The following is a 144179-nucleotide window of genomic DNA, read 5'->3' as shown; positions in this document are numbered from 1 at the left end:
TATTGGTGCTTCAGCTTTAACATCAGTCCTTCCAATGAATATTCAGGGTTGGTTTCCTTTAGGATGGACTGATTGGATCTCCTTGCAGTCCAAGGGAGCCTCAAGAGTCTTCTCTGGCACCACAGTTCGAAGGCATCATTTCTTCAGTTCTCAGCCTTCTTTATGATCTAACTCTCACATCTGTACATGATATCCTAAATTAATCTACACTTCTGCTGATATTCAGACTCTGAGACCTGTATCCATTCTCTCTCTCCTATAGAGGGCTGTGGCCTCCCAGCTTCCACCAGCTCCAAGAAGCTAATTAGTACTGCTTTTGAAAAACTCAATGTGGACTAAGAGAGAAAAGAAAAAATGTGTTGGTTGTTGCTCATCTGCGGATGTTTCCCTTGCAAAACCACATCAAAGCAGGGAAGCCCACCGTGGACTTGGCCAGAAACCAAAGCTAGCTGGCCAATCTGAGAAGCGGCAAGTTCAGTCAGGCAGAAAACCATTTTATCTTCTGGGCCCAGATTCCTCACTGAAAACTGATGGAGGTAGAACATCCCCCCAGCAGCAAAGCCCTCTCTAAGCCCCGAGTCGGCTTAGGGAGCCCCCCACTTAGGCTTGCCCCACACAGGCCTGATTGCATTGGAAGATGAGGCTGCAAACAAACCCCACAGAGTATCACTGGGTGCCTACTGGACGTGGGGCACATAGTGAATGTAAACTTGGGAACAGCCTCATCATACTTTAAGTACTAAAAAATGAAAATGTGTTCCATCTTCCTGAGAGGCATTACCAAACCTGTGTTCATTTGGGGAGGAAGAGAGAAATCAAAGGGGTCATCCCATTAGCCGCTGAGGGTGTGTTCTACAGGGCATTGCCAGAGACTCACAGTAAAGATGCCCCCTCCCCATATAGGTCTCGGGGATTTCAGCACTCAGAACACATCAAGCCATCTAAGATCTCCCAAGGAGGAACCTAGATTTGATTTTTTTTTTTAGGGTTCACTTTTTAAAATTAATCTTTATTGAAATATAGTTGCTTTATAATATTACGTTAGTTTCTACCGTGCAGTAAAATGAATCAGCCGTACATATACATATATCCCCACGCTTTTGGATTTTCTTCCCATTTAGGTCCCCACAGAGCATTAAGCAGAGTTCCCTGGCTATACAGTTGGTTCTCATTAGTAAATTTGATTTGAAGGAAGTACAAGATTCACAAGGTACAAGCATGGGGATGGGTGGGGGTCAGGGGCTGCAGTCCTGGGGAGGACATTTCAGCAAGGGGCATCAAGGACAAGCCCTGGGTGCTCCATCTCTCCAAGTGTGATTGTGTTCCTATCTGTCTCCTTGGCTACACCCTGAGCCTCTTGGTGGCTGGACGCATGGCTTTCATCTTTATAGTCCAAGTGTCTAGTCTGGTAGGCTACAGGGGTCACAAAGAGTTGGACATGACTGAGCAGACTAATACTTTCACTTTTCTAGCACTGTACCTGGCACATAATAGGTACCCATATGCTTTGAGTGAATGAATGGATTAGCAACTGAGTAAGTAATGGAGTTCTTTTTTATTTTTTTTAAGAAAGCACAGTTTTTAATTAATTAATTTTTTGCTGTGAAGGGTCTTAATTGTTGTGTGCAGGCTCAATAGTTGCATCGGTCAGGCTCAGTTACCTCATAGCATGCAGGATTTCAGTTCCCTGACCAGGGATCAAACCCATGTCCCCTGCATTTGAAGGCAGATTCTTAACCACTGGACCACCAGGGAAGTCTCTGAGTAAGGGAGATTAATCAAGGATTTCCAAGCTGTGGAGGTGAAATTCAAAATTGTGTGAAAACACAATTTTACCTGTGTTTTAGAACGATCACCTTGACAGCCCTGTGTAAGCCCTGGCTATAGGGTAAGAGTTTGGGGATTTAACTGGGCATTCTAAATCTGAGAAGATATGGCAAGTCACATCAATCTTTCTTCACCACCACCACCCCAATTTTTTTTAAATCCCCTGTTGGCCATGTTCCTTGTCATACAGAGTCCTGGTTCCCCGACCAGAGATCAAACCCACACCCTTACAGTGGAAGCACAGTTTTAACCACTGGACTGCCAGGGAAGTCCCCTCACCTCCCAGTCTGACCTCTGGTCATGTAAATGAAGAACCCAGTTAAGACATACAGGAACTGAAAGGTCTTGAGCTCTTTGGAGATCTGAGGTTTCAACTAAATGTGACAGTCACCTTCGCATTCGCTGTGCCTTATAGGGATCTTGGACTTGATAAATATATGTTGATTCATTCAACAAAAAGACCTGGGGAATAGCATACCTATGGAGGTATGGACATTTTCAGTTCATCGAATCTGTTCTCTCTTCCTACGTTGGAAGAGTTCTCAACCTTATAAATTTTGATGAGAGAAGCCCACCTCACAACAAGGAAGCAGAAACTCATGAAATTGCTTACCCAGCTTTCCTTATAAGCCAGAGCACTGGCATGGGACCCAAGCAAGCCAACTAGGAGCCCCCACCTTCCTTGGCTTTAATGAGGTGCCAACGACACCATCTCATACTCAGCGATGAACTTCCTACAGGGCACATGTCCCCCTGGTGGACAGGACATCACCAAAGATATCAGCGATGATCCAGAGGGCCAATGACAGATCCAATCCTGCCGCCAAAAGGCCATCATAAGTAACAGCCCTGCCTCCACACCTAAGAGAGGCCTCCATAAGTGAGGAGAGGAACAGACCCATCACAGCCATTCAACCCAGGAGCATGGCCTTCGAATGACAAGTGAAGACTTCTTGATTCCATGTTTTAGACTCTAGACAACGTCTCACTGTCAAAAGCTGAAGGACACTTGAAAGTTTTTTCCTACACCAATGGTTTCTGAATGTTCTGAAGAGATAAAACTTTGAGCTTATTTCATATTAGATGGGAGGTTAAAAGCATAATATAGAGGCCAGAAACATAGACCCCAGAATCAAACAAACTACCATTTGGTTCTAAAATCCTGCAGTCCAATAAATAACAAATAAATGTGTAAAAAGAAAAGAAACATAAATAAAATAAAATCCTCCAGTCCAGCAGTGAAAGAAATTATACAAATGAATTTACTTGCAAAATAGAAACAGACTCATAGACTTAGAAAACAAATTTCTGGTTACCAGGGGGGAAGGGATAGTTATGGAGTTTGGGATCAACACAAACACACTGATATATTTAAGATGGATAATCAACAAGGACCTACTATATAGCACAGGGAGCTCTGTTCAGTGTTATGTGGCAGCTTGAATGGGAGGAGGGTTTAGGGGAAAATGGATACATGTCTGTGTATGGCTGAGTCCCTTTAATGTTCACCTGAAACTATCACAACATTGTTAATTGGCTATGGCGAAGGAGTTAGTCACTCAGTCATGTTCCACTCTTTGCAACTCCGTGGACTGTAGCCCACCAGGCTCTTCTGTCCATGGAATTCTCCAGGCAAGAACTCTGGAGTCTGTAGCCATTCCCTTCTCCAGAGAATCTTCCCGACCTAGGGATCGAACCCAGGTCTCCCAAATTGCGGGCAGATTCTTTACCACCTGAGCCACCAAGGAAGCCCCTAGTAGGCTACTCTTCAACATAAAATAAAAAGTCTAAAAAAATTAAAATAATAAATAAAGCAGAAATAAAAGAAAATCCTCCAGCTGTGTGACTTTGGTGAGTTCAGCTAATTGTGGCTATTATTATTACTGTCATCATCATTACTATTACTGTCTGGGGAGACAGTTTGAGGAGTCAGGATTGGAGAGACAGAGGGAGACAGGTTGACTCCAAGAACTCCGCCTGAGCACCTGGCTAAGCAGAGGCAGATGGGTGCAAAAAGGATTAAATTTGCTCAGTGTGGCCCCGGGGGCAGAGGACCAGCCAATGGTGGAAGCTTCAAGATGACATGTTTGGCCTCAACACGAGACTTTCTAATAATAATCTGAAGTTGTGCCAGGGTCATTTAGTGGATAGTAAATCTTCAGGATGGGAGGCGTTAAAGCCAAAGTTGGAGGAATACTTGGTGAGCTGTTGGAGAGAGGATTTAAACGGATATTAGATTTGATCAAAAGTTTTAGCAGGGAAACTTCCCTTTTAAATGAAATGTACTGTGAAACCCCAGTCAATGCTATAATTACCCAAAAGGCATACTAAGCATAGGCTCAGAGCAGCAGTAAAGTAGCAAAAGCGAGAGAGAAAAGTTCCACTCAGATAAACACAGTGAAAATGTTTCCATCAGCAAAACGAGAAACGGGCTACTTCAATGTCAGGGACTAAAAACAAGTTCTATGTCGGCATGGAGGCATAGTAGTTTCTCAGTATTTGGGGCCTTTAAAGTCTTAATCTGGTCCTGAGCTGATTATAACAAACAGATCAAAGCCGAAATGCTTTAAAGACGGCAGGAGTAAGAGCCAGGAGCCTCCTCCCGACAGGCCTCCCACTGAGGCCCCTACAGGGACTCTGAGGACCCCTAGAGAGTCCTGGAGCCCAGCCTGAAAAATCCCGGAGCATCCTTCTAGTCCTGGGATTAGCGGCAGTTCTTCCCATCTGCACACAGTGGCTCAAGTCAAGCCCGTCTTAGAGTTTCATCTACCATATTGTTACCAGAAGAGTTGGTGGGGGACGGTGGGGGTGGGGTCCGGCTGCTCATCACTCAAAAGCCAATAAACAGGCCCGGTTGGTAGAAAAGAAAGTTTGCTTTCTTTCCAATGCCTGCAACTGGGGTAGGGTGGTGGATGTCTAACCAAAGACCAACCCCGACCCCCACCTGTCCCAACAAGCAGGCAGAGAGAGTTTTCATAGACAGAGTGTGTGTGTGTGTGTGTGTGTTGGCGGGGAGCATTTACATGTAGAAACAACACAGTCATCTTCAAATTGGTCATCAGGGGTCTGACTACCATCATCTTGGTTGTTTTAGGTACAGTTAATCTTCAATTCCAGGGTCCATTTGTTCCCATTTCTTGGCAGTCAGGTCTCGGAATTGTGGCAGCTCATGTCCCGGGTACAGTCTGGTTATCATGTAGTTAATTTCTCCACCTGGTGTTTTAGTGTCTATAAGACAGCTCACAGGATGTGGCTCAGAATATTATCTATAGCCCTTGAGGAAGAGCTAAAGGTCCTTGATTGTGCTTAATAACTACATTATTATTATTTAGTCTACTTTGGTGGTTTTCCTTTGTTTCCACATTTCTTACTTCTCTGTTAAACTTATTCTTTGACTAAAGTTTTCCACAGACAAAAAGCAGGCAGAGGTCACGGGAGCTGGGGGGGAGCGTGGAGCAAGGACCATAAGGTCTTGCTCCTTTTTGATATTATTTCATTTTAATTTGCTTAGTCATTTTAACTTTTCAAATTCCACCCCCCATATCTATTATCTTAGTTTACTCACCCAGTGTTTCTTGATGAAGGCTGGAGGATGTCTCTTGTATCTTTATTTTATAGGTAAGGAAACACATCTTGATCACACAACTAATTTTTAAGTGGAGAATTTCTAACGTGCAAAAAGTAAGGGACCTCCTTGGCAATCCAGTGGCTAAGACACTGTGTTTCCACTGCAGGGACATTGTGTTCGATCCCTAGTCAGGGAACTAAGATGCCACATGCCACAAGGCATGACTAAAGACAACAAACAAAAAAGGAAAACCCAAAAAGTGAACAGAAGAGTATAATGAACCCCCAAGTATCCATTGTCCAACTCCAATAAACATCAAACCATTTGGTTCAACCTTATCTATACCTCATCCCTGTCCTCATTCTGGTTTGATCTGAAACAAACTCCAGTCATCATAACATTTCATCCATAAATATTTCTGTGTATTTCATTAAAAGGTTAGGATTCTTCTCTCACTCTTTAAAACATAACCACCATAGCGTTATCATATTTTAAATGTTAAATATAATTCTTTAGTATCAAAAAATATCTATTACATTTTCACATTTCCAATTATTTGATAAATGTCAGAATTATTCCCATTTAAAAAAATCATAATCCAAGTAACAACCTGACTTTACAATTTGTTAAGGTTTTAAATAAGCTTTTAATCTATGCTCTCTCGGGCACTTAGTCCCTCAGTCGTGTCCAACTCTGGACTGTAGCCCACAAGGCTCCTCTGTCCATAGGATTTCCCAGGGAAGATTACTGAAGTGAGTTGCCATTTCCTCCTCCAGGTGATCATCTCAACTCAAGGATCAAACCTGAGTCTCCTGCATTGGCAGGTGGATTCTTTACCACTGAACCATCGAGGAAGCCCCCATGCTGTTTCTAATCTTGCAGTTTATTTGTTGAAGAAATTCAGGCATTTTTCCTATGTGTTCCCCACAGTTTGGATTTTGTTGATTGCATCCTTCTGGTGTGATTTAAAGTATTTTTCTCTCCTCCCTCTTCTGTATTCCCTGTAAACTAGTATTCGGATCCAGAGGCTGGACTGGATGTAGATCACAAAGCTATTTATGGAGAGGCGGAAACTGTTTGGTGTGCTGGAGTCCATGCTGCTGGGTCCATGCATGATCTCCTCTCTGCCACCAGAGTTACTCTGCTCATGAGCCAGTGTGCAAACACCGGGGAGGATGAGAACAAAAGTGGGCTGACAGCTTTGACTGAAGTCCTAATCACTCAGTTGTTTATCTCCTTCTCCTGCAGAGAATGTTCTCTGATGGACATTAATGGGTCAATACAAAGATTGTTACGCTTAGTGACCACCCCCAAAGGTCTATCCACAGGGCTCCTCTCCAAACTTACTTCTCTTTCAGCTTCCAATTTTGCTTTTCCAGGCCCTTGACAAACCATCCAAGCCATTGACCACAGCCCGGGAGTCTATCAGGGCTATCAGGTGGTGTTAGTGGTAAAGAATCCACCTGCCAATGCTAGAGACACAAGGACGTGTATTCAATCCCTGAGTCGAGAAGATCTCCTGGAAAAGGAAATGGCTTCAGTGATTTTTGCCTGGAAAATTTCATGGGCAGAAGAGCTTGGTCGGATACAGTCTGTGGGACCACGAAGAGTCGGACACGACTGAAGAAACAGCACAAACACCAGGAGTCTATGGTGACACTTTCCTCAGGCAACTTCTCTGTCTCACAGAGGGTGATCAAGTGTCCATGGGTAGGTCTTCTTACCATTACTGTTCAAGGCCACCCCTGAGAGAGGCCGTGGTGTACTTGCAGTCCACTTTGGGCTGGTAGCTGTCACTCAGTTGACCCATCTATGATCCACACTGGGCTCTTTCTCTGCTTTGCCTGTCAGCTGGTCATAAGGAGCACTTCCTCCTTACATAAGATCACAGATGTAAACTAAGGAGGTGCTTTAGAGCAGTAGCAGGAGATGGTGTGGATGTCCAGGCCATCCACTTGTCTCCTCTAAAGCCCAATCCCCAATGTAGCACTTTCATTATGGGATAGGTTTCTGCTGCCTCCTTCTCAAGCCTATAACTTGTTGGTTCTCTCAGTATCCAGCTCCTGACTACATGGCCACTTGACTTCCCATGGTCAGAAGCTATATTTTTACAAGAACCCAGGTATACGTCAGGAGTTATTTTTGCAATAAAGGTACATAGTTCTCTGCTATAAATACTCTACCTGTTTCCTGAGCCCTCATATTGTGTTGTTGCTCTTACTGGGATGTACAGAAAATCGACCTGGCATCTTTCTCTACCACAGAAAAGTCTGACGCTGTGTGATCTCCCAGGTTGTACAAACCAGGGAGCAAGGCTACCTGTGCTATAATCTGGAGCTGCTGGAGAATTGCTTTTGCTGTGTGCCCCACTCAAAACTAGGGCTTCCCGCATGGCGCTGTTGGTAAAGAACTCGCCTGCTGATGTAGGAGACATGAGACACAGGTTCCATTCCTGGGCCAGGAAGATCCCCTGGAGGAGGACATGACAACCCATTCCAATATTCCTGCCTGGAGAATCCCACAGAGGAGACTAGCGGGCTACAGTTCATAGGGTCGCGTAGAGTCAGACTTCGCATGCATGTACCGCACCACTCAAAACTATCAGTTTTCTGTATCTCCTGATAAATGGATCTTAGCAGGATTCCCAGGTATAGAATATGTAGCCTCCAAAATCCAAAGAAGTCTGCCACTTGTAACTTCTAAAACCCAGTCTGCCAAGCATTACGTTTCTTTCTCAGTAGTAGGACTTCGAGATGGAACAAGTTATCTTTGCTTGGGAGAGTTAGCCTCACCATGGCTCAAATCACTGGCCCCTTAATAACTGTATCAATAAAGCAGTTCCCTGAATCTTTTCTGTTTTTTCTCCAATATATCTACTAAAAAAATACTGGACGCATTTACATAGGCACCATTGATAATAGCATGTGATAATATGTTTTTCAAAAATGATGAAACTTTTTGAAGGATGACAGGAAACTACCTAATTGTACACATATGACATCTAACACAGCCTCCACTAGTGTTTTGTATTCAACAACCGGCTTTTATAAGTGGTTTTTAAAAATTAATTTATTTTTTATTTATTTATTTTTGACTGTGCTGGGTCTTCATTGCTGTGTGCAAGCTTTCTCTAGCTATGGAGAGCAGGGGATACTCTCTAGTTTTGGAGCGAGGTTTCTCATTGCAATGGCTTCTCTTGTTGTAGAGCATGGGCTCTAGGGCACGTGGGCTTCGGTAGTTTCGGCACCCAGGCTTTGTTGCCCCACTGCGTATGGAATCTTCCCAGACCAGGGATTGAACCCATGTCCCCTGCACTGGCAGGTGAATTCTTAACCACTGGACCACGAAGGAACTCCAGGCTGTGGGGCTGGCAGCTTTGGCTTCCTCGGGAAGGTCTTGTTTTGTCAGCGCTCTGGATTTTGTCTTCGCGTCTCCTAAAACTGCCTGTCCTATTCTGCCAAGCTGCCAGATTGCCCCTGGCTTTGCTCCTCTCTGTCTTGTTTTGTTAGTTCGTTAATTCATGTCTTTTATTAACCTGTATACAATTACTTGTCTTCTGGTTTATTGAAACAATAGGTCAGACAACATTTGCCATAATACTGTCTGACAAAGTGACTGGTCATAAAAACTTCAGCACATTATTCATCTGAAGGACGCTCCCCATGAAGGCAACAGATTCTGCCATTCTCCTCAACCTTATAGTATTTCAGGACAGCCAGCTTAACCTTTTTTCTCTTATGCTTGTTCTTCTTGGGAGTGGCATGAGACTTCTTCCTTCTCTTAGCTCCCCCATGACGTCTCAACACAAGATGAAGAGTGGACTCCTTCTGAATGTTGTAGTTAGACAAAGGACATCTATCTTCCAGTTTCTTTCCAGCAATGATCAGTCTTTGCTGGTCAGGAGGAACTCCTTCCTTATCCTGGATCTTGGCCTTTGCATTTTCTATCATATCCAAGAGCTTGACCTTGAGAGAGATGCTCATCCCTGTCAGGGTCTTCACGAAAACCTGCATTCTGGCGGCAGTTACACCACATATGGTGTACCCTATAGTGGCTTTCCTCCTCTCCAATGAGCTTCAGGACAACCCAGCTTGGGTCTCCTTCCCATGTTTGTCTTCACAGAGGCCACTGGTAAGGTTTCTCCAGGGGGTAACTGTCTTGTACTGTTTGGAATTTTTTATGTGTTTTTTTTTTTTTTTCAATTTTATTGGAGTATAGTTGCTTTAGGCCTTCCCAGGTAGCTCAGATGGTAAAGAATCCGCCTGCAATGCATGAGACCCTGGTTGGATTCCTGGGTTGAGAAGTCCTCCTGGAGAAGGGATAGGCTACCCTCTCCGGTATTCTTGCCTGGAGAATCCCCATGGACAGAGGAGCCTGGAGGGCTACAGTCCATGGGGTCGCAAAGAATCGGACATGACCAAGAGACTAAGCACAGCACAGCACATAGTTGCTTCACAATCTTGTGTTAGTTTCTGCTCACAGCAAAGCAAATCCGCTATAGGTATACATTATCCCCTCTGTGGGGGATTTCCTCCCCATTTAGGCCACAACAAAGCACTGAGTAGGGATCCCTGTGCTCTCCAGTAGGTCCTCATTAGTTAGCTGTTTTATACACAGTATCGTTAGTACCTACACTTCATTCTCAGTCTCCCAACTCATCCCATCCCCCTTTTCCTCCTCGGTGCCTGTACATTTGCTCTCTGCCTTGTACTGCTTTTAGACTTTGGCCTTGTTGAGCTCCAGCAATCCAGTCTGTCACCCTGGCTGTCTGTCTGTCACTATTTCTCTCATACACACACCCTGCAGGACTGAAGGGCACACAGTCTACACCCCAGCTGTTGGGAGCTCTACTTACTACAGACAACTCTGAATGCAAAGCTTAAGCAGAAAGCATCTCAGTGGAAGGGCATCACCTAACCAATTTCCCTCTTCCTGGGGCTAGCCTATAACCAATGACTAGTTGATACAGAGGATAAACACCACCCTCGCCTGCATCTTTCCCTTCCCTTCCTCTGAAAAGGCCACCCTAGAATAACCCTTCTGTTGCTCACCCACTACACCCCTCCCCTAACCAGGATCTCCAGCTCAGAGCCCCTTCCTTTAGGCTGCTCCTCTAGCACCTCTGTTAGAAAGGTTCTTGAACCCACGTCTCCCTACCTGACTTTCACATGTCAAGGCTCCAGTTTTGTTTGGGTTTTCACTGGGAAGAAAAAAAAGGGAGACTTCCAGAAGAGAAGAGAGAAAGAACAAGTAGAAGGGGTGAGGATAATAGACATGCACCTCGTGAAGCCCAATCCAGTTGGCCAAAGGACTTTTTCCACATTGTTGCTGTTCAGCTGCTAAGTCATGTCCGACTCTGCGATCCCATGAACTGCAGCACACCAGGCTTCTCTGGTCTTTTCACACTATCTTAGAGAAGAGGAGAATGTACTCTCGTTACTTTCAGACAGTGAAACTACAGGTGATCTTTGCTATTTTTTTTCTTCTATATTTTCCAAATGTTTAAATTTTATTGATTTATTTTTGGTTGTGTGGGTCTTCATTGCTGCACGCAGGTGTTCTCTACTTGCAGCTCACAGGCTTCTCGTTGCAACGGCTTCTCTTGTTGCGGAGCATGGACTCTAGGGTGCCTGGGCTTCAGCGGTGGCAGCATGCGGGCTCAATAGTTGCGGCACACAGGCTTAGTCGCTCTGCAGCATGTGGAATCTGCCCAGACCAGGGATCGAGCCTGTGTCCCTGGTATTGGCAAGTGGATTCTTAACCACTGGACCACCAGGGAAGTCCAGAATTTTTTTTTTTTTTGCAATGAACAAATAATTATTTAAAAAAATAAACATACAATCAGGCTCTTTAGAAGAAGGAGGGGGCCTGGAGGGCTTCATTTCTCTCCTCCTCCATTCTCTACCTTCCTCTCCCAAGAGGATGTAGTCCAGGATGGCTATGGGCAGAGGAAGTCAGGCCACAAATCTCCGAGGCAGCTCAAAGCCAGGATTTCTGGCCCAGCAGATTTTCTCATTCTTTGCTTCCAGCCCCAAATCCCACGCTTACTCACTTCACAGCACCTACTTTTAACCTGCCAAATGCCACTAAATCTGCAAATTAAACCTCTGATTACAGAATTCTTTTTGATGTAAAAAAAATGTGGGGATTTTTTAAATGTAATTATTCATACACTAAGATTTTAATTGTTCTGCTTTTCTCGCTCTCTCACCTTTTTTTTTTAAAAAGCAGGGTGATTCCCCCATGTGGGCCTGCCCAGGCAGCTCCATGGGCCAAAGAAGGAATTCCTGGGAGGCTGTGAGGGGTCTGAGCAGCAGCTGGTGGCCCAGGGCCACGCCCCCTCCCCCTCCCCCTTCCCCGCCCCTCCCCACAGCCTTCCACCTCTGCAACAGTGCAGCACCAAAGGCCAGAGCTCAGTGTGATCCCCATGTGGGGAGCCTTGGACCCAGGCTCAGCGTCTATGGCACTGGGACTGGGGAAGGTTTTGGAGTGGGAAACCTGGAGCCAGCCTGTTTCAAAGAGATGGGGAAGTGGTCTGGGCTGCCTGCCCACTTTCTTTCGGTCTGCTCCTCTCCCCACCTTGAGCTGCAACCAGACTGGTTTTTAAAACTTGTGATTTTTTTTTTTTTACTTAAAAAAAAAATTTTTTTTAAAGATCTTTTCAAATTTTATTTATTTTTTTTCCATTTATTTTTATTAGTTGGAGGCTAATTACTTTACAATATTGTAGTGGTTTTTGCCATACATTGACACGAATCAGCCTTGGAAAAACCTGTAATTTTAACCACTCCCTGCCAGCAGTTAAGAATCTGCCTTCCAACGCAGGGGACTCAGGTTTGATCCCTGGTTGGGGAATGAGGATCCCACACGCCGTGGGGCAGCTGAGATCACGCACCCGTTAGAGAGAAGCCCCCACTTGTGGCAGCAAAGACCCAGTGCAGCCAAAACAAAAATAATAATAAAATAAAATTTGTGTTAAAATACACATAACATAAAATTTGCCCTTTTAATAATTTTCAAGTGTCCGGTTCAATGGCATTAAGTGCCTCCACAGTCTTGCGTTAACTATCACTACCATCCACCTCCGCAACATTTTCATCATCCCAAACTGAAAGTTCTCTACCCATTAAACATTAATTCCCCATCCCCCCCTCCCCTGAGCCCCTGCAACCACCTGTCTCTTTCTGTCTCTATGAATTTGCTATTCTAAGCACCTCACCTAAGTGGAATCATATGGTGTTTGTCCTTTTGTGTCTGGCTTTTTCACTCAGAGTAATATCTTCAAGAATTTATTCATGTTGTAGCAAACGTCAAATTTTCTTTTCTTTTTAAGCCTGGATAATGTATGGATATACCATTTGTTTACCCGTTCATCTCTTTTATGGGGTCTTTAAAAAAAATTATTATTATTATTGTCTTTTGGCCATGCTGCATGTCATGTGGTATCTTAGCTCCCTGACCAGGGATCAAATCCATGCCCCTTACATTGGCAGCTCTGTGTCTTAACCACTGGACCACCAGGGAAGTCCCTACTTATTCCTCTCTTGATGGACACTTGAGTTGTTTCCATGTCTTGGCTACTGTGAATAATGTTACTATGAATATGGGTGTACAAATATTTATTCAAGTCTCTGCTTTCAGTTCTTTGGTCTTGTTGTTGTTTAGTCACTAAGTCGTGTCTAACTCTTTTGTGACCCCATCGACTGTAGCCCACCAGATTCCTCTATCCGTGGGATTTCCCAGGCAAAAGCATTGGAATGGGTCACCATTTCCTCCTCTAGGGGATTTTCCCCACCCAGGGATTGAACCCACATCTCCTGTGTCTCTTCTGCATTGCAGGCAGATTATTTACTGCTGAGCCACCAGGAAAAACCTATTCTTTGGGTTATGTACCCATAAGTAGAATTCCTGGATCATATGCTCCAGACTGATCTTTTAAGCATACAAATTAAACCATTTCGTCCCAAGCCTCTCTTGGGGACTACTAGGGTCTGCATGATGGGGTCCCCGCTGGGCTCAGAAGCTCATTCCATCCCATTGGCCCCTTACAGACCTGGCCACAACGATACTTATCTCCTTGGGGATTCTCAACCACCCAAGCAAGCCCCAACCCTAAGCTCTTCCTCTAGCTGTGACCTCTCCCTGAAACGTTCTCCTGCTAGGATATCCAGTCCTCATAGCTGGGGTGGCTCAGAGACTATCTGCTGACCACCCCACCAAAACCAGCCCTGCTCCTCTGATCTCCATCACGTCTTCACCATCTCTGTTCACTTTCCTTTCCAACCTTATCATACTCTGGACTTACCTTGCTTATTTATTTATTCCTCTATTGCCTGCCCCCTGCCCTCCCTCAAATGAAAGTTCCAGAGGAGCAGGTACTTTTCTGTTATAGCTGCATGTCAAACCCATGCTTAAGCCCATACCTAGCTTACAACCAGCACTCCTTAAAAATGTATCAGATGGGGATTTCTCTGGTGGCTAAGTGGCTAAGACTCTTTGCTGCCTATGCAGGGGTCCTGGGTTCAATCCCTGGTCAGGGAACTAGATCCCACATTCCGAAACTAAGATCCCGCATGCTGCAACTAAGACCCAGTTCAGCCAAATAAATAAATATATTTTTTCAAGTGTATTGGAAGAATGAATGAATGAATGAATGAGTGCAAGCCCATGACTTTCCAAGTGGGTGAACTTAGCCCATAGATGAAGTAAGTATATCCTACAGGAACATAAAGTTTACTTGAAGATAGGGGGATGCTATATTTTTATGTATTTTAATAGGTATTTTGGGACTTCCCTGGTGGTCCAGTGGCTAACACTCTGAGCTCCCAAGACAAGAAGCCTGGGTTTAACCCATTGTCATTAAGATAGAGCCCACATGTCACAGCTAAAGATCTCACATGTTGTGGTGAAGAATGCAGATGCCACGTGCCGCAGATGAGACCTTTTGTTGTTCAGTCACTCAGTCCCATCCAACTCTTTGCCACCCCAGGGACTGCAGCACACCAGGCTTCTAGTCCTTCACCATCTCCCAGAGCTTGCTCAAACTCATGCCCATTGAGTCAGTGATGCCATCCAACCATCTTGTCCTCTGTCACCCCCTTCTCCTCCTGCCTTCAATCTTTCCAGCATCAGGGTCTTTTCTAATGAGTCAGTTCTTTGCATCAGGTGGCCAAAGTACTGGAGCTTCAGCTTCAGCATCAGTCATTCTAATGAATATGCAGGGTTGATTTCCTTTAGGACTGATTGGTTTGATCTCCTTGCTGTCCAAGACCCGGTGCAGCCAAATAAATAAATAAATATACATATATATAGTAAAAGGTGTCTAACTTTTTGCAACCCCATGGACTGTAGTGTGCCAGGCTCCTCTGTCCATGGAGTTCTCCAGTCAAGAATACTGGAGTGGGTTGTCATGTCCTCCTCCAGGGGATCGTCCCAATTGAGACATCAAGCCCATGTCTCCTGCATTGCAGGCAGATTCTTTACCCACTGAGTCACCTGGGAAGCCCCTTTAAAAGCTATATTAAGGTATATATTAGGACCATAAGTAAGGACAACAAACTGAGTGGCTTAAACAACAGAAACTATGTTTCACGACTCTGAACACTGGGAGTTTGAGATAAGGTGTCCACAAGGTTGGCTCCTTCTGAGGATCACAAGGTCAGGATCTGTCTCATTGGCTTGAAGATGATCATGTTTACACTGTCTTCATGTCATCTTCCTTCTGTACGTGTCTGTGACCTAATCTCCTCTTCTTATAAAGACACCAGTCATAGTGGATTATAGCCCACCCTAATGACCTCATTTTAACTTAATTACCTCTTTAAACACCCTGTCTTCAAATACAGTTACACTCTCAAGTCCTGAGGTTTAGGACTTCAACATAAGAATATCCATCTGGTAAGGGGGGGGGGGCAATTCAGTCCGTAACAGTTGATAAGAATTCCCTTCGCCCAAACCCCAAAATTACAGGCTTCCCAGGTGGCACTAGTGGTAAAGAATCTGCTTGCAATGCAGAAGACTCAGATTCAATCCCTGGGTTGGGAAGATCCTTTGAAGAAGGGAATGGCTACCCACTCCAGTATTCATGCCTGGAGAATTCCATGGACAGAGGAGCCTGGCAGGCTACAGTCTACGGGGTCTCAAAGAGTAGGACATGACTGAGTGACTTTCACTTTCAAACCCCAAATGTATTTGACTCACTCCCTCTAGAAAATTCTTTTTTTTGGCTGTTCTGGCTCCTTGTTACTGCTTGCAGGCTTTCTCTTGTTGTGGCAAGTGGAGGCTTCTGTCTAGTTTTCTTGTGCAGGCTTCTCTAGTTGCACAAGGGCTCAGTAGTTGCAGGGTGCTGCCTTTAGTTGCCCCCATGGCATGTGGGGTCCTAGTTTCCCGACCAAGGATTGAACCTGTGTCCCCTGCATTGGAAGCTCAGAGTCTTAACCACTGGTCTGCCAGGAAAGTCCTCCTCTAGAAGATTTTACTAATTGTCAACACTGCACCAGTGACTTCCCTTGTTCTCAGAACCACCACAGAAAACTACCCAGGCTCCCAACACTTTGTGTGTGTGTGTGTGTGTGTGTGTGTGTTTGTGTGTACAGACAACTACTGGAGAGTGGGGTCGACCTTCTTCTGGATGCCTCCTCATGCCTTGCATGGTACTGAGCACATAGTAGGGACTTTATAAATGTTGTACGTTCACTTGGCTGCTGATACCAAACCAGACACTGAGAACAACTTTTTATTCTGAGGAACTCCATCCTCTCCCTCTGAAGGATCAATGAAAGTAAAAGAGGCAGCCCAATGGAGGGACATGGAGACTGGGAAGGAACACAGAGTATAGGAATTGGGGGTAGGGAGAGAGGACCAAACCCACCATGCACAGCACCAAGAAGGGATGAGATACATCTGAGACCGCCAGCTGGACAGAATATACCCTGTGACGGAAACAGGAGCAGGAAGAGGGACTCCTGACTCCCAGGCCACTCCCACGTCCACCACAAGGACCACTTCTGTCCCCAGGATCGGCTTGGATGCCTAGAACAATCTGGTCCAACTCCTTGAGTCAATTACACACAGATCAACACACCCAAACACAGCAAGTTTTTGTTTATCTAAAAAAAGAGAGGGTGTATTCTGTCACATTGAGAGGAACCACTTAAATTGTAGAAAGAGGAACTTCCTTGGTCTTCCAGTGGTTAAGAATTCACCTTTCAATGCAGGGGCACATGTTCAATCCCTGGCTGGGGAACTAAGATCCCACATGTCACAGGGCAACTAAGCCCAAGTGCCACAATAGAAGAAGGCCCACAGGCCATGATGAAGACCCAGCACAGCCAAAAGATAAAATAAATTAAAAAATTTTTAAACGTCATTGAAAGATTGTGTGTGTGTGTGTGTGTGTGTGTGCGGACACATACTCAGTTGTGTCTGATTCTTTGCGATCCCATAGACTGTAGCCCCCCAGGCTCTTCTGTCCATGGAATATTCCAGGCAAGAATACTGGAATGGGTTGCCATTTCCTACACAGGGGATTTTCCCAACCCAGGGATCAAACCTGAACCTTGCATTTCCAGGATCAAACCCAGGTCTCCCGCATTGCAGGTGCATTCTTTACCATCTGAGCCACTAGGGAAACCCAATAATACTGGAGTGGGTAGCCTATCCCTTGTCCAGGGGATCTTCCTGACCCAGGAATTGAACTGGGATTTCCTGCATTGCAGGTGGATTCTTTACCAGCTGAGCTACCAGCGAAGCCCCTGGGAAGCCCTACCAATTTTCAAAGAATTATGTAGACTAGAATGCAAGATTCCTGATACTAAATGGCAATGGGCAGACTGACCCTTTCTTTTGTGTCTTCTCTCTCTCTCTCTTTTTTTTTTTTGGTGGGATCTTAGTTCCTGGACCAGGGATTGCACCTGGGTCATGTCAGTGAAAGTGCTGAGTCCTAACGACTGATCCATGAGTGAATAAACTGACCGACCCTTTCATGATAATGCTGATGTCCTGGTCCTGGCAGGACCTCAGGTCACTGTCCTGAGCATCCTCCCCACAACCTGTCCTCTCTGAGGTCTGCAAGATTGGATCCACCCCATGGTGGGTCCCCTGGAAGTTGAGTTCTACCATAAATTTCCAATTTCAACATGCTACTTACTCCACTTCTCTTCTTCCTCAAGATGAAAGCACAGCAAGACCCCCACCCTTTGCTTATTTACTATCTTTGCACCATTTTATTAAACATTTACACTCTCCCATCCCCCACACCACTTCCAAAGTATACTTTCTAGAACATAAATCACACCATTTCAGTCCCTTCTTCCAATCACTTAATCACATAACACCCACCCACACACACACATCACCACCTCTAGGGAAAAACCACAAGCTTCTTAGAAGAACATGGAAGTCTTTCCTGATACCATTCTTTTCACAAACACCTTCTTTTTAGGATGCCTTTAGCCACAATGCACATAAAACTCAACTAAAGTGGATTTAAATATAATCAGCCTTGTTATCTCCTCTAACTAGAAATCCAGAGGTAGGAAGCTAAGCTGTTCAGCCCAGAGGTTCATAGCGCCTCTGAGGGCCAAGGACCCTGTCTCCTTTCTATTCTGCCACCCTCATGAGGGCAAAGTGGCTGCAGTGGCTCCAAGTGTCCCCATCTCCCATTCCAACGTCAAGAAGCAGAGCCAGTCCTGGATGAGCTTTCCCTTGCATCTCATGGGCCAAAGTCAGGTGACTAGCCCGTTGTGAAACTGGCATGGGGAATGGAAGACCATGATTGCTTTATATCAGCTTGCATTTCCCCAAGTCCCAGGGCTCTTCTTAACTCTCATTTTTCCTTTGAAGCATTTCCTATCTCACCTCTGGCAGGGCCACTCGATGTCTTCTCATCTAGTCATTCAACAAACATCCACTGAGCATCTAGGCAGTGCCAGGCATGGGGGATACAGTAGTGAACAAAAACAGATACTGTATTACCCTCATTTTGTCTCTATTTCTATTACAGTTGTTGTTGTTCAGTCTCTAAGTTCTGTCTGATTCTTTGGGAACTCATAGACTGCAGCACACCACTCTTCCCTGTCCTTCCATTGTCTCCCGGAGTTTGCTCAAACTCAAGTCTACTGAGTAGGTGATGCCATCCAACCATCTCATCCTCTGTCATCCCCTTCTCCTCCTGCCCTCAATCTATCTCAGCATCAGGGTCTTTTACAGTACTAGACAATATATCTATTATAGTACTGCACATATTATATTTTGTGAAATGAATGATATTAGACACCTCTCTGAGCCTCAGATTCCTCATGTATAAAAGAGGAATGATAACCTCCTACTCACTGTTGTAAGATTAAGCAATAATGTACTGTATAAAACCAGGAATGTGCCTGAATTATAACTGATACTCAAGAAATCATAACTTTACAGGTTTTCCACAAATATAGAGTAATTCTCTTGTGCATGAATTTCTAGAACAGCCTATTTTTAAATGCACAACATAAAATGCATGTGATAAAAAAGGAAACCAATTATACTGAGAGACAGTCACCAAAACACTTTTAAGTACATGTAATATGCTGTACTCAATATGCCAGCAAATTTGGAAAACAGCCACAGGACTGGAAAAGATCAGTTTTCATTCCAATCCCAAAGAAAGATAATGCCAAAGAATGTTCAAACTACCACACAATTGCACTCATCTCACACACTAGCAAAGTAATGGTCAAAATTCTCCAAGCTAGGCTTCAACAGTACATGAACTGTGAACTTCCAGATATTCAAGTTGGATTTACAAAAGGCAGAGGAACCAGAGATCAAATTGCCAACATCCGTTGGATCATCCAAAAAGCAAGAGAACTCCAGAAAAACATCTATTTCTGCTTTATTGACTATGCCAAAGCCTTTGACTGTGTGGATCACAACAAACTGTGGAAAATTCTGAAAGAGATGGCAATACCAGACCACCTTACCTGCCTCCTGAAAAATCCGTATGCAGGTCAAGAAGCAACAGTTAGAACTGGACATGGAACAACAGACTGGTTCCAAATCGAGAAAGGAGTACGTCAAGGCTATATTTTGTCAGCCTGCTTATTTAACTTATATGCAGAGTACATCATGTGAGATGCCAAAAGCTGGAATCAAGATTGCCAGGAGAAATATCAATAACCTCAGATATGCAGATGACACCACCCTTATGGCAGAAAGTGAAGAACTAAAGAGACTATGATGAAAGTGAAAGAGGAGAGTGAAAAAGTTGACTTTAAACTCAACATTCAGAAAACTAGGATCGTGGCATCCAGTCCCATCACTTCATAGCAAATAGATGGGGAAACAATGGAAACAGTGACAGAATTTATTTTCTTGGGCTCCAAAATCACTTCAGATGGTGACTGCTACCATGAAATTAAAAGACATTTGTGCCTTAGAAGAAAAATTATGACCAATCTAGACAGCATATTAAAAAGGAGAGACATTACTTTGCCAACAAAGGTCTGTCTAGTCAAAGCTTTGGTTTTTCCAGTAGTCACGTATGGATGTGAGAGTCAGACCATAAAGAAAACTGAGTGTCAGAGAATTGATGCTTTTGAACTGTGGTGTTGGAGATGACTCTTGAGAGTCCCTTGGACTTCAGGGAGGTCAAACCAGTCCATCCTAAAAGAAATAAATCTTGAATATTCATTGGAAAGACTAGATGCTGAAGCCGCAACTCCAATACTTTGGCCACTTGATGTGAAGAATTGACTCCTTGGAAAAGACCCTGATGCTGGGAAAGATTGAAGGCAGGAGGAGAAGGGGATGACAGAGGATGAGATGGTTGGATGGTATCACCGACTTGATGAACATGAGTTTGAGTAGGCTCTGGAAGTTGGGGATGGACAGGGAGGCCTGGTGTGCTGTGGTGCATGGGGTCGCAAAGAGTCGGACACAACTGAGTGACTGAACTGAACTGAATATAGAAATATATGTTTTTATTAATAATTAAATAATATAGTGTCAGATCTAATATTATTTTAAAGTAGTTATGAGTGTTAATGATACTTCAAGACACCTACAACTGCTTCTACAATGCCATGTGAAAATGTCTGCGATTTTTCTGTTTCAGGTGCTACTAGAGTTAACTGGTTTGTTGTCAAGATTTATATTTCAAGGAAGTGCTAAATTTCAGGTACAGGCTGGGGAATATAAAGATGCAGTTTTTTCCCATTTGGTTTTCAAAGCCTCAGAATTCTATCCATGGACGCTTTGAGAACTGTTATTGTTCAGTTGCTAAGTTGTGTTCAATTCTTTGTGACCCCATGGACTATAGCCCAACAAACTCCTCTGTCCATGAGATTTTCCAGGCAAGAATACTAGATTGGCTTGCCATTTCCTTCTCCAGGAGATCTCCCCAACCCAGGGTTCAACCCATGTCTCCTGCATTGGCAGACAGATTCTTTATCACTGAGCCACCAGGAAAGCCCCCTTTGGGAGTTAGTAGACCTCAGATTAAAAATCTGCCCCTGGAGCTGGAGCAATGATAGCCCGCTTCCCCCAAGCCCTAACCATAGTATCCAATAAGGCCTAAATTCCTGAAAGACTTAATAAGTACATATTTTGTTCTTTCTATAAACTTCAATGTGTGTGTATGTGTGTGAGAAAATGAAAACATATAGACAGGTGCAGACTGGGCCTTCAACGCAAACCCCAGAGTCTAGAAGGGCTCTAAACAAGTTCATTCTGTCTGTGGCAGTTTCTGTGTATGTCTAATTTCTTTCCTGTTCCAAGCTTTGAAAGATGGCTGCTTGAAATGTGCCGGAAATTACCTGAACTGCAATGGTTAATTCCTAAGAGAATTCCTCAGACTCCTTTCCTTGGTTCCAACCCATAACAGGAGGTATTGCTTTGCAAAGTGAGAGAAACCCAGAGCTATCAAGCTTTTATTTAATTAGCTGTGTGACCTTAGCTAAGCCAATTCTCCTCTCTGAGCCTGTTCATTCATCTGTAAAAAGCAAGGGTTGGGGGAGAAGATGTTTGTCAAACAGGGCTCCAGACCTGCATTCTTTTTAAATTTTATTTATTTTTTAATTAAAGTATTGTCAATTTGCCAATATTATATTAGTTTCATGTATACAGGATAGTGGGGGGGGGGCTCCCCACGTGGCTCAGTGGTAAAGAATCTGCCTGCCCACGTAGGAGACACCAGAGACACAAGTTCGATTCCTGAGTTGGGAAGATCCTCCAGAGGAGGAAATGGCATCCAATCCAGTATTCTTGCCTGGAAGATCCTAAGGACAGAGGAGCCTGGCAGGCTACAGTCCATGGGGTCACAAAATGTCAGACGTGACTAAACATGCATGCATACTGCATAGTAATTCAGTATTTTCACAGACTACATGCCATTAAAAGTTATTACAAGATAATATAACTATAACTCCCTGTGCTATACAATTTATCCTTATTGTGTATCTGTTTTATACGTAGTAGTTTGTATCTCTTAGTCCATACCCCTAATTTTTCCCTCTGCCTTCCCACTCCCCTCTGGTAACCACTCACTTGTTCTCTGTGTGTGTGATTCTGTTTCTGTTTTGCATATACATTCATTTGTATCAGTTTTTAGATTCCACATGTAAGTAATATCAAAGAGTAAATATTCTTGCTGTTTAAGAATTCTTGATCAGTAGTATATTTGCATATGTGATTTCATTTGATAATTTTTAAGACATTTTTGCACCATCTGTCCAGCCACCTTAAAAGTAAGTCAACACATAATTTTACTGTCTGTATTTGTACCTGTATTTACAGTTGCAAGCAACAATATCACAATTATCACAAACCAGTAAGGAGAGGCAAACAGATGTAAAGGTTATATGACATCACAACAGACTGTGCTTGAGATGTGTCCCCATGTGTAATATACAAAAAGTGATGGAGGAGGAAGTTATTCCACCTCAAAAGGGAAGTAAATACACTAAACGAGCGACAACAATCATGTCTAAGGAGTGCAGTGCCCCCGTCACAGGACACCAGAAATTTGAGTGCAGTACATTAGAGATCACATACATCAATGGGATTACTTTGAATTTTATTGATTTTGTTTGTAGATTTGTTCTCGTTTAATTGGAATGTTCATTTCTGTTTCTCGTTGTATGGGCATTATCAGCACAACAGGTTCATAGGCAGTTTTACCTTTGTATATGTTTTAGTAGCATGATTACAAAAGAAAAACCACGTAAGACAATATTGGGAATACATGTGATACACACAAACACAAACACATTATATACATATTTAACTTTTAAAAGAGGGAGCTCCCAATATTAAATTTGAGAAGCAATGAGCTAAAAATAAAAATCTCTGGGGCCCATCACCCCTCTGACCTTCAGGGGCTCTAATTTCTAGAGAACAAAGTCAAACCTGCATGCCTGTGGGGTGTGCGGGTGGGACTGGGGCTGGGTGGGGAGATGTCAGTCATCTTTGGAAGGAGAGAGACTTTGGGTGTGTTCTGCTGCCCTCTGCTGGCCATGTGAATAATCGGCTGGGCTCATTCCAGACTTGGAGAAGAATTTGGAGGGCTCTTTAGTCCAGAGATGGCGAAGGACAGGGAAACCTGGCGTGCTGCAGTCCAGGAGGTCGCAAACAGTTGGACGCGACTTAACAACTGGACAACAAATTGGTCCAGAGGTTGAGGGGCACAGGGGAAGGGGGCGAGAATGCAGCTCGAAAGGACCTGCATTTTCAGGAGCGTTGCCCAGAGCTGGGTCTTGACTGTTCTGAACGCTCAAGACCTAAATTGCGTGGGTTGTGCAAGTTAGCGCTGTCCCTGCCTCGGGATGAGGTCTGGCTCAGGGATGGTGGAAGACTGTGATCCCGGCGACTGAGGAGACCGGGGGACACTGGAGAGCTGGCGCTCAGTGGGTCCCCCTAGCGGCCAAATCAAGGAGACTCCAGGGGCTTCATCCTGACAGGACCACCCAGAGCCCTGCCTCAGTTCTTAGCTCTGTACGCTCCACAGAACCTTGGCCTTGGTGACTTAGGTTCTGCTCATTCATTTAGTGGGAAGGAGGTCCCCTCCTCAAGGAGCAAGTATACAGATTCTTTCGCTACAACAGGAGGTCCCTCACCTTCTTGTAATAGAACTCTGTGATGGCTGAGGCTTCCCAAGTGGTGCAGTGGTAAAGATCTGCCTGCCAATGCAGGAGATGCAAGAGATGCAGGTTCGATCCCTGGATTGGGAAGAGCCCCTAGAGTGGGAAATGGCAACCCGCTCCAGTATTCTTGCCTGGGAAATTCCATGGACAGAGGAGCCTGGTAGGCTACAGTCCGTGGGGTTGCAAAGAGTCGGACACGACTGAACAAGCAGGTACTTTGATGGCTAAACCTTTGAGGAGAAGGAGCTAGTCCTGAGTCTAGGAGCATCAAACCCTTGGAGACCCAGCCCAGCCTTCTTCACCCCACCCTACTCTCTCCAGCTTAGTCATCTTTCCTCCTCTGGGCCCTGCAGTGCCCCGGCTGTTCTGTTCTACACTGAGTATGAAGCTCTATTCAGGGAAGGCTAGGAGTGGAGGCCAGGTCCTGGCTTATGGGGTACTTGACAGCAGCCCTTAAGGAATGTTTTAGTAATTGGGGAGCAGGCCCTAAACCAGTCGCTGTGACACAGGTCAGGGCAGGTGGAGGAGGAGGAGGCCACAGGAGGACGCCTGGTCTCCTGCACTGGAGAACCAGTAACCAGACTTCACAGCCTTAGGACAGCCCCTGGGGGCTCCCACAAACTTTACCCTTCTCCATAAGTTGACCCCCGCCCCATCTTTTCCTACCTTTTCTCTCTCTGCAGCAGCCAGCACACTGGCCCTCAGCATTTGCCAAGCAGGCACCTGGGAGATGCCCAGGTTGTGGAATATTATTCTTTTATTAACTGATGGGTAGGGCCTAAAAGGGAATTCTGGGAAGATGCTTTCTTGGGCAAAGGCCGTGAGCAGGACAGAGAAGGGGGCCCTCTCCTCTTTCTAGGAAGCCAGTGGTCCAGCCCTTCCTGTGCTGCTCACCCTTTGTTTATTTGGGGACACAGAAAACTCAGCAAAAGCTCCCTGACTTCATCCATCTGAGTCTTTCCAGTGGGAGCCACTAGGCTGGGCCTCCCGGCCAGCGGCTGACAATCCCACTGAATGATTCTCACCTCCCTCTGGTCCCACGACCACAGCCACTCCACTCAGCAGACACCAGCTCCAGGCGTCCCCAGGAGGAACCCAGCTCCAAGCTGGAGCCTGAGCCGGAGGAGAGCTCCCTGCAAAGGCGCTGGCTCTGTGCAACACCACCACCACCACCCCTTCCAGATGGCCCTTCTCCTAGTGATGTGCTTTCTTCTCTTCTCCTCCACCCTCAGACGTGGCCCTCGCCCCATCGATCCCACAGGCTCTGATTTGAAGTGAACATGGGAGCCATCAGGCCCAGAGCTCCTCTCCTGATCTAGCTCTGAGGTTACGCTCATAGACCTTGCACTCAGCCTCACATCTTTCCTCCAGGACTCACTGACTGGGTGGCCTTAGGCAAATTACTTAACCTGAGTTTCATTCCCTCATCTCTAGAATGGAGCCCATAGTGATACTTTCTTATTCAGTCCTTGTCAGGACTGAAGGGGCCAGTTGTCTGAAACATGCTTTACAAGAGGCTGAGCCCAACATGAAATGAAAAGATGCTTGCTCCTTGGAAGAAACGTTATGACAAACCTAGACAGCATATTAAAAAGCAGAGACATTACTTTGCCAACAAAGGTCCGTATAGTCAAAGCTATGGTTTTTCCAGTGGTGAGAGCTGGATGTGAGATCATGTGAGAAGGGGGCCCTCTCCTCTTTCCAGGAAGCCTGAGCATGAAGGCTGAGCACCGAAGAATTGATGCTTTCAAACTGTGGTGTTGGAGAAGACTCTTGAGGATCCCTTGGACTGCAAGGAGATCAAACCAGTCAATCCTAAAGGAAATCAACCCTGAATAGTCATTGGAAGGACAGATGCTAAAGCAGAAGCTCCAATACTTTGGCCACCTGTTGCGAAGAGCTGACTCATAGGAAAAGACCCTGATGCTGGGAAAGACTGAAGGCAAAAGGAGAAGGGGGTGGCAGAGGATGAGATGGTTAGATAGCATCACTGACTCAACGGATATGAATATGAGCAAACTCCAGTAGATAGAGGAGGACAGAAGAGCCTGGAGGGCTACAATTCATGGGGTCTCAAAGAATTGGACATGACTTGGCGACGGAACAACAACAACAACCCATTATGATTGGAATCATCCCAATTATCTTCATCAATGCAAACCAACAAGACTTGTCAGTGGCCCAGCAGAGCCCCTCCTGACATTCAGTCTCCCACTGACCCTCGCAGAGGCTGTGCTGGGCACGCTGACCAAGCCTGAACAACTCTAACACTGCACCCAGATCTGTGCCAACACCATGGGGCCACCAGGGAAATTTGTTCTCCAGGAAGAGGCAAGAGAAGACAAATTTGGGAAGCGATTAGTAAAAAACACAAGACAGCTTAGAAGTACTAAACTGTTCAGGGCAGACTAAACTATGTTAATAAGAAGAAGCATTTGTATGGCATTTTAACATTTACCTAGCTACTGGAAATGCATGATCTTATGTAATTCTCAAAATAAACCAGCAAGGTAAGTGTTATAATTAGTAGATGAGGAAACTGAGACTCGGGGAGATGAAACAGCCCGTGTGTGGTCACACTGCCAGTTAGTGGATGACACAGAAGGACAACTTCATCCTGCTTATAACTTCTTTGGTAACAGGATCCTTGCTTTTGCCATTGAGGGGGATGCATGTAAGTACGATTATGTATATGTAGGTATGTGTCTGTGTGTGTGTCTGTGTGCCTTTGTATGTGTTCACAAGGGTAGATGTTTCTTCAGACCTCATCTCACTCCTATCCTTTCCTCCAATCAACCCCAGAATATGGCCAGAATATCCTGAAGTTCCTGTTTCATGCTATTTGTGCAGTGTCCAGTGGCATTATTCTGGGTCCCCTTTCATAGATATATGGTGACCTCTCAGTGCTGGACAGGTCTCCAAACCATCCAGAAGGTGAGGGGTTTTGTGACCCCGTGAAGTGACTAAGCATGCATGCACACCTTATTTAGGGCTTCCCAGGATGGGCCAGCAGAGAGGGGAATGGCACCCCACTCCAGTATTCTTGCCTGGACAATCCCATGGACGGAGGAGCCTGGTAGGCTGCAGTCCATCGGGTCGCGAAGAGTCGGACACAACTGAGCGACTTCACTTTCACTTTTCACTTTCATGCATTGGAGAAGGAAATGGCAACTAACTCCAGTGTTCTTGCCTGGAGAATCCCAGGGACGGGGAGCCTGGTTGGCTGCCGTCTAAGGGGTCACACAGAGTCGGACACGACTAAAGCGACTTAGCAGCAGCAGTGGCAGCAGGGTGGGTCAGAGGTAAAGAATCCACCTGCCCTTGCAGGAGACACAGGTTTAACCCCTGGCTCAGGCAGATCCCCTGGAGGAGGGCATGGCAACCCACTCCAGTGTTCTTACTTGGAGAATCTCATAGACAGAGGAGCCTAGCAGGCTACAGCCCATAGGATCACACAGAGTCAGACACGACTGAAGCAACTTGGCATGCACACGTGACTCCCAACACTGCCCTGAGGGCCTCAGAAATGTGGCAGCAGAGAATAAGGAACCACTGTCTCTGGCCACATGCAGCAGGTCCTGGGTGCCGGGGTGGGGGTGGGGTGGGGGGTGCTGCAGGCAGAGACCTGGGAAACAGGTTTGCAGAAGCCCGTAACAGGCCTCCTGGAGCAGTACGGCTGTGCTGCTCCCATGTAAGGGAGGGTGGAAGAGGACCCAGCAGAAGGGCCACGGTCTGGGGCAGGATGGAGAATGGCAGACCAGAGCAGAATGTGACTAGCTCCTTATGACCTGGGGAGATGAAAAATGCACGTTGAACTTGAAGTCACATGGGGCTCAAGTCCCACCCCTCTGCTTCCTCTTGGTGCCATCCTGACAAGTTACTTCAGCTCTAAAACCTAGTTGATAGTAACATGCATTTCACAACTTGCCATCAGGATTAAATTAGTTGATTTGATGAAATATCACCTGGTGTACAATAGGTCCTTTTAGGGCTGCATTATGACTTTGGTGGGCCCCGGGCACTTTTGCTTTGAGTGGGCAAAAGTATTAAAAAATTTTTGTACTGCTGTGTTGGCATAAACACGAATATAATCCAAGCCAGATTATATTCATTTGTTTCCTTTTGTATGCTGTGCTTAGTCGTTCAGTCATGTCCAACTCTTTGTGACCCCTGTGGACTGTAGCCCGCTGGGTTCCTCTGTCTATGGGGATCCTCCAGGCAAGAATACTGGAGTGGGTTGCCATGCCCTCCTCAGCTTTTAAAAGAAATTAAAATATCTTCATGGACCTGTTAAATATCTCATGACCCCGAAGTATCAGGCCTGTCATGCCTGATGGATAAATAGGTTCAGGGGTCTTCATCATGTTTGCTCTTTAAGTGTCTCAGAAGCTGTCAAGTGCTGAGGTGTAAGGGTCATGGTCATTCTTTTAGGAGGCTCCCCCATCCTCCTGTGTGTCCAGCATTCCTGCTCTCTCTGCACTGAGGGTTATGCTTCAATGTCAAGTTTTTTAGTAAGAGGACGCCCTCTGGCCTCTCCCTTCAAGCCCCTGGACACCACGGAGATGCAGGCCTGGAAGTTCTGATATCGGGTGGCAGGCAGAGATCAGCCTGGGCGACCAGAAGCTCCTGTAGACCTCAGGGCGAAGGAAGGCAGCTTTTTAACTTTTAATCTTATATCGGATCATAGCTGAATAACAATGTTGTGACAGTTTCAGCTGGACAGCAGAAGGACTCAGTCGTACATATACATGTATTCATTCTCCCCCGAGCTGCCCTCCCGTCCAGGCTGCCACATGACAGTGAGCAGAGTCTCCTGGGCTATACAGTAGGACCGTGTTGGTTATCCACTTTAAATACAGCAGCGTGCACATGTCCATCCCAAACCCCCCTTAACTATGGGGAGAAGATAGCTGTGGTGGCTAGATGGCCACTGGGTCCTTTCACAGCAGCCCTCAGAGTAGTTCCAACAGTGCCCTCTAGTGGTCAAAATCTCTCCACACCTGCCATCCAAAGGGGCTCCCAGGGTCCAGGATCTGAGGGTTGTATTGGTATTGGAGTCTTTGTGTTTGTCTAACCCCCTCCCTAAATCCACACCAGAGTTGAACCCAATAATATAAGTAAATCCACAACTATCTGTGGTGTGTTCATGTACACACAAAGCCAAGGTCAAGCTCTAGATCACTGCTGTCTCTAGAAATACACTGGGAGCCACAAGGGCAAGCCCCACATAAAACTTTAAATGTCCTTAGAAAACGAAAAGGAAAAAGATGGAATTAACTTGATATTATATTTTATTTAACCTAATACATAAAAACACCATCCTTTCACCAGATCATTGATATAAAATTACTAATGAGATATTTTAGATTTTTTTCATTAGATGTCTTTGAAATCCAACATGTAATTTACACTTGTGGTCCATCTCAATCAGAACACTGAATCTTCTTGAAAAAGAACAGGCACATGTATAACTGAATCACTTTGCTGTACAGCTGAAACTAACACAACATTAATCAACTATATGCCAAAACAAAGTATTTTATGTACTTCATAAATTTCATAGCTGAAAAAGCAGACCCACATTACCTGCATTTTTCCAGTCATACTTAAAAGTTTTCCAATAACTGAATCAAGTAAGAAATTTTGACATTTAAATGTAAATTAATTAAAAAATTTTAAATTCAGTTCAGACTATTCACATTGCGAGGACTCAACAAATGTTTGGTGGTTCCTGAATTGGGCAGTGTAGGCTAGATCATAAAAACAATAGCAGGGAGAAAGCATGCCCTTGTGGAAACAAAGCATATCTCCCTGTGGAAGACAATTATTTATAAACTTAAAGCCCTTGGCCAAGGTTTCCTGAAATTAGAGGGTGGAAACTTACATGGGGGCATTTGTAAGAACTGAAGACACCCCACCCATGTCCACAGGTTTGCTGTGCTCTAGGGTGGGGGCTGTGAGTTTGCATTTTGGGGAAACCCAAGGACCACACTTTGAGAGTCATTACACAGTATCTGGTAGATGTGCAATCACAAGGGAGCTATGTCCCTGTTCCTGCTGGTTCCAGAATGCACCAGGCACGGTGCTCAACCAGGACTACCAAAGACAGGCCCACAGGCAATCCACTGGAGAGGGGGGAGAAGAGATAAATATAAGTGCTGTTATTATTGCTTCATGTCTATTTTAGCACACAGTGTGTGTAGTTTATATATATATGTGTGTGTGTCTTTTTTTTTTTTTTGCCACACCATATGGCATGTGGAACTTCCCCAACCAGGGATTGAACCTGTGCCTCTGCATTAGAAGCATGGAGTCTTAACCACTGAACCACCAGGGAAATTATACATAGTTTAGTACACATATGTTGGGCTTCCCTAGTGGCTCAGATAGTAGGAATCCGCCTGCCAATGCAGGAGACACAGGTTCAACCCCTGGGCTGGGAAGATCCCTTGGAGAAGGAAATGGCAACCCAGTCCAGTATTCTTGCCTAGAGAATCCCACGGACAGAGGAGCCTGAAAGGCTACAGTCCATGGGGTTGCAAAGAGTGGGACACACCTTATCTACTAAACAACAACAACAAAGCCTCTGACAAGGCAGGTCAAGGCCTCTGGATCTGGTGTGGGGACCAGATAAACTAAGACTCAAGCCAGACCTGTACTAACGGAGTCAGCGGTCCACACCTGCATAGGTTTTAGGGCCTGGGGTCCAAAATCTTGGAGCCAAAGTTGACTCTGAGCCCCAGACTTTCCTTTTTTAAATTTTTATTTATTTATTTATGTATTTACTTATTCATATTGCTTTGCTCGGGCTTTCTCTGGTTGCTACAAGCAGAGGCTACTCTTCCGTGCAGTGCACAGGCTTCTCATTGTGGTGGTCGCTCCCGTTGTGGAGCACAGGCTCCAGGCACGCAGGCTCAGTGGTTGTGGCACAGGGGTTTTGTTGCTCCCTGGCACGTGGGATCTTCCTGGACCAGGGATCAAACTGGTGTCCCCTGCACTGGCAGGCATATTCTCATCCACTGAAACTTTCAGAGGCAGCAGCTATGCTCCTGCACTGTCAGGCGGTGAGTGCATCCCCAGCCACGTCTACAAGAGCCCTCCCCACCTCCCAGGGGATCAGATGCAACACCAGGCGGTGACAGCTCAGAGCATCCCGGGAACAGAGCACAGACCCCCGACCCCTAGAGCAGCCCCCTGAGAACCTCCTGCTCAGACTCTTAATGGGGAGAAGGTGCACCACGCAGCTCACAGGGGACACCTCCCGGGGTCCGAGGCCTAAAGGAAGCCATCTCCAGCTGGGCTATGCCGGGAGATTCTGGAAGCGCCCCTGCCACTGCTGGCTCAGGTCCTCTATCGTGTCCCGGAGCATCCGAGTCCAGTCGTCGCCCTTCCGCATTGGGGTGCACCGTGTCTCCTTGTGCTCCAGGGCGAGGATCTCTGCCGGGGTGTCCAGGGTCAGCCTGGCAGCCCGCACGGCCTCCGGGAACTTGGCTGCAGAGGCCGGAGCCAGACAACAGCGGGGAGGGCTGGGGGGACAGGGGGAGGTGAAAACAGGGGGTGGAAGACAATAGATAGCGGGGCAGGTACCGGAAGAAGGTGAGGAGGGAGAAGAACAGGGGAAGGTTAGAGGTAGGATGGAGAGAGAGAGAGGAAAAGAAACCTGTGTGGTCCCTTGAATTCATCTCTGCAATGACTCTGCTAGCCAACTGCTCCTCCTTTTTGGAGTTCCAGCTCCCTCTTCTGGGACCACAGTCTTAGGACACACCTTCACTCAGCACCCACTATGCTCACAAAACCCATCTGTGGGACTTCCCTGGTGGATCAGTGGCTGAGACTCTGTAATTCTACTGCAGAGGGCCTGGGTTCGATCCCTAGTCAGGGAACGAAGATCTCACATGCCATGTGGGGCACCCCCCCTCCCATAAAAAAGCAAGTTGATTCCTGTCCCCCCTGCTTGGGGAAGAGGATGGGCCCAGAGAGGTCCGAAGGGGTGCCCCCTCCCCGAAACTCAGGCGCCAGTACCTGGGCTGCTGCCTGTCCACCTGCTGGTAATGGCAGCTCACGGCCACGGCCGAGTGAGGACACAGTAAGTACTCGTTCTCCTGCCAGCAGCGGCCCATCGTCTGGGTGATGGCCTCGTCCGACACCGACTGAGATGTTACTGCCTCCGCAAGCTGAGGGGAGTGGGGAAAAGGTGACGAAAAACCCACCACCCAATACAACCATCTGGATACACATCAGAAACTCAGATTGCATGGCTCAGATTCAGCTCAGAGAAAAAGCTAGTTTCCCATGTTTCCCAGCTGTAAACAGATTCACTCAAGTTAGAGGAAGGACACGTTTGAGTTTCAGATCAATACATTGAGTTAGAATTCCGCTCTGAATCAGCAAAATAGCACATATGCTTGTTCAACCACCAAAGGAAACACAGGCTAAGGGCACTCAAGGATTCCTAGTGCTTTGCTGTTAGTGCGCCCCCTCCCTGTAGGTGTGGGAATAGCTTCCCATCAGTTTCCACCCAGATCTCCAGCTTTTCTTTAGGAAAATTGCCCACTACCCTCAGAAAGAGGAAGACTCCCTTTGCAGTGCTCCCTCCGTGTAGATGGTTTATTTGATCATTCTCTGAAAATGCACTGCATGTGCCAAAAACCATGAATATAATCAACGTCAATCAATAAAGACCATGTTGCTGCTGTTTATTTGCTCAGTCCTGTCCGACTCTTTGTGACCCCATGGACTGTAGCCCGCCAGGCTCCTCAAGTCCATGGGATTTCCCAGGCAAAAATACTGGAGTAGGTTGCCATTCCCTTCTCCAGGGGATCTACCCAACCCAGGGATTGAACCCATGTCTCCTGCATTGGCAGGTGGACTCTTTACCACTGCACCACCTGGGAAGCCCAATAGAAACCACAGGTTATTATAAATTGTTTAGACATCTTCCTGACCCATTATGGTTCACAGCAGACAATGAGTGTTTTATTTATATTTGTATCTCTAGCACCAAGCACTGTTCCTGGCTCATGGTCGATAAGTAACATGAATGAATGAATGAACAAATGAATGAATGTTGTTTCAGCAGATGGAGTAACTTCTACATGTACAGCCAGAGAGAGAATGAAGAACTAGGGGATATGGTGTCTGTCTTCACATAGCATCTCATTTGCATGAGGAGAAAGAATATCAAAACAAACCATTAAATAAGCTTAACGTTAGTTGTATTATGGTCTTCATAGTCGTGTTCCCACCAAATTTATATATTAAAGCCCTAATCCCAATATGATGGTATTTGTAGGTGAGGCTTTGGGGAAGTAATTAGGTCATGAGGGTGGAGCCTTCATGAATGGAATTAGTATCTTTATTAGTGTCTCATATTCCCCCATATAAGGATACAAGAAGGAGGCCTACTACCACCCAGAAGGGGACCCTCACCAGTATCCAACCATGCTGGCACCTTGACCTCAGTCCTCCAGTCCCTGGAACTGTGAGAAATACATTTGTATTGTTTATAAGTCACCAGTCTGTGGTACTTTGTTATAGCAGTCCAAACTGATTAAAACAGGTTGCATCAAAGAAGCATAGGGAGACTTCCCTGGTAGTCCAATGGTTAAGACTCCTGGATTCCAATGCAGCGTGGGGGCAGGGTTGATCCCTGGGGGGGAACCACAGGCCATGGCCAAAAAAAAGAGTGGAAAAGAAGCATAGATTCCAGGAGACAAATTCCACACCAGTCTGTATGAGTGACTGAGTCCACAGAACTGTATCTAGTTCTGGGAACAACTCTTTAAGATGGACATTAACCACTCAAAATTACACCATGTAAGGGACAGCTAAAGGAACCAGGAAGGCTTAGCAGGTAAAGGAAGATTCTCTTCAAGTATGGGAATCAGCTCACCAGTATACAGGCTAGAAGGAACAGATTCTGGCTTGACATAAAGAACTTTGTAACAACTATAGCTGATGTGAGGTAGTGAGGTCCTTGTTGTTGGGGGTATACACAGTCTAGATGACCAGTTGGTAGGAATGTAGTAGAGAAAATTAAAGTCAAATTCAATATATGAATTCTTTTTTTTATATTAAATAAGTTTCCATCACCAGGTTACATTAAAATAAAAGTAATCCCTCCCTAGAGGGTTTCCTAGTTGTTCAGACAGTAAAGCATCCGCCTGCAATGCAGGAGACCCGGGTTCGATCCCTGGGTTGGGAAGATCTCCTGGAGACAGAAATGGCAACCCACTCTGGTATTCTTGCCTGGAGAGTCCCATGGACAGAGCAGCCTGGAGGGCTACAGTCCATGGGGTCACAAAGAGTCAGGCACAACTGAGCTACTGAGCCCTAGACTCCTAACCATCTAGGAGACAAAATTTCTCCTTATTCTTTATTTTTTTTATTTAATTTTTTGGCAGTGCTGTGACTTGCAGGATCTTAGTTCCCTGACCAGGGATCAAACTCAGGTCCCGTGCAGTGGAAGCACAGAGCCCCAACCACTGGACTGCCAAGGAATTCCCTCTCCTTCTTTATTTGTTTTTTAAAAGTTAATTGAACAATAGTCTCTGCACATACTGGATGGGGAAAGTGGCTTCCAGTTGTTATTATTGGAAATCAACAACAATAATGAATAAAATAATGATACTTAATATATTAAGCCCTATACTGCCAGGCAGTATACAAAGTGCTTGATGGACTAAAATCTTCAACAATGCCATGAGGCAGGCATTCTCATGATTCCCATTTTACAGATGAGAAAATTGAGGCACAGAGTTTAAGAAACTAATCCAAGGGCTCATCACTGGCTTGGAGTTATATGCATCTAACTCTAAACCAATAACCTCTAAACCAACCACCTCTCCCCATTCAAAAAATAAATCCTCATAAACTGACTGCAGAAGTGTGAGGCTCATAGCAGGTACTCGAAAAAACACCCAAGCATCTCCTTTCCTTGAAAAGATTTTCAAACCCCAGGTCTGGTCTTGCAGCTGTACCCTGTCCTTTCTCCATGGAGTGAGTGGTAACTGACCTTGCTGTGTAGCTCCTTGGGTAGACCCACACTTTTTGTCCTTTCAAACTGCTGCATGAGGGCCCTTATCACCTGGCTGTCAGAGCCAGATAGCAGCCAGAAGATCCTCTCCATGTTGTAGGGAACCTGAGCAGAGAGGCAGGGTCCCAGGGGTCATGCTGACCTCAGCCCTTGTCCACCTCCACCCAACCAACACCTGGGGCAGACCTGCAGACACATCCCACCTGAATGTCCATGGCTGACGCCAAGGTTGGTTTGACCGCTTTGGACAGAGAGAAGTCTCCCCATTGGATGGTCCTGTGGATGATGTCATTGCTGTTCACTGCCACGACCAGGTGAATGGGCAGCCCCATCTTCTGAGCGATGCACCCAGCTTATGAGAGGAGAACAATGGTTTCTTAGACATGACACCAAAATCACAGACAACAAAAGAAAAAATAGATGAATTGAACATCATCAAAATTTAAAAACTTTTGTGCTTTTTGAAGCTTTTGTGCTTCAAAGGACACTATCAATATATCACTATCAGTTTATCACTATAAAAAGACTACCCACAGAATAGGAAAAACCATTTGCAAATCATATATCTAATAAGAGACTTGAGCCGAGAATATATCAAGAACTCTTACAACTCAACAATAAAAATACAAATAATCCAATTAAAAAATAGGCAGGCAAAGGACTTGTGTAGACATTTCTCCAAAAAAGATATACAAATGGCCAATGGACACATGAAAAGATACTCAACATCATTGATGCTGTTGTTTAGTCACTAAGTGGTATCCAACTCTTTTGCAACATCTGTAACCCACCAGGCTCCTTTGTCCATGGGATTTTTCAGGTGAGAATACTGGTGTGGGGTGCCATTTCCTCCTCCAGGGATCTTTCTGACCCAGAGATTGGCAGGTGGATTCTTTACCACTCAGCCACCAGGGAAGCCCACTCAACATCATTAGTCATCAGGAAAACACAAACCAAAATCACAATGATACACCACTTCATACCCACTAGGATGGTTAGAATCAAAAAGACAGATGATAACAAATATTTGTCAGGATGTGGAGAAACTGGAACCCCCATACACTGTTAGTGGGAATGTAAAATAGTGCAGCCACTTTGGAAACCTGTCCAGCAGTTCCTCAAAAAGTTAAGCACAGAGTTCCAGTATAACCCAGAAATCCACTCCTGGTTTGTATATACTTAGGATGACTGAGAACAGATCCACACAAAAACATGCACACAAATGTTCATAGCGGCATTATTCATAACTAAAAAACTGAAGCAACCCAAATGTCCATTAACTCTTAAATGTATAAACAAAATGTGATACATCTATACAATAAAATAGTATTCAGCCATAAAAAGGAATAAAGTACTAACACATGCTACAATATGGATGGACCTTGAAAATGATATCCTAAGTGAAAGGAAGCTAGACATAAAAGGCCACATATTGAATGATTCCATTTACATAAAATGTCCAGAACAGGAAAATCTACGGAGATGAAATAGATTAGTGACTGCCTAAAGGTGGGAGAGATGAGGGAATGACTGCTTAATGGAAACAGGGCTTCCTCTTAGGGTGATGAAAATGCTCTAAAACATTATGGTGATGGTTGCATAAATCTGTGTGCACTGAAAATTATTAAGCTGAATACTTTAAACGGGTGAGTTGTATGGTATGTGAATCATAGAGCAATAAAGCTGCTACCAAAAAAAAAAAAAAAAAGGAGGAAAGAGTAGGAGGGGGTTACTGCACCCTGATGCTGTTCTCCATGCCAAACCCTTGCCCCCACCAGGTACTGACACACACCATTTGCAGAAGAGAAAATGGAGGTTCTGAGAAGTTGAAAGACCCACCCAAAGACTGATTTGGGCTTCCCTGGCGGCTCAGATGGTAAAGAATCTGCCTGCAATTCGAGAGACCCAGGTTCAATCCATGGGTCGGGAAGATCCCCTGGAGAAGGGAATGGCAACCCATTCCAGTATTCTTGCCTGGAGAATCCCACGGACAGAAGAGTCTGGAGGGCTACAGCCTATGGGGTCACAAAGAATCGGACACAACTGAGCTACCAATACTTTCACTTTCAGAGCCTGCTAAGCGGCAGAGTGAGGATGTGAACTTAGAGGTCTAAGTCTGGAGCACACGCTGAGTCCCCAGACCAAGAGCCAGCGCTTTCAGGCTGAGTCTCCTGGAAAGGGGCTGAGGGAGGACAGAGCAACAGCCATTGTCCACCCTAACAGCAGCTCCTGTTTGCGTGAAACCAATAAGGAATGCCTCAGCCCGAGAGATGGAGAGCCCAGAAAGGTAACGTGGTTTAGGAAGGTTCCTGTTTCCATGAATAGTTTATCTCTGTGAGTAAGTAAAAGGAGTTAGGGATACCCACACCACCCAATGTCACTCAATTTTGCAAAGCACTTTCACAGTCTTATTTCATGGGATCCTCAGTAAATGCCATGATATCCTTGTATGACAGGGAAACAATGGAGGCTTAGGAGGTCCACGGGCTTAAAGTCGAGCAGCTAGTTCTTGATGGACCAGGGCTAGATCAGAGATCCCTCTGCAAATGTTGCTTTTGTGCCAGGCACTGTGGCAGATACAGGGCACAGGCAGGTGGTACCATTCCCTGGGGAGTGATGCAAATGGGCAGTGTGGTGGGCTTCACTCCATGGACAGGTAAGAAGGCTGAGCCATCCTGTCTAACAGCCAACTCATTCTTTCCATCCCTGTGTTAGCTGAAGTCAGAAAGATTCCTGGGCACTAAGATGCTTTCATGGTCTCACCTAAGCCAACCTGGGCACCCATCAGAAGCGATGCCACTAACAGAACCATCAGAAAAAAGTCACGTCCATCAAGAGGCAGCCTCACAAGCTCAAGAGGGCGAAGACTCTGAAGCCAGCTCGCCTGGGCTGCCATCCTGGCCCTGGGACTGACCAGTGCATAACCAAGGACAGGCCGTCCAAGGAGTTCTCTGTGCCACAGCCTCCTCATTGTAAAATGAAAGTAACAGTATCGTGCCCCTCACAGGCCCATGTGAGGATTAAATGAATTGATATGAGGGAAGCATTCAGAGCACTGCCTGACACATAGTCAGTGCTTGATCAACGTTCCTATAATTATTACAGGAAACGATTTTCATGCCACGCAGCTTTATAGCACTCGACCTTCACAAAGTTCACACACACACAGAATCTAATTTGAGCCTCACGTTCATCCTGAGAGATATGATAAGCGGTCTAATCTCCCTTTGATAGCCAAGGAGCTGAACCTAAGAGACAGCCGTTCAGCTAGTAAAGGACAGAACTGGAGCCAGAAGCCCAAGTCCAAGACTCTTTCCACATCACACGGTCTCTGAGGAGAACACGCCATGCCAGGCGAGCCCTTATCCTCAGAGCAGGGAGCTGGCCAGGGCTGGGAGGAAAGTCCACGTTCCTGGCAGAGGGCTCTGCCATCCGGGAACGGCAGCTGAACCTTCACCTCATCTCCCCACACTCTGCTGAGCGACACATCAGATCAGGCGGCTGAGCACATTGGGGTTAATCCATTGCTCTCCCCCTGTGGCAAGAGGCTGGGATGTCCTCCCAGGAAGTCAGGGGAACATTTTCTGGAAGGTTCTTTTGTGTAGTTCCCCATCACCTAAGACCCAACCTGGGCTTCCGTGGTGGCTCAGTGATAAAGAATCCTCCTCCCAATGCAGAAGACTGAGGTACAATCCCTGGATCAAGAAGATCCCCAGGAGAAGGAAATGGCAACCCACTCCAGTATTCTTGCCTGGGAAATCCCATGGACAGAGGAGCCTGGTGGGCTACAGTCCTTGGGGTTGCAAAGTGTTGAACATGACTAAGCGACTAAACAATAACAAAGGACCCAACCTAGGTTATAGCCAAAGGGTGGCTGGGAGGACAAGGACCATGGGCATTTTTCTGGAAAGCCCATTTCCGTCCAGGGGTCTCCTCACCTGCAAGGTTACCAGCAGCCCCTGTTGGCACGACCACCTCCACAGGGGGCAGAGGGTGCGTATCTAAGGATGGTGCACACCGGAAATAAGCGAAGAAGTGGTGGGCTATTTGCACGAGGACCCGGGACCAGTTGATTGAATTCAGACTCATCAGGTTGTGCTTCTTGACAAAGGCCACATCGGCAAACACCGTCTTGATGGGCTCATCCAGCTCATCGCTGTTACCCTCCACTGTCAGGGGAGAGAGGAGAAGTTGCTGTCAGGAGCACGGAGAACCCCCAGATGGTCAGCATGTGCCCACAAGGCCTTTCAGACTCAGCCCATCCCACTGGGACCGTCACTCAACCCATGGCTCATATCCTTATGGTCGAATGTTTCTACCATTATCTAAAATTAGATATTAAATGTCAACTTTCCAGGACACTGGGGAAGAATTCCTCTTTGTAGTCTATGCCCTCTTCCCCAGGCTCTGGGAACAAGGACAGGATAGTTTATCAGGTTGTAAGATGGTGAGAGGCTGAGCTTTACTCCATGGTTCTCCATCAGGGGCTGAGGGGAAAGAGCTGCTCTTCCTATGGGGTCTGCCCTTGTTCCCTCATTTAGATCAAAGGGTGGATGTTCTGCCCTTGGCGCCTACGTGGCAGGGAAGCTGGCAAGGGCAGGATTTCTCCTTAAGCTGGGTGTGTGTGCACTTTAATTTATGGATGAATTATTGGGTAATTGCTGGGCAAATTAGCGCCTAGTCCAAGTTGCACCCCTCAACCCAGTCCAACCAGCAATCAAGCCAACATTAACCTCTTATCTAAAACCTGGGTCTATTTCTCCATTGAATCCAAACTTGGAGGCCGGAGGGGGATAAGATTACTGGGGGTAAATGCCAGAGTAAGCATGGAGGTTACCATTCATTTCCCCTTTCATCATGGAGTAGCACTGAGACTGCAGGACTAACTCCAGATCCATGTTACAAGGCGGATATTTGCTGGGGTTCAAGGAAAAGATTCACTGCTTTCAAGAGACAGCCACAGGAAGAGAGACCTGGTTACCTTCAGTAACCATCATGAACCACAAAAAGCTTGAGAATTGGGGAAGATGGAACCAAGATTACTTGGCTCCCAGAAGGCAGTGAAACAACCAGTCAGAAGCCCGTTCCATTTCTAGACTTACAAGTACATGAGCTAGAAAATATTCCTGTTCAAGTCAGTCTGAGTTAGGTTTTCTGTTACTTCCAGGCAAAAAATATCCCAATAATATATAACTAGCATTGGCTGATTATTCTGTGCTTAAGAAGAATCGAACAAAAAAAAAAGAAGAATCGAGTATATAATGTACAATGGATGTTAATGACTTCAGAAAACATCAGTGTCTAAGACACAACAATCCAGGTGACCCATCTCTGCTCCCTGAGCTCCCTAGTCCAGGAGAAAACACACACCCACTGCTAGCTCCCGAACTAATGCATATCCTCCTGGAAACCAAATCAGAAGATTCCAGAAAGGAAAGGAAGAACTTGAACGGTACTGTTGTGAAATAAAAACTAATTTAGGCACACTTATGACATACTGTATTCATCACCATCCACATGTCTGCCACATTTTTCTAATGTGCACTGTTTTCCAACTCATGATCAGGAATGATGCTTCTATACATGCCCTTAGATAAAAGACTTCCAACATCTGTATACAAGGAGAGAAGGATGCAGGTCCAGAACAGAGGCACAAAAAGCTATTCTCTGATCTGATTCTAGGGGCAAAGGCAGTCGCAGACCCATAAATAGCAATTCTGGTGCTTAGGGTTTAACAAAACCCCTTAGGAACCTGAATCTTGTGCGTTAAACCCTTGCCATGACTGCAGGAAAATGTAGCCAGATGCTCTGCTCAGTCACGTCCAAATCTTTCTCGACCCCATGGACTGCAGCCTGTCAGCCTCCTCTATCTATGGAATTTTCCAGGCAAGAATGCTGGACCGGGGTGCTGTCTCCTACTCCAGTGGATCTTCCTGACCCAGGGATCAAACCCATATCCCTTGTATCTCCTGCACTGGCAGGTGGATTCCTTACCACTAGCGCCACCTGGGAAGCCCAATATGTGGCCAGATATGGGCAATGAATCACCAAGGTTAATTCTGCCAACACTTGCTTTAGCTAAACAATGAACTTTTCACTGGAATGTATATGGGTTTGTTAAAGAAAAGAGTAGAAGAGGCTTTTTGTTTGCTCTTGAACAAATAGACAAAGAATACTCATGCTACTCCCCTGGGTAACGGTTGTTTTCACTGTGTTTTTGGTCCTTGACAAAACTGGTGTTATATAAAACATCATCTATGGGATTATAACAGGAGGCCAGGTCAGCTATAGAAGGAGGGTTTTCTGTTACCACATTTGTTGTCCTGCTGGGTGAGTGACCAAACCAAGTCAGGCTCCCTAGACAGCTTGCTCTAGGCCACACTGCACAAAACTTCACCAAGATCTCTATTGTTCATTTTCCTACCCCTTCCTTGGGGCTCCCTGGAGTGCAGTGGGGTGTGACAGGTAGAAATAAACAAAAAAGTATACAAGTGTGTGTTAGTTGCTCAGTCAGATCCAGCTCTTTGCAACCCCATGGACTGTAGCTGGCCAGGCTCTTCTGTACATGGAATTTTCCAGGCAAGAATACTGGAGTGGGTTGCCATTCCCTTCTGCAGGGGATCTTCCCAACCAAGGGATTGAACCTGGGTCTTCCACACGGCAGGCAGATTCTTAACTGTTTGAACCACTAGGGAAACCCACAATAAAAAGTATGGCTCCACTCAAACTCACCCTGTCTTCCTACACTCTTGGGCTTCATAATGATTAAATGCACTCAGAATAGATGGCCAGACATTAAGATTTTTTTGCCTTTCTGCAAGCATAACATGCTATGATTCATGATGTGGTTTAGGAAGTAGGAGTCACGAGCCACAGGTACCACTGAGTAGCTTCCTATTTTCAATACTTAGACCTGCTAACCAAACACATTAGTTGATTCAACACTGAAAGGGAGGGTGTGAGCTGCCAACACATAACAGCACATTCTCTCAGAGGGCAATGTGCTTTTGCCCTCTGAACTTCAGTGCCCTGGAAAAAAATCCAAGTCATGTGGCTCAGGCTATGGGTCTGGGTGGCTGCCTTGCAGACAAGGCACAAACAGGGTGAATGTACATGGAGGTGGCATTCTTTGGGGTATAGGTTTAAACCTGCACTTCGTTGGATGTACTATTTATTAGTAATGGCTTATGCACCAGTCACCTCCAATAGTTTCTGAGACTGTGTAACCACTAGCCTACTTAGGGCTAAGTCAGGGCATATACCAACCTCAAAATATCACTGATGAAGGACGGGAAGGAGAGAGAAAGGAAAGGAAGAAGGATGCTCAGCTAGACAATTGATTAGTTTGGTTCCAGTCCACCTCCCAACATAGAGCCACTCAAGGCAGGGCCACGCTGCCCCTGGAACCTCAGTCCCAACACTCACCTCCGAACACGTGGACGTTGTCTCTTAGCACTGTTGTCATCTGGAGCTCCTGAATCTTTGTGCAGTGACCCTTGGGCAGCAGAACAATGATGTCCACATTTTTTGCCCCATGAACACTCTCAATGGCAGCACTTCCTGTATCCCCAGAAGTTCCTGGATGGGAAAAAGGAGGAACCCTCCTCTTTAGACAAAGGGAGATGGAAAGAAATGGGCCCCTAAAGCACAGTTGCCAAGTGAGGGGATACCCTGGAGGGTAGGAACCCAGGGTCCTTGAACCTCCAAGAGACCCATGGATAGAAATCAAGGCACCTGTGAAGTTGGCACCATATCATCTATGTATTTTATTTATTTAAATTATTATTCTGAGAAGATTCCATGGCCTCCATCAGTCTGTCAAAAGGGTCCACAGCACAAGAGAACATTAAGAACCCTGCTCTTAAATTAGGAGGTTGGGATTAACATATATATACACATATTTAAAACAGGACTTCCCTGATGTCTCAGTGGGCAAAGAATCCACCTGCAATGCAAAAAACACAAGAGATACAGGTTTGATTGTTGGGTCAGGAAGATCCCCTGGAGAAGGGAATGGCAACCCACTCCAGTATTCTTGACTGGGAAATCCCATGGAAGGAGGAGCCTGGTGGGCTACAGTCCACGGGGTCACAAAGAGTCAGGCACAACTGAGCACTTCACCTATATAAAACAGACCACCACCAAGGACCTAGTGTATATCACAAGGAACTATACTCAATATTTTGTAATACTGAGAAATCCCATGGACAGAGGAGCCTGATGGGCTAGAGTCCATGGGGTCGAAGAAGAGTCAGACACAACTTAGTGACTAAACAACAACAATAGTTACATATAACTGAATCACTGTGCTGCTGCTGCTGCTAAGTCGCTTCAGTCATGTCTGACTCTGTGCGACCCCATAGACGGCAGCCCACAAGGCTCCTCCGTCCATGGGAGTGTCCAGGCAAGAACACTGGAGTGGGCTGCCATTGCCTTCTCTAATCACTGTGCTGTATTCCTGAAACTCAGAGGTATTATAAATCAATTTTTTTTAAAAGTTGCTCTATAAGAATCGGTAGCACACTCCCCAAGAGACATCAGTGGAGGGCACCCCATGGGCGGACACCGGCCAGCTGGGGTGTGTGGGGCTCCAGGGCACGTGCCCACAGTGCCCACCTACAACCACGGTGATGTGTCTCTTCCTCTTCTGCAGGAAGTACTGCAGGAACTGTGCTGCGCAGCACAGGGACATGTCCTTAAACGCATAGGTGACCCCGTGCCACAGCTCCAGCACGTTCAGCCCGTTCCTCAACCTGGACAGGTGCACCACCTCTCTGTGGCGGAATCTGCTGAAGGCACGATCAATCAGATCTGCAGGGGAGGAAGGGAAATCGTACAGTGAAAACGGCATTCTCTCGTCCTCCTCTAGGGCTTCCCAAGTGGCACTAGTGGCAAGGAATCTGCCTGCAAGTGCAGGAGACGCAAGAAATGTAGGTTCGATCCTTGGGTTGGGAAGATCCCCTGGAGGAGGAAATGGCAACCCACTCCAGTATTCCTGCCTGAAAAGTCACATGGACAGAGAAGCCTGGTGGGCTACAGTCCATGGGATCACAAAGAGTTGGACACGACTGAGCACACACATACACACACACACACACTCGTCCTCCAAGTTCATTCTTAGTCTCTTTACACTTTTAAATTTGAATTTTCTATCTTGCTACCAGATAAAAAGACCTGAAATTTTTATCATAAAAGATACTGTGTATGAATATAATTGTATAATCCTAGGGGGAAAAGTTTGGAAAAACATGAACCGAACTGTTCATGGATTCCTCACAGTGATTCTCCCAGACAGCAGAATTGATGCTGTAAGACTTTCATTTTTTACTTTATAGGTTTCTTCACCATTTGGATTTCTTGTGTGCATGTATTCCAGTAGAGATTCAATTAAACAATCATGCAACAAACAAATCAAGTATCTCATCTCTTCTAATTTTCCTTCCTAAAGATAGAGAGTTGTTTCTTTGTTTTTGCATTACTTAATCTCACGCCTGTGATGCCAGAAACTTGGGATCCTACCTAAAGCTAAGCCCATCTAGAGTAGCATTTCTCAAACTTTAATTGGCAAACTCGTCTCCTGGGATCTTAAAATGCAGGTTTTGGATCAGTAAGTCAGAGGAAGTAATGAGAATTCTAACACATATCCAGGCAATGCCATCAGTGCTGGTCACTGAACCACATTTAAAATTTTTTTATTTATTTTTATTACACCCAGAGTAGCTGTGCGTGGGCTACTCTCTAGTTGGGGTGAGTGAGCTAGTCTCTAGTTGCACTAGCAAGCTTCTTATTGCAGTGGCTTCTCTTATCGCAGAGCACAAGCTCTAAGTGAGCTGGTTTCAGTAGTTGTGGTACACGTGCTTAGTTGCCCTGCAGCATGTGGAATCTTCCTGGACCAGGGATCGAACCTGTGTCCGCTGCACTAGCAGGCATATTCTTTACCACTGAATCACCAGGGAAGTCCCAAACTACATTTTGATTTCTTTTCAGTCTCAAACTCTCACCATTAGGTTATGGATTATATTATACAGTTGGTCCATGGGCCAGCAGCACTAGTATCATCTGGACGCTTGATGCATGCATGCTCAGTTGCTCAGTCATATCTGACTCTTTGCAACCCTATGGGCTATAACCCACCAGGCTCCTCTGTCCATGGAATTTTCCATGCAAGAATACTGGAGTGGGTTGCCATTTTCTCCTCCAGGGGATCTTCCCCACCCAGGAATCAAGAACCTACGTCTCTTGAGTCTCCTGCATTGGCAGGCAGATTCTTTACCCTGTACCACCACGGAAGCCTGGATGCTTGACAGGAACACAGAATACTCAGGCCTGCCCCAGATCTACTGAATCAGAATCTGCATTTTAACAAGGTTCCCAGGGACAATCTGTGGGCACATAACAGTCTGAAATGAGCTGGTCCAGAACACTCTCAAAGTCCCTTCTGGAATTACCACTTGAGGAAATAAACTAGCAATCTGTGGGTCTGGGTGCTTTATATACTGTGCTGTGTTATATGTTATATACGTGCTGTGTTATGCTGTGCTTAGTCGCTCAGTTGAGTCTGACTCTTTGTGACCCCATGGACTGTAGTCTGCAGGCTCCTCTCTCCATGGGGATTCTCCAGGCAAGAATACTGGAGTGGGTTGCCATTCCCTCCTCCAGAGGATCTTTTCAACCCAGGGATTGAACCCAGGTTTCTCGAATTGCAGGCAGATTCTTTACCATCTAGCCACCAGGGAAGACCAGGAATGCTGAAGTATATGCAAGAAGGAAATATTCAAACATTCAAGCATCTCATTCAAGGTCAATGGTGAAATCTCTAGTCTTGAAAAGGTTTTTTAAAAACAAATTCTCTGCCGATCACTTTGGCATTTCCCACACTGGGGGTGGGAGTTGGAATGGATGAAACTCTTTGAGGATTTTTCCAACTCTGGGATTTCAGAGCCTGGGAAAAACTCCAAAGTTTGGGAAAGATGACTAGGGATCTCCTAGGGGTTAAATGATGGATTTGCAACTCTGGGGTCTGGGCTGGCAGAATAGTGAGGTGGGAGAGAAGAAAGGTAGAGGGGTGCTCACCATTTAGGTCATCTCTAGGAATGAGCTCAGGTCCAATGAAGAGGCTGCACAGCTCCTTCACCAAGCTGGGGTAGGAGAGCATGCTCCACTCACGCAGGGTCTCTCTGCTCAGCTGTGGAAGCTCCTCAGGCATGTAGAGGCCCCCGTCCGGAGCATAGCCAGAGAAGAGTGCCCCCTCGAAGTCGATCCGTGGGGCCATCCCCCGAGTGCTGACATACCACATGATCCCGGGGGCCTGCAGAGGACCAGCCCCAGAGGCACTTCATCTCCAAGCTCAGTACCCCATGGGGCAAAGCCCAAGTACACCCAGCTCCCTCAGCTAACCCCTGGGCCATCACTCATCAGGCACGCATGTGTGCTAAGTCACTTCAGTCGTGTCCAACTCTTTTGCAACCCTATGGACTGTAGCCTGCCAGACTCCTCTATTCATGGGATTCTCCAGGCAAGAATATTGGAGTGGGTTGCCATGCCATCCTCCAAGTGATCTTCCCAACCCAAGGATCGAACTTTGAGTCTCCTACGTCTCCTGTATTGGCAGGCGGGTTCTTTACCCCTGGCACTACCTGGAAAACTGAGAGTCAAATGGTTTGACTTTAACTGTTGTTTAAGCAGTTAAACGTGTTTAACTTTAAACATGGTTTTTCAAGTAGTCATGTAGGGGTGTGAGAGTTGAACCATAAAGAAGGCTGAGCGCCAAAGAATTGATGCTTTCGAAGTGAAAGCTGGAGAAGACTCTTGCGAGTCCCTTGGACAGCAAGGAGTTCAAACCAGTCCATCCTAAAGGAAATCAACCCTGAATATTCACTAGGAGGACTGATGCTGAAGCTGAAGTTCCAATACTTTGGCAACCTGATGTGAAGAGACAACTCATTGGAAAAGACCCTGATGCTGGGAAAGATTGAGGGCAGGAGGAGAAGGGGGTAGCAGACGATGATGGTTGGATGGCATCACAGACTCAATGGACATGAGTTTGAGCAAACTCTAGGAGATAAAGAAGGACAGGGGAGCCTGGCCTTCTGCAGTCCATGGGGGTTGCAAAAAGTCTGAACAGCAACAACAAACCAGAGAGAAAAGCCCAGAAGCAGAAGCAGCTGCCACAGGACGTGGTGAACTGGTGAAGTTAACCAAGAAAATCAAGCACCTGGGTTGGACTGCTGAACGGGGACTCCAAGCATAATAAGGGGACTGGACTAATGACCCCTGGCGGATGATTGTATAATTTGCCCCTGTGACTCTGCTGGGCCTTAATTCCAGCGTGGAGACGGGTCAGAAAATATCCGACCAATAATCTGGATGAAGAACAAAGGAAACAAGAGATGGCCGCCAGGGAAACATCTCAAGAAGGGCTCCTCCTCCAGGCCAGGAGATTTTCTGAGCAAGGATGTGGGCAGGGCGGAGACTTAAACCCGGGCGGCCGAACCCCGGGCGGCTATCCGTGCGCCCCTGGAATGGCGGCCAAGGCAGGGCCATGGCAGGCGCCGCCAGCCTCTCCAAAGTCACTGGCGCCAGTCCTCCGGCTGGCCTGGCCCCGGGCCAGGGCGTTTTTGATCAGGTCTGCGGGATAAAGTTCCACTCCCAGCCTAGGAAAACCCAACAGGCTTCTTAGTGTCGGGGCTCTCCGAGAATTGCAGAAATCCCGCAAAATTTTCGAAGCGTCGGGGACCCTCAACCCTCCCAGGTTTCCTCCAAGTCGCAGCGCCCGAACTAGAGGCTGAAAAAAAGGGGGAAGGGAGGCCGACCCAGCCACGCTGAAGACAGGGTTGAGCGAAATCGCGAGACGTTTCGGAGCTCAGAAGTCTCGCTTCTGATGAGCTCCGAGAGGGCGCCGCGATCGCCGGGAGGCGAGGCGGGGAGGGGACCCGGGGCCGGCGCGCCCGCCGGAGGCTCGGCCGCTGGGACGGCGGCTCGCGTGGGGCGGAACCCCAACCCCCACCCCGGAATCGGCCGGCTAGGCTGGATGGTGCGAGGGCGGCAGGGGCCGGGGCGGAGTGGTTACCCGGTCCCAGGCTCCGGAAGCGGCGGGGCTCGGCCCGGTAGGCGGATCGAGCGCAGCGGGCGTGCCAGGCTCCGGTCTTGCGGGCGGGACTCGGCGGGCAGCGTCCAGGCTTCAGGTCGGAGGATGCATCGCAGGGCCTCATGGGTAGGGGCCGAGGGCGGAATAAGTGGAGGAAGGGACGGGAGGGAATGAACATGAGACGGAACCTTGTATTCCACATTTGGCCTTTTTAAAAACCACTTTGCCAAACGTTTTATTCAGCCTCTTAATCGTCACTGCAGCCCTGGAAGTACCATATCGCCTCATGTTTCAGATTAGAAAACTGAGCGCCAGGTGGAAAGAAGGAAGGCCCTTAGCTTCGCTGGGCTTCACGCTTCCCACCTGCAAAAATCTCATGGTTGACGAGCTATTTCTCAAACTAGAGCTAGTGCGTCAGGAATTCAGAATCCACGAGGATTCATGACATCGTTTGGTAGGAAAACACTTTCAATTAGGCATAGATCTATTCTAGGGGTTTCCCTATAGCTCAAGGGACTAGATCCGATAGACTAGTGCCTGATGAACTATGGACGGAGGTTCGTGACATTATACAGGAGACAGGGAGCAAGACCATTCCCGAGAAAAACAAATGCAAAAAGGCAAAATGGCTGTTTGAGGAGGGTTTACAAATAGCTGAGAAAAGAAGAGAAGCCAAAAGCAAAGGAGAAAAGGAAAGATATACCCATTTGAATGCAGAGTTCCAAAGAGTAACAAGGAGAGAGATAAGAAAGCCTTCCTCAGTGATCAGTGCAAAGAAATAGAGGAAAATGATAGAATGGGAAAGACTTAGAGACCTCAAGAAAATTAGAGATACCAAGGGAACATTTCATGCAAAGATGGTGTCAATAAAGGACAGACATGGTATGGACCTAACAGAAGCGGAAGATATTAAAAAGAGGTGGCAAGAATACACAGAAGAACTGTACAAAAAAGATCTTCACGACCCAGATAATCACAATGGTGTGATCACTCACCCAGAGCCAGACATCCTGGAATGTGAAGTCAAGTGGGCCTTAGGAAGCATCACTACGAACAACGCTAGTAGGGGTGATGGAATTCCAGTTGAGCTATTTCAAATCCTAAAAGATGATGCTGTGAAAGTGCTGCACTCAATATGCCAGCATATTTGGAAAACTCAGCAGTGGTCACAGGACTGGAAAAGGTCAGTTTTCTTTCCAATCCCTAAGAAAGGCAATGCCAAAGAATGTTCAAACTATGGCACAATTGTACTCATCTCACACGCTAGCAAAGTAATGCTCAAAATTCTCCAAGCCAGGCTTCAGCAATATGTGAACCATGAACTTCCAGATGTTCAAGCTGGTTTTAGAAAAGGCAGAGGAACCAGAGATCAAATTGCCAACATCTGCTGGATCATCAGAAAATCAAGAGAGTTCCAGAAAACATCTATTTCTGCTTTATTGACTATAACAAAGCCTTTGACTGTGTGGATCACAATAAACTGTGGAAAACTCTGAAAGAGATGGCAATACAAGACCACCTGACCTGCCTCTTGAGAAATCTGTATGCAGGTCAGGAAGCAACAGTTAGAACTGGACATGGAACAACAGACTGGTTCCAAATAGAAAAAGGAGGCTTTTTCATGTCAAGGCTGTATATTGACACCCCACTTATTTAACTTATATGCAGGGTATATCATGAGAAATGCTGGGCTGGATGAAGCACAAGCTGGAATCAGGAGATTCCATTTCTCCATCGGGAGATTGCCGGGAGAAACATCAATAATAACCTCAGATATGCAGATGACACCACCCTTATGGCAGAAAGTGAAGAAGAACTAAAGAGCCTCTTGATGAAAGTGAAAGAGGAGAATGAAAAAGTTGGCTTAAAGCTCAACATTCAGAAAACTAAGATCATGGCATCTGGTCCCATCACTTCATGGCAAATAGATGGAGAAACAGTGGAAATAGTGTCAGACTTTATTTTGGGGAGCTCCAAAATCACTTCAGATGGTGACTGCAGCCATGCAATTAAAAGACGCTTACTCCTTGGAAGGAAAGTTATGACCAACCTAGACAGCATATTAAAAAGCAGAGACATTACTTTGCCAACAAAGGTCCATCTAGTCAAGGCTATGGTTTTTCCAGTAGTCATGTATGGATGTGAGAATTGGACTATAAAGAAAGCTGAGTGCAGAAGAACTGATGCTTTTGAACTGTGGTGTTGGAGAAGACTCTTGAGAGTCCCTTGGGCTGCAAGGAGATCCAACCAGTCCATCCTAAAAGAAATCAGTCCTGAATATTCATTGGAAGAACTGATGTTAAAGCTGAAACTCCAATACTTTGGCCACCTGATGGGAAGAACTGACTCATTTGAAAAGACCCTGATGCTGAGAAAGATTGAAGGTGGGAGGAGAAGGGGACAACAGAGGATGAGATGGTTAGATGGCATCACCAACTCAATGGACATGAGTTGAATCAACTCTGGGAGTTGGTGATGGACAGGGAGGCCTGACGTGCTGTCATGGCACAATGGAAATGAGCAAAAAGGCAGTAACGTATGTTAAAAGTGGTAAATCATCTCACTTTTTCCTTATATTTTTGTTTTTAGTGCATGCAGAGGAGTGTGTCCTAGGAATCATCAACTTAGTGAGCTCACTAGGCAGGATGTGGGTCTCATGCCACCATTGTTTAATTGTTTTAGGGTATGTCTTATGCTTCTATTACATGGTTTTGTTGCTAAGCAAGCCTGCTTGGTTTTGTGGTTAAGCAAATCTACTTTCTTTCTTTTTTTAAAATTGGGGTACAATTGCTTTACAATGTTGTGTTAGTTTCTGCTACACAACAATGTGAACAAAGCTCTAAGAATACATGTATCTCCTCCCTCTGGTGCCTCCCTCCCAAATCTGCTTGCTTGAGTGATCATTAACTTACAGGGATTCCCATACTTTTCTTTACTTAAATCTTTTAGTGAGATGAACTATTTAATCACCTACTCTGTACGTTTTGGAGAAGGAAATGGCAACCCACTCCAGTACTGTTCCATGGACAGAGGAGCCATGGCTACATACAGTTCATGAGATCACAAAGAGTCGGACATGGCAGAGTGACTGACTTTCAGTTTTTCACTTTGTACCTTTACTCTGTCCGTATCCTACCCTGCTTTACTCTTTTCCATAAACTTATCACCCCCAGACAATCTAGAGGGTCACTGGTTTCTCCTCACCATACTGGAAGATCCCAAGAAAGCATAGGATAGTTTTGTTCCATTCTCTGATTTATCCCCAGGGCTCAGAACAGTGTCTGTCATATAGTAAATGCTTGATAAAGTACTTGCTTAAAGAGGAAGGAAGACATTACTGCAGTGATGGAGATGTTTGACACTGTCTCTACTCTGATACCTTCCCTTCCTCCTGGTGCCTCTTAGTCCCAAACTTCTTACCAGCACATGACCAGGAATAAAAACAATCAGTTAACTCCTTTTAATGAGTAATGCTATTCTGATTGAGGGTTTCCCTGGTGACTCAGCAGTAAGGAATCTGCCTGACAATGTAGGAGATGCAGGTTCAATCCCTGGGTCGGGAAGATTCCCTCCAAAAGGAAATGGCAACCCATTCCAGTATTCTTGCCTGGGTAATCCCATGGACAGAGGAACCTGGTGGGCTACAAATTTGCAAAGAGTCAGAAATGCCTTAGTGACTAAACAATAACTCTGAGAGTGGTTATGAGTGGCTTTCAACAAATTTGGAGAGAGGCAAAATAGAGTAAGGTCAATATATAATTTATTACTTCAGGTGAGTTAAGAAACAATAGGTGACCATCAAGTCAATACAGGTATTGTACACACCATGTGGATGACACAGGTCAGGATCACAGAGAACAAGCCTGAGACAACATGGGACACAAGTCAGGCAGGACTGTCACAGATCAAGCTAGGCTGGGAGCAGATGTCAACTGTCTCAGACAGGGGTCAGCAAACTATGACCCACGGGCCAAATCTGGCCCACTGCCTGGTTTCATGGATACGGTTTTACAGGAACCCCGCTGTGCCCGTTCATCTGAGTACCTTCTATGGCTGCTTTTGCACAGAGTGGAGAAGCTGTACCATAGACTCTGTGGCCCATGTCCCTGGGGAAAAAAATGTACAAAAATTGAGAATTACGTTTTGTTTGGCAGACTTACTGAGAACTTAAGCCTGGGAGGCAGCCTCTCAGATAGCTCTGAGACACTGCTCCAAAGAGGTAAGGGAAGAGCTAGAATATATAGGAATTTTTGCAACAGAAACCAGGTAGTCAGAACATTAAGAGATAACTGTCAAAAAGGAAATCAGGCATGTCAAATTAATGAATTTAGCACTTACATATGGGAAGATGTAAGAGACTGGGTTCGTTGAAATCATTCCTTTGATATGCACCTTCGCTGTCTAGGGCCAGTATCCTGCTTTTCTCCAATGGGAATCCCCTTGGGGTGTATAGTCTGATGGAGGCTGCAGTGGCTGAAGGTTTGATGGCTCCAATATCCTTTGTTTCCCAATAAGGCAGGTGCCATTTTTCGTCCACACCTGCACAGCCTCACATGTTTATTCTCTGGCCCTTTACAGAAGATGTTTGCCCACCCTGTTCTAGCAGCTTCTTCCTGAGTAAAATTGACAAGTAGAACATGAACTTGTGAAGTATTTGTCTGAAAACTTTGAGGGAGATTCAGGACTTGTTGACCATCTATCTCACAACAGGATGCCACAAGCAGCATCAAGAAAACATCTGCCAAGGGAAGGAAGGCAGGCACTGAGGTCAGGAAACTATGTGAGTCACAGAGGGGCACAGGGGCAAGGGGAACAGCTTAAAACACAGTTTTATTTTTATTTGATTGATTGGTTGGTTGATCTTTTGGCTGCACCATGCAGCATGTGGGATCTCAGGGGATCTTAGTTCCCAGACCAGGCTTCCAGCCCACTCCCCCCAAGTTGGCAGCAAGGAGTCTTAACCACTGGACCACCTGGGAAGTCCCTAGGCTACATTTTTTAAATCTACGATGCTCAGCAGAACTTCCTGGATGGAAGGAGCACTATCCCAAGTAGTAGGAGGGGAGGGGAGAAGAGTGTGTTTGCCTTGATGGCAGGCTCCAGTTTACAGGGTTGCAAAGAGTTGGACACGACTGAGCACACATGAAGAATGGGGCAAGTTACCCAGTGTTGGGGGAAGAAGGTCCCTGAGGCCAGACCTTGGAGACATCACAGTGTCTTCAGGAATCAGATATGATTGCTATAAGTCACTCTGACATCTGTCAGTCATTGCATACGGCTGCCCCAGGGGGAGGTGTGACCTTGAATGAAGCCGATACAATTGGTGTCTACAATTGTCCCATCAGCTGATAGAATCTCCAAAGAATGCTATGGGTTGAAGTTCTTCTCCCAGGGGTCCCTAGCTTCCTGGGTTGAAAGTCTTCTCCCAGGGGTTCCCAGCAGCTGAGGAAAACATTTTTCCTTCCCGAAGCAGAGTGTGAGCAGAGCATTGCAGCACCCTCCTCATTTAGAAAATTATTTCAGAGGAGTAGAACTCTCATTCTCTGGAGCTGACATTGTTAAAGTGATAAACATTTACTCTGCCATTCGCGCATTTTATTGCATAAATTATAATATATATGATGTATAATTAATGTACAATACATATATGATGCATAATTAAATATGTTTTATATATATATATGTATATATATATAGTGTCCATGGATTCTCCAGGGAAGAATACTGGAGTAGGTAACCATTCCCTTCTCCAGGGGATTTCCCAACCCAGGGATCAAACCTAGGTCTCCTGCACTGCAGGCAGATTCTTTTACCATCTGAGCCACCAGGAAGCCCAATAATTAAATATATTATATATATTTAATATATATAATTGTATATTGTATTGTATAATATATTGTATATATATTAATATATATATTGTATATATATATACACACACACATATATATATAGTGCACCTAAAAAAGTACCAGGCACTGGGCCAGGCTCTGCACTTCATGATCCCATAGCCTGCAGACCAGAGGAACACAGACAGAAAGACATACACAGTCCAACCGACAAGTGCTCCAAGGGAAGCAAGCATAGGCCTGGCTCACCACATAGATTTGGGGCTCAGGAGATATAGCCAGAGTTTCACGGAAGAGGTGGCCCCTGGTCCAGCCTGGGGGACTCAAGTTTGCAACTTTAGGTGGAGCAGAAGAGGGCGTCTTTTACGCAGTCACACCATGCAGAAATTTAAATGATAGGAGCTTTTGACTCCCTTCTCTCCCGCGTGGTACCACCACCCTGAATTCCAACTCTTGGTTCCTGATTCCAGCATAAACCAGAGTGATTACATTGGTTGCCACTAGAGGGCAGTATTCAGTCAAACGTGCTTGCTACAGTGGCTTTGTTACTGTCAACCCTAGTTTCAATTGAACTAGTTTCAATTTTGGTTTATGGGGGGAAAGGAGACAAGAGGAGAAATCTTGTGGCAATAGGGTTTTCCATTTCTTTTACTTTAATTCATGCATTTGTATGTGACATTTATATCCACCGCCCAAAATTACTGAAAAATTGGGCAAGTACTAGAGTATGATTTCATGGTGATTGGCAATTACTGCCTCATGTATTCCTAGAAAATTGGTATAACTTCCCTGGTGGTCTAGTGGTTAAGAATCTGCCTTCTAATGCCAGAGGTGTAGGTTTGATCACTGGTCAGGGAACTAAGATCCCACATGCTGCCTGCTGTGGCCAAGAAAAGAAAGTTGGCAAAACTAGAGTTTTGCTATGAGAATTTTCTTTTTAAATATTTATTTATTTATTTGTCTTCAGGGGTCTTAGTTGCAGCATGTGAGATCTTCGGTCTTCATTGTGGCATGCAGGATCTTTAGTGGCGGCGTGTGATATCTTTTTGAGTTTCCTCATGCAGGGTTTTAGTTGCCATATGTGAACACTTTAGTTGCAACATGTAGAATCAAGTTCCTGATCAGGGATCGAACCTGGACCTTCTGCACTGGGAGCTTAGAATCTTAGCCACTGGACCACCACTGAGAATTATCTTTTCTTACTACCCTACCTCCTGGCCAGGAACCTGTTAAACACACTGGTAATGTTATACGTACTTTTTTTCAAGGTCTCCAGTTGGCACCATCTTCTGTCACTTGTGCGTGTTCTGCCCACACTCCACAAGGTGAGGAGAGGTTGGACTTTCCATGGCACGTGCTGTGGGGCATGGCCGGGGCATCCTCTGACAGCAAGATAGCAGAGGTGTTCCCAACTGGGCACCTGAAAACCACCAAATAAGCCTCGTGATCCTAATCTTCCATGATAATGAGTCACTGATAGTATCTAAAGCCAGAAAAGGAATGAGAGGAGGAAAAGAAGAAGAAAAAGGAATGATCATAAAACGTGTTATTTAGAAATGTGTAGAAAAGTATCATTAAAAAAAAAGCTAAAAGTTGAAAGTGGTTGTAATGATCTCATTACTTTTACTTTTTATTGGATGTGTTTTTTTAAAAAAGATTTATTTATTTTATTTTTTGGCCATGGTAGGTCTTAGTTGCTGTGCATGGGCTTTCTCTAGTTGGTGTGAGTGGGGGCTACTCTTCGTTTCAGTGTGAAGGTCTCTCTTTGCGATGGCTTGTCTTGTGGAGCACAAGCTCTAGGCACTCACTCTAGGCTTCAGTAGTTCCAGCCTACGGGTTAGTAGCTGTGGCCCTCAGGCTCTAGAGCACTGGCTCAGTAGTTGTGGCCCACAGGCTTAACTGCTCCAAAGCAAGTGGGATCTTCCCCCATCGGTGTTCCCTGTATCACAAGGCAGATTCTTAACCACTGGACCATCAAGGTAGCCCCAGGTGTGTTTTGATGTGCATTTTAAAATTCTAGGAAAGGTCCTAAATTCTCAACTGTTTTGTGCCCCAAACACAAGGGGAGATTCCTAAACACCCAGACTCCACCTTCAGAGATCCAACTGGTGGGTCTGCAGTGGTTTCAGATATCTGGATGTTGAACATGGTACAAGACCTCGGTGGACCTCTTTGGGGGCTTCTATTCTAGGTTCCAAGCTGGGGGACAGAGTGGGATGGAGCTGCCCCCCAAGTTCTATTCCAGCTCCACTCCTTCCTGGCTGTGAGACTTTGAACCACTCACTTCACTTCTCTGTGTCCTAAAGTTAACAAGGGATCACTTCTTCCATGTTTTGAGAGGCGAAAGTTGAGAATCAAAAGAGCATCTTTTTAGAAAAATGCAATATGATACTTTGTACACAATTTCAGAATGTTCCTAGACCCTTCTGGGTCCCATAGATTCTTGGTTACAATCTCTTGGAATGAATGTTTTCAAAGAACGTGTCCTTTGCAGTTCTGATGTTCAAGGTTGATCTGGATTCTGGATGCTGTGGGCAGGTTGGTTGGGGGAGAGGGCTGGATTCAACCTGGAGATCAGCTTTAGAATCTCTGTCCATGAGGCTCTCCTGGTATATGCTCAATGGGCACTTCATTCTGCTTTTAATGGGATTGAAGAGCTGGTCACTAACTCGCAGATACAAACAGGATAGAAATCTCCGCAGCCAAGACCTTAGTAGCTAAGCTTCCTGTGAGTCCCGAGGGACCAAGGATGCTTCCTGCTTTTCCTACTAAGCTATGAACTTTTCCTCAAAGACTACCACCTGCATCTTTCTATGCCCAGCACCTACAAGGGAATACTTGGCATACTTTTGTGTTAAACTTCACTGAACTCAAATGAAACAGACTGAAGCAAGTGAAGTTTATTGGCTAAAACCTACATCAACAACCATAGGTAAAAACATGAAAACTTTAAATTAGAAATAAGGCAAGGTGACCTACTCTTACCATTATTGTTATCACAGCTCTGGAGGTCCTGGCCAAGATTATAAGGCAAGAGAAAGAAATAATAGGTGTAAGAATTGGACAGGAAGAGATTAGATTGTCATTATTTGAAGATTATATGATTATCAGTAATTAAAAAGAGAGGGGACTTCCCTGGTGGTCCAGTGGTTAAGAATCTGCCTTGCAATGCAGGGGGTGGAGGTCTGATCCCTGCTTGGGGAACTAGGATCCCACATGCTGCAGGGGACCTAAGCCTGTGCATCACATCTGCTGAGCCTGTACACCACACAGAAAGATCCTGCATGTCACAACTAAGATAAGATGCAGCCAAATAAATAAACATTTAAAAAAAATTTTTTTAAATAGAAAGAGAGAAAATAAGAAAACAAACCCAAGACCAAAAAAACTTTTTTAAAGAGAGAGAGAGGACTTCTGTTTCTGGCCACGATTAACCTTTCTGCCCAAAACAACCAAAAAAAAAAAAAAAACTAACAAAATATGTGAAACAACAGTTTTCAGAAGTCTGGACAGCATACAGTGAAAGAAATTAATCTTGCAAGACTGAAAGTAAATTATATAAGTCTTATGATTGCCCCAACTCCCTGCCTTGAGTTCCTAGGCTATGGCACAAGCAAAGGAAACCCAGGCAGACCTTGGTGAACCCCCTGAGTTGAGGAGACAAAACTGAAAGTCCGGAAGACTAAGTCAGTGAAAGCTAGCAAAACAGAGGACTAGAGAGGAGAGAGCATCACAGGCAGAGAATACCAGAGATCTTCAAGTGTTACCAGAGAACTGATCAGCAAGGGAACTACTCCAAAGCCAAGGAAAGAACCAAGCCAGAGGATTAGAGATAATAGTGCCTGCTCCTACCACATGAATTACGGGAATTGAATACTTACTTTTGAAACAGCTGATCTCAGTACTGGGTAATAATTATTCCTAGTCAGAGCACTGTTCCAGCCTGCCTCTCAAATATTAAAGATCCAACAGAATCAAATTATTTTGAAAGCACATCCCAGAATAAAAGTCAAGAGTATTAATGGGAATATAAGAAAGTTATAAGACGCTAATGAAAGAAATCAAAGATGACATAAACAGATGGAAAGAGATTCCATGGTCCTGAGTAGGAAGAATCTATATTGTGAAAATGACTATACTACCAAATGCAATCTACAGATTCAATGCGATTCCTATCAAATTACCAATGGCATTTTTCACAGAACTAGAACAAAAAATTTCACAGTTCATATGGAAACACAAAAGACCCTGAATAGCCAAAGCGGTCTTGAGAAAGAAGAATGAAGCTGGAGGAATCAACCTTCCTGACTTCAGATTATACTACAAAGCTACAGTCATCGAGACAGTATGGGACTGGCACAAAAACAGAAATATAGACCAATGGAACAAGGCAGAAAGGCAAGAAATAAACCCATGTACCTATGAGTACCTTATTTTTGACAAAGAAAGCAAGAATATACAATGGGGCAAAGACAGCCTCTTCAATAAATGGTGCTGGGAAAATGGAACAACTACATGTAAAAGAATGAAATTAGAACACTTCCTAATACCATACACAAAGATAAACTCAAAGTGGATTAAAGACCTAAATGTAAAACCAGAAACTACAAAACTCTTAGGGGAAAACATAGGCAGAACACTCGATGACATAAATCAAAGCAAGATCCTCTATGACCCACCTCCTAGAGTAGTGGAAATAAAAACAAAAGTAAACAAGTGAGACCTGATTAAATTTAAAAGCTTTTGCACAGCAAAGGAAACTATAAGCAAGGTGAAAAGACAACCCTCAGAATGGGAGAAAATGGTAGCAAATGAAACAACTGACCAAGGTTTAATTTCCAAAATATACAAGCAAATCATACAACTCAATGCCAGAAAAATAAACAATCCAATCAAAAAGTGGGAAAAAGACCTAAACAGGCATTTCTCCAAAGAAGACATACAGATGGCTAACAAACACATAAAAGGAGGCTCAACACTCTTATTATTAGAGAAATGCAAATCAAAGCTACAATGAGATATCACTTCACATCATGAAAAAGTCTACAAACAATAAATGCTGGAGAGGGTGTGGAGAAAAGGTAACACTCTTGCACTGTTGGTGGGAATGTAAATTGATACAGCCACTATGGAAAATGGTGTGGAGATTCCTTGAAAAACTAGGAATAAAACCACCATATGACCCAGCAATCCCACTCCTAGGCATATACTCTGAGGAAAACAAAATTGAAAAAAACACATGTATCCCATTGTTCATTTCAGCACTATTTACAATAGCTAGAACATGGATACAACCTAGATGTCCGTCGACAGATAAATGGATAAAGAAGTTGTTGTGGTACATACACACAACAGAATATCACTCAGCCGTGAAAAGGAGTGCTTTTGAGTCAGTTCTGATGAGGTGGATGGACCTAGAACCTATTATACAGAGTGAAGTGAGTCAGAAAGAGAAAGATAAATATCATATTCTAATGCATATATACAGAATCTAGAAAAATGGTACTGAAGAATTTATTTGCAGGGCAACAATGGAGAAACAGAGAATAGGCTTATGGACATGGGGACAGGGGAGGAGAGGGTGAAATGTATGGAAAGAGTAACATGGAAATTTACATTTCCATATGTAAAATAGATAGCCAACGGGAATTTGCTGTATGGCTCAGGAAACTCAAACAGGGGCTCTGTGTCAACCTAGAGGGGTGGGTTGGGGTGGGAGATGGGGGGAGGTTCAAAAGGGAGGGGATTAAAAAGGGGGGGTGTATATGTATAACTATGGCTGATTCATGTTGAGGTTTGACAGAAAACAACAAAATTCTGTAGAGCAATTATCCTTCAATTAAAAAATACAATAGAAAATATTATCTATAATATTAGCCTTGCTGAGAAAATCCCATGGACAGAGGAGCCTCATGGGCTACAGTCCATGAGGTCACAAAGAGTTGGACATGACTAAGGGACTGAGCACAGAGCATAATATTAGCAAAACCTCTAAAACATCGAGAAACTAACTTTATTAAACACATGACACTTCTGTGGGGAAATAAATAAATATATATATATGCCATGTAGCTTGAAGGATCCTTGGCAGTGAAAGTACAGAGTCCTAACAGCTGGACCACCAGAAAATTCCTGATGTGGGGAAATTTTTGAGTCCTATTAAAGAAAGCTGAGTGCTGAAGAACTTATGCTTTCAAAGTGTAGTGCTGGAGAAGACTCTTGAGAGTTCTTTGGACTGCAAGGAGATCAAACCTATCAATCCTAATGGAAATCAACTCTGAATTTTCATTAGAAGGGATGATGCTGAAGCTGAAGCTCCAATACTTTGGCCACCTGATGTGAAGAGCCAACTCACTGGAAAAGACCCTGATGCTGGGAAAGATTGAGGGCAAGAGAAAGGGGTGACAGGATTAGATGGTTGGGTGGCATCACTGACTCAATGGACATCAGTTTGAGCAAACTCTAGGAAATAGTGAAGGACAGGGAAGCCTGGCATGCTGCAGTTCATGGGGTTCCAAAGAGTTAGACTTGACTTAGTGGCTGAACAACAACAAAGAATATAAGAGGATATGCAGATATGCATTCGATGAGATGACAGTGTTATAAAGATAATGCTTCTCTTTAGATTGATATAGATATAGACACAGATACAAAAAGTACTTGATTTATCAGACATGCACAGAACTGCAAGTAGGAGAAAACACAATACCATTTGAACAAGGTTGAGGTTTTGTTAGAAAAGAAGTGGGTGGGGATATACGTTAGGAATCCACCACAGTGTCTGCTGCATCAGTAAGCATGGTGTAAGGAAACAGTCCTGATCAGAAGTCGAGTGAAGTTTGAATATCAGCTTCAACACCAGAAATTTGGACAAATCCCTTAACACCTCTGACCCCTTATCATCCTTACAAAAGCCAAGTCTGGACCATTTGCTCTGTATAGCACATTTAGCTCCTTGTTTCATCATTGAAGGAACAGGCTTCAGGAAGGTGGAATGAGTTGCCCACCCCCCAGCCTCCCTGCTCCTGCACCTTCAACTTCTGCATAGCTGCTCAAGGAGCAAAGAGGCACCTGTAGCCCCCCAGGCTCCTCAGCCTTTGTTCTTGAGGAAGATACCCACATGGTTGGTCTCTCTATTAAAACCCCAAGCAGTGCCAGGAGATAATTTGCCATGCTGGGAAGATCAGTGAGTTCCTCAAGGACAGGGGCTGCAACTTGTTAACATCTTGGGTATTAACAAGGGATGAGCAACATCCCAGCATGAGGTAAATGCCTCATCAACACTAGTTTCATGAGGCAATAAATACATTGCTTTTAATTTGCAAGTGACAAAATTGTTGTTGGGGAAACTGGGATTGTGTAACCAGGACTCTGTGATCTGACTGAAACAGAGCAGGAGCCTGTGGTCCTTGACCCCCACCCCCGACCATGTCCTCTGCCTCTCTTTTGCCTGTGGAAAACTTTAGCCAAAGAATAAGTTTAATCGGAGAAGTGAGAAATTCGGAAACAAAGGAAAACTGTCAAAGGAGACTAAATAATAATAATAATAATGTAGTCATTAAGTATAGTCAAGGACCTTCAGTTCTTTCTCCAGGGCTATAGATAATATTCTGAGCCACATCCTGTGAACTGTCTTATAGACACTAAAACACCAGGTGGAGAATTAACTACATGATGACCACGCTGTATCCAGAACATGAGCTGCCACAATTCCAAGAACTGGCTGCAAAGAAATGGGAAAAAATGGACCCTGGAACTGAAGATTAACCGTACCTAAAACAACCAAGATGAGGCTAGTCAGACCACTGATGACCAATTTAAAGATGACTGTTAGATTTGACTGGGCTTTTTCTGCGTGTATCCCCTCCCCCCACACACACACTCTGTCTATAAAAGCTCTCACTGCCTGCTTGTCAAGGGTGGGGGAAGTAAGCCTTTGGACAGATATCCATCACCTTCCCCCACCCCAGTTGCCAGCATTTGAAATAAAGCAAACTTTCCTTTCCCCAACCTGGCCTGTTTATTGGCTTTGGAGCGGCAAGCAGCCAGATCCACAGCCTCTTTTGGTAACATGACTACAAATTCTGCACTTTTTCTGATTGATGACAGTGCCTGTTTTGTAACCAATCGGGACCCTTTGCAGCTTTCCCAGGACAGATCCCACCCCCGTATACTCTAATGTAGCTCCTCTCTGAAGTATCCAGATAATAGTATCTGATGCACATTTCTTGAATAGTTTTGCAGATGCTAAAAGCCCCAACAAATGAAAGAAATTAACCACTTGATGAGCATGAGCCCTTTACCCCCAGACCTACTGGCCCCTAAGGATTGATAATGTTAAACCCTGTGACCACCCTATTACCCCCCCCCCCCATCAACCAATCAGAGACCTGTGCACCAACTGACCACACACAGTGACTCCCCTCCCTCACCTTGCCTTTCAAAATGCTTTGCTGCATTTTAAAATAATGTTTACTTCTGTATTTATTTATATTTGGCTGTGCTGGTCTTCGTTGCTGCTTGGGCTTTTTTCTAGTTGGGGTGAGCGGGGGCTCCTCGCTAGCTATGGTGCCTAAGCTTTTCCTTGCAGTGGATTCTCTTGTCATGCAGCACCGGCTGTAGGATGCATGGGCTTCAGTAGTTGTGGCTCATGGACTCTAAAGCATGGGCTCAATACCTGGGGCACACGGGCTTAGTTGTTCCACAGCACGTGGGATCTTCTTGGACCAAGGATCGAACCGGTATCTCCTGCATTGGCAGCAGGTTCTCTACCACTGAGACACCAGGGAAGCCCACTTTGCCGCATTTTTAACCAACAAGGACTTACTATGTAGCACAAGGAACCTTGTTCAATATTATGCAACAACCTAAATGGGAAAAGAATTTGAAAAAGAATAGATAATTTATATGTATAACTGAATCATTTTGTTGTACACCTCAAACTAACACAATATTGTTGATCAACTACACTCCAACACAAAATAAAAAGTTAAAAAAGGACCTTCCCTGGCAGTCTGCGCTTCCAGTGCAAGAGACATCATTCGATCCATGGTCAGGGAACTAAGATCCCACATGCTGCACAGCCTGGCCGAAAAATAAAAATAAGCAAATTTTTTTTTAATTAAAAATGCTTTGTTGAAACCTACTGGGGAGTTCAGGCCTTTTGAGCATTAACTGTCCCAGACTCATTGTATGACACCTTACAATAAACGCTGCACTTTCCTTAACCACAACCCAGTGTCAGTAGATAGGCTTTACTGCGCTCAGGAAAGTGGCCCTAAGTTTTGGTTGGGTAACAATTTCATATGCTCAATGAAGAGATTGAGAGCAGAGGCCAGGACCCTTCCTCCCCAAGAGTCACTGAAGATGATAGACAGCAATAAACCGTACATGGCAGTTGGAGTCTGTGAATGGTTCAAAGCAAGGCAGTCTTATTATGCCCACTTGAGTGCCAGAGGGGTCTCTGGATGCCAGGATGTATGACCACTGATAGACTCGAATAGACAATGTAGTGGGCAACTTGAAGGTCTAGCAAGGGGCTTTCCAAAGGGGATGGAGAAATGGGAAAGAGAGCCCGCTGGAGAGATCCCCAAGATATTCAAGGGGACCTCCAGCCACCACATCCCATCTCTTCCACAGAACCTTCCCCAGAAGAGCTTCACTCATGAAGTAACAGAAATCCACACCTGCTTTACATTTAGAATGAAGGTGTGAAGGGAGGCACCCCTGGCATAGAGCAGACAGTTTGAGGCTGACTCTCAGAAAGCCTGCCTTCTCGGCCGTTTCCTTGCTGTGTGGCCTCAGGCAAGACGCTTTCCCTATCTGAGTCTCAGTTTTCTCTCTGGAGAAACGGGAGTGATAGTGTAAACCGTGTCTGCCCAACGGGTTGTTGGGAATGACTAGGTCTTTGTAAGCTGTGCTGTGCAGAATAACATTTGGCGTTTCATTCTAGCCTTTGGAAATTTGGAGTTTCTTTGAACTGGGCTCCCCAACTATAATGAAAAGCATCAACCAAAACCAGAGTCAAGAGTCTGTCTGATGGACCTACTTGGAAAAGGAGTCAAGCGAATGGTCTGAGACACCGACAAGTCCCACCTTGACCCATATATCTTTATGAGGAAAAAAAAAAGCTTTGATTCCACTTTTCACAGCTAATCCTGCCTTTTCTCTGGACACCAGGGTTTTCTTGGAAAGTTTTGCACTGACTTTGGAGAACAGTTCCCATCAGAGCTATTTTCAGCAAAGACAGCCAAAGAAAGAGGACAGACTTCAATGCCCTGAGTTACGAGAAGTAGTTCTGTCAAACATTAATAATTAGTTGAAATTTAACCAAATTGTCAAAAGTTTGGTCAAAGGAAAGATTTGGGTCAGAGCTGGACTTGTGATATAAAGTGCACCCCACAACCCCAACACACATACCTATCAGCAGATGGGGGACTGGTCCTACTCCTGCTTTCAGAGGACAATGTACATTTTGTGAGCTCTGTCTGCATCATGGAGCGATAGTCTTCCCTGACTATTTCCTTTTTTTTCTAAAGATTTTTTTGAATTAACTTATTTATTTCTGCCTGCATTGGGTCTTCATTGCTGCTGTGGGCTTTCTCTAGTTTCGACAAGCAGTGGCTACTCTCTAGTTACAGAGTGCAGGCTTAGTCTCTAGGGCACTTGGGCTTCAGTAATAGTGGTGCACAGTCTTAGTTGCCCCAAGGCACATGTGGGATCTTCCCAGATCAGGGATCAAACCTGTGTCCCCTGCATTGGCAGACAGGTTCTTAACCACTGAACCACCAGGGAAGCCCCCAACTATTTCCAAAGGTTAGTGAGCTTTGCAGTTTCTATGAAATGCTTATAAGGATATTACTAAACAGACTCCAAGCCTCTCTCATCTTCACTCAAGGCACAGTTTATTCTTTTATCCTGTGTAATTAAGGATTCATCAGGATGCAAATGCTAGAAAGAGCTGCCACTGGCAGGCAAAACTTTTAGCATTTGTTTTGTTCTTATCTGTTCACTCAGCCATTCAACAGGCATGTCCTGAGTGGCTTCTACTCTCAGTAACTTTCTTAAGCTCCAAAGATGCGCATAAACATACACTCCTGGTCCTCAAGAAACTTACAAATAATAAACAAAAGAAAACAGAAATAGAAGTGTCATTACAAGAACTGCCATATGACCCAGCAGTCCCACTCCTGGGCATACACACAGAGGAAACCAGATCTGAAAGAGACACGTGTATCCCAATGTTCATCGCAGCACTGTTTATAATAGCCAGGACATGGAAGCAACCTAGATGCCCATCAGCAGACGAATGGATAAGAAAGCTATTGTACATATACACAATGGAATATTACTCAGCCATTAAAAAGAATACATTTGAATCAGTTCTAATGAGATGGATAAAACTGGAGCCCATTATACAGAGTGAAGTAAGCCAGAAAGATAAACACCAATACAGTATACTAACGCATATATATGGAATTTAGAAAGATGGTAACGATGACCCTATATGCAAGACAGACAAAGAGACACAGATGTGTAGAACAGACTTTTGGACTCTATGGGAGAAGGTGAGGGTGGGATGATCTGAGAGAACAGTATCAAAACATGTATATTATCAAAAGTGAAACAGATCACCAGTCCAGGTTGGGTGCATGAGACAAGTGCTTGGGGCTGGTGCACTGGGATGAACCAGAGGGATAGGATGGGGAGGGAGGTGGGAGGGGGGATCAGGATGGGGAACACATGTACACCCATGGCTGATTCATGTCAATGTATGGCAAAAACCACTACAATACTGTAAAGTAATTAGCCTCCAACTAATAAAAATAAATGAAAAAAAAAAAAAGAAGTGTCATTACAAACCCAAAAGTTTCTTATCTGGTTTTATCACTGTACCTCTGATTTAATACTGTGATTATTATTTCCTGAAAGTTGAAATCCTCCCAATCATAGTTCAATAGACTGAAATAAGAATTTTGCTTTATGCGGAAAATTTATTGCTTAATCTAAAGTCCACAATACTAAAAAAAAAATTTTTTTCCCTTTCTCTCAGTTTATTCTTTTAATTGAGGATAATTGCGTTATAATATTGGGTTGGTTTCTGCTATTTTTCAGCATGAATCACACATAGGTATACATCTGTCCCCTCCCTCTTGAACCTCCCTCCTACCTCCCACTCCATCCCACCCCTCTAGGTTGTTGCTGAGCACTGGTTTGAGCTCCCTGGGTCATACCGAAAATTCCCACTGGCTATCTATTTTACATATGGCACAATATGCAAAATTTTAATAATCCCACCAGAGTTTGAAGCACAAGGGGAGAGATGATTATTAAGAGTCCCAAGATTTCCCCTTTAGCTTCAGACTGAATGGAGCCTTGGGTTTTCCTGTGCCTATTGATGGGTCTACAGAATAGCTCAGGGTTACTTTTTGGAACTTACAGCTCTTTGAGATCTTTCTCGGCAGCCTCAAAAACACTACAGACCATTTGGTGAGATATTATTTATTGTGAAGCCATCCCAATTTTTGTACATTTGTGGGAAGCATACTGAGGAAGGCATGACAGTGGTTCCTCCTAAGTGGAGTCAGTCCTAGGTCCAGTATCAATAAGGAGATCAGAACGGTTCTCACATTAATGAACCCATTTGCCCTGGTTTCTGTACATGATTCCTATGCATTTGGTGAATATCAGTCTCTGTGCTCCTTGATGCACCTGGGAAATCTGATGGAGTCTGACTTCTCATCTCACTCTGATGTCATTTTGAGGATGGTCCAGACTCTTCCCTTGGCAGGGACGGATCGATGGTTTTGAACCCTGGCTTCTCTATTTCTTACCTGGGAGAGCTTGAGTAAGTTTCCTTATTCCTCACAGTGCTCATCTCTAAAGTAGGTTTTAACATATTGAATAAATGGGATAATTCATATAGATGAACCAGTAGCATGGTATGTTCAATATTAGCCTTGTGTAGTGGATAGCTGTAATAATCAAGGGCATGCTAGAGGAACAGGGTGGCCCTGCAATTTTGAGTCTAGGACCGTGGTCTAGATCTGGGAGTGACTGGTCCCCAGTTGTTCTCATCACCACAGAAAGGAGCCAGGAAGTCCTTATTTAGCAGTCCTTATTTAGAGAAATACTGCAGTGAGTATTTCTCACATGGCAATGACTGCCTCATTTTAATCAATTAATTAATTATTTATCAGACAATAAATACGTTGTGGGGGAAAAACCAAATAAAAGCAAGTCAACAGTACCTTTCCACGGCTCTTTCCCTTCCCATTGTTCTCTTCACAGGTCACACCTGTGAACCGTCTGGGATAAACACTTCCTTCCAGACTTTCTCCACACACACACCTGAGTGTATGTACATCTATGATCATGGTTATTGGGTTTTAAAATTTTAAATGAAATTTCTATGAATACCTTTTATTGGGGCTTCCCCAGTGGCTCAGGGGTAAAGAATCTGTCTGCAATGCATGACACTCTGGTTCAATCTCTGGGTCAGGAAGATTCTTTCAGTCAGGAAGATCCCCTGCAGGAGGACATGGCAACCCATTCTTGCCTGGAAAATCCCACGGACAGAGGAGCCTAGCAGGCTACGGTCCATGGGGTCGCAAAAGAGTTGGACACAACTTAGTGACTGACCAACAATCTTTTATTACCTTAGTAATAAAATCTTTGGAAATATTTTCAAAATAGAACGCATTCATTCTTGTTCATGGACTATAATCTATGTAAACAATCCTCTACTGGTGGATATTTTAGTTATCCTCTCCCCAACTCCTTTTGGGGGAAATTGTGTTAAATAACACTACAAAGAGAGTATCAATGTGGAGGATGTTCATTCATGAACCTAAGTTCAAGCTTTAGGGTCCAGGATATTCCAGGTCACAGACCCTTGAAATGAGTGGGGACTACATTTTAAAGTTTAATCAGGATTTGCTGAGCCCATGATACATATATGAAACCAGAGAATCCTATCAGGTAGGGGAGCTTGGCACAGGGGTCAAGTGACAAGGCAGCCTGAAGGAATTCTGCTAAACAACTTTCATCTGCTTTGACTGTTTCTGTTGAGCTGTTGACATAGATACTGGATTTTGCCCTTGGGATTTTAAAGGCATCATGGACATGTGACTATGTACAAACAACCTACTAGGAACTAAAGATGAGTGGGAAGCAGAGAAGGGAGGGCACCCAAGTACACAAATAGCTTCATTACATTATTACAGCCACTGCTATTTTAATCAAACATTTACTGATCCTGACTCTGTGCCAGAGACTATGAAAGCCCAGTAGCAGAGACAAGGATGAATGCTTGTACCCTACTACTGAGCACCTTGCATCAGAGGGAGGAGAAGACATAAAACCAGGAGAGGTTGTAAAATAGAGTTATATAAACAGCGAGAGAGGCATAGCAACTGGAGTCTAGAGTGCGGAGGAAATACATCCAGTTAGGAGGAGCAGAAAGGGAAAAGGGGAGGAAGATTGTCTTCAGATGATTTTCTTTGGTGGAAGCAGTCCTAATGTGAGTTGGAAAAGAACTTCCAGACACAGAGCATTTCAGAAGGGAATGAGTTTATTAAGAACAAAGAGCAGTGATAATGTGAGCACTGCAGGTGCAGTGGGCCAAGCTTCTGACAGACCAGGGTGAGTCAGTGGTTCTCATGGTTTAGTAGCCATTGTTATATCCTTAAGACAGAAAACTCCTGCTGGAAGGTTGGCATTAGGAGGTTGGTTAGGGCTTCCCTGGTGGCTCAGATGGTAAAGAATCTGCCTGCAATGTGGGAGACCTGAGTTCAATCCCTGAGTTGGGAAAATCCCCTGGAAAATCCCCTGGAGAAGGGGATGGCCACCCTCTCCAGTATTCTTGCCTGGATAATCCCATGGACAGAGGAGCCTGGTGAGCTATAGTCAATGGAATTGCAATGAGTTGGACATGACTGAGCAACTAAGACTAAGACACTATAGGGTGATTACTGGAGTGGGTATTTTTGCCTAATTTGAGGTCACAAAGCCTGCTGGTGATGATCACAGGGGCTTTTGGAAATGTTTACAAAGGGGTTCAGTCAACTTCAGAAGTGACCTTGGTTCTGGGCTCCACTTCTATGGCCTTGGTACAAGGCCTCACACCTGTGGCCTTGAAGCAGGACTCAGCATCTTCTCCCTACATCTCCCACCTGAGCAGATGGCTGGTGTTAACATCACCATGGTAACCCAGGCTGGAGCTTTCAGGAGCATCTTCAGTTCCTCCCATACTTTCCCACCCACCTACAAAAGTGAAAAAGCAAAAATTAGTCACTCAGTCATGTCCAACTCTTTCTGACCCCATGGACTGTAGCCCACCAGGCTCCTCTGTCTATGGGATTTTCCAGGCAAGAATACTGAAGTGGGTAGCCATTTCCTTCTGCATGGGATCTTCTTGACACAGGAATGGAACCCGGGTCTCCTGCATTGCAAGCAGCTTCTTTACCATCTGAGATGGGTCCCCAAATGCTCTCAGTTACAATCACACAATAGCTCTCCAATTCACACCCACTCACCTCTACCCACATTTAGATCTTCATCCTCTCCTGCCAGAATTTTCACAGGAGTTTCCTAATCTACTTATCCACCTCAAGTTCTCTCTCCACCCAACCCATATTTCATGCTATCTAAGGGTAATCTATCAAAATCACAAATCTGATTATCATTCCTCTGCTTAAGAACTTTGGCTGACTTTCCATCACCTAGCACAGCAATATCCTAAATTTTTTCACTAGCATATCAGTTTCCCATCTTTTTGTCACATCTCCCTATATTCTTGTGCCAGTTCTTTATTTGTGTCTCACTCCCTTCCCCTCAATTCACCACTCTGCTCTGTGTTTTGGGGGCTGGAATCTACAAATTATATTTTCTGAACTCCTTTGCCAGCTGCTTTTCTGTTAGGATGTAGGGTATGCCAATCATCCAACCAGAAGCCAACTGGAAGTCAAAAGGAGAGGCAATCTTCCTTATTTGAAGTTCTCATGGCTTCTTCTGTGACAGTAGGAGTACAGTGGCTCTAGATTCCAGCCACCAGGTCAAAGTGGATCCAGAACTGAAGGTGCCAACAACCTCCAACACTGTAGAGGCAAATTTAGATCTCTGGGTTCCAGCCCAGGGGCACCACCAGCCTCGAATCCCCTTCTTCCTTTTGCTGTTACAGCTTCTCCAACACCTTGGTAACCAATATCCTGTATTCAGTTCCTGCATTTGAAATACCTAGGCTAATATCTGTTTTCCATACTGGACTCCTGTACTATTAGTTATATACTATTTTTCTCTAAGTGACTCCTTTTAAAAAAGAAGCAAATTGACCTTGTCCAAAGCAATAATATCCATTAGGTTGTACATTGGCATATGTTTGTCTAATACATGTTAGACTAAGTGCAGAACTATTAATATTTAAGTTGTTCTTCTATCTCCCATCGTTTTGAAAAAAAAAAAAAACGTATTTATTTAGTCAGTTATTTATGTTTTTGGCTGTTCTGGGTCTTCGTTGTTGCATGGGCTTTTCTCTAGTTGCAGTGAGTAGGGGCTACTTTTTAGTTGCTGTCCTCAGTCTTCTCACTGTGGTCACTTCTCTTGTGGAGCACAGGCTCTAGGTGCTCAGGCTTCAGTAGCTGCAGCTTCCAGGCTCTCGAGCACAAGTTCAGTAGTTCTGGTACAAGGGTTTAGTTGCTCTCTGCAGCATGAGGGATCCTCCCCCAGCAGGGATCAAACCCATGGTTCCTGCATTGGCAGGGGGATTATTTACCACTGAGCCACTGGGGAAGCCCTGTCTCCCATCTTCAATCATTTCTTGTGCTGATATACACCCCATTCTGGGAAACTACAGTCTAGAGGCTACGGTGCAGCCTCCACATCACCATCTGGTTGTGGCTTCCCTCCCCAGCTCCTGTCTCTGGTTCTCCTACAGACTCTTCCATCCTCTTCTCTGTCCTTCTTCCCCAAACCATATGCCTTTCTTCAGCAACAGCGTATTTTGTCACATCTTTGCATGCTTTGTTCTCTATTCATGAAACTATCTTGATTCCTTCCTTGACCAGAAAATTCTTCCTTACTCTTAATTTAATCATCTCTACATTTTGAAACATCATTTAAACTTCACGCCAGTCAAAGGGCAGCTTTGACCTCTTTCACATTCTCCCGCTCAGTGAATTCCTTTGTAGATTCAAAATATAATCTGTGCAGGAACTTCATATAGTAGGTCAGCCTGTCACTTGTTGAGTGAATAGTCAAGAAGTAGGTGAGTTATCTGATGCCTGTGGCTTCTGTGGGATTTGAGGCTGGGTAAAGGCCACCCTATGGCACCCCACTCCAGTACTCTTGCCTGGAAAATCCCATGGATGGAGGAGCCTGGTAGGCTGCAGTCCTTGGGGTTGCTAAGAGTTGGGCACGACTGAGTGACTTCACTTTCACGCATTGGAGAAGGAAATGGCAACCCACTCCAGTGTTCTTGCCTGGAGAATCCCAGGGATGGGGGAGCCTAGTGGACTGCCATCTATGGGGTCTCACAGAGTTGGACACGACTGAAGCGACTTAGCAGCAGCAGCAGAGGCCACCCTGGAGGAGGGAACAGAGTGGTGCACACGATCACTATGGAGCACAAGATGAGTGCTTACAGAGTGGCCCAAATGAGATATTCCAGTAAATCTAATACACGAAGGGCAGCAGATCCTAACTTTGAAGAATTAAAATTCAATAAAATATGATTTGCAGGGCACTTCTTCTGAACAAGGGCTCAGCAGTAACCTCAGGACCTTTCATTTCTTCCAAATCTTGCTTCATGCACATGGACTGTCTGGTTATTTGATCTAGAGCAATAGGACATTTCTAAACCGACAGTAACCCAGCCATCAATGACTCAAGAGGTCAATAGCACCTAGCCTGTTGTCTTATCAACATTTTCTAGACTCATGCTCCATGGAAAGTGCAATGCTAATCTCTGGTTTAGAAGAATTTTGGGGGGATTAACCAAGATACTAATTTTAAAATTACAGTATGGGAGGGCAATTTGAGGGAGAATGGATACATGTATATGTACAGCTGAGTCCCTTCACTATTCGTCTAAAAGTATCACAACATTGTCAGTTGGCTATACCCTAACACAAAATAAAAAGTTCAAAGAATTATAATATGGAAATAATAAAAGTCAAAAACATAAGCTTTAGGGGTCAAACACCTGGGGTTCATGCTCCTATTTGGCAGCTTCCTATTTGGATAGCCATTACTAACCACTTCTCACTTTAGTCCTCTCATCTGAAAAATGGGAATAATAATGCTTACCCTAGAGTATTGTTTTGAAGATACAGTAATCATTTTCATTTTTTTTTAATTGGGATATAGTTGCTTTACAATGTTGTGTTAGTTTTTACTGTGTTGCAAAGTGAATCAGCCATATTTATAAACACATCTCCTCTTTTCTGGATTTCCTTCCCATTTATGTCACCACAGAGCACTGTGCTGAGTTCCCTGTGCTCTACGGTAGGTTCTCGTTAGTCATCTATTTTATACACAGTAGTGTATATATGTCAGTCCCAACCTCCCATTTTATCCCACCCCTCCCCTTCTCTCCGTGGTGTCCACACATCTGTTCTCTATATCTGTGTCTCTGTTTCAGCTTTGCAAATAGGTCATCTGTACCATTTTTCTAGATTCCACATGTATGTGTTAATATACAATATTTGTTTTTCTCTTCCTGACTTACTTCACTCTGTATGGCAGGTTCTAGGTCCATTCACAGAGAAAGCATGTACTTAGTCAACTAGTGGAAGGTGCATTTTATCACTGTTGATGTCATAGAATTCATGGAACTGAATAGAAATCACGAAAGAAGTTGTCGATCTAGAGGAGCTGAGCCCCCAGGAGGGCTACATGGAGAGGGACTGTAGAGCTGAGCCTTGAGCAGTGTCAAGAGAGTGACCATTCTGACCCTAAATGGCTGATGATTCACAGCCCAAAGACACAGAGAATGCAGCGCTGGAGGGTGGGGGTGTTAAGGGTTGGTCAAGGGTTGCCTGGGGAGAGCTTTCTTTTTGAAGTGCCAGGCTGACTGACTTTGAAGCCAACTGGAAGCTTCCAACACTCAGAGGGCAAGGAACGCAAGGACACGGGGACACGGGGCAAGCAAACACTGTTAGCTTTTACAGCCAACACGGGAGCTGTACAAACCAGCCTTGCAGATAAGTTCCGAGTTCTTCCTTGATTACATCAGCCCTCAAGTTAGTACTACTGCCTCCCGTGCAATTCACAAGATTTTCTGCTTTACTGTGTCACAGTAAACTCACTGTGGGCCCAAAGTGAATCACAGGAAGGACTCACTTTTCATCATAGGGATAGTCCAAAAGGTTATTGTAGAAAAGGAAATTGTATTGAATACATTTTTTCAGTATAGTCTGTGTAAGTGTGATTTCTCTTACAGGGCAAGCTACCACCCACCATTTTGTTTGGTATATTTGTCCTTGTGCCCCCCTAGTGACTTCTTCAAGCAAGCCAGACCTCTAAAAGGCCAAGGATGTTGAGTGGTTCCCATTCCAGGTACTGGACAGTTGTTATAGGAGGGCATTCTTTCTTTAACATTTATTTATGTTCCATGTCATTTATTGGACTGCATCAGGTCTTAGTCGTGGCATGTAGGATCTTTCACTGCAGGGCACAGACTCTCTGGTTGTGGCTCACAGGCTCAGTAGTTGCAGGTCGAGGGCTCTCTAGCTGTGTGGCACCAGTCCTAGAGGATGTGGGTTTCAGTAATTGCAGCGCACAGGGTTTCTCTACTTGTGGTGCATGGGCTTAATTGTTCTTCAGTATATGGGATCTTAGTTTCCCAACCAAGGGATGGAATCCGCATCCCCTGAATTGCAAGGTGGATTCTTAACCACTGGACCACCAGGGAAGTCCTAGGATGAGATTCTTTAAGGAGCTTACAATGATTGAAGAGACAGAATAGAATATGATCAGCAAGGCTTAAGAAGGTGTTTTAAACATTTTTGTCAAAGGATGTACATCCTGAAATCCCACCCAAAGGATCTGAAATAGCACGTGACAGAAACAAGAGACTTGCAGGAGCGATGACATGGCCGATGAAGCTGATATGAAGTCTTCCCTCAGGATGAACCTGCCACTTGAACCATAACAGTGTTTCCAATGTACAGTTGAGGTTACAAGAAAAGAAAGAAAAATCCCTTGATGCCAAGGAGCTCCATAGGAACTGAAAGTTGGAACAGTAAGCAGTGAGCTGAGCCTGGAGCACCTAGAGACATTACCCACTGGCCCAGGGAGATGGGAAGGAAGCTTGTCCTCAAGTTTTGCGAGTGTGTGTGCTCAGTCACATCCAACTCTTTGCAACCCCGTGGACTATAGCCCACCAGGCTCCTCTGTCTATGGGATTTCTCAGGGAAGAATACCGGAGTGGGTTGTCATGTCCTCCTCCAGGGGATCTTCGAGACCCAGGGATCGAACTTTCATTCTTTCCTGCATTGGCAGCAAGGATTTTTTTAACACTGAACCACCTGGGAAGCCCTGTCCTCAAGTCAGATCAACATAAAAGTTGGTCTTGAGCGGAGATACCTCTGGACACCCAGCAGAAGCAGATGCAAAGTGCTGTGACCCCCCATCTGATAAGAGCGTCACATCCCTGAAGGTGACACAGGTTGACAGTGTTTTCAGGATACAGAGACTGTCAGGATCATTCAACAGATAAGTAAGTGGAGCCCCAGAGAAGCTCAGGGCTTTTGTTCAAGGTCACACATCTGTTAGCAAGGAGAGCTAGACCCAAACTCAAGTCCTTCCCCTCCTGTAGCCCTACCTCTAAAGAAGTATGGCTCACATGGCATCTCCCAAAACACCCAGGAAATTGGGCAAACTGGAGCTGCAGGCATCCTGGGGTCAGATCTAAGTGCAGAGGAGCCTGGCCTCAAATGAATGGCGGTCATATTCTGGCTACCAAAAGGCTGTCCCTACTTCCATGCCTCCACGCTGCTCATCTGAGTAGGGAAAGTAAGGAGGAAGAATGTCTGGTGGGGCTCAGAGGGGGCTGCAGTCTCTGAGTGGACAAAAATCAGACGCTGAGACCGTGAAATAGGAGTCTTTTTTTTTTTTTCTTATTGGAAGCCACTTGAACTTTGTCATCGAAATTGGACTTATCTCCTCTTGTGTTTACTTAGCTCGTGGGCGAGAAATGTCATTACCCTTTTTGATTTTATGGAAAACCATTTACAAGTGTTAAATTTTGCTATGGCCACTAATCTCTGTGGCTTCAAGACACACACACACCCCCACCCCCCACAGTCTAGCCAAGAACAGGTTATCGAGAGTCTGAGAGTCTCCCTGTCTTGGATCTGGGGGAGGGAAGAAGCCCTTGCTTCATACCTGTAGTCTTGGTCCACATGCCTCTGTCAGGCTGTCTCTGAGTGGGGGCTGTAGGGTCTCCAGCAGCTAGGCCAGCCCCTTGCCCAGTCTCTGAGCCGGTCATGCTCAGTGCTGCCTGGATGGGGAGGCAGGGAATGCCGGGCAGGTGGAAGGTTTGCAGGGAATTGGTTCTTAGGCACTGCTCTCCCTCAGACACCAGAAAAGGTAGCCAATCCAGGCTTCCTGAGAGGTCTCTGGGGTTGATACTGTTCTACCCTATGAAGAAACTTTGATGATGCTCTGGCCCCCTCTCCACCTTGGAGCCCACTGAGCAGCACTCTGGGTGTGGCATTTGACGTTCATGGTCAAGGGGAGAGAGTCCAGAGGTGGAATTTATGTCAGGTATCCCTTTTCGAGGAGGGGTGTTAGGCAGGCATGACTGCATATGACAGTGTGGTGTGTCCAGGGCACTGCCATTGGTCCTCCCAGATAGAGCAGGGAAGGTTTTGAGGTGGGAGGAGGTCTCAGGTATAAATGAATTTAGCCCAAGGCTCAACCACCGCACAGTCATTAGACAGAAACATGCCAGCTATCAGCCTGTGGGCATTAGCCTACATGTGCTTCCCTGATGGCTTGCTGGTAAAGAATCCGCCTGTCAATGCAGGAGATTTGGGTTTGATTCCTGAGTTGGGAAGATCCCAGGGAGAAGGAAATGGCAACCCACTCCAGTACTCTTGCCTGGAGAATCCCATGAAGAGAGGAGTTTGGTGGGCTACAGTCCCCGGGGTTGCAGAGAGTCAGGTATGACTGAGCAACTGAACAACAATAGCCTATGTAACCCAGATGCCAGCAGAGATTGGATGGTCCTCTGGGATTTGAACAAAACTAGCTTGAATTTCTCCTAAACCCAACCTAAGATCTTGGGAGATCCCTGAGGAAATGCATCCCTTGGCCACTGGTCTTCCTGGTACCGTTTTCAGTACCAGATACTGTTCTGAGTATTTCTTGCTTTCAGTACCAGGTGGCGTTCTCAGTACTTCTTGTTTTCACTGTGCTGTCTTGGCGCCATCACATCAACCCAGAAGTGAAGCTCAGCCCCTCATTATTTTCCTCTTGCACATCTATTGATGCAAGAATTATGCTTTACTGAAACATGGAGGCAGCTGGCGAGAGAATTAAAGAAAGATGGATGGGGATTCACTTGGCAGCAAACAAGCAGCTTCAGATTCAACATCAGTCCTCCTAGAAACCTCCCTGTGCCTGGGAGTGCCTTATTGACCTGTCACCCCATACCCTCTTACTGGCCCCTCTCCTTTCTGCATGCTGCCCTGCTCTCCTCTCTCCAGCCATCCGGGAAGGAGAAAGAAGATGCAACCAGTGTCTCTCTCTCCATCTCCTGATCAGCACAGCCCTGCTTCATCATCTCAGCCTCACTGAACACCTCCCCAGCTCCCTTGCTCTCTCTCCAAAGCAGCTTATCTGATCATTTTCTCTCTCTTATTCACACACACACACAGTTTCCTCTCTGAGACGAATTCTGATTCCAGTTCTTAAGATAATGGATTTTACTTCTTTGTGTGTATGTGTGTGTGTGTGTGTGTTCAGCTGCTTCAGTCCTGTCCAACTCTTTGAGACCCCATGGTCTATAGGGCATCAGGCTCCTCTGTCCATGGGATTCTCCAGGCAAGAATACTGGACTGGGTTGCCATGCCCTTCTCCATTTACTTTCTTATATATCCCACCCCCCAAAAAAATCATCGTCCCACCTGGTGGAGACCCTCAGTACAATGAGACATATTTAAGGAACCTAAGGTTTCCCCCAGTGACTCAGATGGTAAAGAATCTGCCTGCAGTGCAGGAGACTTGGGTTTGATCCCGGGTCAGGTTGGGAGGATTCCCTCGAGGAGGGCATGGCAACCCACTCCAGTATTTTTGCCTGGAGGATTCCATGAACAGAGGAACCTGGCGGGCTGCAGTCCATAGGGTGGCAAAGGGTTGGACACAAGTAAGTGACTCACACAATCAAGGTTCAGAACAAGACAAGAGGAGGCTGTGCCGGCATCCTCTCTGAGCCATTTCCCCCACTTCCATGCCAGGGCCAGGGCATTCGTGGTGACTAAAAATGGCTGTGAGTTCTCAGCATACAAGTCTGCTGCTTAACGTTCTCCAGGGACCATCCTGACTTGCAGCCTGGAAAGCATGTTGTGTCCCAGGCACTGTCAGAGGGAGGGAAGAACAGAGCCTGCCTCTGCACTTGGAGGGAAAGGTTTACTGGTGCCAGATCCCCAGGCACATCAGCTGCTACCCTCTGCCCACACTGTTCGGTAGGTAGTGATCTCCCTGTGGCAGGACATATGCTAATGCACCTGCCAGGAAAGCCAGAGCTGGGCTCTGGCATGAGCACAAGGACTTCTAAGGTGCTCTGCTGGATCAACAAGTCTGAACTCTGGAAGTTTGGCAAAGTATTGTGAGAGGGCTGGAGATAAGGGAACGCACCTCTACGTGGGCTGACACACCCTGTTAGTCTTGCTCTGGGGCACCGGTGTCCCCCGTCATGAGTCCTCAGCTACTCATGGGCCCCCTACCTCATGCACAGTCAGAATCTGAGGGCTTCTAGGCTTGCAGAGCGGATGGGCCAGCAGCCCAGCAAGTTCTGGGGTGCAGAATTCTGGTGGGGAGGGCTGCCAGTTTGGCAGATGAGAAAGTGAGCACCTTGGTGACTGTGCTACAGGTAGGACCAGATAGGATCCCCCAGCAGCGGAGAGAACTATCCAGCAAACAGAGAGAGCTCTGTCTGCAATCTCCCACCATCCACTCAGACTCAAGCTGGAATGGCAGACGAAACTGCAGAGAAGGGAGAGAGACTGACACGGGTGGGAAGCAGTCACTGGCTCTTGGACCTGGGGTCCACAGTACCAACCCTATTCACATCCACTCATGCTAAACTTTCAGCCAGGAGCAAATCTGTTAGATACACACACACACACACACACACACACACACACACACAAATCTCTTGGCTGCCCAGCGCCAACGATTCAGTGGTTTGATAGGGTGGACCAACCTGACTACTCTATCTCTCGTTTTTGTTTAACGAGAAACAACGCGGCCTCATTGTCTGCTGACCGTTTCTGTTTGCTGACTCATCATTCACTGGACGTTGACTACGTGCCTATGTGCTGGGAATACCAAAGAAAAGGTACAGTGGAAAAGAAGACTTAGAGAAAAAAAAATCCCAGTAGGAATGAGAATATAGATATTTGCAACGTGATCTCTGAGCCCAGAGTATTCACAGAGAAGGTGATCAAGGGGAGAAGAAAAGAGAGGCCCCGTGAAAGCCAACAGGGAGGCAGGGATACCCCAATAGGTTCAGTTGATCCAGGAGGTCCTTCCCTCTTCTTTCTCCTAACTTGTCTCTGGCTAATTAAATGCATCTCAATTTCTACATGTCTGATTTAAAGGTATTCTTTCACACTTCCAAAAGGAGACTGTGTACCCATGGTCATCAAGGAGGGATTCCCAGAATACAAAGCAGCTCTAGGGGCTGATGACAGGTTTGTGTGAAGATAAAGATGGGAAGACTTTATGGACATAGTGGGGATGGACTGAGAGAGTAGCACTGACATATATATATACACTACCATGTGCAAAATAGACAGCTAATGGGAAGCTGCTGTATAGTACAGGGAGCTCAGCTCAGTGCTCTGTGATAACCTAGAGGGGTGGGCTTGAGAAAGAGGGGACATATGTGTACTTACAGCCGATTCATGATATGGTCCAGCAACATAGTGTACAGTATGTAAACTAACATAATATTATAAAGCAATTATCCTCTAATAAATTAATTTAAAAATTTGTTTTTTTAAAGATGGGAAGAGATGGTAAGGTTATGTAACTAAAGTGAGATTTTGAGACTGAAGGGATTCCTTGGCATTTTTCCTGGAGCTTCTAGATTTAGACCCCAACACACACACATACACACACACACACACATGTGTATATGTGTATATGTGAACATGCACACACATGCAGGTTTGTGTGTATAGGTACATATGGGCTTCTCTGGTGGCTCAGGGGTAAAGAATCTGCCTGCCAATGCAGGAGACCGGGGTTCGATCCCTAGGTTGGGAAGATCCCCTGGAGAAGGAAATGGCAACCCACTTCAGTATTCTTACCTGGGAAATCCCATGGACAGAGGAAGCTGGTGGGCTACAATCCACGGGGTCGCAAAGAGTCAGAAACAACTGAGCAACTAAACAACAACAATAGGAATGTATGTGCACACACACACACACACACACACACACACATTTTACAGAAAGTAGCACCTTAAAGTCTGCAGGGTTGTAGGGCTTTGTACCTGATTGACACTCACCAATGTTTGCTGAATTGGAGCAATCCGCTGCCAGGCCCATCCTGTTTTTTTATCGTTGACCATTGCTCTCAAGAGTTAATGTTTGACCCTGGCCATAAAGGAGATGACAGCTGATGACTTGTGACCGACTTTTGGAGGGGAAGGAGCCCCCTATAAATTAGCCCACACTGGCCCATACTGGCAGCCCTGCCAGAAGAGCTGGTGGATCAGCTGTGAAGAAAGCCTCTCCACCACCATGAACTTCTCCGGCAAGTACCAAGTCCAGACCCAGGAGAACTATGAGGCCTTCATGAAGGCAGTCGGTGAGTGCTGGGCCGAGGCTGGGATCATGGCCATGAAGGCTTGGCCCTGCGAGTGGTGGCCAGTCAGGGTCCTAAAGTCAGACAGGAGGAGCAGTTCAAGCTTCATACAGATTTGGAATCATGTTCTGCAGGTTTCTTGTGCAATTTTGGGCTATTCCTCCCTGGACAAGACTATACCTTAGGCAAGTGGAAATGGCACTGAACTAAGATCTGATCTAGATTGAAGCCACCTCCATGGCTACCTCACTGAGTGACCGTGTTCATTCACTCATTCATTCCTTTCTTCATTCTTCTAACAAACTCTTATTCAAGGCCAACCACACGCTGAGCAGAGTGCTGTGCTGAGCAGATACCACAGAGACAGATAACAGTGAGCCGCATTTCCAAGGTCACAATTTATAGAGAGAAGAAAGAGAAGAAATGAATGCAACACAGCCTCTTCTAACGTGTCTTGAGTGTTGACTCAGTGCCAGGTCTCGTGCTAAAGCCCCAGATGGGCAACTTCCTGTTGTTAGCCTCCTCTCACTCAGTCATGTCCAACTCTTTTCAACCCCATGGACTGTAGCCCACCAGGTTCTTCTGTCCATGGAATTCTCCAGGCAAGAATACTGGAGTGGGTTGCCATTCCCTTCTCCAAGGGATCTTCTGGACCCAGGGATCAAACCTGGGTCTCCTGTATTGCAGGCAGATTCTTTACTGTATGAGCCACCAGGTTGAGTCCTCACCATTAACTCTGAGCTCGGCACTATTATTTTTCCTATTTTACAGGCAAGGCAATGAAGGCCTTGAAAGAGCAACTAATGCCAACTGGGGTCACACAGATCATAATCCCAAACTGAGTTGAGATATAAAGCCAACACTGGTTCCCAGGGACCCCACTTTAAATCCTTGTCACCCACTCACCCCACTGAGTCACTTACAGGAGGATGTGGTGCCTGTGGGAGGGTGTCAGGGGAAGGCTTGGTAGGAGCGAAGGTGAGCCTTGGGCCTTGAGAGATGAGAAAGTGTCCCCTGGGGACTGGAGGAGGATATTGTGCTCCAGGGGGAGGAAGCAAATGGGGTGGGGAGACAAGGAAGAGTGCTGAGCAGGAGACGGTGGGGAAGATAGCAAAGGCAGAGATGGGAAGCATTCTGGGGTGGCTGAGAGCTGGGATCTTCTCCTCTAGGACACAACACAACACCTCTTGTCTCTGTATCCCTCACCTGGCAACAGGAGCCTCCCCATCACTATCAGTGCACCCGGTTTTCCTGAGCCTCAGTTCATATGACAGCACAGACACACTCTGATATTCATCACACTCTGTCCCCGGAGAAGGGACTCCTGGTCCATCTTCCTTAAAAGCCTTGACGGCAGAAGTGGAGGTAGGGATGGGGGGCATAGGCTTGCCAGGCACGATCCTGCAGCCTATTCTTGTCCGTGAATAGTTTTTTAATTCATTTATTTTGTATTGGAGGATAACTGCTTTACAATGTAGTGTTGGTTTCTGTCATATGTCAGCATGAATCAGCCATAAGTGTATGTATATCCCTTCCCTCTTGAATCTCCCTCCCATCCTGGCATAATTTTTAAGAGCTTCCCTTTCACTCTCAGGAGGGACCTGACTTGGGAGGCAAGCTGATGGTCACCCTGAGTGTGGAGGAAAAAATACTTGCACTCTAAAAGCAAAGTCTCCGAGCTTTAAACAGGGAGGATGGAGTAGGGAGAGCGAGTAAGAAGCAGGTGCTCAGCTAAGGAAAGCTTCCCCGGGGCAGAGAAGTGATTTTTTCTTTTTTTAACAAACCAAACTGGCAAGATAGTGGGCACCTGAGGTCAGGCCAAATCAGGCCACTGACCTTCGCTTTCAGAGGTCAAAGCTCAGTTTGCTCACAGGGCTCCAGGAAGTGCCACGGCCTCAGGGATCTCTCCTCCCCCTTCTCACCACAGGGTTTCTCTTGTGACCGCCAACTTGCAGGTCCCACCTCTGCTGTTTGGTGGCTCAGTCATGTCCGACTCTTTCCATCCCCATGGACTGTAGGCCACCAGGCTCCTCTGTCCATGGGACTCTCCAGGCAAGAATACTGGGATGGGTAACCATTTCCTTCTCCAGGTGATCTTCCCAACCCAGGGATCTAACCCGGGTCTCCTGCATTGAAGGCAGATTCTTTACTGACTGAGCCACCAGGGATGCCCCACTCCCACTTCTACCCACCTCTAAACCTTCAATGCTTCCCTCCAGGAATGCCCGATGACGTCATCCAGAAGGGAAAGGATATCAAGGGGGTGTCGGAAATCGTGCAGAATGGGAAGCACTTCAAGTTCACCATCACCGCTGGCTCCAAAGTGATCCAGAATGAGTTCACCTTGGGGGAGGAGTGTGAGATGGAGTTCATGACTGGGGAGAAGATCAAGGTAAGAGTCGCCCCCTCCAGCCACCCTCTGCTTCCAGAACTTTTCCTGGAGCCTGGCCCCAGGCTTCCTCCCTCAAGGCTCCCAGCTCACAATTCCTACTGCTGAGACCCTATCTCTGAACCCCCAGCTGGGGTGGAAAGGCAGAGAGATAGCAGAAACCAAGACAATACGGTCTCCACATGGTTCAGTGGATAAAGAATCCACCTACAATGCAGGGGACATTGGAGACGCAGGCTCGATCCCTGGGTCAGGAAGATCCCCTAGAGTAAGAAATGGCCACCCACTCCAGTATTCATGTCTGGGAAATCCCATGGACAGAGGAGCCTGGCGGGCTACAGTCCATGGTGTTACAGAGTCAGACACAACTGAGTGACTAAACACACAAGCAAAAAATACAATATTGTAAATAAATTATCCTCCAATTAAAAATAAATAAATAAACCAGCTCTTAAGAAAGAAGCTCTTAGGGGAGGTGTCAGTTTCCTGGGACCTCCTGGAGGAGCTCTGGCCTGAGAATCTATTATTGTCGTTCAGTTGCTCAGTCACATCTGACTCTTTGTGACCCCATGGACTTCAGCACACTCAGCTTCCCTGTCCTTCACTATCTCCCTGAGTTTGCTCAAACTCATGTCCTTTGAAGTCAGTGATGCCATCCAACCATCTCATCTTCTGTCGCCCCCTTTTCTTCTTGCCTTCAATCTTTCCCAGCATCAGGGTGTTTTCCAAAGAGTTGGCTCTTCACCTCAGGTGGCCAAAGTATTGGAGTTTCAGCTTCAGCATTAGTCCTTCCAGTGAATATGCAGGACTGATTTCCTTTAGGATTGACTGGTTTGATCTCCTTGCATTCCAAGGGACTCTCAAGAGTCTTCTCCAGCACTATAGTTCAAAAGCATCAATTCTTTGGCACTCAGCCTTCTTTATGGTCCAACTCTAATATCCATACATGACTACTGGAAAAACCATAGCTTTGACTAGAGGAGAATCTGAGCTCTCCCATATGGAGGGTATGGGGGAACCAGGCCCAGAGCAGGAGTCTAAAAGATTCAGATTCTCCCAGGCCCAGAAACAGGCAAATGGGAGTCAGTGCAAAACCTTAGCAGAGCCCTAAGTTCATCCCTGATCCTAAGGAAATGGCTTTGCCAAGCCTAGAGCTGGTGGTCATGGGGAGAGACTTCCTGAAGGAGGTGCTGGCTATACCAGAGAACCAAGGCCCCAGACAGGCCTTCAGATCAAGCCTTGCAGGTTGGTCAGTGACCCCTGGTCTTCACTACCTCATCTGTGAAATGGGCACAGTCACTTCCCAGAGCAAAGACAGTGGATAAGCTAGCATCACCTCTACTGGGCTGTGGATAAGGTATTCAAGCTGAGGGGTAGGATGTGTGAGTGGTGGGCAGGCGGTGGCAGGGAGATCCAGGCAAGGGGGTGCCCCTCACAAAGAGTCTCTATTCCTCCCTCCCAAACCCCACAAGCCAATACTAGCATCACCAATACCACTGAGCAGAGATCCCCACTCCTCTACCCCAGTATCCCCTGACCCCAGAAAACTTTGTGGATCTGTCTCAGCACAACCATTGGTCTTTTTTTTTTTTTTTTTTTTAAATCTTTTCTAGTGACTCTTGACTTCTGCTTCCCCAGATAAAACATTACAGGTCAGGAAACCTATGATAAATTTTAGAAGGGAAACTCTCTTATACGCCTACAGTAAGGGGCAAGCTGTCATGGCCCTTTCCAGCTGTCCATTTTGGAGGCAAATTTTAACCTTGGCCAGTATCTTCTGCTCCCTGCTGGGTTTCTGTTACCTCTTCCTGCATGTGTGAAAAGGAGACCACAAGAGGAAAGATGAAGGTGCTAGAAGGAATAACATAAGGTAACACAAAACCAAGACAGTTGTTCTCCCAAATGGCCAGTGTTTTGAATCTTACTACTTCCTCCCTCCATTAACTTGGAAAATTGTTACTTGACTTTAGTGTTTGATTTGAGACCACTTAGCCATCTTATGCTGACTCATGGATCACAGCCCATAAATGAAAAGTCTGACAAAAGAAGCCCTGCCGTTTTCTTCAGTTCTTACATGACCTCACTTGTGTTCAGAGCCAGGGAAGGGGGTTTGGTTGCTGTAAGCAGAGTCCCATGCCGGGGAGCCAACCTCATTAGCAAGAGTTACTCCCTCTTGGACCCCTCCTCACAGGCTATTTCTTCTGTCCCCTACAGGCGGTGGTTCAGCTGGAAGGTGATAATAAACTGGTGACAACTTTCAAAGGCGTCAAGTCTGTGACTGAATTCAATGGTGACACTGTCACCAGTGTAAGTCTGCGCTCTCAGCTTGGGCGTCCTAGTACTTGGGGCTGGGTGGGGAGGTGGATAGTGGGGGAGCAGGGGAGACATGAAGAGCAGTGACTATTTCCTGTGGTCAGTCTCTGCTACTACTTCCTGAGCATCCTTTGTGCCCCAGGCAGTTTCCACACATTTTCTCAAATCTTCCCACCAATGCTGAATTTCCTAAATATGGAAACTGAGGCAGCATACAGCCAGGAGATGGCAGGGCTAGGGTTCCTCTGAACTGGATATCCATGGTGATACACTGCACAACCCTAGAAGGAGCCACTCTCATTACAGATAGACGGGCTTTGTATGTTTCTTACCATCTTGCAATGAATGATAATAAGGCACCTGTGGGAAAGGAAATGGCAACCTACTCCAGTATTCTTGCCTGGAGAATCCCGTGGATAGAGGAGCCTGGCAGGCTACAGTCCATGGGGTCACAAAGAATCAGACACAAGTTAGAGAATGAGCAGGAGCAAGAAGTATTCAATGAAATGTTGAGAAATTGGATTGGATTGAACTGGTTTGGATGGTCTTGCTCTAAGTCACTGATGTAGAAAGGAATTCTGTAAAAGGCAGGACAGCTCTGAATGTGAAGAAGTGACAAAGACTTGGCATGGGATTTTAGAAAAGATTGCCTATCCTTCCTCCGGTCCTATAGAGAACAGAGGCGTCTCTGAGTTGCTGCATATATTAGCATACTGGGGCTTAACTATTCTTTATAATTATACATCAGATGAACATTTCATGATTTCTTTTCTGGCTTTCAGACCATGACGAAGGGCGACATTGTCTTCAAGAGAGTCAGCAAGAGAATTTAGACAAAGTCTGCATTTCGTATTCTTTTAGCGTGTACAACTAATGTAATAAAGTGAACTTTGTTTTAAGAAAAAAAATGTCTTCTTTTTGCTTAAAGGAGGAAAGGGAAAGGGAGGTAAAGGAGAGAGACTGAGAGAGAAGTGGACCTGGTGTTGCCTCTCTCTCTCTTCTTTTAATATTTATTTTTGTTTATTTGGCTTCATCAGCTTAGTTGCGGCATGCAACATGTGGGATCCAGTCTCCTGACCACGAATCAAACCTGGGCCCCCTGCATTGGGAATCTTAGCCACTGGACCACCAGGGAAGTCCCCAAAATGTCCTTTCTTCTTGATGGCTTTTCCTTAATGGGGTTCTTGAACACTGATCACCTCTAGTTTTGTAAAACTTGATCATCTACATATTACATCCTGCAGGGTTAAGTCTGATTCTCACCCTGAAAGCAGACCCCAGGCTGTCCACTCAGGCAGTCCTATAAGGAACACATGTAGCCGGATCTGTAGACCAGCCCTGGAATGACATGTCCCGCCGGACAGCCACACAGCAAGGAGCTGGAGCATGAGGCTGTGTGGTGGACTAGGTCACTCCCGTGGGGACAGAGAGACCAGGATCGCTGGACAGGCAAAGGAAAGCCATGCCCACAAGTGTGGCCTTAGCAGCCCCACCAGCCTCACCCACCTAGGGACATAAACAAAAGGAGCAGGCCCTGAACCACCCAGTGGACAATTCTCCCTCTAGGGGGTGCCAGAAGTGGACAGAGGAACCTCAAGTAGAAAGTCCTTCTGGGCTGTGGGCAGAAGCAGATTAAGGGAGAAGAGGGGTGTTTCCCCAAATGGTACCCTGTTCCAGGCTCTGGCAACTGTTATGAGTTGAGTTGCATCTCCCCAAAACTCACGTGTCAGAGTCCTAACCCTCAGCCTCTGACTGTGACCTTGTTCCACCACAGCCATTGCAGATGTAAGTAGGTAAGTTAAAATGAGGTCATGCTGAAGTAGGGTGGGCCCCTAATCCAAAATGGCTGGTATCCTTATAAAAACGGCAAATGTATGGGGACTTCAAGCTTCCCAGGTGACTCAATGGTAAAGAATCTGCCTGCCAATGCAGGAGACATGAGTTTGATCCCTGTGTTGAGAAGATCCCCTAGATCTCCTCCCCTTCCTAGAGGAGGAAATGGCAATGCACTCCAGTATTCTTACCTGGAGAATCCCATGGACAGAGGATTGTGGCAGGCCACCGTCCATGGACTTGTAAAGATTTGGACACAATTGAGTACAAGCAGAAGCAAGATGAGGGATTCCCTGGTGGTCTAGTGGTTAAGACTCCACGCTCCCAATGCAAGGGGCCTGGGTTCAATCCCTTGTCAGGGAACTAGATCTCATATGCTACAAGTAAAGATCTTGCATGCATGCCACAACAAAGATTCCTCGTGCTAAGACCTAGCACAGTTAAATTTTTTTAAAAAAGCAGAAATTTATGGAGATGGAAACATGCACACGGGGAGTATGCCATGTGGAGACTGGAGTTATGCAACCACAAGCTGAGGAGCTAGCAGAAACCAGGAGAGAGAATGGGACAAGATCCTTTCCTACTTCCTGCGAAGGGAGCATAGCCTTGTTCACCTTGATGTTCAAGTTCTGGCCTCCAGAACTCTAAGATAACAAATGTCAGTTGTCTGAGCCAGCCAGAGAGCTGCCAAGCTCTGGAATTTCTATCTTACATCCTTCAGCTCTCATAACTGCATCCAGCCCACAGAAATCTCTCAACAAATGTACCTTGATGAGACTTAGAGAATATACTTATGGTTGCCAGGAGGAAGAGTGGGGGGAAGGGATATTTAGTGAGTTTGGGATGGACATGTACCCACTGCTGTATTTAAAATGGATAACCAACAAGGACCTTATGCACAGCACAGGGAACTCTGCTCAATGTTATGTGGCAGCCTGGATGGGAGGGAAGTTCAGGGGAGAATGGATACATGTGTATGTATGGCTGAGTTCCTCTGCTGTTCACCTAAAACTTTCACATTGTTAACCAGTCATACCCCAATACAAAATATAAAGTTTTTTTTAAATAATACATTTCCGGAAATTCACTTCTTAAAAAAAAATGTACCTTGATGAACAAATGACTCTGTCACCTTTCCCACCTTCTTTCTTCCCTTTTCTGGAGCTGAAGCCCCATTACTTTTTACTTGCATAGTATCATAGGTCATAATGGCAACTCCCTGCCTCTCTCTCTTACCTGTGAACATTTACTCCATGAACTGTCATCTTCCCTAAAAACAGCACGGGTCATAATGCATCCCAATTCACTGACTTCTACATGAGAGTCAAACTCCGTAAATGGCATCCAAGTCTCTATAACAAGGATCAGTAAACTTTTGTAAAAAGCCAAGAAGTAAATATTTTCAGTTTTGTGGGCCACCCAGTCTCTGCCACAGACCCCCAGTTCTGCTGTGGTTAACACTGAAGCAGCCACAGATGATGCCCAAACATGTGGGCGTGCCTGTGTTTTACTGAAACTTTATTTTTGAACACTGAAATCTGAATTTCATATCATTTTCATGTGTTCTTCTTTTGACTTTTTAAAACTTTTTTAAAATTTAATTTTTTATTTATTTTTAAATGTTGGTTATGCTGAATCTTTGTTGCAGTGTACAGGCTTTCTCCAGCTGCTGTATACAGGCTTAGTTGCCCTGAGGCATGTGGGATCCTAGATGCCAGACAAGGGATTGAACTCATGTTCCCTGCATTGGAAGGTGGACTCTTAACCACAGGACACCAGGGAAGTCTCTGGTTGTTTTTTTCCAACCTATTTAAACATGGAGAAATATCCTTTACTGGCACACCACGTAGAAAAAGGTGGTAGTCAGATCTGAGTCATGGACCCTATGATTAAAGTGAAGACCTTGAAATGGGAAGATTATCCTGGATTATCCCACTGGGGTCAATGAAATCATAAGAGTTCTAAGTGAAAGAGGCAGGCAAGGAGGGTCAGAGAAGGAGTGATGTGCTGCTGACTGGGGATCACAAACCAAGGAATGTGGGCATTCCGGAAGAAGCACTTAGAAACTGGAAAAGACAAGACACAGATTCTTCCCCAAGAATCTCCTTATTGATTTCTTTCTGCATCCTTAAGAGAAGTAAACCTGAGATATCCAGGTTAAAGGTTGTATCTGGCCTTTAATACACGTCTGTCAATTCACTTGTGGGGCAGTGGACAAGAAGCTTAGTCTGAAGAGTAGTAATCAGAGGTCTAAATTTGTTTGGTGTGGCACTGGATGGCAGAGGTTTCAGAATGCAGAGTTCACCCTTTAATAATCTTTCTATCCATTCTGCTGTATCTATGTAGCAAACTCCACTTTTATCGATTGATAACACTACAAATTAACACGTTCTTCTAAAGTTCAACCGATCACCATGATGTAAATATCCCCACCAAGGCCAATGGCAGGTTATCAGTGTGATGCTATGCAGAGGTAGGAAGAGGTGTGTGTGGCTGACTGTCAGCTGGTCTAGCACACCACTGCTTGTCTCTCTTCACCTCCACTTTCTTAGTAGGGGAAGGACACCCCGACAGAAGATGGGTGGAATGCTCATGGACCACTTAGGCACTGTTCTAAGAGACCTATAATTTTTAAAATGTATCTCTTATAGTAACACTCCATGGTATGCAGAAATAATGAAACTGAAGCATGGATGAAATACCCAGTCCAAGATCATCTAGCTAATATCAGGACCACTGATAAGAACCTAATTTGTGTCAGTGTACATGATCTTAAAAACTACACTGAAGAATTCTCTAAAACTGCACTAATACAGTAGACACCAGCCACATTGGCTATTTTCGTTGAAATAAGATAGTTAAAAGTTCAGTTCTTCACTCATACTAGATGCATTTCAAGTTCTCAGTTGTCCCATGTTGCTAGTGGCTACTGTATTGGACACAGATAAAATACATTTCCATCATGACAGAGAGTTCTATTAGCACTGCTCTAAACAGACTGACAGAAAGAAAGAAGCCGCACACATTTGCTTGGAAACATGGAAATTTAATAGCCTCTGTGGACTGCTTTAATAAAAACTCAAGTTACACAGTTCTATGTCTCTTGTGCTCTGATCTAAGCAAATTCATTCACTTAATCATTCATTCAATACATATTAACTGAGCACCTACTATGTCCCGTGACCTGTGCTAGGTTCTTGGATTAGAAAGATGAATAAAGGGACAAAGCTCCTGCCCTCCAGAGGCTTACAATCTGATGGAGGAGGCAGACAAGTAAAAAGGTGATATAAGGTCATGAGGAGAATGTTATGATGGGAGATTCAAGGGTAATATGACTCAGACAGGCAGCTAGCTGAATCTAAAGCTTTCAGGAAGGGCTTTACAGAAGGGGTGATTTCCAAAGAGGGTTCTGAAAGATGAATAGTAGTTGATAGGTTTTACATATTTTAGACACATTGTTTCAAAACTCAGAGAGGCACAGGAGGACATGGGTCACCCAAGGACCCATGAGTAAGTGGCTCTAACTAAAATCTCAGATGAAGTAGATACTCAGGAAGTAACTAGACCAGTAGTCAGATGTTCTCCTTGGGGGCAATGGGTGTTGAGGAGGAACAGGCGCAGGAGTGGGGAGAAAGGAAAGAGAAAGAGTTCCTTTTTGGACATGGCTGAGTTAGGGGGCAGAACGTTCGACAGGATATGTGGGGCTGATGTTCAAGAACAAGGTTAGAGGGTACAGATTTAAGGACATCAGCCTCAAAAGTATGAAAGTGTTAGTCACTCAGTAGTGTCTGACTCTTTGCGAGTCCTTGGGCTTCAGCCCGCCAGGCTCCTCTGTCCATAAGATTCTCCAGGCAAGAATACTGGAGTGGGTTGCCATTCCTTTCTCAAGGGGATCTTCCCAACCCAGGGATTGAACCGGAGTCTCCCGCATTATGGGCAGATTCCTTACCGTCTGGGCCACCAGGGAAGCCCTGAGACAGTGAGGAAACAAAGGGCCTGGCTGAGGTCCTGGGGGAAGGTGTGCAGAGGGAGATGAGGACCAACCGAGCATGACCAGAATGAACAAAACCAGTTCTAGGAAATACCAGCCTGTCAAGGGCAGGAGAGAAACCTCAACAGAGGATCATTACAAGGATGTGGTGCCCAGAAATCAGGGGCTGTGATGCCAACTGAAGCAGAGAAGCCAAATAATACGAAGGCTGAAATGTCCCGCCAGGAGTCGACTTTGGAAAGAGCCATGCTCATTCTGCAGTGGGTTCAGGAAGAAATGGAAAGTGAAGAAAGCTAAATTCCAGTATACAGTAGGTGCAGACAAATACTGTCTAATTCCACTTATACAAGGTACCCAGAATAGTCAAATTCATAGAGCCAGAAAGTACATTGGTAGATGCAGGGCAGGGCAGGGAGGGGAGTTAGTGTTTAATGGGGACAGAGCTTCAGTTTAGGAAAGTGAAAAATTTGGGAGATGGACAATGGTGAGACTAGCACAACAATGGGAATGTAGTTAGTGCCACTGAAATGTACAGTTAAATATGGTTAAAATAGTATGTTTCATATTATGTAACTTTTACCACAATTTTTAAAAAGGCATTTTTTTAAAAAAAGAGGGACTTCCCTGGTGGTCCAGTGGCTAAGACTCCATGCTCCCAATGCAGGGGGCCTGGGTTCGATCCCTGGTCAGGGAAATATATCCCACATGCTCAAGTAAGAGTTTATGTAACACACACACACAAAAAAAGCCCAATGCAACCAAAATCAATAATTTTTTTCTAAAAGCGTTGTTAATAAACATGGGAGACAAAACCTTTTAAAAAATAGTTAGCTTTGAAGATTATGAGTCCCCGGCATGTCAATTAACTGCTTTAAATAAGCCAGAAATGTGAAGAGTCCAAGATGAGAGAGAATATAGGGGAGGTGAGGTTCAAAGACCCAGGAGGGGACAGGGGTCCAAGGCACAAGTGAAGAGTTTGGCTTTGGAGGAGAAGGGAGTGTGAAGGGGGCGGGGCTGGATGGGAAGCACAGATACGACATGTGTGAACCCACGTGGGAAGAAGAAACAGGAAATCCCATCTCCTGGCCCCTCCATGAAGTAGGCGATGAGGGCCTGCTGAAAGCAGAGAACTCAAGAACCAGATTGAAGACCTGAAATAACCACTGGGCAAAGGCGGGGCCAGCGAGGGGCACAGGGAGCACGTCTGGGCTGCACCCCAAGGCCAGCTGAGGTTGGAGAGGAGTCTGTGGAGGAACCTAAGATGAAAGGTGCCATTTTCCTGGCTGCACACAGACCTCCAGGTACAACAGAGGAAAAATAAGACAGCTGAATTAATCTAGGTCAGAACTCCGCTGAAAGGGGGCATGGGCCAAAAGGAAGACAGACACCTAATTTGAGGAAGAGGGGATGGAAAACAGACCAGGAGTATGGGGGAATGACCAGCAGTGTGGCAGATGAGAGTGACAAAGAAGGAAACAGATTTGGAGGAAAGTTTCATATGAGGGTAAGTCACTTCAGTCATGTCCAACTCTTTGTGGCCCCACGGACTGTAGCCCACCAGGCTCCTCTGTCCATGGAATTTCCCAGGCAAGAATATTAGAGTGGGTTTCCGTTTCCTATTCCAGGGGATCTTCCCAACCCAGGGATCAAACCAGGGTCTCCTGCATTGGCAGGCCAGCTTTTACCACTAGTGCCACCTAGGAAGACTGGGGATGGAAGAAGGACCATTTGAACTGGTACAGTTGGCTCCCTGGGAGAGGGCTGGTTCCGTCCTTTGTCGTGTAGTATGTGAGCTTAGAAGAACGGTCACTCTCCCAGTGAAAGTTCTAAAGAAGCAGGTGTCCTCAATAAAGAGCCAAGTGCCAGGTACAAGTATTCTGCAAAGAGTTGGCATCTTTGCAGAACTTTTTGGACAAAGATTTTGGCACATTGGCAGAGCTGTTATGTTCCAAGGGAGGCAGTGGATCATTCTGAGGATGAAGGGGTGTAAGGATGGAGGAAGTGACTCTTTAGGCACAAGTGACAAATATAGGTCCTGGGGGGATCATGTGACTTCAAAATGTTAGTCAGAGCTCTGGGGTCAAGGGTGGCTCCAAAGGATATAGAAGACTTGGTGACACTCCCAAAAAGAGTGTTTTGGTTCAGGATCCCCCAAAACACTGGTGAGAAGTTTGGGCTCCCAGAAGATACAAGAGCACAATTAGGACAACTGTCCCAGGCCAACGGGACAGCTGGATTGGTTGATTCCCAAGACCCTCACTCTTGAGTGAAAAATCAAGAGCAGCTCCCCAGGAGATGAGGGCATGTTGATCATACCCCAAAGAGGTCCCAACCTAAATGTGAAGTGTCCAGATTAGACATTCCTTCTGGTAAGAAAAGCAGAGAACCCAGGGTATGCACAATGAAAGAAATTAACCCAAGGAAGTCATAATTATTCACAACTAAAAATAGAGATTTCCTAGGGGTCAGTGATGAAGTCTAAGCTGATACAGACCACCCAGGCACATGTAGCCAAATCAAATACCCAAAGGCCAATTCTGCTGGATCCATGATTATCAGGTAGGTGGGTTTCCAAATTTTTCTCTCAGCTTCACCCTAAAGAGACTTCTTCAATCCTAGAAGACCAATGGCCAGAGAAATCTCAGCTAACGTCCAACTACTCCCACATCATGGGAATCACAAGGCTTGACACAGAGGGTGGGGAAGGGAGCCACTCCCTCTCTGTTCTAAAAGTAGTTTCAGAATAATGCGGGGAACCAAGACTTTAAACTGAGGCCTTAAGTGGTTTGAGCAAACCTCCATCTCCTTCTGCATAGTACCCTTATTAAAGAGGTTCTAGTTCTCTGAGTAGGACTCACGTGGCCCAAACACAGTCCCTTCTTCATAACTCCACAGTCACCTGTGGAAACTGGACAACACCCATTCCAGTCAGCAAATCCTGAACATCCCTGAGACACCTGTACAGATAGGTGAGCAGACAACTGAGACTCCAGGTACCTGACACCCTCAGCTCAGAGGTCATCTCCTCCATGACCAACTGCTGCCCACCACCCCGACGACTACACACACACACACACACACACACACACACACACTCTAGACACATATCCCTCTCTCCATAGAGCTTACCATTGCATTTATTATCACACTGTGTTTAATTGTTTATGTTTCGTCTCCCCAGTTACGTTTGGAGCTTCTTTATACCTAAGGTCTAGCACCCAATAAACACTTGTAGGATGAGTTAGACCGGGCGGGGCTGGGATAGAGTTAAACTGAACTGGACTGAGTTGAAGTTAAAGAAAATGACACCGGGGACCACAGAGCAGTACGTTCCCATGGCAACAAAGTTGCGTATTACCCTGATTTCCTCATCAAGGGTCTCCCCAAAAACCCACCACCTCCAGGATGTCTCCCCAGTCCCTCAGCCACGGCGCCCCTCCCCCACCCTGCAGGTCCTCATTGCTTCTTGTGGAACAGAGCCGGCGCCGGCTCGTTGCTGGGCTCGGCCATGACCTGCATGGGTTGGTTGTTCAGGGCGGCCTCGCGCATCTTGTGGTACATGAATTCGTTCTGGCGGAACATGCGCAGTTCCATCTCCGTCTGCATCCGCATGGCCTGTGGGACGCAGATACATCGAAAACAGTGATGACAAAGCCCCAGAACGTGTCGGTCTCTGACTTACGTTGGCCCTACTGGAAAGGACATACATACACCCTACACACACATGCACACATGTATACTCACACTCATCCACTGGGGGTCGAATGTCTTGACAGTGGGCTCCATTTGTTAGGAAGAGGCAGTCACACGAACCACTGAGAGAGAGTACCTTGAGGGACTGTTCTCAGCGGAGATTATTCTTAGAAAGTGCCAAGTGGGGACCTGGGTTTGAACCTTGGCTCTTTAATCCCTTCAGCCCTCAGTTTGCTCATACTTGAAATGGGTGAGATGCCCTTGTACTTTACAATGTGCCAGGAAGACTACAGCCTGTGACACATAACAAAACCCTCACCCTCATAATGTTAATTCAAGAAATATTTACCAAGGGCCAGGCTTCGCTGCGAGGGCTAAGGTCAGAGCAGTGAATTCGGTGACAATGACTTATTTGACAAGCTTAATATACTGACATAAAGTTAGTCTTCTCATACATTCCATGACACCAGAGTCTGTCCTCTTTCCCTATACTGCTGCCTGAGAACAGTCCTTTGGACTCTGTTACCTTCAAATAAATCAGTCTTCAAAGCACAAAGGAAACCAGCAGCTATGAAAAGCATGCCATTCACACACCAACTCATCAAACCCTTGTGCCAACCCTGTCTTTTTCCTCCATTTCACTGATGAGGAGACTGAGGCCCATACATTATTAGCAGCCACACAGGTGGAAAGTGGTAAAGCAGGAATTGGATCCCAGCAGTGGTCTGATTCTAGAGCCTGTGCTCTGTGACTCTACTCCACGTAGCAGGTTTTCTAGTGTACCTGTTATACACACATGCACACCATTAGGTTTTCTCAGTCCAGGCTTGGAGCAACCTAGGGTTCAGGTCTGAGTTTTGCCATCCACTCGCTTTGTGACTAAGGACAAGTTACTCTCCTTCCCTGGGCTTCAGTTTTTTCAGATGTAAAATGAGAGGAGGGACTAAGCATGCCTGAATCCCTCCTGAATTCCCTCCTGGGCTTGTTTTTTCAGATGTAAAACGAGAGGAGGGACTAAGCAAGTCTGAATTGACACAACTAGGGTCTTTGCAAAAGCAGAATCTAGTACTCAGCTTTCATCTTCAGAGAGCCCAACCCAGCCCCAAGATGCCACTTGCCTCTAAGTCCTTGGTGATGGGATGAGAGGGTCCATGTGTGACCAGGAGGATGGCATAAGCTTTGCAGATCATGCCATGCCCCACCTCAATGTTGCCAGCATGCCAGTTGGTCAGCCCTGCCCGCATGATGGCCATGCCCAGCTGGGCATTGTTGGGATGGTACAGCTTCCTGTGGGGACACAGCAAGTAATCATAACACATATTCCCAACCTGCCTTGCATCTACACAGCATTTGACAGCTTATAAAGGGACCATGGGACTTCCCTGGTGGTCCAGTGGTTAACAATCCTCCTTCCAATGCAGGGGACACAGGTTCAGTCCCTCGGTGGGGAATTAAGATCCCACTTACTGTGGGGCAACTAGAGAGAAGCCTCAGCACACTGCAATGAAGACCCAGGGCAGTCAAAATAAAATAAATAAATAAAACAAAGTGACATCACTGACTAAGTCCATTTGCTTTCCCATCAGCCCTGGGAGGTATCCACCATCAAAGATAGATTGAGGCACACAGAGCCACAGTCAGATGCCAAACACCCCACGTGGTGAGGCTGTGAGGTGGAGACTCTGACCTGGGCCACTGAGCCAAGTCCTCACAGGGAAACGAGGTCAGGATTGTACTTGGAACTTGAGTACTGGGAGCTGGCAGCCTTCAGGAGCACTCAACCTCTCCTTGGGAAAAAGCTAAGAAGTTTAGGGGAAAAAAATAATTTGAATGTTCTTCGTGGGACAAAGTGGTATTCTTACCTCCCTGATACCCTCCATGGATTGAAGAGGGTACCCTCCATTCAAAAAAATACAACTTCCTTATGCAAAAGTATTCATTTGGCCAGAAATACAAATTCACACACCAGTGTGGACACATACGGCAAGAGAAAACATTAGCAGAGGAAAGGCAAGGAAGTTGCCTTTTACAGTTTATAAGCAAGGATGGCCCACACCTCTTTTATTTTCTTTCTTTTTTTTCTTCTCTTCCTGTTTTTTTGTTTGTTGTTTTTTATCACACTGTGGGGCTTGCAGGATCTTGGTCCCAAACCAGGGATTGAACCCTCACCCCCTGCAGTAGAAGCACAGAGTCTTAACCACTGGACTATCAGGGAAGTCCCTCTCTTTTTTTCTTTTGATAAACTCCAAAGCTGCAAGATTGCCTCTGTTGATTGGTTGATTGGTTGGGGGTGGGGGGAACCTTTCTAGGCATTTAAAGTCAAGCCAGATTTAGCCTTAAGGAAACCAAAAGCAGAAGATGCCACCCAAATAATAGACAATCTCGAGGTGGGAAGGACAAAGGTTGACACACAGATTTCATCTCAAGTATCAGATCTGATTATTTGGACATTATTGCTGGGCACACCATGATAAAGACGTTCAGTCATAAAGAGGATGGTGATCAATTACTAATGCCTGCTGTGGGTGCCAGAGGGAGGGATCTAGTGATACGCCTGCCATCTTCTTACCATCCCTGAAACAGACACATTTCTGGAGGCTACCTGAGACCCAGGATTGTCACCTACATGTAGCCATCCACCATCCTCCTGGCGTAGTGTGAGGCCTCCTCAAAGGCCTGCAGGTAGGACAGCACCTCGGAAACGATGCTCAGCAGCCGCAGCGTGTAGATGTTGGTGTCGGCAAACACCGGCTCCTGCTTCTGCAGGCACTCCCGGCATAACTTCACAACCTAGGAGACACAAGCCCTGTCCGTACTCATTGCTCCAGAGCACAAGCTTAATTCACATACGGGAGCATCATGATGCCACTGGACACTCATGCTTCCAAGACTGAGGAAACTGCTAACAGAGATGGGAAAGCACCAGCTTGTGATTTGAAGGGAAAAGTGGTTCCCGTTTGGCTAAGACGCCGGGATGGAAAGGGTAAGAGTGGGACACAGCGCTGACATGGCGGGATGAGGAGTTACCACAGCAGTTAGTATGGAGGCTGTTAACAGATGAATGGTACATATATACAAGGGAATTCTACTCAGCCATAAAAAGGAAAAGAATTTGAGTCAGTTGTAGTGAGATGGATGACCCTAGAGCCTGTTACACAGAATGATGTAAGTCAGAAAGACAAAAACAAATATTTCATATTAATGCATGTATATGGAATCTAGAATATTTGTTAGAAGGACTGATGCTGAAGCTGAAGCTCTGATACTTTGACCACCTGATGTGAAGAGCTGACTCATTGGAAAAGACCTTGACCCTGGGAAAGATTGAGGGTGGGAGGAGAAGGGGATGACAGAGGATGAGATGGTTGGATGGCATCATTGACTCAATGGACACGAGTCTGAACAAACTCCGGGAGGACAGGGAAGTGAAGGACAAGGAAGCCTGGGGTGCTGCAGTCTGTGGGGTTGCAAAGAGTCTGACATGACTGAACAACAACAAATGGAATCTAGAAAAATAGTCCTGATGAATCTATTCACAGAGAAGAGATGGAGATGCAGACATCTTTCTCTGTGTCCATACCTCTGCCATGTGAGGATGAAGTGAGATGATATGCATGGAAGGTGGCCAGACAAACATGAATTAAGTTTCCTATCTGCTGTATATATGTCTACTAGTCAGGAGTTTCCTTAGAAATTGACAGAAACCTAAATAAAACTGGTTAAGAATAATGGAATCACACAATGGTATATTAAAAGGAACTCAGCCATTAAAAGGAACAAAACTGGGTCATTTGTAGATGTGGATAGACCTAGAGCTGTCATACAGAGTGAAATGAAGTAAGTCAAAAAGAGAAAAATAAATATCATATGTTAATGCATATATGTGGAATATGGAAAATTGTATTGATGAACCTATTTGCAGGGAAGGAATGGAGACGCAGATATAAAGAATGGACACATTGGGGGAAAGAGAGGGAAGGAATGAACTGAGAAGGTAGCATTGACATATATATACCATCATGTGTAAAATAGATAACTAGCAGGAAGCTGCTATATAACACAGGGAGTCCAGCCTGGCACTCCATGATAACCTAGAAGGGTGGACTGTGTCAGGGAGGGAGGCTCAAGGGGGAGGAGATACATATATAATTATGACTGATTGGCATTGATGTATGTCAGAGACCTCCACAACATTGTAATTATCCTCCAATTAAAAAAGAAGTCAGTAGGGAGTTATGAAAGCTATATTCATACATTACTTCTTCTCACAACAGCATGATGAGAGAGGTACTGCTAATATCCTCATTTTCCCAGATGAGGAAACAGAAGCACAAAGAGGGTAAGTGCTTTGCTGAAGTTACACAGAGAGTGAGTGATGGAGTGCAGATTCAAACCAACCAATGGAGCTTTATCTTAACCATCATGTCCATGATTCTCCATCGTGGCTGTGCTTTGGAATCATCTGGAGAGTTTTTTTTTTATTTTACACCTTGAACAAGTAAAATTTCTACTTCTTAACTATGCTTCAATAAAGCTGGAAAAACATAAAAAGTATACCACATCCTAGAAGATATGGCCCCTTCTCATGAAGTATTGCTTATAAAGCAGTACTTCACCTGAGCATTTGACAGCCTTATAAAACTTTTTATTAGGTGAGGAGGACATGTGTAGTATGGTAGGTGATGTAACCAGTAGAATCCAAGCTATGGTTCCATTTCCACACCTCTATGGCTATAAAATGCATCATTTGGACTAGTGATACCAATGTGCATTCAGGTACCATTGGGACAAAATCTATGTAAGTTCCTGGAGAGCTTTGTAAAATCCCAGTGTCTGAGTCCTACCCTAGACCAAAGAAACTAAATATCTAGGGGAGGGACCCTGGCATCTGTAGCTCATATCTGCCCCTGGGTGGCCCTTATGCACAGTGACATTGGACAGTCATGACCTGGTAGAGGTGTACAGGATGGATTGGCAGAGAGAGGGTCCAGGAGACCAACTAGAAGGAGGCCACATTGGTCCTGGTGAGGAAGAAGATGGGCTCAATCCCAATGGACTTGGAGTCAGGCTTTCCTGACTAAGTCACATGTAGACATAGCTTCAGTGATGCCCTACAAAGTCAGATGGTTTCTAGATTTTAGTGGTTCATAGCTCTCCTCTTTTTCCCTTGCCAATCTCATAGGAGAAACGTCACACAATTCTTTCCATTTCTAATGATTGGAAATTAGTTTTCTCTGAGATTCTCCCAGAGGCCCCTGGGGCAACTGGGTGGGGGTATGACGGAGTGTGAGCTAACAAACAATCCATCCTGAAAACAATCATGAACTCGTAGGCAGTGTTCAGTCCTACATCTGGCCCTGCCCACCTTGAGCGCAGAAGAGGACAAACAAAGAAGAGAGGACAAAGGAATGGAATCAGGGGCTGAAGCTCCTACCTCAAACCTCTAGATTTTTTGTATTGTACAGCAACACTTTGTTCATGGGGACTCTCCCTGAGACTTGACAGACTCCTGGGAGGCAAGCAGCATGTCCTGTGTTGGTCACCTCAATAAGGGCTCAAAAATGGGCAATGAATGAGTGAGGAAAAAAGAGTGAAGACAACAGAAAAGCTGATAGAAATGAACAGAAATGAATCTCCCACACTGCCACATCCTAGTGGCATCCAAACCCAGCCACACAAGTTGTTTAAAGAGCTTGGAGGGGAAAAAAAAAAAATACTGTGATGATCCCTGCGTTCTGTTGCAGACTGGGTGAATCACATCCCAGGGGGTGAGACACAGGAATCTGTATTTCCAACAAACTGCCTGAGTGAATCAATGCAAATAAGTGCTCTGCAGGTCAGTGCTGGTGGTGGGTCTCAACTTTAGGTGCACATTGAAATCACGTGGGAGCTTTAAAAATCTTGATGGGTCCCATGCTAAGAGATTCTGGAAGGACTGTCCTGAGCATCAGTATTTTTCAATGATTCTAGTGTACGGCCTGGCTCTAGCGTAGAGCCAGGGTTGAATGCACAGTTAGAAGAGCCTGGAAACTGTAGTCAGGACACACGTTCAGTTACCAGAAAGCAAGCCATCCACTGCCATTTCCATTCCTCCATCCCTAATGCCAACCTAAAATATTACAGACCATCTCCCAAACCCCAGGGACATTTGTCAGGCTGCCTGTGCTTTCCTCAAATCCAGTTTTAGTGAGTTGAACCATCAGTGAGAACACATCTCTAAAGAGGCTACATGGCTTAAGGGCGAGAAGAGTCATGGTCTCAACCATGGGACATCTTCCAGAAAAAAACCTGCTTGGTAGCCTCCCCATCTTGACTGACCCCCACCATTTCCCTCCTTTACTAGAGAAACTTTCTGACCTCTTCCCCACCCCTACCCCCTATAAAAATAAATTTTTACCTCGTGGTACAAACCCTCGGAGCGAGCCTTGTCAATTTTTTCCAATGTATCCTTGGAGAATTGTATCATCTCCTTCACCACCTCCTGAGAGGGCTGGGAAAGGAAGGGACACTGAGTTGGAGGCCCCTTCATGAGGCAACCCACCCCACCTCTGAACAGCCAACATTTTTTTTATTGGAGTATAATTGCTTTACAATGTTGTGTTAGTTTCTGCCATTCAACGAAGTGAATCAGCCATAACTGTACACATATCCCCCTCCCTCTGCGACCTCCCTCCCACCCACCCGCCCATCCCAGAGAACTGAAGTGAACTCCCTGGGCTATAGAGGAGGCTTCCACTACTTCTCTTTTTATACATGGCAGAGTATATACGTCAATCCCAAACTCCCAATTTGTCCCACCCTCCCACTCCCCCCACCATGTCTACATTTTAGTTCTTTATGTCAGCGTCTCATTCCTGCCCTGCAAATAGGTTCCGTTGCTCTTGTTGACATTTACTATAGTACAAGATTAATGCCTTCCTCCTTGTGAATGCTTCATTTCTGTAAATGCCACTCAGGATCCCTATAGCTTTTCCAGCTCCCTCATTATGCTTCTGATGCACATTGCATTTTCCATTGACCAAGTCCCAGAGTCTTGCTGCTGGGTCGTGTTCCCCAGCCCAGCTTGTGCCTGGGTTTATAGACCCCAATGAAGAATCTGGCATTAATCCCTGTTGTGTTTTCTCTGGCATTTTGGATTCTTATTGTATTCTTTCACTCAAAATGTTTGCCGTTCTTCCCCTTGACTTCAAATCAACCACATATTCTATAGGTATGCCCTTGAATTTTTGTTTCCACCCAAATACTGGCCAGCACAGGACTGAGGACTGAGGGTTTGACCAAAATAATCATACTCCGGTTTGCCACTGAAGCTCATTAAACAGGGCTGTGTGGCTTTGGGCTGTCAACCCTTTCACATGTCTCTGCATCCAGCTCATAGTTCCTAGGAGGAACTTCCTTGGTGATCCAGTGGTTAAGAATCCACTTTACAAAGCAGGGACACAGGTTCAATCCCTGGTCAGGGAACTAAGATCCCACATGCCTCGGAGCAACCAAGTCTACATAACACAACTATTGAAACACGGGTTACACAACTACAGAGTCGGTGCACTGCAACAAAAGGCCCAGTGTGCCTCAATGAAGACCTGATGCAACAAAATAAATAAATGCGTGATTTTTTTAAAAGGCTATCATGAGAGAATTTGTTAGCTGTGAAATCTAGACCAATTAGGCTTCCTATGTTTGCCTAAGCAGTCTAGTGACCTTGTAAAACAAAAATGAGGTTTTGATATTTGAGGTACCATAATTAAGAAGCCAGTTCCCATGAAAGCATAATTTTGAAGAAAAAGTGCCAGATTTCTCAAAGACCAAAGAAAGAGTTTGCCTGCAATGCTTACCAATATCAGAAGCTCTTTTCTGGGAAAAAAAAAAAAGTTTTTTGCTTAGGCAAATCTGATATAATTTTTTCCCCAAAAAAACCCTTTATTATTTATTCTGACTGTAAAATTAATATATACAAACTGTTAAAAAAAATATGAAGAAAAAAGTGGAAATCCCCAGAACTCACCCAAAGATGGACACAGTATGTTGAGGAGTATTTTCTAATACATATACACAAGAATAATATTTTAAATATTTAACAACTAGTATAGGAAAAGCACTGACAGATCAAAGGCACAGACACATCAATAATATGTCTACATGACCATGGCACCTTACACTGGCTGAACTTCGGTCCTGCATGTTCACACATGCGTGAGTGTCTACGTCAATAGCATCATGTTTTTCTAACTGGTACAGTAACATATATCTCTCTATTGCCTGTTTGTTTGTTTTTTCACTTATTATAGTCAAAGCTATGGTTTTTCCAGTAGTCATGTATGGATGTGAGAGTTGGACCATAAAGAAAGCTGAATGGCAAAGAATTGATGCTTTTGAACTGTGGTGCTGAAGAAGACTCTTGAGAGTCCCTTGGAGTACAAGGATATCAAACCAGTCAATCCTAAAGGAAATCAGTCCTGAATATTCATTGGAAGGACTGATGCTGAAGCTGAAGCTCCAGTACTTTGGCCATCTGATGTGGAGAGCCAACTCATTGGAAGAGACTCTGGTGCTGGGAAATATTGAAGCAAAAGGAGAAGGGGATGGCAGAGGATGAGATGGTTAGATAGCATTATTGACTCCATGGACAGGAATCTGAGCAAACTCAGGGAGACAGAGAAGGACAGGGGGGCCTGGAATGCTGCAGTCCATGGGTTTGCATAGAGTTGGACATGACTTAGTGACTGAACAGTAGGTATTCCCCAATATAAATATGAAAACAAAACTACCAAGCATTTTACAGAATTTTGCAGACATTATCACGCTTCCCACATGAAGCTCTCATTCATTCTGTGTTCTAAGCATAACAGTCTGGAGGGAAAGGAGCATGAGACCAATTCTCTAAGGAAAATGTCTATCCCAGGCAATAAAAGCCCCGTAATTGCTTCCTAAAAAAAAAAAAAAAACCCATATTGCATTTTTAATAACTAGAATTTCCTACTATATGAAGCTAGACTAATTTATTTAATCAGGTCTCCAAATATCCAATATTTTTTTATCATAGGGAATTGGGGTCAACAACTCTGTTTAGATTTTCTGCTTAAATTGTTTTGTGGAGTCACCTTCCTTAAACTATCAAAAACTAACAAGAGAATGGGCATCTGTTCCCTTAAAAACAACCCTCCTCCATAAATGGAGATCAGGGTCTTCCCTCAGGCTCCCAGCTGCCTTGAGCCAGTTCTGCTGTGTTCACCTTGCAGTAGGAGAGCTGCCAACCAAGAAAAGCTTGCTTCAACATCAGGATCACTTAAAGAAGTGGGATTATGTTTCTTTTTCTCCCCTCCCCTCCACTTACTTTGACTTCTGCAGAATTCCTCATTATCCCTATAATTCTAACTACCTTCATTTCCATATCCTTCTGTACCTGAAAAGTGAAAATGTCAGTCACTTAGTCATGACCGACTCTTTGTGACTCCATAGACTGTAGTTTTCCAGGCTCTTCTGTCCATGGAATTCTCCAGACAAGAATATCGGAGTGGGCTGCCATTCCTTTCTCCAAGGGATGTTCCCAACCCAGGGAAGGAACTCAGGCCTCCTGCATTGCAGGAAGATTGTTTATTGTCTGAGCTACCAGGGAAGCCTGGGCTTCCCCACAGTTCTGTGTTTGTCTCTGTACTTGCCTCACAGCCTGACCCCAACAATTGATGCATACATCAGTGCTCTGCCTTCTATTTGGTCTCACCCCTGGGTTAAACTTCACTTTGACCTTTGATTTGGCTGAGATTTCTGGCTGCTTTCCTGTTTGACGACCCAAAGGTTGACTTCCCGCCTGAGTACTACTCAGCCCCTGTTAGTTAACTGGTCATGTCTTGGTCCCAGACCACATCATTTCAGTGTGTGTCTGCTTCCCTAAGCCCGTTTGAATCAACCACATTAGTGAGAGGAGTCCACGTCTTGCCTGGTGTGCAGAGTCCTGTGAGTAGGGTCCAGAGGTGTATCGTATCATCTGTCCATCAAACCTATATCTTCAGTTTCACCTATCATTTGTTGCCCAAGTGTTGGCTCATGAAATCCCATCTAGTTGATGACTACTAGTCTCCAAGCTACTGTAAGTTCCATCATATTCAAAATTCTTAGTGAATCTTCTCGAGTAATCAATAACTTGCAGGATAAACTCAGAGAATACCAAGCTGTTAGATGTTAAGAAAAATGGTACTGATGAACCTATGTGCAGGGCAGGAATAGTGACACAGACATAGAGAAGAGACCTTGGACATAGCGGGGGCAGGACAGTGTGGCACGAATTGAGAGAGTACAATGAAATATACATATTTCCATATGGAAAATAGATAGCTAATGGGAAGTTGCTGTATAGTGCAGGGAGGTCAACACGGTGCTCTGTGACAACCTAGAGGGGTGGGATGGGGAGATGGGGGAAGATTCGAGGTAGAGGGATATCTGCATACTTATGGCTGATTCACATTGTTGTATGGCAGAAGCCAACATAATGTCGTAAAGCAATTATCCTCCAATTAAAAACAAATTAAAAAAAAATAAAGTGCATCTCTTATAGAAAGCATTTTTTTAAAAAAATCTTCTTCAATTTGATGCTGTAAGAAAAAGTGCTACTTTAAGCTCTTGAAGGGAGTTAAATTTTTTCAAGGAGGCAACTGCCAAGGTTCTCAAAACAATCTGGCTGAAAAGTTGTTAACTGACACATGCAACATGTGATAAAGCTATTCTGAGAAGAGAAATGGGCTGTTCCACTTGGCTCTCTTTTCATAGTAAAGGCAGGAAAATCTGATCTGCAGATAGGATTTAAGGAACCCCGCAGAGAGAGGTTCTACTCTCCAGGAGCACCAAGATTAATAGAAAACAGGGAGGAAGAGAGAGGAGCCAGAGGAGAAGGGGGAGGAGCTAGTGGTGAAAAGCGGGAGGAACCAGAGGAGGAACCAAAAAGAGGAGGGGAGGGAAAGAGGGACACTGGCTCCCCAAACTTGAAAAATTGAAACATTCCTATTGTGAAATAGGTGAAGGCTGGAGAAAGAGGGAAAAAATTAAAAATTAAAAAAACAACAACCTAAACAAGGAGGGTTCAAAGCTACAACTGAGGGAAATTGGTGTTATTTTCTCATTTTAAAAATATTTGGTTTTTATTTTAATCCAGCTCTATATGTATATATATGTGTGTGTGTGTATACATATATATATATATACATACATATATACACACACACACACGAGTCTGAAACAATCTGATGCCAACTGAAGGTTTGAAGTTGACTCACAAAGGCTGCTCTACAGAGAGGAGCTTATCAGGCTGTGATAAAGAATTATTTAATAAATAAAAGCAATTGTGATGACATCATAGAAAAGCCTGAAGGAACTGTTAATAAGTTAGTCCAATGCCCCACTTCACAGATGAGGAAACTGAAACCCACAAGGAAGAAACTTGCCCAAGCTTAGACATTCAGGGTCACAGCCAGAATGAGAACACAGCCTCCTAATTTTTTCTCCAGTGTCCTTTCCACTACATTATGGAGGGGAAAAAAAGTGAAAGTGTTAGCCACTCAGTCCTGTCTGACTCTTTGTGACCCCATGGACTGCAGCCTGCCAGGCTCCTCTGTCCATGGAATTCTCTAGGCAAGAATACTGGAGTGGGTAGCCATTCCCTTCTTCAGTCTGCTATATTATAACAGCCTTTTATTATGTCTTCAAATGCACTTGCTTTTAAAAAATTATACTCAAAAAATTTTTTCTGCTCACTTGTTTTGGTTGAGTCATTGTTATTCCTTTGTTTTAATAGAGAAACCAAATTCATGTCTGACTCTTTGCGACCCCATGGACTGTAGCCCACCAGGCTCCTCTGTCCGTGGGATTCTCCAGGCAAGAATACTGGAGTGGGTAGCCATTCTTTCTCCAGGAATCTTTCCAACCCAGAGATCAAACCCAGGTCTCTCGCATTGCAGGTGGATTCTTTACTGTCTGAGCCACCATGAAAACCCAAGTTATTGTTATTTCTTTATTTTAATAGAGAAATGATTTTGATATAAAAATAATAAAAAGCTTTTGCTTTGAATCCAGGTCAGTTCAAGCAGAAATCATTGATGTTTTGTATCAAGAGAGATGTCAGCTCTTCAATTCAGATTGGAAGATGTGGGCATATGGTCACCATCTGGTAGCAGCTTAAAGTGAAGGGGCAGGAACTAACAACCACACATCACCTACTTAACTATTGGTATTGCCAGGTAAATATCAAAAAATTCAAAAGCCTGTATGGGAGGGCAGTTTGGAGGAGAATGGATACATGTATATGTATAGCTGGGTTGCTCTGCTGTGCTCCTGAAACTAACACAACATTGCTAATTGGCTATACTCCCATAAAAAATTAAAAGGTTAAATGAAAAAAAGAAAAATTGACATATCTGATTTCAGAATCTTAAAATGTAACTATAGAATTTTGGGTGTGTATAAGGATATTCTCCTAAAAATGTATAAAATATACAAAAGTCTTAAAATCTACATGTACAGTGTATTATATGAGCATACATGGGTCCTTTCAGGGTAAGTAAATGGGAAATAAATTAATCAGTACTAATGAACTCAAAGGGGCTTCCCAGGTGGCACTAGTGGTAAAGAGTCAGCCTGCCAATACAGAAGACATAAAGAGACACAGGTTTGATCCCTGGGTCGGGGAGACTCCCTGAAGGAGGGCGTGGCAACCTACTCCAGTATTCTTGCCTGGGAAATCCCATGGACAGAGGAGCCTGGCGGGCTACAGTTCATAGGGTTGCAAAGAGTCAGACACAACTGAAGCAACTGAGCATGCCTGCAATGAACTCAAAATAAATTAGATAAGAAACAGATATTCCATGTCAAAATAAGTAATACCTATCTCTTATCTAATTTATTTTTAGTTCATTTGTACTAATTAATTTACAATTAAACTAATACCTTAACTTGGTTTCTATAAAAAGAAATTTCAAAAGGAAATGGCAACCCACTCCAGTGTTCTTGCCTGGAGAATCCCAGGGACGGCGGAGCCTGGTGGGCTACAGTCCATGGGGTCGCAAAGAGTCGGACACGACTGACGCGACTTAGCAGCAGCAGCAGCAGCAGAAGCAAGTTATGAAAAAATTACTCAGGTCCAGGCAGCAGGCAGGAAGGCTGGCTGTCTTGCAGATAAGACACATGTTAACCTGCAGGTTCTGGAAGGTCAGGGTAAGGGTGGACACAGTAGCTTATTCCTTTCTGTACCTCCTGTGGTACTGAGCTCAGTGCCCCATACATACAAGCCAATACACGAATAAACAATTTTTTAAAAAGAACACATTCCTGAGTGTTTTGTATCCTGCCCTGTATCGAGACTGACTGACTTCTGCTTGCACACACATGTGGGTACGCGTATCTGTGTGAGTGCATGTGTCCCTTCTAATTTTAATAATTAAATAAATTTAATTTTAATTTGCATACAGAGTTACATTCTCCTCCCAAATTTAATTCATATGTTTCAGTTCTAACCCCTAGTACCTCAAAATGTGACCTTACTTAGAAATAGGGTCAGTGCAGATGTAATTAATTAAGATGGGGTCATACTTAATTAAGGGTGGGCCCCTTCATCCAATGGCACTGGTGTTCTCATAAAAAAAATGCCAAGTAAAGAGAAAGACACACACATGAGGGGAAGACCATGGAAAGAGGCTCAGGGCCGTCTACTATCTAAGGAAAGAGGCCTAGAGCAGATCCTTCCTTCATAGCCCTCAATAGGAACCAGTCCAGCCAAAACCTTGATTTCAAATTTTAGCCTCCAGAACTGGGAAATACATTTCTATTGTAAGTCACCCGGTTTGGGGTCCTGGGTGTTATGGCAGCCCTAGGAAACAAATTCATATGTCAAAGTTTGGCCCCTTAACTCTTTTCCCTTAAGAAATAGAGCTCAGACTTCCCTGGTGGCACAGTGGACAAGAATCCACCTGCCAATGCAGGGGACATAGGTTTGATCCCTGGTCCGAGAAGAGTCCATATGCCAGCTAAAGCCGGCTAAAGCCAGCTAAAGCCCATGCAGCTAAACCACAGCAGCTAAAGCCCATGTGCCACAACTAGTAAGCCTGCACTCCAGACTGCACAACCCACAACTACGGAGCCTGTGTGCCACAACTACAAAAGCATCTAGAGCATGTGCTCTGAAACAAGAGAAGCCACCACAATGAGAAGCCTGAGCACTGCAACAAAGGGTTTCCCCTGCTCACCACAACTAGAGAATGCCTGTGTGCTGCAAGGAAGACCCAAATATAAACAAATAAATGATTTTAAAAAAAGAAATAGAGCTCAGCTAATCACAATAGCTAAGATGCAGAAACAACCTATATGTCCATCAACAGATGAATGAATAAAGAAGATGTGGCACATATATACAGTGAAATATTACTCAGAGATTTAAAAAGCATGAAATAATGCCATTTGCAGCTCCATGGATGGACCTAGAGATTATCATACTAAGTGAAGTAAGCCAGAAAGAGAAAGACAAATACCATATGGTACCTCTTACATGTGGAATCTAAAATATGAGATGAACAAACTTGTCTACAAAATAGAAACAGACTCACAGACATAGAGAACAGAGTTATGGTTGCCAAGGGGTGGGGGGAGGGAAGGACTGGGAGTTTGAGGCTGGCAGATGCAAACTATTATCTATAGAATGAATAAAGAACAAAGTCCTCCTATATAGCACAGGAAACTATATTCAGTATCCTATGATAAACCATAATGGGAAAAAAACATGAAAAAGAATTATGTGTGTGTGTGTGTGTGTATAGGCTTCCCAGTGGCAGTAGTGGTAAAGAACCTGCCTGCCAATCCAGGAGACATAGGAGACACAGGTTCCATCCCTGGTTCAGGAAGATGCCCTAGAGAAGGGCATGGCAACCCACTCCAGTATTCTTGCCTGGAAAATCCTACAGACAGAGAAGTTTGGCAGGCAGCAGTCCAGAGGGTCACACAGAGTTGGACACAACTGAAGCAACTTAGCATGCACACACATATGTATAACTGAATCGTTTTGCTGTATACCAGAGACTAACACAACACTAAATCAATTATACTTCAATTAAAAATAAATTAAAAAAGGAAATAGATCTCCTTTCATGTTTGTACATAAAGATATACCTCATCAGCTTTAGTGAGCTTGAGATATTGCCTTAACTTAAATATTTCCCTATTGGTGGTTATTTAGGTATTAGTCAATATTTTGTTTCCAACAATGCCACAGTGTCCTATCTCTTTATACATATACCCATGCATGTATGCAAGTATATCTGCAGGGTAATTCTTAGAACACCTTGGCCAAAGGGTAAAAAATATTATCTATTAAAAATAAAAATAAGCTAGTGGCAAAAAAAAAAAGTCTAGAATAAGCCTGGGGATGAGAGAGAGAAACAAGTGGGGGACAGTAGCACTAATGCCTTAAGTAATTGAGTGGGGTCCCAGCATCTGAACCTAGAAGTCAATTTTGTTTGTAGCCTTTGCTCTAATCAGAGACAAGTTTCTGCCAACACACAGGATGCAGTGTGTGTGTGTGCTCAGTCACTTCAGTCATGTCCGACTCTTTGCGACCCTATGGATTACAGTCCGCCAGGCTCCTCTGTCCAGGGGGTTCTCCATGCAAGAATACTGGAGTGAGTTGCCATGCTCTCCTCCAAGGGATCTTCCCAACTCAGGGATCAAACCTGAGTCCCCTATGTCTCCTGCTTTGGCAAGTGGGTTCTTTACACTAGTGCAAACTTGGAAGCCCAATAGGATACAGAAGTTAAGTTAATTCACAAGTATATCTGTGTCTTCAAATGCACTGATGGATTGTGCATTATACAGAAGTACTGAGTTAGTCTCTCCAAGGAGTCTGGCGCCTGGTTAAAAACCTATATGTGCTTTTTCAGATCTGACTATAAGCTGTACCTGGCACGCCACACAGGTAGGAGGGAAAGCTGCCCTCCCCACAAGAGACTTGGTGCAAAGCCAGTGCACCACAGTTTCTGAAGGGAGGTGCAGCCAAGGGCTCAGGCCCATCCTGGCAGGTCACACTCTTCGCATACGGGCATTCCTGACCCATGTGCCTTCATTCTTAAGTCTCTCCCTCTCTCTTTTTAATTGAAGTATAGTTGATTAACTGAGATCTTGAGGTCTTCTTCAGGAGCCTCTACTGAGGCCTGCTTATTGTGAAAGTGGAATTGAGGGAGATTTTCTTTTCTTTTTTTTTTTAGTATTTTCTTGGCTGCACCACATAGCATGTAGGATCTTAGCTTCTGGACTGGGGATGGAACCCATACCCCGTGCATTGGAAGCATGGAGTCTTAACCACTGGACCACCAGGGAAGTCCCTGGGGGATTTTAAGACATGTTTCCTCATTCTGACTCTGTATCCAGGACTTTTCCACTCCTAACTCTTCCTCCACCTCTGACCCCCTCACTCACATGCCTCAGGGTCCATAAAACTACAAAGCCTTCAGTTCTGGGTCCCTCAGCAGTGAGCCAACCCTCACATCTGTGCTGATATACCTGACCCTCCATCTGTGTGCCTTCCCATGGAGGGAAAATGGACTGGGGGAATCAGCGCCCACTCCAGTCTCAGCCTCATGCTTTACCATTACAGGAAGCAATTAAAGGCTTGCTGCTTTCATTGGCTACTCTGACACCTAGAAGCCTAGCTCTCCCAATTCAGCAAGCCCCGACCTCCTCGTTGATAAGACTGTCAATGCTCAGTAGTCTCACCATTGATGAGGAAAGAGCTACTCAGGAGGTAAACATTTTAACCAATCTAAATATCACCTGGTCTGCACATCGCCCATTTCCCTAAGACTAGGAAAATATTTGTGATAATCTGACAACAAATCTCTTAGCCCATCTGGGCTCTCTATGAGAAACTCTCTGCATCACTTAAAGTGCAAGGGGGCAAGAAGAGGAACTTAAATTTACTAAGTGTCTACTCTCTATGCCATTTCCGTTACATAGATCATCCTATTTAATCCTCATAACAGCCCCTCACAGTGGATGTCATGTTCCTATTTTACAATTGAGAAAACAGAGTTACTCCCCCAAACTCAAAAACCTGGCAAGCAGTGGCACCAAGACACTAGCTAGGACCCATCTGTGGTGCTCTGTCCACAGTCAGGAAGGCAAGGGCACCGTGGGTAGCTGGGCAATCCACCCTGGTCCGGCTCTTGAGGAAGATGCCCAAGAGCACCCCAGTAGTGGGCTGCATGTACCTTCGGGTCGTCTTTCACCCCCAGGAAGAGGTCATCCTTCAGCCCCTTCTTGCAGTGCTCACACGTGCAGTCAAAGTAGTACTGTCTCTTCAGCTGCTTCTTGCGTTCCTCACTGATGTTAAGGAAGTCGATATAGGACACCGTCAGCTCCTCTCCTTCTGAGATTTTGCCCAGGGCTCGGAGCTCAATTCTAGACCAAGGTAAAGCAGAAGAGTCAATCAAATCCAGGGTGGGATACATGCTCTTCAAGGTTTCAAGGAGTTGAACCTCAAAGACAACTTCCACTAACACTCTGAGAAAACATTCCTCCAAAAGGGGGAATTGTGACATAAAGGACAGTTTTCTGAATAGGTCTGCTCTACTTGTCATAACAATCAAATCTGCTCCATTCAGTCTGTTGCTCTGGAATCAGCTCAAATGGACTCCCAGTAGAGAGCTGGGCTTGGTCATAAAAGCATATGAAGCTTCCATGTCTGCAATTATCCCTGCGCGTTTAGCCACTGATTGTAACAAAAGAAGGGAGAAATAATAAGGTACAAACTTCAAACAAGAGAAGACTTAATAGTCATGTCTGGTTAGTCAGGGACTGCTTCTCTCAGAAACACACATATTCAGTTACCCACAATCTTAGCCCATTTTTGTGTCTAATTATAAGCCCTAGCTTATCTAAACTTTTGGCCCAATGGTTCAAGCCAGCATTAAATGGGGAGAGTTATGCTTGGAAATCTCTGAAGGCAACTAAAGGCTGGCTCTTTAGTAGCCCATTGCATTTTTCACTTTTTTGTTTACTGGGGCACATGGATTTGGGGTTGAAGGTGGGTTAGAGAGAGCAGATGACATTTCAACTACCTTCCAGCCTAGACCTGAGCCTCCAGTTACCTACAACACTACACACCTCATCATGTAATAGAGACAGAATGTGCTGAAGACAAAAGGCCGCTGCACAACAGACATCCAGCTAAGCCAAACCAGCAGAGACCAGCCCATGGCCCTCTCAGCCATGCATCTTCTACCCACAAGGCCAGAAGCTATAGTAAGAGTAGTGAGCCCAGCAAACTGTGCTTCTGTATCTAAGCTGTGCTCCTGTATCTCCCCAAGATCCTGGCACCTTCCTTCCCAGAGGGAACCCATCACCTAGAGAGTAAGTGGCAGGATGCAGAGGGCTAGGAAAGCATCTGCAGAGAGGTCCACAGTCATTCCCTTCACCTCCCAGAGAGGCTGAGTCAGATGCCATGTGAAAGGCAGGAGATGGTCTCAGTCAGAGGCAACCCCTTCCACATGTTCTGAGATGACAGCCCAGCAAGGAACAGCGGAATGGCAGTGACACGTGTGTTCAGGTATCTGAGGTGACTGCTTCTCTCAAAGTGGGGTACACTGCCATGCCCAATAAATGTGATCATATATATATATATACTTATACATATACATACACCCACACACACACACACCCCCCTTATATGGAGACCGGCAAAATTGTCTTTAGTCCCTTGTTTCCTTTCATCTCCACTCTAATTTTTGACTGTTACTGAAGGAGTGAAAAGCAAAAGGAGAGAAGGGCAAAATGACCTACTCGCAGCTCTGCTTAGAATCCTAATATGTCCCAGCTACAGGGCATTGACCTCCTCATTTCACAGATGAGGATACTGATACCCAGAGAGGTGAAGTAACTTCCCTGAAGGTCCCACAGCACTTTGGCAATGGGGCCAAGATTTTGAACTCAAGAGCTTTATCATATCATACTGGCCACTAATTCATAGTTGGCCCAGAAGCCGTAAAGAGAATACACGAATAAATACATACCAAAAACATCACATTTACAGATATCATTTTTAGAACTAGTCTGAGTGAGAAATTGGAGGTTATGAACAAACACACAGTCCTTTAGTAGGTCAGTAATAACAACAGTCCTCATTTCATGGTAAATAGGGTTTAGAGGAATCATGTGTGGTTTTCTAAGATGATGTGGACTGGAAGGGACTGTCATACTTTGGGGTTGGAGGAGAGAAAGAAATGAGGAGTAAAACAGAAGAAAGAAAGGGAGCAAAAGAAAGCACAGCACAGCAGGTAGTGGTGGGTGAAGAAAAAGATGATTAACATAAATGCATTAAACATACAGCATTCAGCAAAGATGAGATTTGGGGGAGCAGACAGGCATTACAGACAGACAGCAACCAAGGGGTCTCAGGAAGGGGCAGTCCCAGCAAAAATCAGGCAAGTGAGGGAGATGGGTCAGAGGAACAGGGAGGTTTTCAAAGACTGACCCACCTCATCTGGGTGTGAAACATGGATTTCACTGCCTCATGACTGAAAAACAAAACAGACACCCAAATGGAAATCATTACCATTGGCTCATCCCGTACAACCAGCAACAGTGCACAGCATTCCAGGTTATGCCGTCAAAGCTTTGGCCAGCAAGACCACCTCTCTCCCAACCCCTTCTAGCTGAGCTTCCTTGCCAAGATGTAGCCTGGTATAATGGAAAATACATTTGATATGGAATGAGAAGTTCTGGGTTCAAAAGGACTCAGCCCTGGACAAATACCCTGGGCCTTGGTATTTTCATCTGTAAGCTGGCAACGAGACTGTCATAAGACAATGAATTCAAAAGTAGAGGGCTACCATATTTTTCAACGGCAGGGCAAAAAAAAGCATGTGAACCATTCATGAAAGATGCTCCTGGTTGCCCAGTCAAGTTTGAATGCCAAATCATGGGCAAATTGGGCTTGGAGTAGCCCCTCAGAGCCTTAGGGTCTTCTGAGTGGTACACCAATAGGGCTTCAACTTCAAGTTACCAGCTGCATTGCCATCAAGAAGCAGAATCAAACAATCTTTGGGTGGTTTACTCTAGCTAATTTCTCTTTAAATTGAAAATTGAGGGCAAGAGGAGAAGGGGGTGACAGAGAATGAGATGGTTGGATGGCATCATCGACTCAATGGACATGAGTTTCACCAAGTTCCGGGAGATAGCAAAGGACAGGGAAACCTGGCGTGCTGCAGTCCATGGTGTCACAAAGAGTTGGACACAACTAAGCGACTGAACAACATCAATTTCTTTTTTAATGAAATAAATGTTCCTGCAGGCATTCTTTTCCATAAATAAGGTAGAGTGCTAAAAAACCACATGGGAAGCTACATATTATTATCCCTCTAAACAAGCCTCTTGCGCCACCCTTATGGGTGGCCTCTTTTGATGTCTGTCTTGGGAAGAGTTTGAATGTGTCCGGAGACCAGTCACACAGGTAGTATGTAAAAATTGCTGGGATTAGAATTGGACTCCTAACACCACAACCAGTATTCTTTCCACTATGGCAGGCACCTAGACTGTTACTGCAAAGTCACCTTCTTTCACACAACAGCCAAGAAGCTCAGGTACCATGTGCCTGTTCAAAATTAGTGGATGCATCAAAGCCAGAGCAGACACTGGTGATGATCTGAAGAAAGGGCCCCCAGGTTTCTGTGGTAGTGACAAGAAAGGCACTGGGTCATCACCACTTATGGGAGTGGTACCCAGAAAGACCAGCCCCACTTGTGAATTTGATCCTCTCTGCCTACCAGGGTAACTCCAGACACCAGTCCCTCTGGGGAGGATTCCATGAGGTCCAGACCAGGAACGCCAAGATGTTTTGGAAGGGAAACACAAATATACCAGGAAAAGATTGTCATCTGGGTCCAAAATAAACTTTCCTGTCTTGAGGGACCTTCTCAAGTGCTCAGAAGCCTAGACTCAAAAGTCAGGCATGCCCTTGTTCCAGAATTAGGAAGGAAAAGGGAAATCAAGAGTCCAGGCTCCACTGGAGCATGCACTTGTTTCTTGGCTAAGAACCAGAAACTATTATCTTTGGGGGGAAACCTGTTATTGTTGATGGCTTATAGTCAACTTGCATCATCATAAGAGCTCGTCTCTAAGAGTAAAAGAAATATTTCTTAAGCCTTTCATCCCCAGTAGCTCAGACAGTAAAGAATCTGCCTACAATGCAGGAGACCCAGGTTCAATCCCTGGGTCAGGAAGACTCCCTGGAGAAGGGAATGGCTACCCACTCCAATATTCTTGCCTGAAGAAGCCTATGGATAGAGGAGCCTGGTGAGCTATAGCCCATGAAGTCGCAAAGAGTCAGACACCAACTGAGTGACTAACACTTTTCTTCATATCCCCAAAGCTCCCCCAGTCTGAACCATGGACAACCTGGGTTCATCATGTTTTCTGACACTTCTCCATTTGCACCCCACTCCAAATTCTGTTCTCTGCCCTTCAGTCCCCTGATCTGTGCCTTCCAGGGGGAGAGGCTGACCTCTGAAGTTTTCATCACCAGATTCCTCGGTCCTCTGGCTTCTGGTTTAGCCAATGGGAGGAGATAAGAAGGTGGGAGGAGAGAGAAATTGGGGTGTTTAGTCTCTTGGCTCCCTCTCTGCCTGACCACAGTTCCAGCTGTGCCTGGTTTCCCTACAGGCACAGCTGAGCTGTTGGGCTGGGGGACAAAGGGCCCCCTCCCATGGCTACAGCTCTCATCAGCCACAGGAACAGCACTTCCTCCATCACCCCTCCAGGTCTAGAGGAGGTATTGATTTCATGTTGCTGCCCAGACCCTAGACACCTCACCATTCTTCTGTCAGTTTCTTCAGCTCTACCTACACTTCTATCAATTGCCCTTTTATTAAATTCTCTTAGGGTAACCCTTGAGTGTGCCTTCTGATTTCTCCTGGTAACTTGACTAACACATGCTCCTGACAAGTGCCTTCTCTGCCGATGATGCTCTGCAATGACCCCTAGAAAGAAAATCTCAGGCTTCAAGTTCAAAATTACATAGTAGTTAAAGGTTTATTTAACATATCTCAGCAACCTCAAGAAATATACAAAGACTCAGAAATCACTTTGCTACCTTCCTCATTACATTTGTCCTCTTTACACTTATTCTGGAATAAAATTTCAATTTTTTATCCAGATGAAATCCATGCTGGTTCAGGTCCAACAGTTTACTTTTGGTTTAAGTCAAGTGTAGAGATGATACCCTACTGTTTCCCATCCCCAGCACACCAACCCAAGTTCAAGACATACTCACTTGCCATTGTTAAATATGACAGTGCAGTTGGGCCAACAGTCATGGTTCACCAGGGCCAGGTTAGGGAAGACGCCCACGCCCACAGCCTGCAGGCCTCGCTGGTCACTGAGTGTGAAACCATTGCAGTTAATCTGCCCAGAAGAAAAGATGAGAGTCAGCTAACAGACCAGACACAGACTTGGTGCAGAACACTAACCAGCTGTTAAAAGTTTTTTAAAAATAGAAGACCTGTTTTCATTCTGGAAATGCTTAGAGAGTTTGGAAACAAAACAGTTAGTCTCCTGATCTCTATGTGATTCCAAATGACCCACAAGATTACTACCATGTGAGAGTCTCAATTTGCACCATTACCTTGAAAGTCTGGGGTAGCTGTATTCTACAAAAGTCCAACATGGGAATTCTCTCGTGGCCCAGTGATTAAGACTCATTGCTTTCACTGCCATGGGCAGGGGTTCAGTCCCTGGTTGGGGATATAGGATCTCACAAGCTACACAGCAGTGCCAGAAAAAGCCACGAACTTCCTCTTGCGTTGCAGAGATTGCGTACAATAATAAAATAATATCTGGGACACTGGGATGGTTAATTTTATGTCAATTTGGCTGGGCTGTGGTGACCACATATTTGGTTAAACATGATTCTGTATGTTTCTAAAAGGTGTTCTTTGGATGAGGTGAACATTTAAATTGGGAGACTTAGAGTAAAGCAGGTTAGCCTGCACAATGGAAGTGGGCCTCATATAATCAGTCGAAGACCTTCATAAAGCCAGACTGATTCCCCAAGTAAGAAGGAATTCTTTCAGCAAACTGCCTTTGTACTTGAAACACAGTTCTTCTTTTTGGGTCTTCAGCCTGCTGGCCTACCAGCAGCCCCTACAATCACAAGAGACAGTTCATTAAATCTCTTTCTCACTCGCTCTCTCTCTTTCTACACACACACACACACAGGCGCGCGCGCGCACCCTTGTGGTTCTATTTCTCTGGAAAACTCTATTACAGAAGCACTGGTACATGGGGAGGACTCAGAGGTGCTGAGTATGATCATACTATTTTATTACAAGAACTCCCTCCTCAGCCCACTCACCAGCAGCCCAGGAGGCACTCAGCCTGCCAGATGGGAGACAAGCCCCCAGAGCCCACAGCCTGAGTCTGCTGACCCACTGGGCTCCCATGCCCTCCTCCCTCATTACTTCAGGAGGCCTGGATTTGCGGCCAAGACAGCGCCCTCCAGAAAGCCCCTCCTCTCCTCTCCCTGGGTTCCCATGATCAGCCCATTAAATCTGGAAAAAGGAAGAAACTTATTTCCAAAGTGCCTCATCGGCAGGAAGAAATAGTGATTGGATCTTCATTTTCTTTTCTTTCAAGATTTTGGCGGGGGGGGGGGGGGCGGTGGTGGACCATGTTTAGTCTTTATTGAATTTATTACAATATTGCTTCTGTTGCTCTGGTTTTTTGACCATGAGACATGTGGGGGTCTTAGCTCCCTGATCACGGATGGAACCCATGCCCCCTGCATTGAAAGACAAAGTCTTAAGCTCTGGACCACCAGGGAAGTCCCCCTGGGTCTTCATTTTCAGTGTGGAGTAGAGAACGTATAGGAAGTGCAGATGAACAAGAAAGTCAATCATCATCCAAATATGCGGTGGGAGATAAAGAGTAGCTTTCGTGTGGGATGTTGATTTCAGACCCCACAGGAATGACCTCAGAGTAAAGCAAGGCCAGAAAGAAAACTGAGTGAGAGCTCCTCATCTAAGGCCTCCTTCGTGCTCCAGAGCTTTTCTTGGCCTCCCCAGTCCACCCTTTCTCTTTTGATGCAGATCATTTTTAAAGTGTTTATTGAATTTGCTACAACACTGCCTCTGTTTTGTTTTGTTTTGTTTTTGTCATGTGTGATCTTCGCTCCACAACTAGGGATTGAACCTGCACCCCCTGCGTCGGAAGGGGAAGTGTTGACCTCTGGACCACGAGGGAAGTCCCTCCCCCTCCTCTCTGACCTGGCAGCCCACCTCTACCCCACCCCACCCCCACGTTGGGCGAACTCTTACGCACCACGCCGAAGATGTGGGAGATGTATTGCATGCTGAACTGCTGGCTCTGCGGCGGCCAGTACTGCAGGAATGTGTCCACGTCCAGCCGCAGCTCCTTCTGCTCCTCCTCCCCGAAGTGCTCCACGTGGTTCTGCAGGTCGTCCACGGAGACCAGGCAGCCCTCGGTGAGCCCGCTGCCCTCTCTCTCCACCCGCCACATGATGCGTGCCGCCAGCCTGTGCGGAAGGGCGGAGTGAGTGAGGCCTTGCTGCGATCATTCTTTCTACAACCACTTTCAGAGTGCCTCCTGCTGCCCAGCGTGGTGTCGGGCTCAAGATAACCGTTCTGAATTAGATGGATGGAATGTCTTGTGTCATGAAGCGTCTTAGAATGGTGGTTGGTAGTTTAGTCACGAAGTCCTGTCTGGCTCTTGCGATCCCATGGACTGTAGCCCGCCAGACTCCTCTTGTCTATGGGATTTCCCAGGCAAGAATACTGGCGTGGGTTGCCATTTCCTTCTCCAGGGGATCTTCCCCACCCAGGGATCAAACTCACGTCTCCTGCATTGCAGGTGGATTCTTTACTGACTGAACTACTAGGGAAGCCCTCTTAGAGTCTGGGAGACCTAAATTGAAAAGATAATCTAAACTAGTGTTAAGTGCTGTGCCCAAAATCAAACGGTGACCTGAGGGGGGAGGGGAAGCCAAGGTGCTCAGGGGAGGCTGGAGGAGGCACACGGGGCTGCCAGTGGAGTGAACAGGAGCCAGCCCTGTGCAGATGGGGAAAGAGCAGCGAGTACAATGGCCCTAGATAGAGAGAGAGCTTGGCATGATTAGTAGCAGCAAAGTGGGGACTTCCCTAGTGGTCCAGTGGTTAAGACTGAACTTCCACAACAGGGGACATGGGTTCAGTCCCTGATTGGGGAGCTAAGATCCCACATGCTGCAGGGTCCAGTAAAAACAAGCGGGGTGGGGGCGGGGGGTGGGCGGGGAGAAACAGCAAGGTGCTGGAGCCAGGAAGCAAGGAGAGGAAAGTGAATAAAGGTGAAAACGGAAGCACAAGCCATATTGTGTGGGTTTGGGAAACCATGAGAGGGGTCAGGGGACACAGTGAGGTCCAGTCACCTGTGTCTCTCCTGACCCTGCAGCTAACTGAGATGAGCACTGGAGAAGAAGTCTGATGACTCCACTTCTTACTGTGTGACTCTGGGCAAGTTGCTTGCCCTCTCTGAACCTCTCCAATGTGAGGGTAATACACATTCCCTGCCATGCTAACCTCCAGAGTGCTGCCCTCCCTTTACAGAAGGCAGGAGGAGACCAAAGAAAGAGGCCCACCACTCCAGATTGGTGGTGGCATTCTGAACCTGCAGGGCACTCACTTAGAAAGCTTGTCTTGGGTGACCACTGATAAATAGATCTTTCACAATATACATGTATAACAAATCAACACAATGTACAATACATTTTAAATATCAATATCTTATGACTTAATTACACCTCAATAAGGGGGAAATTTATGAATAAGTAAAATTTCACATGAAATTACAAAAAGAAGGAATGGGGGAAAAGAAGAAGTAAGATTTCAACAGATGGAACTAAGGGGGACAGGGGGTGGGGAGGCTGACTAAGCAATTTCATTTTGCAGTTTCCCATAAGTTATCAGGATATGATGATTCCAGTCTGGAATCTTCACAGTTAAAATGCTCAGTTCAAATGCTCCAGCATCACCATCCCCATCTCCTCCACTCTCCATTGCCGGCTGCCTAAGCACCTACCTGCAATCTACCATCAGGTCCTACCCTGGCGGAGCCTTCTGGACTTGGTAGCTCTGGAATTAAGGTATTGGCGCAGAGATTTTTGCAAATGCAAATGCCTTTCAGGTGTAATGAGTCCAGAGGGCTAGTGTACAACCATGGGGATGAGTGGAGCTGTGATAATTTGAGAAGTTCTATTTTTTTTTTAAAGAGGTTAGTTGCTATTGCACTCTCATTTTGCCACATCTTCACATTTTTTTAAGAGAAGCCAGAAATCTTAATTTTTTAATGTGCAACTTCCTAATTTTTTGACATGGCAGGTCGGTTTTTAATTAATTTTTATTAGAGTATACTTGATTTACAGCGTTGTGTTAGTTTCAGTTGCTAACCATAAGTTTGTTTTCTACATCTGTGACTCAATTTCTCTTTGGTAAATATGTTCATTTGGACTTTTTTTGTTTTTAGATTCCCCATATAAGCCATATTATATGATATTCGGATCAATTTTTTAAAATTTAACATTGAGGAGCCACACAGAACAAGTCTGCAGCCAGCTCCACCCAGTGGAGATTCCCTCATAAATGGGTTTCCCAGACCAAGTGTGGCGGGACTTCCCTGATGGTTCAGACAGTAAAGAATCCACTCGCAATGTGGGAGACTTGGGTTCGATCCCTGGGTTGGGAAGAGCCCCTGGAGGAGGGCATGGCAACCCACACCAGTATTCTCACCTGGAGAATCCCTGTGGACAGAGAAGCCTAGCAGGCTATAGCCCACGGAGTTGCAAAGAGCCAGACACAATTGAGTGACTAAGCACAGCCCAGACCAAGAGAGGGCACAGAAGAAGCAATCATAGTCTCCTTGGGGCTCTCTCCTGATTTGCTCTTAGCCCAGCTTGCTTGGACCAAGGCGTGGTGCCCCCGCTGCCACCCCACTCCTCACCTGACGTTTGGGAATCCAAAGCCCCACCCCAGGGCCCAGCTCTGACCTGATGTTCTCGTTGGGCACCTTGCCATATCTCTTGATGGCCGAACATTCGTTCTTGTGGTTCAGCCAAGCATCCTTCTGGCAGGTGCGGTCGCAGTAGTGGGCAAACTTGCACTGCCCGCATCGGTGGAGCTTCTCCTGCCTCTTGAAGCAGGTGTGGCACACAACATTCACAAGGCTGGAAATAGAGGGAGAAAACTGTGACCACGGGGCACCACACTGGCTGTTGGGAGACACGTTTGGGTATGGGCTCAGTGGGCTGTCCTTGTCTTTCTCAGCTTCAGAGTCCCACCTTTCAAAATGAGGGGCTTGGGTTTCCAAAGGTCCCTTCCAGCTGTAACCATTCTTTTTCATAATTTTATTTATTTAGTTTTGGCTCTTCTGGGTCTTCCTTGATGCGAGGGTTTTCTCTAGTGGCAGCAAGCAGGGGCTACTCCTTAGTTGCAGTCCCAGGGCTTCTCATTGCGGTGGCTTCTCTTGTTGCAGAGCACAGGCTCTAGGGCTCCAGTAGTCGTGGGTCTCGGACTCTAGAGCACAGACTCAGTAGCTGTGGTGCTTGGGATTTGTTGCTCCACAGCATGAGGGATCTTCCCAGATCAGGGATTGAACCCATGTCTCCTGCATTGGCAGGTGGATTCTTCACCACTGAGCCACCAAGGAAGCCCTGGAACTATTCTTTTGGCAGATATTTTTCAGTGAAACTAATGAAGGGGACACTGTTGAACTCTGCATATTAACCCTTCAGTTTAATTTAGTAAGTATAGATTTACGACCTGTATGCGTTAGGCACTGGGAATATCATAAGTTGCTGGAGGAACAATTGAACCTGGGGTCACCAGGCAACATGAGCAGCGCTATAACAGGAGGGACACAGGGTGTTCCTGGATCACAACATAGGAGTTCCCCTTTAGGAACTGGGGAAGTCTTCTAGGCCAAGGGAGTGGGTGGAAATTCCTCATAGTCCTCTTGCTGAAAGTCACAGGTCATTAGCACCATGGCATGGGAGAGAGCATTCTGTGTCACATGTCCTTCTCGTTGAAATAGAATCTCCATTGCCCCAAAGAATAAAAAAGTCATAATTATCTACAGTATAATGGGACATGACCTGTTTTACCCAAAATGACATCTACACATTTATGTCATAGTTCTGTGTGTTTGGCAAGAGTAAGAAGGACAGAGTTACTGATGTCACCAGTGTTATGTGGTGTGTTCTCTTGGCTCAGAGAGAAATTGGAAGCGATGGGTGGCCAACTCCACAAACTGCTCTGCCCCATCTGCTGTGAGGTACAATGCCAGTAATTAATGATAAAGTGCTCAAGGGTTTGAAAGGTTAGTGCTTACTTACAGGTTAAGTTATTCCCATTGTAATGTCTTCCTCACTCCCTTGTTTTCCCTGAAGTTTTCCCAATGAGAGAGGAAGCGTAGAATTACTTGCAATTGCACAGAATTGCAGCCCATTAATTACTATGCCACTACTACTACTTGGACCAGGAGAAGGCTAGGGACAGAGCCCCAAGATACTACAGTATAGACCTCACCCCATACTGGGTGATGGAGAGACCTTTGCAACAATGTATATAATCCTTTATCAGGCCTTGACTCAATTCAACCACCAGTTCACAATATCTTGCCTTCATTTTGTCTCATCAGAATCTTTACAATCACTTTGTTATAATAAATGTTTAATTACAATTCATGAGAAGAAAACATGATCAATCTCCTAGTGAGCTCATGGTGGGTCCCAAATGTTAACCACCAAATCATTGTCTCCAGGCCCCCAATCTGTTTTAAATTCCATTCTATAATTTTTAAATTTGGGGGGGAAAAAAGCTACAAGGATATACTGTACAACACAGGGAATATAGCTGATATTTTGTCATAGCTATAAATGGAGTATAATCTTTAAAATTTGTGAATCACTACATTGTACACTTGTGACATATAATACCACAGATCAACTGTACTTTAATTAAATAAAGTTCTAAGACCACTTTCTGACTATTTTATTGAAGTATAGTTGATTTACAACGTTTCAGATATACAGTAATGTAATTCAGTTATACATATATATATCCTTTATCAGATTCTTTTCCATTATAGGTTATTACAATATATTGAATATAGTCCCCTGTGCTGTATAGTAGGTCCTTGTTGTTTATCTATTTTATATATAGTAGTGTGTACCTGTTAATCCCACATTCCCAGCTTATCCCTCTCCCACTTAAAACCATGTCTTAGATTCCAGGAGAAAGACTGCTTCTGCCAGCCAGCTTAGCTGATGACCTTCACCAAGCCACATTTCCCCTCCTTAGTCTCATTTTTTCAGTCCCCACAAGAGTCCCATTTACACAGTGCTTTGCAATTTTCAGAGATATTTTTAAGCAATTCTCTTTCGTTAAACCTTCACAACAACCCTTTAGTGTATAGGTCATCACTGTCTTCCCAGGGATGTTATTCTCATAGGGGTCCCTGGTGCCTGACACTGTTCCCAGCACAGAAGGCAGAGGAAGCTCCCAAACCTACCTGCTCTGTATACAGCCCTGAGTGTGCCCTGCCCCAGCCATCGGGTCCCTGCTCGCTCTTTCCTCCGCAGCCCTGGGTTGTATCATCTGTCAGAGTCAAGAGGGATGGAAAGGCAGCTGCTGCTCAGCTCCTTGTATGGAAATAACCAGTTCCTGGACAGATAAATGCAAATAGAAGGCGCCTGCAAGGTAGATGAGCCCTCTAAAAACACAGCCAGAGAGGACTGGACTAACTGTTCTGGCTTCCTGGGCTACCTAAAAACTTGTAGCCTGAGAGGAGGTCTCCCCTCAAAAATTGCGGGGGAGGGCATCTGTCTTAAAGAACATCACATCTGGGAGGGGGTTTCAGGTTGGAGGGGTAGACACATATATACCTATGGCCGATTCATGTTGATGTATGGCAAAAACCATCACAATATTGTAAAATAATTATCCTCCAATTAAAATAATTAATTTTAAAAGAGAACATCGCATCCCGCAAGTACCCAGAGAACTTTACAATATTTTGAACTCCTTCTTTCTTCCTTGTTCCTTCCCATCTTTCTTCTTTCACAAGTTTTTATTGGGCATCATTTACAACAATGTGGATGGACCTGGAGGGCATTATGCTTAGTGAAATAAGTCAGAAAGAGAAAGATAAGTAATGTTTGTTATCACGTATATGTGGAATCTAAAAAATAAAATCAACAGATGAGTATAACAAAAACAGAAACAGACTCACAGATATAGAGAACAAACTAGTGGTTACTAGTGGGGAGAGGAAAGGTGGAAGGGTCGTGATAGAGGTACGGGATTAAGAGACACAAACTACTGGGATTTCCCTCGCAGTCAAGTGGTTAAGACTCTGCGCTTCCAATGCTGGGGGATGCAGTTTCAATCCCTGGTTGGGGAACTAAGATCCTACATGCAGCCAAAAGATAAAAAAATGAAGAAAATTTTTAAAAAGAAGGTATTGTTTAAAAAAAAAGAAGTCTCATCGTTGATAATGATTCCATGATCCTACCACTTCCTTCTGTAAAAACATATTTTTTAAAAAAAGAAATACAAATTACTATGTATGAAATAAATAAGCTGTAAGGAAATAAGCTATAAGGATACAACACAGGGAAATATAGCAAGTGTTTTGTAATAACTTTAGATGGGGTATAATCTATAAAAATACTGAATCAGTGTGTTGTACTCTTAAAACTAACATGATATTGTAAATTAAAAATACTTCAATTTTTGCATTTTTTGTTTTATTTCTATTTTTTACTATAGTTCCATTTTTAAAAGTAAATTAAAAGTTCTAAGTTTATTAAAAAGCATTTATTGAGCATCTATTATGTGCCTTGCCTTGAGCTAGCTGACAGACAAAGAAGATACAGACTTTGCCTTGAAGCAGTCCCCAGTTTGGGCTGGGGCATAAACACATATAAGGAAGGTGAGGTATGCCCCCCAGGAATCCTGCTGCAGGATTCAAAGTCAAGGAAGGTGGAATCTGGGAAGGCCATCACCAGGGAGGCATAGTTCTGACCATCTGAAGATGAGCTGAGTTATACATAGAACATAGAAGGTCAAGTGCTTCTGCCACGGAGAGGCACTAGCATGAGTCAAGGGCTTCCATGGGGGAAGCAGTTTAGGGCAGGTGTGTCTAGGAGACAGGAGGAACTGTTCGACAAGATCACATTACTGGGAAATAATGTTGGAAAAATGACTGGACTGTGGGGGACCTAGAATGCATCTTTCAGTGGTAAGACCTTATTCTGCAGGTGGGGGGTGGGGGTGGGGGCGGGCGGGGATGGGGAGGGGAGGGTAGAGAATGATCTAGTGGAGGCTTCTGCAGAGAGGAGAAACACGGCCAGAGTTGGGACACTCAGTTTCTCTTTGCTACAGCATCTACCTAATGTCATTTTTAAAATTATTTATTTGTTTGTTTTTGGCTTTGCTGGGTCTTTGTTGCTGCTCGGGCTTTTCTCTAGTTGTGATGGGGGACACTCTCTAGTTGCAGTGTGTAGCCTTCTCATTGCAGTGCCTTCTCTTGTTGCAGTGCATGGGCTCTAGGCGAGTGGGCTTCAGTAGTGTTGTACATGGGCTCTAGACCTCAGTAGTTGTGGCATTTGGGCTTTGTTGCTCCACAGCATGTGGGATCTTCCCGGATCAGGGATCAAACCCTGTATCTCCTGCATTGGCAGGTGGATTCTTCAGCACTGAGCCACCAGGGAAGCCCCCTAATCTTGTTTTTAAATGACCCATGTAAATCCTTAAGGGATTCACGTTTGCACAGTTATTTGCCTTAGCAGAAGTTAGGTGGTGCTACATCCCTAGACCAGACCTAGAGATTTTTAACGTTTCTCTGATTAATTTAGCAACTTTTAAGATTTTCTCTGCCATAGCTCCCAGGACAAGGCTCACACACCTCACTCAGACCTGGATGCACTTCCCACACTCTACTAAACCCCTCTTCCCAGACTCACAACACATCTTCAGATGCAAATGAGAGAAGGTGACATTGTTTGGGGGACAACTTGGCATTTGACCTAATCTATGCTTAAGAGGTATTATCCCCAAACTTCTGCATTTAAGGATTAGTTAATAAAGTTTAGCAACACAGCTCACTATGGGTCATGTGACATATCAACACGTCTGACCTCTGCAGATGAATTAAAGTGCCAAATTAAAGATATATGTCTAAATCTACTCTGTGGTTATCCTTAACATCAAATGCAAATGTTGAAGACTGTAAGCTGAATACTTTCACAGTTACTCACTCATTTTCTGAACTATCTGTTCAGGAATTTCTCTAATCCCTTTATTAAATTATTTCCATTTATAGCATCATTTATATCCCACCACCTACCTCCCAGCTGTTACCAGATTAAGGCCACACATGTATTTGTGCATATGCCATGGTTAATTCTGGTGGTTCCCCTGGGTCCACATAGAATTACATGTGCTGAAAACCCTGCCCTCTCTGCTGGACCTGAAGAAGCTCATAGCTGGTTTAATTTTCAAAAAAGCCCAGCTGACAGTAATTTGTTCTAAAATAACTTTCTTTTCAAACTCTCAGACTTAGAGAATGAATTTGTGTTGTCGGGGGAAAGGATGAGGAGAAGGGATAGTTAGGGAGTTGGGGATGGACCTGTACAGACTGCTATATTTAAAATGGATAACCCACAAGGACCTACTGTATAGCACAGGGAGCTCCGCTCAATGTTATATGCAGCCTGGATGGGAGGGCGTTTGAGGGAGAATGGATACATGTATGTGTATGGCTAAGTCCCTTCGCTGTTCACCTAAAACTATCACAACTTTGCTTATTAATTGACTATACTCTAATACAAAATAAAAAGTTTAAAAAAAATCTTTCTTTTTCTCATATTTTCATCTTTGTTTTTACCTGCTCAGATAGATAGATAGGTTCTCTTGGGCACTTCCAGCTCTTTAAACAGAATTATTTAGGAGTTGGTCAAGAACTTTTAAAAAAAAAACCTGGCAGTCTACAGTCCATGAAGTTGCAAGAGTCGGACACAACTTAGTGACTAAACAACAACAACAAAGGAAACTAACACATTGGTTTATTATTATAAACATTTTTTTCCTGTGTCAAAGTGAAAGTGTCCAACTCTTTGCAACCCTGTTGACAGTAGTCTGCCAGGCTCCTCTGTCCATGAATTTCTTCAGGCAAGAATACTGGAGTGAGTTGCCATTTCCTTCTTCAGGGGATCTTCCCCCAGGGATCAAACTGGGGTCTCCTGCATTGCAGGCAGATTCTTTACCATCCAAGCCACCAGGGAAGCTCCTAAAAATGAATCTGTCTGCCATTGCAGGAAGACACAAGTTCAATCCCTGATCAGGGAAGATTCCCACATGCCGCGGGACAACTAAGCCTATGTAAAGTTAAGTGCAGAGCAAAAGGAGAAGAGAGAAACCTTGAACAACTCGAGCTCATCCACCATGCTTGGGGTCACACCCACTTTCAAAGACCAAATCCATGAAAGACGACTCCTTGGTAAATTGACCTTATCCACCTACTTTGCCTTCATCCCTTTCCAGCATGAAACTCAGAATCCCCAAAAAGCATGACACGCAGGCTCCCTTCTAAACATCAGTGTCGGTTGATTCGCAGTGGCTGCCTGGAGTACCCTGTTAGAAAGAACAGTGAGGCCAAGTTGGAGTTCAGGAAGAAGGTGTTGCCTGACTGATTAGCCATGTCTACCAGGGATCCTGGTGCCCAAGTGCTGCACACTTGCCAAGTCTCAATGGATGATCTCTGTTTTATTCTTGGCCTCTTATGTTTAAGCAGGTGACCTGTTTTTCCAACCAACCAAATTAAAGAGATTCTAACCAGACTAAGGGCTATATAATAAGGGCCTGGAGAGCTGCTCTGAATGCTAAGCCCAGACTATTCTAGCAAAGACACAATTCAACTTGCAAGTCAACATGACACAGTGCAGCATTATATTTTAAAGCTAAATATCTCATGCATTATGAACCAGAAATTCCACTCCTAGGACACACACCCCATGTATCTGTTCACCAAGAGATACAAACAAAAATGTCCATAGCAACTACTTGCAGGAGGATGGAAACATAAATTGTGGTACATACACATACAGAGCCTACTCATTTTGTTAGTTACACAAAACCATATGGATAAATAATAGAAGAACATTTAAATGAAAGAAGCAAGAGCATAAAACCACCTATAACTGTATACCTTGGTTTAAAAGATGAAAAACAAGCTATAAAAACTAAATTATATATTGTTTAGGAATATGTACATATATGACAAAACTATCATTGAAAACACAGGGGAATAAGTAACATGAAATTCAGGATACTACTGTAGTTACCTTTGGGGCAAGTATGGTACAGGATAGGGAAAGATAGGCAAGATGAATGTAATAGAATGTTCTAGTTAAGTAGGATGGTGTTTTCACAGGGGCTCATTTATTGTAATGCTTCATGTATGTTCGTGTGTGTGCTCAGTCACTCAGTCATGTCTGATTCTTTACAATTCCATGGACTTTAGCTGGCCAGATTCCTCTGTCCATGGAATTTTCTAAGCAAGAATACTGGAATGGGTTGCCATTTCCTACTCCAGGTAATCTTCCCGACGCAGGGATCAAACCCTCGTCTGTTGCGTCTCCTGCATTGGCAGGCAGATTCTTTACCACTGTGCCACCTGGGAAGCCCTGTAATGATTCACAGAATATATACATATACATACATATATATTTCATGTATTGTTTGCAAGAAGAGATTTTCATTTAATACACTCCTCAACTAAATATAAAATCTTCATTTTTGTGTTTGGAAGTTAATACAGATAGCCTGGTTTGCAGTAACACAGTGTTAGAAAATGCTTCTTTCATAAGGTGACTTTTGTGGGTCACCTGGTCCTACCTCCCCAGTCAGGTTTCTCCCTTACAGTGGCTGAATCTCACCAGGAGCCTAAAATTGGAGTGAGGATAGGATGAGCAAAGCTTTCCTCTGAAGCTTCTCCAGGCTGTCTCAGGTACACCCGAGCAGTTCCCTCATCTTTGCAGTGATGAGTTTGATTGTATCACTTATTTTTTAACTATAAAGCAGTCATTTCAATTTCTATATTTCTTTCTTTTTTATTGAAATATAGTTGACTCGAAATGTTTTATTAGTTTCAGGTGTACTGGGTAAATCACTTTTAAAAATAATCCTTTTTATTTTTTAAATCATTTTAAAGATCATTTACTCTAATCATCCTAATCTTTATTACTATTATAACAATAAGATTTTATTAGCATTTTATCTGCAACATGCACTAAAGTTGTTTTTATATAGTTATTGCTTAAAATGAATGATGAATTTTTTATAATAAGAAAAATATGTAAACAATCTGAATGTCCAGTTATAAAGGAATGGTCAGAAAGTATGCAGTCTTAAACTCTACAAAGAGAGTATAGTAACACAGAAGATACCTAAATCATCAAATGAAAATCTTCCAGGTCAGGAAGTGGTAAAAAAAATCTGCCTGCCAGCGCAAGAGACACAAGAGGGGGAGGTTCAATCCCTTTGGGCCAGGAAGATCTCCGGGAGTTAGAAATGGCACCTCACTCCAGTAATCTTGTCTGGAAGATTCTGCAGACAGTAGCCTCGTGGGCTACTGTCCATGGGGTCCCAAAGAGTCAGACATGACTGGGCATGCTCGAAGTTTAGGTAAGATCCCAACTAATAGTACAAATAAATGAAACCTATGTTTTAAAATGGGTTTCCTTGGTGGCTCAGTAGTAAAGAATCCACCTGCCAATGCAGGAGACTCAGGTTCAATCCTTGGCTTGGGAAGATCCCTTGGAGAAGGGAATGGCAACACACTCTAGTATCCCACGGACAGAGGAGCCTGTGGGGTCACAAAGAGTCAGACATGACTTAATGACTAAACAACAACAACATTTTAAAATAAGCTGGAAGGAAATAGACAACAATGTCAATGTTAGCTTCATGTGAAGATACATTTTTTTCTTCCTGAGTTTTACTCTTGTAACAGAAGCAAAATCCACTCATCTTCGGACACTCTTGAAAGGGAAACTGATTGGCAATATTGGTTTTTAGGGAGTTGAAGACACCCATGGATGTTCTATAAAAGGCAAGATGGTGACTCAGTAGTAGTACTAAGATCATTGTTCAGAGTTCCTGTGTTTCTAGTTTTTTCTGTCTTAATTCTGAATCCAGTTGATTCCTCAACTGCCCCCAACACACCCACACAAGTAAATAAAGTAAGACACACTCCCCCTGAAGAAGTATTACTGTCATCTCAGCCTCTCTAAATTCCTCAGCTATAGCTAACCACATACACCATTCACAGCCTTTTCCCTGAAGGTCTTGGTGGGCAGGAAGAAATGAGAATTTGAATGCTACCTAAATTATCTCTGAAAAGCTGTGCCTATTCTCAGGATGGTCATACAGTGAGTCAACCAAGAAATCTAGGTTATCAGAGGCCATCTTAATTAAGACCACGTCAGTGTCAGTCAGGTCACCCCAATTTGGGGACTCAGAGAATATTGTCATAATGTTATCACAGTAGAGGGTTTTTTTTTAAATAAAGATTATCACTATGGTTCAGGAAGATCCACTGTAGGAGTGTATGGCAACCCTCTCCAGTATTCTTGCCTGGAGAATCCCATGGACAGAGGAGCCTGACGGGCTACAGACCATGGGGTCGCAAAGAGTCAGACACAACTAAAGCAACTGAGCACGCATGCATGCAAAAGTGCGATGGTCAAGTATGCACAGGACTGTAGGGGAAATGGGAATGTAAATTTAATAGATTCGCTTTGGAGGGCCTATTAAAATGGAAAACAGCACACCCCAACGCACAGTGATTTCTCTCCTAGCCAGTTAGCCTAGCGAATAATCACACATGTATGCAAGTGGACACGGTCAAGGATTTCAATCACGAAAACATTTGCTTTTATGAAAAATTGGAAACCACCAAATGTCTCTCAACAGGGCAATAGATTTTCAAAAGTTCATATATTCATATGGTAAAATACCCACAGCAGTTAAAATTGGTGGTCCATATAGGATATGGACCAAAATGGATAGACTTACACGTGGGCAAAAAAAAAAAAAGGAAAAAAACCTCACAGATCTTTGAGGATTTAAAAGAAGTGGCTATAGACTTAACAGTTTCCATGAGGATAAATATCAAACCATTTGTTTAGTGAAAGGAACAAGTTCAAGGATAACATCGAAAGTATGATATTATTGAGAGTTCCCTGGTGACCTAGTGGTTAGGATTCTGTGCTTTCACTGCCATGTCCCAGGTTCAATCCCAGGTCAGGGAACTGAGATTCCCCCAAGCCACACAGTGTGGCCAGGAAAAAAAAAAATTACCATTTCTGTTAAAAAGAAAAAACAAACTAGCTATGCATTTTGATAAGTATATATATATATGTATGTAGGTAGAGAGATATAATAGTACAAGAACATTCTAGAAGGAAACACATTAAAATCAAAACAAGGATTACCTCTGAAGAAAGACAGAGGGAACTGGGACCAAGGGTGGGAAAGGGGGAAAGGTGAAACAGGATTACAGTTCATTGGTGATATTCTAATTTTAAAAGGTAAATGGATTCCAGTGTTACTTGTGTGTTTGCAGTTACTTTTTTAAAGTCTCAGCAATTACTTAATCCTCTAATATAATTATTACACCTCAGAAGCAAAACAACATGGAGCCTTCCATAGGAGACTGTCTCCTAGACACCACACCCCCTTTTCACTCCCTTTCCCTCTACCGTCTCCACACACAGCACTCCCACTCGGCCAAGTTCACTTATGTTCTGAGTGCTTGTGTTGTGCTTAGTCACTCAGTAATGTCCAACTCTTTGCAACCCCATGGACTGTAGCCCGCAAGGTTCCTCTGTCCATGGGATTCTCCAGGGAAGAAAACTGGAGTGGGTAACCATTTCCTTCTCCAAGTGATCCTCCCCACCCAGGGATTGAACCCAGGTCTCCTGCATTACAGGCAGGTTCTCTACCGTCTGAGCCATCAGGGAAGCCCAGTGTTCTGAGAGCATGCCCTAAAGCCTTCAATCACCTTTGCAGCCCTCCTAGGCACCAGAGTAAATCCCATTGACCCTGACCCTTTGCAGAAAAAGTAATGCCAGCAAACAGTTAGCTGTGCATGTACCCTTCATTATCAACAGCCACATGAATTGCATCCCTTTCCATGATTATTTTTTCATTTTATTAATTGGAGGATAATTGCTTTACAATGTTGTGTTAGCTTCTGCCATACAACAATGGGAATCAGCTACATGTATACATATACCTTCTCCCTCTTGAGTCTCCCTCCCACCCCACCCCTATCCCACCCCTCCAGGCCGTCATAGATCACCAGGCTGAGCTCCCTGTGTTATATAGCAGCTTCCCACTAACCACCTATTTTACACACAGTAGTGTATATACATCAGTGCTACTCTCCCTCAAATTTGAGAGCAAAGTATTTGAGAGTGTGGCACTGGCCAAATCACCAGGAGGAAAGAAGGCAACAACCCAATTCCATACCTGTCAAAAACCACAGCGGAATAAGCCCGCTCCGCGAAGATGATGTCGGCAGCACAGAACTCCTTCGTGGCCTTCAGACCTCTGCCTTTGCCCTCAACAGTGAAGACCTCCACATTCTCCATTTCCCCTATTGTCATCTCAGAGTCTTCAGGCAGCTCGGCAGATATTTAACACTGAGCCAAGTCCCTTGTCCTCGCAGCTATTTCAGCACCTTCAGCATCCCAAAGAGCACGTCTATAAATGGACAAGCACCTCCCCTTCCCTACCCCCTCCAGCCCCTGGGCCCTCTCTCACTCCCCCTTCTGCTTCTTTTCCTGTGACCGGGATGGGGCAGGCCAGAGGACACTGATCTGGAAAGGATCCCCGCCACCGCCCAGCCAAGCTGACAAAGTAGAAAAAGACCATGGGCTGTTGTGCTTCTCAAATTGGGCCTGAAAACTTTGGAAAAGTTCCTTTGCAAAGAGTAGTTAAGTCCTGGATTGCAGTCATGCTCAGCTTTAGTTGGAATGGGCAGCACTTGGTCAGTAGGGTATTTTTAGCAACCAGATGCCTCTGTCAATCCAAAGCAGAGACAGCTGAAGTGGTCCAAGAGAAGAGGCGAGGTGATGCTTGCTGCTCTGGGACCCTTCAGCTGTCAGGCTTGGACTTTCTCAAGTGAGATGGGCCCCTTGTTTCCTCCATGGGTAGACTATTGGCAGAAAGTAACAGATGCTAAATTGACTCTTTGCCAATATATCTAACTTCTCTCCTCCCTTGTGGCTCAGACAGTAAAGAATCTGCCTGCAATTCAGGAGGGTCAGGTTCAATCCCTGGCTCAAGAAGATCCCATGAGTAGGGAATGGCAACCCATTCCAGTATTCTTGCCTGGAGAATCCCATGGACAGAGGAGCCCAGCGGGTTACAGTCCATAGGATCGCAAAGAGTCGGACATGACTGAACGACTAAGTACTCTCTAGGCTCCAAAGGGCCTCCCTCTTCTCTAATATTCTGTGGCTCTCCCATAGTGCCCCACCCAGGGCATGGAGGTCTGAGCATTCTCTGATGAATGTAGGTATGTTGGACCCTAGGATGTGTTATGAAAGGAGGCTGGCTTTGAAGATGAAAGCCCTCATGTCTATTATCATTCTGTCAAATCTGCCTTAAACATTATGTCTGCTACCAGAAAAGTACCAATACCTTCTTTCCCAAGAATGAGGACATTGGAAGGATTAGTCTAAAATCCCAGCTATTGAACTGGATACCGCTCATCTTGATCACCAGGCAGCTCTCACTGAGGTTGAAAAGAGAGACATTTGCAGATCTGGAGCTATGGCTTATCTTCCAGATAATATTTTTAGTTCCTGGGATGCATCTATTTTCAGATTTCTGTTTCTGTAAGTGTACTAGTTTACAAGCACTGGCTTCTGGGTTAGACAGGTCTGCATTTGAATTTTGAGCCTTCTAGGACCGTGGGATTCCCAGGTGGCACTTGCCTGCCAATGCAGGGGAAATAAGAGACCGGGGTTCGATCCCTGGGTGGGGAAGATCCCCTGGAGAAGGGAATGGCAACCCACTCCAGTATTCTTGCCTAGAGAATCCCATGGACAGAAGAGCCTGGCAGGCTACAGTCCACAGGATCGCAAAGAGTCGGACATGACTGAAGCAACTTAGTGGGACAACTTTGAGAGAGTACCTGTAAGACAAGGGTGATAATTTCTATCTCACTGGTAAACGAGATAATAGGTACAATGGGCACGGCGCAACACTTGGCTGTGTCCATACAGAACTTACTAAATGATGGCAAATTTATTTTATTTATTCTGTCCATTTTCTTCCCCAAAACCATCAAGATACATTCGAAATTCTAATGTGTCTTCAAATTAACTGTATCTCCTGACGCTTCTTTGCTCTTGGAAGCAGCTGGAAAATCATCTGTCAGACCTTGCATGCATGCTACGTCACTTCAGTCATGTCTGACTCTTTGCGACTCCATGGATGGTAGCTCGCTAGGCTCCTCTGTCCCTGGGATTCTCCAGGCAAGGATACGGAGTGGGTTGCCAGGCCCTCCTCCGGGGGATCTTCCTGACACAGGGATCGAACCCAGTTCTCTTGTGTCTCTTACATCGGCGGGTGGCTAGCACCACCTGGGAAGCCCTCTCCATGTATCCCAGTCTTTAGGTCATAACACATAGTTCCTGGAACTAGAGAATAATTCAGCAAACTCTGATCTAGCCCAAAGGGCAAAGCACATTAAGACATTTAAAACTGGGTGCCCCCAAAAGTAAACATCACATGCTCTTGGGGGAAAATAAATGATTAAATAGGAGTTCTTCAGGTTAGTCTCAAATGAATGTCTGCACCCACTTTACCTGGCAACAGCCAGGGTCTACCCTTGGGAGCCAGCAGCTCTGCCTGGTAGAGATGACCTCATTCTTCTCTAGACACACAGTTCAGCCCAACCCAAGGTCAAGGAAGACATCAAGGAGCATCAAGCCTGATGCTTTAGTTTCAACGGTGAGTCTCAACCTTCTCAGAACAACAAGATTATATTATTTAATATATATTATATTATTTAATATATTATATTATTAAAACATGGTAGAGGGCAGTGCAGTGGATGAGAAGGCAGGGGACATGAGGTCAGTCCCTGGTTCGGGAATATTCCACATGCCATGGAGCAACTAAACCCATATGCCACAACTACTGAGCCCGAGAGCTGCAACTACTGAAGCAGACATGCCTTTGGCCTGTGCTCTGCGACAAGAGAAACCACCGCAATGAGAAGCCAGCACGCCACAACTAGAGAAAGCCTACACAAACCGACAAAGACCCAGGGCAGCCTAAATAAGTAAATAAATAAATAAATTTTAAAATATGATAGACAGAAAAATGGTTCCCCAAAGATACTCAAGTCCTACTCCGCAGCCCTGTGAATATATTATCCTACATGACAAAAGGGACTTTGCAAGTGTGATTAAATTAAACCTCTTGAGAGAGGGAGGTTATCCCTGGATTGTCTGGTTGGCCCAATGAAATCATAAGAATCCTTATAAGAGGGAGTTAGGGAGGTGGTCAATGTAAGGTGGAGATGTAACAATGGAAGCAAGAAGGTTAGACTCAGAGAGACATTTGAAGATGCTATATGGTTGGCTTTGAAGTAGGAGGAAGGAGCAAGGTGAAAGGCAGATGCCCTCTAGAAACTGGAAAAGGCAGGGGTATGGCTGCTCCTCCAAGAGCCCCCAGGGGGAGCATGGCACTGATGACACTTTGATTTAAACCCAGTGAACCCTCCATTTCTGGCTTCTGACAACTGAACTCTAATACAATAAATTTATGTTATTTTAAACCACTAAGTAATTTATTAAAAAGCAGCAATAGGAAACTAACACATACATTATTATACTTTGTTTTACATTAGAGTAAATATTATACAAACTCCTTTTTGATATATGAAATTAAATTCATAGAGAATATAATGTGTTAGTTCTTGAACCTAAAAAACATAAATTACTAACTCCTCTGGGGCTTCCCTGGTGACTCAGATGATAAAGAATCCGCCTGCAGCGCAGGAGACCCAGGTTCGATCCCTGGGTCAGGAAAATCCCCTGGAGAAGGGTATGGCAACCCACTCCAGTATTCTTGCCTGGAGAATTCCATGGACAGAGAAGCCTGGCAGGCTACAGTCCATGGGGTCACAAAAGAGTCAGAAATAACTGAGCGACTAACGGGTTCACTTCACAAAGTCTGAATAGTTGTCCCCTCCACCTCCAAATTCATACGTAGAAATCCTCACCCTCAAAGGTGATGGTATTACTCTGTGGGGGCTTGGGTAGATCCTTAAATCATGAAGGTGAAACCCTCATGAATGAGATTCGTGCCTTATATACAGAAGAGGCTCCAGAGATTGCCTCGGCCCTTCTCTTTTGCCATGTGAGGATACAAGGAGAATTCTGTGACTTGAAAAGGAGCCTTCATCCAAACATGCTGGCACCCTGATCTAGGACTTCAAGCTTCGAGAACTGTAAGAAATAAATTTCTGGTGTTTATAAACTATCCAGGCTTTGGTATTTTGTTATTGCAACTCAAATGGACTAAGACTCTGATCTAACCTAGTACGGGAAAAGGAAAAATGACAGTTAAATTATAATAAAATAACATATATTCATTCTAAACTCCAGGAGATGTTGAAGGACAGGGAACCCTGGCATGCTGCAGTCCATGGGGTCTCAAAGAGTTGGACACAACTTGGCAACTGAACAACATAAAAAAAAATAAAACTATCTTATATAATGTTAATACTATTTAAAAAATAAAAGGACCCAGCTTTTTAAAAAATTTACAGAAACTGATCTATGATTACATAAGACAGTGTTCTAGACTCAGATAATTATAAATAAGATTTTACATAAGTGAAATGAATATCCAGATATTTGAAGTACAAGGCTGTCACTTACTTTCCAGGACATCTGGCATCTCTGGCCAGGACCAGTGAGACAGGCGATGTTGACTCTAGTTATCAGGCGAGTGATGGAGAAGGGAGCACAGGGCCCTGCTGTATCACACACCAACACAAATCCTGTGCAAAGGCTTTTTGCCCATCTACCCACCTCCAGTTCACTTTTTTCCCACTGGGATCCCAACTTTTCTTGGTGGCCCTAGCCCTACTCCTGCCAACAATACGCCAGTGCTTGTATGTGCCTGCTCAGTTGTGTCCGACTCTTCACGATCCCATGGACTGTAGCCCGCCAGGCTCCTCTGTCCATGGGATTTAACAGGCAAGAATACTGGAGCGAGTTGCCATTTCCTCCTCCAGAGGATTTTCCCAACCCAGGGATCAAACCCAGGTCTCCTGCCTTGGCAAGTGGATTTTGTACCACTGCGCCACCTGGGAAGCCCACATTATGCCAGTTGCACCCCACAATCATCATAACAAGCAAAACATCCCCCAACATTTCTAAGATAGCCCCTAACTAGTAGAACTGCTTCCATTGAAAACTGCTGTCTTCATCATCAGAAAAAGCACATCTAGAGTTTTTAGTGGAGTCCTTATCGCTCTACTGGAGATGTTTAGCCAGAAAAGATTCAAGAAGGACATGAGAGCTTTCTTCAGCATCATTCATCAAAGCATGGAAGAAGCAGTAGATTCATTCCACGTTTCTTAAGAGAGCAAACGAGGGTCCAGAGTGGACATAACCATTTGGCAATGTGGTGTTGAGGTTAAGATCGTAAACTTGAGCTTCACAGACCCTCACAATCCTATCTCTCTTGAGCACTTTTCTGCTCCAAGAAGATGGAAACTTTCCCATTGTTAATGATTTTAATAGCCATCCAGGCTCTTTCTTTGATGTATCTATTAACAGATAAAGAAGGGTGATAAGAAAGAAAGAAAAATGAGATTGTGCAAGTCAAAGGACCCCTGGTCCCACGAGTACCGGCTGAGTTAGGAGACTGCAGACAAGGGGATGATGAGAATGGCTACAGTGGTTCTGTAACTGAAAGTGGGATCCAGCTGCTCACCACTCAAAAACCATTAAAGAGGCCAGGCAGGTGGAAAGAAAAGCTTGCGTTATTTTGGTTGCTGGCAACCAGGAGTCAGGAAGGCAGATGCTTGTCCAAAGGTTAACTACTCCCCAACCCCTGACAATTAGGGCACAAGAGCTTTCATAGACAGAGAGAGGGGCTGCATGCAGAAACAGCAGAAACAGCAGTCAGCTCTGACGGTCATCTTGAAGCTGGTCATCAGTGATCTGACCAGCGTCATCTTGATTAAGTACAGTTAAACTTCAGTTCCAGGGTGGGTTTGTTCCCATTTCCTTGAGGCCAGTTCTCAGAATTGTGGCAGCTTATGTCATGGCTACAGTCTGGTCATTATATAGTTAAATTCCCCACCCGGTGGGGGTTTTGGTGTCTATAAGAGAGCTCACAGGATATGGCTCAGATTTTTATCTATAGCTCTTGAGAAGGAACTAGAGGTCCTTAACTGTGCTTAATGACTACATTATTATTATTTGGTCTCCTTTGACTGTTTTCTTTTGTTTCTGCATTTTCTTACTTTTCTGACTAGATTTATTTTTTTTTAATATTTTTATTTTATTTATTTATTTATTTTTGGCTGCATTGATCTTCCTTGCTGCGCTCAGGCTTTTTTCCTCTGGTTGAGGAAAGCTGGAGCTACTCTCTAATAGCGGTGCGCAGACTTATCCTTGCAGGGGCTTCTCACTGCATAGACTCTAGGGCGAGAGGGCTTCAGTAGTTGTGGTACATGGGCTTATTTGCCCCACAGCATGTGGAATCTTCCCAGACGAGAAATTGTCCCTTGTGTTTGTGGGCGGATTCTTAACCAGTAGACCTCCAGGGAAGCCCCTGGACATATTCTTTGGCTGAAATTTTTCCACAGGCAAAAGTTCAGCAGAAAACATGGGTGGGACAATGGAGGGGAAGAAGGTGGCAGGACCGTAGGGTCCTGCTCCATTTCGGTTCCATTTACCTCAATTTTAGCTGAATTCGCCTCCCCACTCAGGCCATAGACACATACCAAGGACATTACTATGGCTATTGAGCACCCTAAAGCAGTGCGGGCAACCATTGCTGGGTCCCCAGTCTTGCACCTCCATGGTAGAAGAAGCTAACATGAAGTGGCCAAGACTGGGGCCTATTTTGGAAAGAATTGTTAGCATAACATCACAAGCCTAAACATGGGCTTCAAGTAACCCTTACTATAAGCTCCACTGGTTAACTTTTTTTTTTTAATTTATGTATTTTGGGAGGGGGCTTCCCTGGTGGCTCAGATGGTAAAGAATCTGCCTGCAATGTGGGAGACCCTGGTTCAATCCATGGGTTGGGAACATCTCCTGGAGAAGAGAATGGCTTCCCACTCCAGTATTCTTGAGACTTTCTCTTTTTTTTCCCTAATTTATGTATGTATGTATTTTTGGTATAGATTCTCAGATTCTTATTTTATTCAATAAGTTATAAGGCATTGTTATTATTTTTTCTTTTTCATTTTTTATTTACCCCTGTATTTTACTTTTTTTTTTTCAGTTTTATTGAGATGTAATGACATATAACATTGCATAAGTTTAAGGTGTGCAATATGATAATTTGCCACTGGTTAACTTTCATCTCGGGTAGAATCTGTTCCCAGATTCCACATCTCAGCCCCAAAATCTTTTTTTTTCAGCCCCAAAATCTTTAACCATATCCTGTTTTCATATTATTATCCTGGATTTTTGAGCAAATAATCTCGGAAGCCTTGAGAGAGTGATTGCATTCCCTTTAGTTGGATATGCTGCAATTCAAGGAATATGTAGAAATAAGTATGAAGGTGGAGATGTCAGTGAAACCCAGAGTAACGATTTTGAACCACTGAGACAGTTTATGTACCTGTATCATGGTAGCTGATGGACCACACTCAATCCTTCCTTTTGGTGAGATTCAGTCACACACCTGCAGAGACCACCACCTAGTGGCAAATCAAGAGAGCTGCAAGATTTTAAATCTTTTTTGAAGGCCTTTTTTTTTCCCCCAGGCAAGGCTTTGTTGGGGCCCCTGCTGTAGCACGGTGGAGCAAGAATAAACAACAGGTTCCCTTGCTTGCCTGCTCCCCTAGCGAGGGGACAAGCTTGTTCCTTATTTTGAGTGAGGGTAGGGATGTGTCCAGAGGTTGGGCTGGAGGGGTGGCTTAGGTGATTTGCCCAGAAGTTGGGCTGAAGGGATGGCTTAGGTGTTGTGGGCAGAGGGCATGCTCTGTACCCTGCTTTTGTTCCTGACACCCAGTTTTTGCTCCCGGCTCTTCAAAAGTGGCAGTTGGGTATTTTTTTTTTTTTTTTTTTGGTCTCTCTGTATCTTTTGTCCAGAGTTTGCCCCAACTGTGCATGCAGGCAGTTAATTTTAGTCCTGTATAGTTTCTTCGTATTTTGCTGTTCGGAGGAGAGGTGTGTCCAGGTGCAAGCATTTTAGCAAAGGTTCCCAGGTCTCCCAGCCTGTCTCATTCCCCACTGTGAAACTCTGTGCTCAGTCACTCAGTCATATCTGACTGCGATCCCCTGGACTGTATCCCACCAGGCTCCTCTGTCCATGGAATTTTTCAGGCAAGAATACTGGAGTGGGTTGCATTTCCTACTCCAGGGGAGAAACTCTTCACCCTTATTATTTTAGTAAAAGTACAGCACTTTATCATTGGATTCGACCTTCCTTTGTACCCAGAGCTAAGATCCATTTAGGCCAGGGGTTGAAAAGGTTCCTTTAGGCCTGTGAACTAAGAACAGTTTGTACATTCTTTAATGATTGGCACTGGAATAGAGTGGGGGAAATCAAAAGAAGGATATTTTGTGACACTTGAAAATTATGTGAAACTCAAATTTCAGTAATGATAAATCATATTAAAAAAAACAGCCATACTCATATGTTTACATATTTTCTATGGCTTCTTTCACACTATAGCCCCAGAGTTGAATATCTGCAACAAAGACCACATGGCCCACAAAGTCAAAAATATTTACTGTCAGGCCTTTTACAGAAAATGTTTGCCAATCCTGCTTTAGACTAATAGTAGCTAACGCCTAGCAGTGTTAAATAAGCCAGGGGTTGCTCACTGTTTTCAAGTGCATTCACTGGCTGATTCATTATCATTTCATAATCACAGGATCAAAGAGGTTTGTGGGCACACCTAACCCTCACATTCCAGAATGAGAGGAGCAGGTTCCCGCCTGAATAGTCCATTATATCCTGTGTAATCGGGGTTCCCAGGTGGGACAGTGGTAAAAAATACACTTGCCAATGCAGGAGACCCAGAAGACAGGTTGGATCCCTGGGCCGGGAGGATCTCCTGGAGAAGGAAATGGCAACCCACTCCAGTGTTCTTGCCTGGGGAAGCCTATGGACAGAGGAGCCTGGCGGGCTACAGTCCATGGGGTTGCAATAGAGTCGGACATGACCTAGTGACTATCCAACAACAGCAACAATCCTATAAAATTACATCATTGACAAAACTTCACACTCTCTCTGGTCCCTGCGTTCTTACTAAAGTAGCACTCTTGCTTCCATCTTTCTTCCTTCAACTCCTAGAAATTCTCAGCTCAACTCGCTTTCTTCTCAAGAGCTCCTGAAGGCACTCATTCCACATGCATTTATCGGCACTTTTCCCAGGCACTATACTCAGTGCCCCCATACAAAGATGATTAAAATGTAGGCCCGTATGATATATAAAATAGATAACTAATGAGAACCCACTGTGTTTCACAAGGAACTCTACTCAGTGCTTTGTGGTGACCTAAATGGGAAGGAAATACAAAAAAGAGTGGATATATGTATGCATGCTAAATCACTTCGGTCATGTCTGACTCTTTGTGATCCCATGGACTGTAGCCCACCAGGATCCTCTGTCCATGGAATTCTCCAGGCAAGAATACTGGTGTGGGTTGCTGTGCCCTCCTGCAGGGGATCTTCCCCACCCAGGGATCAAACCCAAGTCTCATATCTAACCTGCATTAGCAGGCGATTCTTTACCACTAGCGCCACCTGAGAAGCCCAAATATATGTATACATATAGCTGTTTCACTTTGCTCTACAGCGGAAACTAGTGCAAGATTGTAAAGCAACTCTACTCCAACAAAAACTTTTTTTTTAAATACAGGCCCGGGATCTAAGACATTGACCATTTAGAGCGAATTATAAGAAATGGCGGCTTCCCTGGTCACTCTGCCTGAAATGCAGGAGCCAAAGGAGACAAGGGTTCGATCCCTGGGTTGGGAAGACCCACTGGAGCAGGGCATGGCAGCCCACTCCAGTATTCTTACCTGGAGAATCCCATGGACAGAGGAGCCTGGTGAGCTACAGTCCATGGGGTTGCAAAGAGTCAGATACTGAAATGACTTTAGCACTCACGCCTGCATATGGAGATGTACAAGGCAAAGGGGAAAGGGTAGTAATGGCAGCCTAAGAAATCAGGGAAGGCTCAGAGAAGTAGCAGACAAAGAGAAGTGTGGGGGTTGGGGGGAACCATTTCAGGCCCAAGGACAGAGCAGTATGAGCAGAGATATGGAGGTTAAGAAACAGCATGATATTGTGTAGACAATTACAATCAGTTGGTATTCTGGGAGCTAAAGAAGCACACATATTATACTTCACTTTATCCTCTGTCACCAGACTATCTTGCCCTTTATGTCCCAGTGTTTCATATACAGCAGAAATAAGTGTTTGAATGCTTGAAACTGTGCTTTATTTACATTACTTCATATTGCTGTCACGACATCCTTTGAGGTGGGTATTACTGAGACTTCCTAGCTAAAAAGTAGATACCTCTCCTAAGTATAACCCCCCAGAGAAACTCCCACATGTGTGCATAGGGAGACTGAACAAGAAAGCTAAAGCGGCATCGTCTGTAAAATTAGAAATGGGAAATAAGCTCAAAGTCTTAAGACAGGAGAATGGATAGCTCATGTATATTCATACAATGGATGTTATGAAGCTGTGAAAGGGAATCAGTTATAACCTCACAATTCAAGAGAGGTTAATATCAAAAAATAGTAAGTGAAAAAAGGAACCTGCAGGGGAATAAATAGTAGGCAAAACAACATTTATGTAAAGTTTTAAATCATGCAAAGTAATGCTTCATGTTACTTAGGGATGCATATCTATGTAGTAAAAATATAAAGAACCAGGCTACCTCACCCCTTGCTGGCATCCAAAATAAAGAAAACTTTCCTTTCCACCAACCTGGCCTCTTTATTGACTTTTGAGCATAAGACTAAGAAATGCTGAATTCAGGATAGTGTTTACTTCTGAGGAGAAGAGGAATTCATTCAGAAGTAGGGAGAGGGTGTTTCAGGAAGGAGTGGCAGATGCAATAAACTGAGTTATGCGTGTTGTTTATGGGAATCAGTAAAGGTTTAATGTTGCTGAATCATAAAGTGAAAGCAGGGTGGGGAGGTGAGAACAGTGGGAGGATAATGAGACCAGGGAGGTGCCCAGAAGCCCAACAGTACAGTATTCACGTTTGACTGAATGAAGAGCCAGTAATGACTTCCAGGTAGTACCCTTTGGCAGTACCGAGAGTAGACTGGAGGGTGAAATTGAAATGTAGCAGCACCCTATGGTCCTTGCCATCCCCCACCCCACCATGTCCTCAGCCTGCCTTTTGTCTGTGGAATAACTTTTGTTGTTCAGTCACTTGGTCCTATCCAACTCTTTTCAACTCCATGGACTGCAGCACACCAGGCTTCCCTGTCCTTCATTATGTCCTGGAGTTTGCTCAAATTCATGTCCATTGAATCAGTGATACCACCCAACCATTCTCATCCTCTGTCATCCCCTTCTCCTCCTGGCTTCAATCTTTCCCAGCAGGGTCTTTTCCAATGAGTTGGCTCTTCGCATTGGGTGGCCAAAGTACTAGAGTTTCAGCTTCAGCATCAATCCTTCCAAAGAATATTCAGAATTAATTTCCTTTAGGATTGCCTGGTTTGATCTTGGAATCCAAGGGACTCTCAAGAGTCTTCTTCAGTCTTCTTCAAAAGCATCAATTCTTCTTTGAAAGAAGGCACTCAGCTTTCTTTATGACCCAGCTCTTTCATCCATACATGACTACTGGAAAAACCATAGCTTTAACTACTCAGACCTTTGTGGGCCAAATAATGGAACAACTTTAGCTAAAGAATAAGTTTAATCAGAGAAGTGAGAAAATGCATAAACAAAGGAAAACAGTCAAAGGAGACCAAATGATAATAATGCAGTCGTTAAGCAAAGTCAAGGGCCTTTAGTTCCTCCTCAAGAGGTATAGATAATATTCTGAGCTATATCTTGTGAGCTGTCGTATAGATACTTCTCCCCCCAGGTGACATTAACTACATGATGACCAGA

The 144179-nt window shown here is 44.9% G+C and overlaps 3 protein-coding genes and 1 pseudogene across 9 annotated transcripts; 1 reads left to right on the top strand and 3 right to left on the bottom strand.

Annotated features, from left to right (window-relative positions):
• Positions 1-8940: 8940 nt before the first annotated feature.
• On the bottom strand, positions 8941-9408 carry LOC122702967 (annotated as a pseudogene).
• Positions 9409-28787: 19379 nt separating this feature from the next.
• On the bottom strand, positions 28788-47762 carry THNSL2 (threonine synthase like 2). 6 transcript variants are annotated; one of them, XM_043917837.1, is made up of 9 exons: positions 47619-47752; positions 45623-45857; positions 43166-43360; positions 41975-42127; positions 38488-38718; positions 34753-34901; positions 34529-34654; positions 31537-31688; positions 28788-31040 (listed from the first exon to the last, which is right to left on the bottom strand). In XM_043917837.1, exons 2-9 carry the CDS (start codon positions 45843-45845, stop codon positions 30815-30817), a joined length of 1455 nt encoding a protein of 484 aa, XP_043773772.1. In that variant the 5' UTR covers positions 45846-45857; positions 47619-47752; the 3' UTR covers positions 28788-30814. The 6 variants fall into 6 exon arrangements, with proteins under 6 accessions (XP_043773772.1, XP_043773773.1, XP_043773775.1 ...); XM_043917838.1 differs by lacking the exon at positions 47619-47752 and adding an exon at positions 46764-47404; XM_043917840.1 differs by lacking the exons at positions 34529-34654; positions 47619-47752 and adding an exon at positions 46764-47404.
• A 31593-nt stretch (positions 47763-79355) lies between these two features.
• On the top strand, positions 79356-85132 carry FABP1 (fatty acid binding protein 1). Its single transcript, XM_043917844.1, has 4 exons — positions 79356-79525; positions 81742-81914; positions 84126-84218; positions 85007-85132. Exons 1-4 carry the CDS (start codon positions 79459-79461, stop codon positions 85055-85057), a joined length of 384 nt encoding a protein of 127 aa, XP_043773779.1. The 5' UTR covers positions 79356-79458; the 3' UTR covers positions 85058-85132.
• A 3950-nt stretch (positions 85133-89082) lies between these two features.
• On the bottom strand, positions 89083-132569 carry SMYD1 (SET and MYND domain containing 1). Of its 2 annotated transcripts, XM_043917835.1 has the most exons (10): positions 132345-132569; positions 120797-120973; positions 118081-118294; positions 116036-116166; positions 113244-113282; positions 110979-111168; positions 100139-100231; positions 96368-96531; positions 94860-95028; positions 89083-93663 (listed from the first exon to the last, which is right to left on the bottom strand). In XM_043917835.1, exons 1-10 carry the CDS (start codon positions 132479-132481, stop codon positions 93505-93507), a joined length of 1473 nt encoding a protein of 490 aa, XP_043773770.1. In that variant the 5' UTR covers positions 132482-132569; the 3' UTR covers positions 89083-93504. The 2 variants fall into 2 exon arrangements, with proteins under 2 accessions (XP_043773770.1, XP_043773771.1); XM_043917836.1 differs by lacking the exon at positions 113244-113282.
• Positions 132570-144179: the final 11610 nt, after the last annotated feature.

This window comes from Cervus elaphus, chromosome 11 (assembly GCF_910594005.1).
Source record: "Cervus elaphus chromosome 11, mCerEla1.1, whole genome shotgun sequence".
NCBI lineage: Eukaryota > Metazoa > Chordata > Mammalia > Artiodactyla > Cervidae > Cervus > Cervus elaphus.
The sequence above is the reverse complement of the archived record's forward strand: the minus strand, read 5'-3'. Positions and strand labels throughout refer to the sequence as shown.

What these genes read in the sequence shown, in the direction of transcription:
- THNSL2 (XM_043917837.1), bottom strand. Translation starts at nt 45,845, where the DNA reads ATGTGGTATGTCAGCACTCGGGGGATGGCCCCACGGATCGACTTCGAG. An exon ending in ACACATCACCGTGGTTGTAG is followed by an intron (nt 42,128 to 43,165) that starts GTGGGCACTGTG and finishes TTTCCCATCCAG; the next exon opens with GAACTTCTGGGGATACAGGA. An exon ending in CGTCAGCCATGGACATTCAG is followed by an intron (nt 34,655 to 34,752) that starts GTGGGATGTGTC and finishes CTCTCTGCTCAG; the next exon opens with GTTCCCTACAACATGGAGAG.
- FABP1 (XM_043917844.1), top strand. Translation starts at nt 79,459, where the DNA reads ATGAACTTCTCCGGCAAGTACCAAGTCCAGACCCAGGAGAACTATGAG. An exon ending in TGACTGGGGAGAAGATCAAG is followed by an intron (nt 81,915 to 84,125) that starts GTAAGAGTCGCC and finishes TGTCCCCTACAG; the next exon opens with GCGGTGGTTCAGCTGGAAGG. An exon ending in ATGGTGACACTGTCACCAGT is followed by an intron (nt 84,219 to 85,006) that starts GTAAGTCTGCGC and finishes TCTGGCTTTCAG; the next exon opens with ACCATGACGAAGGGCGACAT.
- SMYD1 (XM_043917835.1), bottom strand. Translation starts at nt 132,481, where the DNA reads ATGACAATAGGGGAAATGGAGAATGTGGAGGTCTTCACTGTTGAGGGC. An exon ending in ATGTTTCACACCCAGATGAG is followed by an intron (nt 111,169 to 113,243) that starts GTGGGTCAGTCT and finishes ACCTTGGTCTAG; the next exon opens with AATTGAGCTCCGAGCCCTGG. An exon ending in AGGATGGTGGATGGCTACAT is followed by an intron (nt 95,029 to 96,367) that starts GTAGGTGACAAT and finishes GTGTCCCCACAG; the next exon opens with GAAGCTGTACCATCCCAACA.